Source organism: Calypte anna, chromosome 12 (assembly GCF_003957555.1).
Source record: "Calypte anna isolate BGI_N300 chromosome 12, bCalAnn1_v1.p, whole genome shotgun sequence".
Classification (NCBI taxonomy): Eukaryota; Metazoa; Chordata; class Aves; order Apodiformes; family Trochilidae; genus Calypte; species Calypte anna.
Genome location: NC_044258.1, coordinates 9,586,638 through 9,723,547, shown reverse-complemented (window position 1 = coordinate 9,723,547; position 136,910 = coordinate 9,586,638). Strand labels below are relative to the sequence as shown.

The 136,910-nt window shown below is 53.4% G+C and overlaps 8 protein-coding genes across 9 annotated transcripts; 2 read left to right on the top strand and 6 right to left on the bottom strand.

The window, feature by feature from the left end:
* Positions 1-19,957: 19,957 nt before the first annotated feature.
* RPN1 (ribophorin I) lies at positions 19,958-27,820 on the bottom strand. Of its 2 annotated transcripts, none has more exons than XM_030458298.1 (10): positions 27,531-27,820; positions 26,709-26,773; positions 24,915-25,221; positions 24,565-24,774; positions 23,435-23,627; positions 23,010-23,109; positions 22,608-22,746; positions 22,309-22,428; positions 21,601-21,846; positions 19,958-20,564 (listed from the first exon to the last, which is right to left on the bottom strand). In XM_030458298.1, exons 1-10 carry the CDS (start codon positions 27,759-27,761, stop codon positions 20,382-20,384), a joined length of 1,794 nt encoding a protein of 597 aa, XP_030314158.1. In that variant the 5' UTR covers positions 27,762-27,820; the 3' UTR covers positions 19,958-20,381. The 2 variants fall into 2 exon arrangements, with proteins under 2 accessions (XP_030314158.1, XP_030314156.1); XM_030458296.1 differs by having other exon boundaries at positions 19,972-20,564; positions 26,709-26,776.
* An 11,455-nt stretch (positions 27,821-39,275) lies between these two features.
* On the top strand, positions 39,276-59,227 carry RAB7A (RAB7A, member RAS oncogene family). Its single transcript, XM_008499007.2, has 6 exons — positions 39,276-39,416; positions 54,879-54,939; positions 55,951-56,077; positions 56,883-57,101; positions 57,604-57,732; positions 57,872-59,227. The coding sequence occupies exons 2-6, from the start codon at positions 54,887-54,889 to the stop codon at positions 57,965-57,967; spliced, it is 624 nt and encodes a 207-aa protein (XP_008497229.1). The 5' UTR covers positions 39,276-39,416; positions 54,879-54,886; the 3' UTR covers positions 57,968-59,227.
* An 8,220-nt stretch (positions 59,228-67,447) lies between these two features.
* Positions 67,448-68,933, top strand: LOC103533267 (histone H1x). Its single transcript, XM_030458364.1, has one exon. It carries the CDS (start codon positions 67,584-67,586, stop codon positions 68,238-68,240), a length of 657 nt encoding a protein of 218 aa, XP_030314224.1. The 5' UTR covers positions 67,448-67,583; the 3' UTR covers positions 68,241-68,933.
* Positions 68,934-72,747: 3,814 nt separating this feature from the next.
* On the bottom strand, positions 72,748-74,386 carry LOC115599000 (histone H2A type 2-B). The gene is made up of 2 exons (XM_030458486.1): positions 74,303-74,386; positions 72,748-74,222 (listed from the first exon to the last, which is right to left on the bottom strand). Exon 2 carries the CDS (start codon positions 74,148-74,150, stop codon positions 73,770-73,772), a length of 381 nt encoding a protein of 126 aa, XP_030314346.1. The 5' UTR covers positions 74,151-74,222; positions 74,303-74,386; the 3' UTR covers positions 72,748-73,769.
* Positions 74,387-75,559: 1,173 nt separating this feature from the next.
* On the bottom strand, positions 75,560-81,041 carry HMCES (5-hydroxymethylcytosine binding, ES cell specific). Its single transcript, XM_008499006.2, has 6 exons — positions 80,761-81,041; positions 78,868-79,011; positions 78,412-78,531; positions 77,724-77,881; positions 77,100-77,292; positions 75,560-76,693 (listed from the first exon to the last, which is right to left on the bottom strand). Exons 1-6 carry the CDS (start codon positions 80,941-80,943, stop codon positions 76,487-76,489), a joined length of 1,005 nt encoding a protein of 334 aa, XP_008497228.1. The 5' UTR covers positions 80,944-81,041; the 3' UTR covers positions 75,560-76,486.
* Positions 81,042-81,155: 114 nt separating this feature from the next.
* On the bottom strand, positions 81,156-101,741 carry COPG1 (coatomer protein complex subunit gamma 1). Its single transcript, XM_030458285.1, has 24 exons — positions 101,586-101,741; positions 98,912-98,964; positions 98,129-98,209; positions 97,955-98,026; positions 97,047-97,126; positions 95,548-95,623; positions 95,299-95,391; positions 94,895-94,981; positions 94,605-94,762; positions 93,856-93,989; positions 93,026-93,093; positions 92,070-92,258; positions 91,128-91,223; positions 89,495-89,738; positions 89,050-89,125; positions 88,599-88,702; positions 88,388-88,513; positions 87,888-87,956; positions 87,283-87,425; positions 85,814-85,985; positions 84,741-84,838; positions 83,194-83,332; positions 82,176-82,274; positions 81,156-81,600 (listed from the first exon to the last, which is right to left on the bottom strand). Exons 1-24 carry the CDS (start codon positions 101,620-101,622, stop codon positions 81,470-81,472), a joined length of 2,625 nt encoding a protein of 874 aa, XP_030314145.1. The 5' UTR covers positions 101,623-101,741; the 3' UTR covers positions 81,156-81,469.
* A 1,626-nt stretch (positions 101,742-103,367) lies between these two features.
* UCN3 (urocortin 3) lies at positions 103,368-104,770 on the bottom strand. Its single transcript, XM_008499100.2, has 2 exons — positions 104,704-104,770; positions 103,368-103,829 (listed from the first exon to the last, which is right to left on the bottom strand). Exons 1-2 carry the CDS (start codon positions 104,704-104,706, stop codon positions 103,368-103,370), a joined length of 465 nt encoding a protein of 154 aa, XP_008497322.2. The 5' UTR covers positions 104,707-104,770.
* Positions 104,771-107,078: 2,308 nt separating this feature from the next.
* On the bottom strand, positions 107,079-136,469 carry COL7A1 (collagen type VII alpha 1 chain). Its single transcript, XM_030458655.1, has 112 exons — positions 136,293-136,469; positions 135,787-136,057; positions 135,066-135,246; positions 134,829-134,988; positions 134,645-134,738; positions 134,401-134,559; positions 134,063-134,226; positions 133,844-133,973; positions 133,646-133,768; positions 132,893-133,042; positions 132,068-132,187; positions 131,799-131,945; positions 131,477-131,593; positions 131,253-131,402; positions 130,919-131,047; positions 130,692-130,838; positions 130,406-130,531; positions 130,191-130,334; positions 129,983-130,108; positions 129,763-129,909; positions 129,555-129,674; positions 129,328-129,474; positions 129,047-129,166; positions 128,797-128,943; positions 128,587-128,723; positions 128,376-128,502; positions 128,153-128,296; positions 127,912-128,072; positions 127,766-127,801; positions 127,595-127,621; positions 127,136-127,228; positions 126,484-126,510; positions 126,356-126,409; positions 126,053-126,121; positions 125,849-125,962; positions 125,493-125,519; positions 125,297-125,347; positions 125,142-125,204; positions 124,971-125,030; positions 124,787-124,822; positions 124,617-124,661; positions 124,386-124,421; positions 124,224-124,268; positions 123,959-123,985; positions 123,827-123,856; positions 123,585-123,656; positions 123,422-123,481; positions 123,260-123,295; positions 122,988-123,068; positions 122,814-122,849; positions 122,699-122,743; positions 122,531-122,602; positions 122,348-122,392; positions 122,215-122,241; positions 122,090-122,131; positions 121,136-121,216; positions 120,936-120,971; positions 120,813-120,848; positions 120,647-120,727; positions 120,461-120,496; positions 120,169-120,240; positions 119,907-119,951; positions 119,678-119,713; positions 119,495-119,530; positions 119,290-119,394; positions 119,101-119,136; positions 118,882-118,917; positions 118,500-118,535; positions 118,189-118,320; positions 117,808-118,017; positions 117,679-117,726; positions 117,469-117,513; positions 117,228-117,299; positions 117,040-117,084; positions 116,831-116,893; positions 116,697-116,741; positions 116,101-116,136; positions 115,884-115,928; positions 115,371-115,433; positions 115,244-115,279; positions 115,052-115,132; positions 114,884-114,952; positions 114,754-114,789; positions 114,618-114,659; positions 114,445-114,489; positions 114,249-114,293; positions 114,086-114,121; positions 113,902-113,961; positions 113,651-113,776; positions 113,444-113,515; positions 113,169-113,204; positions 112,858-112,917; positions 112,646-112,690; positions 112,533-112,568; positions 112,364-112,399; positions 112,225-112,281; positions 111,784-111,855; positions 111,455-111,526; positions 111,326-111,361; positions 111,166-111,246; positions 111,027-111,080; positions 110,755-110,808; positions 110,621-110,683; positions 110,463-110,525; positions 110,097-110,213; positions 109,695-109,772; positions 109,561-109,614; positions 109,295-109,343; positions 108,470-108,553; positions 108,077-108,193; positions 107,240-107,419; positions 107,079-107,128 (listed from the first exon to the last, which is right to left on the bottom strand). Exons 1-112 carry the CDS (start codon positions 136,467-136,469, stop codon positions 107,079-107,081), a joined length of 9,039 nt encoding a protein of 3,012 aa, XP_030314515.1.
* Positions 136,470-136,910: the final 441 nt, after the last annotated feature.

Below are 136,910 nucleotides of genomic sequence, written 5' to 3'. Positions count from 1 at the left end.
CAGCTCTGCCATGGAGAGGGTCAGCCCACTGCAAGCCCCCAGCGCAGCCCTTGTGCTGGGAGGGAGGGAGCCAGCTGGAGCCTGTCCCTAGCAGCCCCTCTGCTGCCTTTCCCAGCACAGCTGGAAGCAGACTTGTCCCTGTTCGGCAGCCGGGCTTTACCTCCGAGCTTCACCAAACCCAGCCCACGGGCTTTGACGGCCCCCAAGTGGTTTGCAGCAGCCCCGTCTGAGCGCAGCCCCCGTGTCCCTGGGCCACCGCAGCCCAGCAGCAAGACCCACTTGCTAAAAAAAGCCCCCAGCAGCCCCCTGCCAGCCTTCCTGCAGCCTTCCTGCAGCCCATCACCCCCCGTGGAGGGGTCAGCCCTCTGCCAACCTGTCGCCCTAGGAAGCGGGAGCGCGGCTGTGGTTTCCCGCCCGGCTGCTTTCCCGGCTGAGATTGCAGGGCTGGAGTAATGAGTTCCCCATCCCTCCGAGGAGAGGAGAGCGGAGCCGCTGGCGTTTCCAGAGAAGGAAATCCCAGCGCTTCGTGAGCTCCACATAATCGTGGGCAGCAAGGAGCAGGAAGCGCTTGTTAGGAAGGAGCACGGAAACGGAGCCGCTGCCTCGACCCCAGCACACTTTTTAGGACCGGAAAGTGGGAGTAGGAAGGCATCAAAGTACTTCTGAATTTTTGTAAAGGATTTTAAAGGGTGAGGGGAGAGGGAACAAATCCCGGTGAGGCCCCGGGAGGAGGGGGAGCCAGCGTGTGCGTGCCATGGAGGGGACTTCACGGTGGAGCTGCTAATTAAGTAAGAAAGGCTGATCTCCATGCCTCCTAGGTTAACTCAGCAGGGATATTGCCAAAGCAAATTCCTCCCAGCAAGTGTAATTAGGAAGCCGGAATTCCTCCTGTTCCTTGTCCTCCCTGCGAATCCTGCTAAAGCCATCAGGTGAGGACGCAGGGTGAGGGAGGGAGCACGCAAGTTCTGTGCAATAACAGCCCCCCTCCTGGCTGGGCAGGGATTTTTGCATCAAGCCTTGACATTTTTCTCTCTGATTATTCCAGGGTGGAAAATACACGTCCAACAAAATGGGTTCCCTCTCCGGGCTGGACCACAGGGCTGCTTCCCCCCGGGTCATTACGCTCCCATTAGAGGTGGAAAGACGACTGTAAGGGGTCTGGGCAGGGCACTGGCAGCTCCCAGCCCACAGGATCTGGGAGGTGTCCATGCTCAGCACCGTGGTCCTGGATGCTGCTGCTGACCTGTCAGCCATCTGCCTTGTCTTCCTTGCCAAGAGGTGCCTGGCAGCAGGACATTTTGGGGGTTGCCTGGAGTGCCATGACACATTTTGCTGTGTTTGTGCCAGTGGTACCTGTGCAGGCAAAGGAGGATGCTCATGGGGGAGAGCATGTGAAGATATGTCTCACCTGGCACCGGGAGTCAGCAGGTACCTCTGGAAATGTGGGAACAAAAGAGGGATCCATGGCAGAGGTGGGAGGGGAGAGCCACTGGGGATGGAGGGCATGGATGGATGGTGAGGGGATGGGAGAGGAAACGTGGGGGGAGGAGAAAGGGTGAGCCTGGGACCTTAAAGAGCAATTAGTCAAAGCCGAATTGTTTTTCTAAACTCTTAATGAAAACAAAGAGTGGGGCATGGCCCAGATGGTGCCAGGGGATCAAATAAATGTCGCACTCAGGAAGCAGCTGCTACTGGGAATGTTTCCTGCCAGCCCTGCTGCTGCTCACAGCCACTTTTATTATTTGTTATTTTTCAGGACTGCAGCTGGGGTTTCCCTCCAGCTGTGTGGAAATATGCTTAAGGCTGGTCCTTGCCGAGAAGCAAAGGGCCTGCTAGGGCTCATTCCTGTCCCAGTAGCAGTGAGCAGCCCCAGGGCATGCAGCATCCCTGCACTGCATCTCTGGTCACCTCTCTCTATGGTGAGCCCTCTGGAGTTTTCCTGTCCTCTAGCTCCCACCCAGCTTGGTCCAGCACCACCTCTGGCTCATATGTTGTATGCCTTTATCTGTAAGGTTTTATTGAAGGGTGATGCTCCTTTTCCCTGCCCACTCCAAGTGTCTGCCACTTGGGGTTCAACTGTCCTTGCCTGATGTAGTTGCTGTGAATGACTGGAAGTTAACAAACTTCACAAAAATGAATCATTTGGGTGTTGTTTTCATCTTCCTGCTGCTTTTTGGTGTCAGACAGGGCTTTTTCCTCCAATTCAAAGGGCTTAAACCCCCTTGCTTTTAGGGCTTTGAAAAAAAATTTACAACCAAACCAAAGCTCCCTGATTCCAGCAGCTGGGGATTTGAGAAAAGCACCAAACCCAGGCAGGTCAGCTGGCACCATGGGCACTGGTTAACCTGAGAGCAGCCGAGAAGATTTGTGAGGGTGGAGCAGATCATGGAGGCTTATGGCCCTGTGATGGAGGGGATGGTGGCTGAATGGAGGGGGACTGTGTTCTGTCCCCTCTGGTGGCTGGTCTCCTCTTGTCCACCAGCAGCCTCTCTGCTCCTCTTTGGGGGCACAGGAGATCAGACCCACACTGCCTTTTCTGTGCCTGTGAAAGCTCAGGTTGTGTCAGTCCCCTGGATTTTCTGGGCTTTCCAAAGCCTTTGAAAATGCGTGTGAGAAAAGTGTGTGAGAAAAATGTGTGTGACCTGGTGGAGAAAAGACAAGTTAGTGCTGTCAAAGAGGGGAAGAGCACAACATGAGCTCAATCCCTGATTTGCCACCAGAGGCTCTACTTGGGACTACACTTTTGTGACCCAAAAGAGTTGGAAAGGTGGCTTTGTAGGGCAGCTGCTTCCATACCAATGTGCTTTTAAGACATAAGGACCATGGTGGATGTTCAGGTATGTTCTTGGGAGACCACTTTGGTCCCTTCTGAGGGACCTTGTGCTGAACTCCTGCCCCTCTCTTTTTATAGGGAAAAAATATGCCAACCATGCCATGTTGTGATACATCCTGATCTCTAGAGGATGTAATTTTCCAACCAAGCCCTCTCCGTGTGCCCAGGAGGATGAACATGGATAGTCTGCTGAGGTCTGTGACTGGCTTTCATCCAGCATCCCCATCCATGGTGAGGTCAGACACCTCTGAGCAGATTGGTCCCCTGCTCAGGGATGGTGTTACCAGACAGCAAGTATGGAGGCCCTAGGAGTTCCTAGATGAGGGGAAGGAGCTGAACAAAAGGAAGCAACCATGGAGCAGTAGGCAAATGCTAGGATGCTGCAGGAACCCCTTGCATGCCCAGGGTTTGGCAGCACGGCCCCAGCCCTGCAATCTGGAATGCTGGCAGGGCAGGATCCTCGCCATCAAGGCATGACCTGGGAGTTTTGCCCCAGCCAAACCCTTGACTCCGTTTGTTCAGGCAATTTGGAGATGCCCACCGGGGTTTTTGGGTTGGGTCAGGGTGGGGGTCTGCTTCCCGGCTGTGATGATGGTCAGGGCTGGAGACGCTGCTTCCCTGCCCGTCACAGCCTGTCCTGGGATTTGCCATTACGTCCTCAGAGCTGTTTGATCCACTAAAATCACGACTGATCAAAGGGGCAGTTTACGAGAACAAAACACTGGGTGACTTCCTCTGGTGGTGCCAGAGGCAGCCCTTCAGAGGTCAGATACAGGGGAAGAAATCTGTTAACTGCTCAGTCTCTCAGCTCCTCAGAGAGCTGCTGCTCTGGGACAGCCCTGCTGCTCAGCCCAGGCAAGAGCTGGGTGAGAGAGTTCTTAAAAATAAATAATGTATATATATATTATATATATATATATATTGATAGATGACCTTGGATTTCCACTTCTACATGCACACATATTTTAAAAATGTGAATTCCTGCCTTTCTAGGCTGGTGAGCAAGCTCGGCTGCTGCAGAAACTCAAAAGCAAAAGTCCAGCAGGTTCATCGAGCGGGGGATTTCTGCATCGACTGGGAGAGGGAAATGATGGCAAAAATGGGGGCATCTGCCAGCCAGCAACAGTCACCCCATTCCCTCTGGTGCTTTGCTGCTTTCAATCAATGCTTTGCTTGTTAACATAGGATTTAATTCTTTCTGCTTGGACAGGGGAAGAAAGATGCATCTGACTATGGCTCTCCTGCGGGGATGGACATGCAGCAGTGGGAAGTGTCACCAGTGTGGCAAAAGGCTTGTCCCAGGTAGGTGCTGTCAGGCTGTATCTCAGCTGCAGAACTGCTCTGTGGTTCCCATGCTGTGTTAGCCTGGTCTGGGAAAGGCTTCAGCATTTCCTGAGTCTCTTTTTGGCCCACGTATTGCATTAAGAGGTTTGCTGTCAAAAAGAGACCATGCTGCACGTTGTTCTGGAAGCTGGAGCATCCTCTAGGATGGTCAGACCAACCAAGATGATCTCAGGAGTGGATGGGATGGGCTTCTTGGAAGGGCTGTGCAGAAGCAACCACTGCTCCCAAGGGAGCTCAGGTAGGGGCTCAGAGCAGTGCACCTGAGAGGGACCTTTTTGTGCTGCTCTGTGTGTTACCAGAGCACTGAACTGCTGAAAATCAAACCTGTCCCTTTGTGCTGGGTTGGGAGGGGACAGGCAGAGAGCAGAAAGTCAACCCATGGTGGAAGTATTAAAGAGGGCTGGGCAGAGGGGAGCTCCCCACCCACCCTCTGCTCTATGGAAAAAGCCTCCTCCCCAGGTAGAGGAGGAAGCAGTGACAGTGTGCTCTGGGTGTCACCATGCAATCAGGGAGGTTATTTATAGGTGGCTAATTGATTAGGGTGGTCACAACAGGAGGAAATGACTTTCAGGAGTGACAGAAAATTGCAGTGCCTAGCCAGCTTTGGAGAGGTCTTGGAGAGATCAGAAGGTCCTGAAACAATCAAAACACTTTGTAAAGAGGTATTTGGCTTGGGGTAGGGCCTGAAGAGAGTTGCAGCTCTGCCTGTGTTGTTCATGGGGGACTCTGGGTAGGACAGAGCTGGCATCGCTCTTGGAGACCCCATGGAAATACTGGTGGCTGTACTCTTCACCAGGGCTTAAGATGGAGGTCTTGTCTCTGCTCCATAGCCATCTCTTGAGGGTTTTTTAATCTTTTCTGAGCTCTGCTCCAAGAAGGGCTCTCAGGATTAATTTATTAAAAGCTGGTGAGTAGAACTGACACCAGCGCAGGGAGTGCCTTAAAAGCCAGCTGATGTCCTCCTAGATGGAACAATTTTCTTCCTTGGCTTCTCAAGTGAGACATGTTCCCTCCAGCCAAGGCTTGACCTCGCTCGTTTGCCATTGGGCTACTCAAGTCAGAGCATTTCAGAGCAATTGCTGTTTTTCCTTACAGCCTGGAAGATGCCAAGTTGATCTCAAGAATAACCCTGGGCAATGTCATGTGCCTGTGACAGGTCCCCTGATGTGAGAACCCAGCCCTGCAGGGAGCAAAGACTGGAGAATTGGTGCCTGCCCTTGCTGGGGCTGCCTGAGGCAAGTAGGCTGAGCTGGTGTGAGCCACAGGAATGCACTGTCTCCAGTCCACTTGTTTGGAAATGGTGCTCTTTTCAACGGTTCTGTTATCAGATGGAGCATTTCCTTCATCAGTGTTAATATCCATGTAGTGAAACAATGAAAGGGCTTCCTATCAGTTCCAAATAGGACGTGAAAAGCTCTCAGCGTTAAGAGTAGAGGATGCTGGAATAGGGCAATGGGAAACGCCTGAGTCACTGAAATGCCTCTTTGATTCCATGAGGCTGATATGTTCAAAAGGGAAGAAGAAAAAAATAAAAAGAGAGAGAGTAGAGCTAGTTAATGATCTGCGGGACAGAGGACAGGAAGGGCCAGCGCTTGCAGCGTGGGCCCGGCAGAGGAGAGGAGGCACAGAGGGATGTCTGGCAAAGGCTTTGGAAAGTGGAGCATGCAGCAGGGATCTGAGCACTGTGAGCTGCCGGGTTTGTTTTCAGAGAGGGGAGAGGCACAACAGAGAAAGCCTTCCCCTGCCTAACCTTGTGCCTCTCGTCCTGCTGCTTCTTGGACAGTGTGTGACAGCTTTGGCACCTCTTGCCCAAGCATTTCTGCACCCCTTATCCCAAATTGGAGCAGGGCTGTGCAGTGCAGCATGGCATGGGGTGAGGAAACAGGCCAGAGCAATGCTCTCCTGCAAAAATAGGAAGGGCTGAATGTGTCAGCAATGATCTGTGCGAATGTAGAACACAGAAGTGTCTTTATTCACATCTCCCTTTAGCACTGGCTTGGGCAAAGCTGCTGGATAAGCTTGGAGGGGCTGCTTCTGGGCTTTGCTTGGCAGCACTGGCCTATCCTGGGAACTCCTGGTGGGGTTTAGGCTCTTGGTCCTGCTCAAATTGGGGTGATGAGATGCAAAACAAACTTTTTAATCACTGTGATTTAAAGCTCCCTCCAAGCAATTGTGCAGGAAGGAAAAACTGCTTTGCACAGCACCCAAGGTCACCAGCCCACAGCACTGAGGGACTGTCCCTTTCCAGTGCCTGTTGTCCTGGCTGGAGGACCTGCATGGCACCCTGTGCTGGAGCTGTGTGTGCAGGCAGGAGTGAGGGATTTGCTGAGCTGGGGTAGCACCTGCTGTCCTGGGGCAGAGGGAGCAGGATATCCCCATCCTGCAGAAATCCCTGGCCTGGAGCAGGGCAGAAGGCCAGGGCAGGGCTGGCTGCTCCTCTGCTGGCACTGAATGTCTCCCTGCCTGTCCCCATGGCCCAGGTGTAAATTTCAAGGCCACCAAACAAACACACCAGCTGTGATGTGTGCCAGGTCAGGGGCTGTGAGCAGATTTTTCACTGATACAGGAAGAGCTGCAAATATTTTAGATGTAACCTGTTTTCTCTCTGCTTTGCAAAACCATCCCCAGTCTCCTGCAGGCAAACACCTCATCCGGCACAATGACAAATACCTCCCTGTCCTCCCTGGGGAAATTGCACAGTGAAATGAGGTAGGAACTGCAAAGAGAAGGAACCAGAGAATGAGAGGGGGTCAGGTGTGCTCCTTCATGTGGTAAGAGCATTTGTTGCTGCAAAGCTCTGAGTAGAGTAGAATAGAATAGCATGGAGCATTTCAGTTGTAGGGGATCTACAGCAATCAGGTAGTCCAGCTGCCTGGCTACTTCAGAGCTGACCAAAAGTTAAAGCAATTTATTAAATAAAGACATTTTCAAATGACTTTTAAACACTGCTGAGGGAAGAGCAAGCCCCTCTGTGAGGGGCAGGTTTCTCCCCTCTTTGAGAAGTGTCATGGGGGCTGTACCCAAGGGACAGAGCTTCTCCCTGCATGGGGTGATGGAGCAGCACAGAGCCAAAATCACTGCTGTCCTGGCTGCATACTTACATGTGGGAGGTGTCCCCTCACCATGAGGAGTGCAGAAGCCCCTGTGAACTTGCTCTCCAAGGGGGTGTCCTGTCCTCCATCCTGGCTTGCCCAGGAGATATTTCCATCCCTCTGCTTCCCTTATTCTTTTGGAGAGTCCAGCCCCAGGGAGCCCAACCTCCTGGTGATGCCCAAGCACAGGCCAGCCTGCTGCAGCTCCCATTCCGGCACAGGACAGGGCTGCTCTTTGTGACAGGTGGAGGGGAGAGGTGATGAAAAGCCAGGGGGAGACATGCCAGGGCTGGAGGAATCCCAGCGCTGGGGGCGGGATGGCTGAGGAAGGCTCAGACACAAAGAACCATCCTGTCTTCACACCTGCGGAGGGCCGGGGTGCTGACAGGGGGGAGGACGCCGCTGACAGAGGCACAGCGCTGGCAGAGAGCAGCGAGGAGCTTCAAATAGAGGCAAGTGGCACGGTGACAGGAGATGTGCCTGGGCTCCACTGTGCGTGGAAAGGTGGTGGCTGCTGTGGGCATGGGCTGGGAACAGTGCTGGGGACTCTTGGGAGGGGCAGGGGGAGGTAGGGTGGTTGTCTTTTCTCCTCTGTCTCTGCAGTACTCATCTTAGGCAGCGATTTGGTGCGCTGGGATGTGTGTCACTGTGGTTTCTGTCACTGTGGCAGAAATATGTGGTCTGTGTGAGCAAAGGCTGGACCCAGAGCTTGGGCAAAAGTTTGGAGAATCTCTCATAAAAGTTTCACCTCATCCTCAACTTCTTGAAAACTATGCTGCAGAACCCAGACTGTCCATCAGGTCTTTCTCGGAGTTTGCTGGAGTCCCAAATCAGAGATCACTGTGGGTTTGCAGATACTTTTCCTACTATTCATGCATGACTGTTTGAACCCAACAGGGACTGGGGGTGCTGGAAGAGGAGCGGGGCGGGGGGAGGTCTCTGCATCAGAAAGCAGTTGTAGATTTAAGCCGCTTTAATAGTGCTCCTTGTTCCAGCCTGATGTCCCAGCCGCTTTGGGACCGCTGTGCCGCGGGCAATAGCGGGCGGATGGTGCCCTCCTGCGGCCCCGGGATGCGCTCAAGGACCTGAACTCTATCCCGAACGCAGCCGGGGACCCTCCAGGCTTGTTGAATCAGGCTCTGGGCCGAGGCGTTTGGATGTCTCCGGTCCTTTTTAATTTGTTTGTAGTGATGCTTCCCTCCTCTGGCCTCTGTTTTTCCCTGGCTCCCCATCTGCTGAACTCCTCCCTCGGCATGGCAGCCAAGGGACAGCAGGGACACTGTGCAGGCAATGGGGCTCCTGGCCAGCCCCAGCCCCACAGCTGAGGTGTGGGGTCCCTGCAGTCCCGTCCACATCCCCTGTTTTCCCTCTGGGGCCCCGAGCCTGGCAGGATTTGTGTAAAAAAATCCTTCTCTTTAGATTCAGGGAATCTCAGAGCCATCCCACTCCAGGTGGGCAGCAAAGGGATGGGGTGACGCTGAGAGGAGCCTGGTGGGTGAGTCTGGTGACCACCCTGGAGTAATCTCTGTTTAATTCTTAATTCTTGGGCTCTGGGCATGACCAAGCCGTTTGTTTCCTGTCCCAGCTGGGAAGGGACAGGTCCATGTCAGCTTTCCTGTTTGTGCTACGCCCTGCTGGTCCCCAGCAGCCTTTCCCTGGCAGGGTGTAGGACCAGAGCAGCAGTGTTCCTCCAGGGGTATCCCTAGGGCTGGCTGAGCACCACAACCCTGCTCACTTCCCACCAGGACCCACCACATCCCCCTGCCCTCCCTCAGGAGAGGGATTGAGGGATGTCTGGGCTGGGTAGACCATCCCCCATCAATGTCTGGGCAGCCCAGAGCCCCCTGCAACCCTCCCTGAGCCATGGGTCCCTGTGGCTCTGGGAAAGGTAGTGGCAGAGCTCACCTGTGGCTTGCAGGAGCCTTTCCCCTCCTGCTGGTTTTTTTGTAGCAGGGGAAGGGGGAGAACTTGGGCCTCCTGTACCCCCTCTAGTAGGCTGTGCTGTCCCACCTGTGCTCTTGCATCAGGTTGGTGGTGAGAGATGCCTCCTGGAGCTGTCAGGGGATGAGGATGGAGGCTCCCAGCTCCGTCCCACAGATGGGAACATGCAGGTTTGGCTTCAAAGCAAGGGTGGGTGCTCCCTGGCCTGCTGGAATCGGAAAGTTAAGGGCTAGTATTGTGTTCGCAAGTCCAGAGTGGGTGGATACCAGGCAGGATTAGTCTGGCAAAGCTTCCAAATGTGCTCACAGGAGCACAATAGGACCCTGACTAGAAGAAGCTGTGCTGATGACATGTGAGAAGAGTGTCTCTCAGCAGCCTCAGTCTCCTGACACATATGGGATGTGCCTGGGCCAGGTGCTACTGCTCTGTGGCTCTGCCTCTGCCACAACACCCTTCCCTGTGTGCTCTGGGACCTTCCCAGCACTGTTGATCCTGTGGGTGGGATCATGGGGCACAGGAAGGACCCTCTGTGTCAGGGGGAGAGAGAAGATTTGATGGTGGTGAATAATTTTTATGCCTTTCTGCTGCCAACAGCCCTGTTAAACCCTGTGAGTCTCTCAGGGTGTATGCTGCCTGTCCCTGGCTGCAGAAATGGGTTGAACTCTTTCCCCAGGATATGTCTATTTAACAGAGTACAAAGATACCTGTATCACTGGTCAGATACTTGTTTCTGCAGTTATTAGTTTTATAAATTATATTTGGCTTGAGAGGAACTAAATGCACTGCTGAATTTGAGGGAGTGTGACAGTACCTTGGGGCAGGGGGAGCTCACCCTGTCATGGAGCATCCCCTGTGGCAGCCAGCTCCTTCCCAGGGCAGCTCTCTGCTGCCCAGGCCATCACTGCTATTGGGGATGGGACATGTATGCAGGCACCTGGAAAAAGGGCAGGTAAACAGACAAGCAGTGCAGACAGTCAGCTGATGTGTAGCATCTCCTGCCCAAAAGCATGGCCTTTGTGGGCATGGGCAGGGGTCCCAGGCCTCAGTAGCTGGAGGGGAAAGGTAGGCTACACATGATCCCAGCAGCAGGGAGCAGGCAGAGTATTGCCCATGGGATGCTGGTCCCTTGGATTCTGAGGTTCTTCCCTGGGCAGGGGGAGCCTGAGCCAAGCCCATGGGCTTTCCCAGGGTGCACAGGCCTTCTTGTGCTGGTTCAGTCACACTCTTGCTTACCAGAGTTTGGCTGAAGCCTTGGACACCAAAAGCCAAACAAACTGATTAGAAAGGTGCTGAGCAGAGCTGCAGAGGTTGGCAGACCAGTGCCAGCAGCTTTTACTGCAGCATAAGGAGCTGCTCTATCAGTGAGCTGCAGTGATTGCCCAGGCTCCTTGCTCAAACCACAGCTTCACCCAGCAGCACCAGCTTTTGTTCGACTGTGATAGCTCATTAGCTCTGATAACTCATTAAGTGGTGGGGAGCTTAAGTGCATGCTATCACCTCCTGGTCCAGCTGCTCCAGAATGGATCACATGTGGGCTTGGCACTATTCTGCTCTGCTGCAACCTGTCTCATCCAGCTGTGTCCAGCAAACAGGTCTGTGCTGTACTGTGGATGCACCTGAGCTTCTAGAAGAAGGAAGATGTCCACCATGAAGGCTTTGCCTTGCCCACAGCCTGTCATGTGCCATCTCAAGTGCTGCAAACCAGGCTGAGAACCAAAGAGGCTCAGCACATCTCAGGCTTTTTGGCCACCTGGCCCCTGGATGTCTAGCATGGAGCAGAACCAGGAGACCCTAGCTGGGCTCGTTTTGAGGAGGCTGTGGGAGACCTTGCTGCCAGCGTGGTCTCACGGAGCATCCAGAGCATCCGTTAGGCTGTGTGGGGCTGGTGTTCCCTGTTTGTGAAACCCCCTGCGCTTGCGGTTGACCAGAGCACTGAAATAAGCCTGTCCGGAATTGGTGCACTGCTCTGTATCCTGATGTGGTGAGCAACTCTGACCCGAGAGGGAGGGGGTAACCCCAGTGGGGATTCTGGTGGCAGCAGGACTGCAGGGGTTTGGCAGCACCGGCACAGGGACAGCATGCAGGGCCCCGCTGGCACCCGGAAAGCTCAGCCTGGCACTAACGGAACTGTGATAAAAATGAACGTGACCAGGACAGCAGCACTGGGGAGATTAATGTCAGATTGTCAGAGGGGAGGAAACTAAGGCGGACAGCACTCAAACAGATACTGGAGTGTGCTGCGGGGGGGGATGAAGGGGGTGGATGCCGCTTTTCCTGGTGTTGCTGCATCTGCAGATCTGCATCCCCCCCTACAGCCTTTGAGAAGAAGAAGAATGGGTGAAGGGTTTGCCTGAAGCATGTACATGACTCTTGTCAACCCCTGGCCCCTGAATCCTCTTATGTCTGCAGGTGGGGGCCCTGCCCCTCCATACCAGCCTGAACATTAGCAGTGCCTGCTGCCTGACATGTTGCTGCATGTCTCTTGAAGGCCTTGTTTGCTGGTGTTTCCCACCAATAAAGCTCTGGCTGTAGTGGGAGAGCTCTTGGCTTCCACAGGTTGCTCTGCCATGGCTGCTCACAGGAGCAAAGCTCCCATTGGAGCTTCATCCCTGTCAGCTGCTCTGGCCTCACCTGTGTTGCCACAGAAGCCTGGTTGTTGAGTGGCTCCCACACTGCCTGGTCCCCTGGTATCATCACAGCTTCTCCAGGACCCTACAGCTTCCAGCCATGCAGGTAATAGAACTTCTTGCAGACTTCCTTTGCTCCATCACCTTTGGTGACCCCAGTGGTGGTTTTCTCTCCAGCCCTCCTTTCTCAGCTGTTCTGCCAGGCAGTGTTTGTGTCTGATGGGTCGCACACTCTTTCCCACCTGAAGGAGGCAATCCATGGCTCTACCCAGCCTCCAGCTCATCACCTTCCCTCCCTGCGCCCTCTTCACAGCTTCATCCCACATCCCTCCTGCATCCCTCCCTGTCTCTGCCCCACAATCCTCCTGCAGCACTCTGCATGCAGAGTGGGCACTGTTGGCTCTGTGCTGACCTGGCTGAGCCAGCAAAACACCTCAAACTCTCAAACCAGGGTAGGCAAAGCCGGTACCTCCATGCGGTACCTCTGGTTTTCCCTGCGGCCAGCACCAGTCCCGGCCCTGCCAGTCTCCGAGCTGTCCCTGCGGCGGGGCGATGCGCGGGCCTGCAGGGACACCTGGTGGCTGCCAGCCTCGCTGCAGCCCTGGGGAGACGGGGAAGGGACCTCCCGAAGGGCAGGGTGACAGGAGCGGGCCAGCCGAGAGTGCCTGCCTACTTGGAGCCATTAGAATCCTGCGTATGGCTGGAGAGGGTGCAGAGGCTTTTCTTAGGTACAGCATCCCCCGAGCAGCTGCAGCACCTTCTTTTCTGCCATAAGAAGGGGAATGAAAGAGTTTTTGCTTTCAAAAAAGTGAGCAAAGTGTCACGGAGAGGTATTTTTCAATTCAGCCCCATTCCAGTTTGGTTTCCAGGTCTGCATGGGGAGCAGGTGGACGGGCTGGATGCAAGCACATGCTCATGCACCACCCGAGCTGGTGAGATGGAGATGTTTGCTCCTGATTGTGAAGTTGGAGGTGGCCAGTGCTGGTGTGGCAGCAGAGAGTCCCAGCAGCAATGGGTGAGAAAATCATCTTCTGTGAACAGTGAACAGCAAATCTTAACTTACAGGTGTGTGCACTGCCCGCTTGCCTCAGCTGCCCTCCTTCCCTCACTGTGTTTTTGAACACCCAAGGGTGCTGAACGCAGGTGATGGATCAAATCAAAGTCCACTTGCAAGTCATTATCAAAGAGTAAGGACAGCAAATGTAGGTGCTGCTTTCCTGCAGATTTGTTGCCTGCACACAAAGCTGCTGTGCAGAGGCACCCTGTCCCCAAGGCAGCTAAAGCTCCTGCCTGCTCTACTCCTGTGGATGTCCCAAGGCTAAGGCTACACCAGATCTTCCAGACAGAGCAAGGTTGGGATGGGATGTACACACAGGGTGTGAGCCTGGCATGCTGACCATGGGATGTATGTCCTGCTTCTGTGTTTTCAGCTCCTGCAGGACTGCTCCTTTGCTCTGCTTTTGCCACCTCCTGAGGTGATGCTGCTCCCTGTACCAGGGTGCTTTCAGATTGTTGTCTGGGTTAAAGCAAAGAAGCTTTCCCATCCAGCCACCTGCTGGAGATCTGCAGCCTCGCTCAGGGCTGGGGCTCACTTGTGCATTTATCTGGACAATGCTGAGTCCTTCAGCCTCTGCAGCTCTGTCCTGCCAGCTCCTTTTCAAACAAGCCACGTTTTATGTATCCCAAACATCAGCCCCTGCTATCAGGGACCAGTTTCTCCAGGACAGTGAGCTCTGTTAGGATGCTCACTCTAATGTTCTTGTTTGATTATTCCTGTTTTTAGCTTTAACACCTGAGTAACTCCTCTCCCCCAGTGCTGGCACTCACTTGATACTTTTGGCCCTGCTAACTGCAGCCAACCCACACCATGTGTATTTGCTCTTTCAATACTACTTCCTCAGCTCCCTCTGAATACCTCCAACTTGTATGATCTCCCCTGGTACCCAAGTTTAAAATAAAAATACGTTGGCATAAACATCATTCCCTAGAGCAGCAGGAAAGTGTGCTCCTGTCTGCCTGGGACCCTGCAGCATCAGCACAGGGCAGGGAGCAGAGGTGTGTTCCTGGTGACTGCTGTGGGTTTGTCCCAGCCCTTTCTGGTATGCGTGGAACGGAGGTAGGGGGGACAGAGATGCCTGAGTCCCCTTCCACAGCGGGGTGAGGAGGGCTGTACTTCTGCTGCATGGCCTCTGGGGGAGCCTGGTGAACCAAGCACCTACTGCAAAACGACCCTTGGAGGAAAAGCCACCCAAGGATTTTGTTGGTAAATTGTCTGTGACACTCACTCTGAGCAGCTGGCTCTGGCTGAGGACGCCAGTGTGGCTTTTAGGAGCAGCAGCCTTAGGGGCTGGCTCCAAGGTCTGCATTGCCATTTCCTTCACCATCCCCTTTCTTCTTTTCACAGCAGGTTTACCAAAGAAGTACTGAGCGTCACCTTCCCTGTCCCCTCTCTGAACCGCTGCCACTGTGATGCTGCTCTGTTAGTGGTGAGCATGGAAATTTCACCCTGGGAGGCTATTGGGTAAGCCAGCATCTCAATCCATTCTGGGTCAGCTCAAGATTTAGAGGTTGAGAAGTGTCCAGGGCATTTTTGCTGGTGTATCTGGCTGAGAGCTGAGACTCATCCTAATGACAAGCTCTGGGGCAGAGCCTTGCACAGCCACCCAGTAGTGTCATACAGCCAGGAGCTGGGAAGGGTGGGCAGAGAGGACCAAGCTGTGTCCAACAGTGGATGGATGTGGTGGGACTGGTTGATCAGAGATATGATGACATGGCAGGATCTGATGAAGCCCACACACAGAGACCAATGTCTCCTCTTGGTGAGGAGGGACCCAATGCAGTGTGTGGTGTGGCTCCTGCTTTAGCTCTGAGCTCACTGTTTCCTTGGTCCTGTGCTCATGGAGGTGTTTAGGGCAGGATCCTCTCTTCTGTAGAACTTGGAAGAGCAGGTGCTCTCAGGTTGCTCTTTCTTGGCTTTCTCCAGCCCATGGCTGTAGGGCTGACCCAGGACCATCCCTGCTGGCGCTGCATCTCGTGGCTTTACCACGTGGGCCACTGCCATGTGCAGCCCTTGTGTCTTCATGAGAGGAGGATGCTCCCAACTACCCATGGAGCCAAGCCATGCAGGTGGCACCTACAGGGGGTGATACCTACAGGAGATGTCCCCTGGCCCAAAGCTGTCCAAGCAAGGTCCTGCCCACCACAGCGGGCGAGGCCGGGATGTTCCTGGTGGGATGTTCCTGCCATGTTGTGCAGAGCCACTGCCCTCAGGAGGTGGAGACAGCTCAAAGGCACAACACAGGGCCCAGCACAAGATGGCAGTGGGCCATCTTGCGGGGAGGATAAGGGTCCCGGTGGGGGCCCATCATGACCCCAGTGGGGTGGGCCACCTTGGTTGTGCCTTGAGGCCCTGGGGTGGCCCCGGAGGAGCTCCCCGAGCCCTGGGGACGTTTCCTGTTTGCTGCCCGCACTGAAGCATCGGCCCTTCAACCGCCGCCAGTCCTCTGCTTCCGGCAGGGGCTCCCGCCCGGAGCCCCCCTGCACTATCAGCTCACCAGATGCCTTTTTCAGGATACTGTGGTAAAACTGTGCTGGGCAGGAGCTGTCATTTGGGGTTTTCTCTCGTGTCAGCCTCGAAGACAAATTGGATGAGGAGGAGCGAGACGGGAGGAAAGAAAAAATAATGCATTTAAACGAAAAAAAACAAAACCAACCCAAAACCAAAAAAAGAAACAACAAAACAGAAAAAAAATAAATAAGAAAGATGCTGCCATCCTCAGCCAGGACTGCCCCCTGTGCTGGCACAGCAATGGGTCCCCCAAGTGGCGGGGCCGGTGTTGGACAGGGGCTGGGAAAGGCTCTGGTGTGTCCTGCCCGGGCCGTGTCGGCCTCTAGTGGCAGCAAAGGCCATGAGGTGCCATGGCAGCACGTTTTACCCACCATGGGGACCTGATCTCATCCCTCCAGGTGCTGCAGCCTGCTGGGATGGTGGCTCTCTGGGTGCTGCCACTGGGTGGGATGTGTTCCTTCTCTGACCTCCAGCCTGCTCTGTGCTGGTGAAGGAGTAGGAGCTGCCAGAGGGGGTATGAGGTCCCTCAGCCCCCCCGAGATACTGATCCACAGACCCAGAAGGTGCTGAGCAACCCCCTTGGGAAACAGTGAAAAAGCTCATGGGGATGTCTGTCTGTCCATCTGTGGAGCCATGCTTTGGGTGGCTGCCAGACCGCCATGGGGCTGGATCACCCCAGGTGCTGTGGGATGGTCCATGGGTAGATGAAAGGTGAGAGACCATGGATGCTGTTTGACCTGGGAGCTCACCAAAATCCCCTGTGCTGGTGAGGGGTGTGGAAGCCTCAGGGAGGGCTCCCTGGCCATCCCTTAGTGGGCAGCATCATAGTATGGATGATCTGGTGGTGCTCAGTGCGTGCTCCAGCTCTCCCTGTGAGGTGCTGGGGCCAGGTTGGCTGGAAGAGGTGTTTCTGGACCAGGTGTGCTTTTGGGTAGGCTGCTTCGGGAACATGGTGCCCCTCAGACCTGACAGCAGACCTGCAGGATTTGCTCTGAATTTAGCCTGGTGATTTTATTTTGTTGAATGAGAATAAAAAGGTGGTTGCTCATCCTTGTGGAGCAAAGGGAAGGTGTCAGCACCAGGAGGGGAGACAGCATTGAAGGTTTAGAAACTGTGCTGGGCTTTCCCCACCCACAGAGGGTGGATAAGGGGCTGGCTAGGGCTGTGGGTGGGAATTACCCTGCACCTGACTATAAAACCCCATTTGTTTTCTCTAGCTCCTGAGTCTGAGCATCTACTGAAGCGTGGGTTGGACCTCCTCAGCATGTCTGTAGTTCTGTAGTTTCACTGTCTGTGAGAAGTTGAAGAGGGAGAAGTTGTTCTCTGGCTGTCCAGGATGCCCAGGAGAAGCCTTGAGGTGCAGGCAGCACCCTGGTGAGATGTGGAGCTGTGGGGTGTGGGGAGGCAGGGGGGAGCCGGGTGGGTGCCACCCCGTGTAAGGCAGGTGGCTGCACTGAGCTGGGGACCTGAAATCATGGCTGCTCGCTTTCACCAGCAAATCTTGCAGTTGTGTGGTTTCCTTTTCCTTCTTCTAAGTACACTTTTTTTTTCTTTTTCTTTTTTTTCTTTTTTTTTTTCTTTTCTTTTTTTTTTTTCTCTTCTCCCTTTTCTCTTAATTTTGTTCCCTTTGCCAAGGAGGGAAATTTCAGCCCTTCCAAAATTTTGGTTCCAAACTCTGCACAGGAGCAAAACGAATCAGAGTCCCAGCAGGGCTCAGCTTTAATTACCAGTGAGATGTTAATCTGCTGGAGGGTTTTAAGTGCTCCTTTATCCAAGCCTGACTTTTCCTATTGCCGCTCTGCAATTCCCCTGGCAGATACCTTCCAAATCCTCACAGCTTCCCCAGGCTATTTTTTCTGCATAAGATCACAAGTGAACTTCCTAGCCCAGAAAAGCTTCTGTGCAGAGCAGGGGAGACAAAGCCTGGTCCTTCTGTAGCTCTCAGCCCCCTCTTGAAGGCCAGAGTGTTTTCAAAGGCAGCAGGAGGATAGAGGTTGTCCTCTCCACCAGTTTGGGATTTCCCCTGCCCACAGGTCTCGGGTTAGATGGCCATATGCATAGCTGAAGGGAAGAGGAACCCTCATGCCTGGATTCCCTGGTGGCAGTGCCTCCATCCCTGCCCAGTGCTGGCTGTGATGCTTTTGGAACCTGCTGGCTCTGATCCCTCACACTTCATGAGCTGCCAAGCTTGGAAGAAATACAGGATATCCTTGGAAAGCAGCAGCTTTCCAAGTTCAGGGAGTTCAGGGAGATTCCAAAGCCAGCCAAAAATGGTGCCAGCAAGACCAGCCCTGGCCAAGGACCAGCTGGACTCACCCTGATGGCAGAGGGCAGCATGGTGACACTGGCTGAAGGATGCAGCAGCTGCAGAAGCAAAGCAAAACACAGCAAAACACGTGGAGGAGAGACTGAACTCCCTGATGGCTCTGCTGGTGAAGGCTCTTGGGCTGCCCTGCAGCAGCTCCTTCCTAGGGAAACCATCCTCAGTGGGCACCTTTGGGCACAGGTTTGGTGAGTGGCTGGGGCCTGAGCAGGGAGAGATGATTTTGAAACTTCCTTGGATACTTTGATGGTTTATAAAACCAAGCCACAAGAGATGATTTTCAAGTCAGATCTCTTCAAGCCTGAGGGGCAGAATAGCAAGAGATGAGCAGCTGACAGCCTTCCTGGCCCAATGTCCCTCCCCACTTCTCCCCCACCCCAGGGATTGGAGGCTGCCCCCTTTAAATTTGTCAAACAGCTGCTGCTTTAATGCATCTATTGGCTGCTATCAGGTGCTGTTGCTCTGGCTCTCCCACGGCTCCTGAACTCCTGGTAGGTGCTATGTATTTTTCCTCCTTTTTTTTCTAACTTATTCTCAGGAGAAAATTTGCAGGAATCCAGAAATTGCTCTGGTTTCTAGGTCACTCTGCTGCTGTGTCTCTGTTGAAGGGGTTCCCAGATGTATGTGCTGCTGTGGGCTACTGCCACAGGTTGTGGGGGCCCATCTGCTGTGGGGGCTCAGCAAGGACATTGCATGCTTTGGGGTGTGGGGTGCTTCTTTGCTGTATGTCCCCAGAAGCCTTGGGTTTTGCTGGTAGAGGGGAGTAGGTACAAAGGTAAGGGTCCCCTTTGGGGGATGAAACTCACCTTGGAGAATGTCTCCATCCCATTTCAGTTGAAAAGCATGCAGGAGCCCAGGGATCTCATGCCCACCCCAAGAAACTGTGCTGAGCCCAAGAGTGGGAACAGCCTTGGGCTACTTGTCCTCAGTTGCCCTTTCCCTGCCCATGAGCTGGCCCCACAGGAGCAGCTTTGGGGGCAGAAGCACAGGATCCACAGTGCTGGAGCCTGCAGCCACCTGGAGCAGGGTGGGCAGCAGCAGAAAGGGAAGTGTGGGGAGAGGAACAAAGCTTTTCTTCTTGCAGCATCTGTTTTATTCTCAGCCTCTAAAATTGGGGCAGTTCTCCTTGGGGACTGGAGTTGGTTTTTTTTTTGCTTGGTTTGGCTGCATTTATCCAGACTATTTATAGCTGCTGTCTCTGTAGCTGTGGCTTCCATTAACAAGCAGGATCTGAAGCTGCCCAGCAGCTGTGAGGGCTTAGGTGTCTCCTCATCAAGCAGAATAACTTGAGATAGGGAGGGAAAGATTCAGAGACACAGCATGAACCTCAGCAGGCTTTGAGATCATGGGCACAGGAAACTCCACTATGCCCTTGAGGGTCTGGGCTGCCTGGGAAGCCAGGCAGGGGTGGGACATGGGGAAAGACGTGTGGAACTGCCTTTTTTCTGCCAGGTGGAATGGAAAGTGAAGGATGCCCCCAGGATCATCACTTTGATCCCTTTAGTCCTCCCCTGGACCTGCCTGCATTGCCCTGGGTACAACAGGCAGCCCGTCTGGCTTTGATGCTCCTGGTACCTCCCTAGGTAATGTGCACTTGTGGTCTGGCCCAATAGGTTCACAATGGTTTATTTGATTCTAGCTGTTGGTTGTTCCCACCCTGGTCAGGCAGGTCCCATTTTGAGAGCTCCCGGCAGCACCTGTACAGGGAACACAGTGAGAGGGGATCTAGGCTTGCCCACCCTTGCAAGGTGAGGTTTGTGGCACAGGAGAGCTGGCAGCCTAAGCCAGGAGCAGAACATTCCTGACTAACAAAGCTGTGTGGCTGAGGCAATGGGGTCTCCTACAAACTGCTTCCTCTAAAGAGAGAGAAGCAATAAGGACAGCTTTTATCCAGGGAATAAAAGGGGGAGACTGCTTGAGACATCCAGCACAAGGGCTACAGGGACTGGTCACACACACTAGAAAAGCACGTGGCACCTAGAGGCTACCAGTAGGGGTTGTGTTGTGGTTTTTTTTCTGAGTGGTTTTTTTTCCCAGTAAGGGTGTAGGTGCATGCATGTCCCTAGAGAACAAGGGCTTGGCTCTCTCCCCTGCCTAGGTTGGGGTGGCAGAGCTTTCAAGGCCATAGGTGCTGGGAGCAGTCAGGGCCGAGCTCTGTTCCCCAGGGTCATGGGCAGGATAGGGCCACCCACCCCCTCTGCCTCCCCCCACCCCTGCACAACACGTACAGGCAAGGCAGGGGCGGTTTTATTTCAAAGTAGAACAAAGGTGTCTTTTATTCTTTCTGGAGATGCCACATTCAGATTTGCCATGAGCGTGTCTGTGCTCAGACTGGCTGCTTGTGTGCGTTTAGTCAGGGCACAGGGAAAACCAAAAGCTGGAGGCTGTTTTGTAACCTGGCTGAGCCTCACCTCTGGTAAAGAAATCCTGTTACCCAGCCAAACACTGTGATGGCATGGTCCCTGGCACAGCACGTGTTGCTGAGCAGACAAGCTCAAGAAAAAATCTTAAAACAAAACATACTTTCAGACACTTCACATCAACTTTTACCCTAATTTTGCTGGGAAGGAGTTTTGGCTCCAAGAGTATCTACTCCCAAGCTTCTCACCTCCCTTCATACCTTTCCCCTCCACCCAGGTGCTAAACCAGAGAGTTAGAGTGCATCAAGGATGTTGTCAATTTTGGTGACCAGGTCCTGGCGCTTGTTGGAATGCATCTTCTCATTCTCAATGTATGTGTCCTTCTTCAGCTTGCCAGCCACCAGCCGCTCAGCCTCCACTGAGGACTTCAGAACGAGCTCCTTGACTTGGCCATCAAGCTTCTGGATCTCACTTACCTTATGGGAGTGAGCAAAAAGGGAAATATTAGAGCAGACAAAAAAACATCCCCACAGTCAAGCTGGAATTGAAGAGACAGTAAGGATGGAGCAAAAGATGAAGATGATGCTAAGTGTAAACACTCCCTGCCACTGAGTATTGCCTTCTGAGCTGTCACATCTCTTTGGCATCACATCTTGAGAAATATGACTGGATAATTAAGCAGTGTAGATAAAGTGGCTCCAAGGACCCAGGAGCCATACTCCAAGGAGACAGGGGCAAATGAGTGTTAAAAGATTTTAAAGGCTTCAAGCTAAATCACAACTGTGACAGCTGGAAGCTGTATCCCTACAGCTAACATTAATGGTGTGAGAAAAGCAGGTCTGTAATGACAGAGATACCCTTTGAGTTAATAACAGATTAAGCAAGGTGGATGCTGGCTGAAGGGACATTTTAATCTCTAAGGTCCATCACTTGGAGTTAAGTGGCTGTTCCAGGTAAGTGTTGAAATATAGTGGAGGGAGGAAAGGCTAGTGGGTGCATACTCACTGTGCCATGGCTTTCAACATTGAATAGCAAAAAAACCCCTGAGGAGCATCACATTACCAAAATTCTGTCAGCACCAAATTCACATGTACAAGAAAGTAAGAGATGAGGGAGAAAATTTTTGTTTGGCTGATGTCAGTAGTAAAGTCAGAAGTGATAACATGTTGATAGTTTCCACTTTTGCCCAAGTGTCACAGCCACAAGCTCAGTGAGAAGCATCAGGACTGTGTTACAAAAGCATTAATCTGTACTCATGCAGCTGGTTCAAGGGCTGTTTAAGAAACAGTAGAAGCAGGTGTTTACCAGCAGCACTTACAGGCCTGTGCAACAAAGATTACTGCAAAAACAATAACCTCATCTTCACACCTCCTGGCAGGGACCAAGCCTTTTTCAGAGGGGGAAAAAAAAATTATACAGGCTGCAGAAACTAAACCCCAATTTAAATCTCATCTAGAATACTTGATACAGCAAAGACAAGGAGAGGTCAAAAAAAAAATTCTAATTTCTTACTTTATCACATAAATCAGAGCCTTCTGTCTTCAGTTTAGACTGCAGAGAGGCTATTTCATTTGTCAGGGCTTTGTGCTCTGTCTCCAAAGCCTTTTTGCCACTGTTCAGGGTGGAGATGTCCCGTGACTGCTTGTATTTATTCACTGCTTCATCAAAGTGACGGTACAGCCCAAGCCGCTTGTTCACCAGAGTAAGCACTTGCTCTGTGATGCAGGCAACCTTCATCCTAGCTTCAGCAGCTGGATCCTGCAAGAGGACAGAAGGGAAGATCAAAGCAGTCCTATCTGTGACCTGCAGGAAGCCAAGATTGCATTCTGCTACAGGACTGTTACAGACACTTTGAAATTAGTCAACTGACAGTAATTAAGTGATGGTCCAAGTACTGATTTGGGTAAGCATCTTTCAGCACTCAGCCTAGCCCAACAAATAGCTTAACAAAAGTAAGTTTAAAAGTTGCAGAAAGAGAATTGCTGACATCCCTGCTTCTCAGGGAGAGATTCCTTTTCATCCAGAAGTCACATTCAGGTTAGCTAGAGCACACCCATTTAAACCCTGCAGGAGTATCAATGCTCAGGCATCATGAAAACAGGGTTCTGCTTAAGCATCTAGTAAGATACCCAATCAGCAGGAATATTCAGTAAGAATTACTGGTAAGAAAATTACTCTCATCTGAGTAATGATCCCACAGGGCTTTGCATCATACAGCACCTTAGTGATGGAGAAATCCAGCCTCACATAGACAATCACAGTGAAGAACAAGATGTAAAAAGCTCCAACGACCAACAGAGGCTCCTGCAGCATCAAGATTTTGTTGAAGGTGTAATGAATCTAGAAGAGAAGTTCAAAACACTGAGGAGTGACCCATGTCATGATGAAGTCCCCTTCCCAGACAGAACTAGCCATGCAGTCCAGCCAGCATGTGTTTCTGGAACCTGATACAGATGTTTGTGCTGCTGAATACAGATGTGCAGCTGCTCAGGCAAAACATGCAGAGAGGCCACACTCACCACGATGTCTTGGATGTGCTGCTCCACCAGGTTGCTCTTGTGTGCTACAATAACTGGACGTCCAAAAGTATCCAAGTAAGTGTAGTGAAGCTCATCTGAAGCACGATTGATTTCATAGGGGCTGTCCACATGGATATTCCTATGAATAAAGCCAGATAGTCCTATATGACTATACAGTGAGATGATGTAACCTAGGACTTGCCTGGCCAACCACAGCCTGGAGCACAGCCTAATTCTGCAGTTTAAACAACTCCCTAGGAAAAAGAAAAGCAGTGTCCCAAGGCCTCCTCCACATGCACAGTCACAGTTTCGTTTCACTGTCCCCAGGCTATTTCAGAAGGCTAAGAATTGCCACCAACACAGCACCCTCTGCAGTAGCAAGCCAGGACTAATGACACTCACTTGGCACCTTCTGGCAGGACAATCTTGACAGTCAGAGAGTCTGTAACTTGCTCATCAAATACGTGGTCAACAAATCTCATTTTCAAGGCATACTGATCACCTAAGAGAGGGCAGACCAGAGGATGGTTACAGTTCCTCGGAGAACAAAGGGCAACCTTGATGCTCAGCTCCTAACAGAAAACCAGAATTCAGATGGATACATTGTGCAGCAGGGGGCACCAGCTCACTTAAGTATATTTTGACCAGATTTAATCTACAAAAACCTGAAGGAAGCCCAGAAAAGAAGGATCTGCATAATCTGGAAAAAATAGCTAGCAACTCATGTTGCTAAGGTGCAGCATACCATAGCTTTTAATTCCTTGCTGTATAGCAACCACCTTTAAACAAAGAGAAGGCTTCATAATCCCTCCCCCTGTGCCACCCACCAAGATTGTAGAGGTATTCATAGCTTGGCAGGTTATATCCGATGATGTAATGGGTTTTCCATCCTCCAAAAAGTGGGAAGCGGGGACGGATCTCCATCTCCACGGAGTCATCCAGGACAAGAAGGTGACTGGTGGAGATGTTTCCAATTTCATCTCTGTAATAGACATCCTGAGCAGCAGCTGGGAGAATGGTCTGTATGGAGAGAAGCAACAGCCAGTGAATTGGTGAGGAATTGTTTCCAGTGAAATTGGCAAAACCAGTGATGGCTGTTAAGCATCAAGGAACTGTGAGAGATGACAAAATACCCATTCAGTTGCACCAAGTGGTAAAATTGTGCTATTTTGAGCAATCAGCCACACAAGTGACTGCCAGAACTAAAATCACTTGGCTGCTAAATGAATGTGCTTTCTCCAGGCCAGTATCAAATATCCCAGAGAGCAAGGGATCTCATCATGCTCACCAGGACAGCAATTTCCTTTTCACTCCAGCCTGCTGCCCGACCTCACCGGGCTTGCTGGCTTGATGCTCAGCAAAATGAGATTTCTGTTTGGCTGCACCACTTTAGAGAATTACAACAATCAATCCAGGAGGCTGCAAGTGACAGAAAGGTTTTGGTTCAGATGAAAACACATACTTTTCATATGTGGCTAGCATAGCCACAGCTTCAACTCTTGTCAAATGCTTTGTGAGCAAGGAAGGAATGGGTGAGTTTCCAATTAGTCCTGTTCATCACGATGAGGGGAGGACAGAGAAGGCAACTCTGAAAATGAGAGGGTGGGGATAGAATGAATGGCCCTTGCACAATGGAAAACAGAAAGGAGAGCTGTTAGCACAGGGAGTAGAGGCTTTAGAGGGTCCCTGAGATTGGAGGGGTGGGAGAAACACTACATGCCCTGGTGTATGTAGTTTCTTTGGCCAACAGATGCAATGAAGCATAGAACCTCCTAAATCTACCTCCTAAAGCCATTCCTATCTAGCACAAGCCTTCTGTGAAAATAGATCAGAGCTTGAATGTTCCCTTCTTACTTAAGATGGAAAGGACAAAGGAAAGGACAACTCTATTTTTCTTTCTTTCTGGGGACATAAGAAAAAGGGAAGCACAGTAAAAAGAAATACGAAAAATGTCAACCTTAAAAGACTTGACAGAAGAGATCCCACTGTCTGGCTGTCTCTGGTAGTCATATCTGGAGAAAGGCCCTTTCAGCACTGCTCCTGTGTGCTTTAAATCAACCGTCTCTTCAACAGCAATGTTTCCCCAGTGAGACACCTCAATCACTCTGGTCATACTGGTGATAGTCAGGAATGGACTGTTATTTTCATAGTGCACCTTCAGAGTGTCCTAAGGAGAAAAGATCAACTATTAGACCTGAAGTGAGGAGCAACTTTTCCTTACAATTACCTGTCTCCATATCCCACCAGCCTCTCAGGTGCTATCTTTGCAGGATGCTTTCTCCAGAGCCTCTTTGCCCAGACATTTACCTGGCTGTATGGAGGGATGTCCTTGAAGGGGCCATACTCTATCATGTCTTCTGTGCGGGAAGGATTGCCCAGCTTGGTGTAACTCTCCACATTCCTAGAGGCCAGTTTGACCCGGGTCGTTTGGATCTTGGTGAGGTATGGTGAGTAGAAATAGTGATTTCCTTCAAAGACCACAAACTGCTTTTCACTTTGGGTGATATGGGTGGGGTAGGGCTGCAGGACGTGTGTGAAAACCATGTCAACAGATACACGGACCTTGGCTCCTGGTGCCAAAGGAGATGGCAGCTTCACAGAGAAGAATTTTCCACTGGAAGGGAGAAGAACAGGTAAGTGAGACCTCCCCTGAGAGAGCAACCACATCCACCATTTCCTGTGGATGGAAGCCCATGAATCACATACACCGTGTGGGACTGCTGCCCATTATTTTATTTGCTCCTCAAAGGCACACAGATGCCTTGTCCCAGAGGGTGTGCTTAGTTCTGGGCTGGGCAAACAGGGGATGAGCTGTGCCCAAGCACAATTACAGTCTTTGCTTTGCAGAGACACACGAGTCCCAACTGGGAAAGGGACAAGTGACATATTCCCCTCCCTAGTTCAGCATTTACAAAGTAGGTTTCAGAGGGTGTTTAACATTCTTTGCCAGATGACAAGAATGATTTGAATCAAGAGGAAACATGCTGATTTCTAGAAGACAAATCACAAACATCTTAAGTACCTGTTCCCACAAAATCTATTCGTTCTCAGGTTTTTGCCTACAGGATCTGAAACTGAGAGGGCTGGAAAATGACCATAGGTTTGGACTGAGGTACTACATAAAGAAATGAGATTCCACTAAGCCTCAAAGGATGCACTGGATGGACCAACATGATGAGAGAAGAGAACAGACTTAAAGTCACTCCTGGTGGCCTAAGAGCAGGATTACAGGAGACCTCCAGCTATGTCAGAAACATTGGTCCACCTTAGCAATTTCACTCCACAGCTACTGCCCTTTGAAACCCAGTAGCACCATGCTTCTGACCCACTTCACAAGCACTTTGCTTCTCAGCTCTCACCACTCAGAAACATGTGCTTGTGCCAGTCTTTCAGCACATGCACAATATATCAAATTTGCCAGTACAGAGCCTCAGGCCAAACCAGCATCCTCCCTCCCTGCAGCAGGCAACAGCCTGTGCTGGGCTGCAGTATCCACCACGCTGTGGTACTCCCTACATCACAGATGAAGAGCAGTGCTTTGGGGAGGCTGCCAAAGAGCACTTACAGCCTCTCTGTAATCACCACTGCCAATCATTTCAGGGCCCCAAAAGGAGCAATGGGTAAGAGTATGACTGTAGATAGGATGCTCCTCTTACTTGATGAAGGAACAGGACACTGAGCACGAGAGTGAGCACAGCTGAGCTCCCTTAAAAACAGGTGAGTGGCATTGAAGAGAGATTCTGTCCCTTTATAAGACTCTCCCCTCACAAGCAGCCTTGGTGGCTGAGAGCAGTGGCTATGAGCTGCTTGTGTTAGGTTCAGTGCAGAGACCTAAAGCTAGATGTGCCATCTCCCAAGGAAAGAGTACCTGAGGGAAGCAAATTACTTCTACTGTGCTGCAGGAATTGGGTTTAGCTGCTTGTGTGAACTGTGCTCCCCAGCTCTGCAGCACACCAGGATGCAGTCTGACTACTGAGTGGACATTTTCAAGAACAAAAGATTTTCAGGATCTCCAGGTATGTGGGTCTGCAGTAGTATTTCTGCTCCATCCTGAGGACAAGGATGTAACTCAGATGTACAACCTTAGAGGGTGACACTCACCTTTTGCCCTTAACTTTAGTCTCTCTCACTTCCAAGGTGTTTTCCTCCTCTTCCTCCCCCTTCACCTGCTCCAAAACAACAGATTGATTGCTGTGCTGCTGCTGAAAACTTAAAAAGTGGATATGTATGGAGTATGCACTGGATAAGGATATTAAGTGAATGGCCTGCCCCCATCCCTCCCGATAGTAGAAGTTGATAGAGAACTACTTTAAAAAGTAGCTTTTTCATCAGTACAAAATGCAATGGGGACAGTGTGCAAGAGCGGATACTGGAGATTCCCACAGTCACTGGAACTTGAGCAAATGAGAATCTCTGTCAACTGCTTTTGTGTTTTCTCACGGAAGTTTTCTACAGTGGCTGGGAAGCAAGCAAGCCATAGGCACCTGACGCGGTCAGCCAGGGAGGAGAGCAGTGCAAATCCTCCTGGGATTAGAAGAACCCCTCTTGCACTTACATCCCCTGGGGTAAGAAGCCGGGGCTCCCCCGTCCCCGCACTATCCGGGGCTACAAGCAGCGCTCCAGCTGCTCTCGTTACGGCAGCAATTCATTAGCAGCAATTTATTAGCACCTCTCGACCCCTCAGCCATTCGCCCCTTTGTTCCGGATACCGACAGCATCCAGGCAGCGGGAGCACCGGGGAGGGGAGGGCCCCTCTCTCCCTGACCGCCACGCCGGCTGCCCCGGAGCCCTCCGCGGGGCGTAGGGAGCGCTGTGCCGACGTGTCCCTGCGGGAAGCGGGGCCCGGGCAGCACCCGGGGCCGTGCTAGGCTCCCCCCGTGCCCCAGGAGCAGGGCCCCGTCCCCCGCTGCCCTCCGCGCTCACCTGCACCCCCAGGTAGGCCAGGCGGGACTCCAGGCCGGGCTCCAGCGCCAGCAGAAAGGCGGAAGCGGCTGTGCCGCCCGCCGCGTTGGAGAGGCTGAGCTCGGCCGAGACCTTGGCGAGGTGGGTGCTGAGGTCCACGGAGCGCCGAGCCTCCTCCAGTAGCAGATCGGCGGCGGCGACGGCCCCGGCGGCCGCCAGGAAGAGGAGCAGGCGGCAGAGCATCCCCGCCATGGCCGACACGCCGCACGGGGAGGGCACAAGATGGCGGCGCCCGCGCTGTGCAGGGAGGGCACAAGATGGCGGCGCCCTGTCGGTGGGGAGGCTCACAATGGCGGCGCCCAGCGACGCTTGAGGCCCCCTGCGCGGGGTGGGGCGGCCGTGCGAGTGCCTGAGTAGAAAGGCTGGGCTTGGGGCACGGAGGATCGGTCCCGGGCAGAGCCCCGGGGCTGGCTCCAGCATCCCGCGGAGCTTCCCAACAGCAAGCCCGGGGGTTCCCGTGGTTCGGCTGGGCCCTGGGGTGCTTCGAGGCCTGGCCAAGCGCTAGAAGGATGGCTGCCACAGCGGGACCCGAAAAGGATCAAAAGCGGCTATCATCGGCATCTCGGGGCGCTGAGCGCATCCCTGTGCTGTTAAGTCTCCGTCCTCCCTACAAAGCAGCTGCTTCCCCCTCGTTTTTCTCAGGATCCAGTGGGCGGTGGTAGCAGTGGCGGCTCTGTCCAAAGAGCACTGAGCCGGGATGGAGCTCACGGTGCTGCCAAATTAATGAGCCCCAGAGCTTTGAGCAGCTCGGTGTGGCTGGGGGTGTCCCTGCCCCTGCAGAGGGGTTGGAACCAGGTGACCTTCAGGGTCCCTTCAACCCCAAACCGTTCTGTGATGCTGTGACACTGGGAGGGTTTGTCTCTCTGGTAGGTGAAGTGGTGTTGCTCTGTAAGGTGATGTTTAAGATAAGTAGACTTTAAGCTAAATCCAGATCTTCTTCCAAAAAACCAGCCAAGCCCACTGCTGATTGACAGCTGAATGATGCCAGAGCAGGAGTGCTGCAGGCTGCATGGTAACCTCAACTAACTCGGGCAAAAAGAGATGGAGAAAGGAAAATGTTAGTAGGCTAACACGACTGGGGAAGAGGTGATTGGCACTTTGTTCCCAAACATCTAAAGCAGATAAAAGCAAGGAACGGATGTTTGCCACGATTGCCAGAGCAGGGCTTTTGCCTGTGAGCCCTGTGGGACAACAGACTGTTCATGTTTGTATAATGTGATCCAAGAATCGACCTTTCTTTCAGATTCTAATATGAGTCACAAAGATAATTCTTTGAATTGGCCTGATATTGCCAAGTATCAGAAGGGGATTTCCTAAATATGTGCTGAGATCTGGAGACAAATAGCCCCTTGGCAAAGGCTAAATAAAATGGCATGTCTCCTGGTGTGCTATATTCAAAACAGCATCACCTCGTAACCAGTCTTTCCTTTACCCCTGCCCTCCAGATCCTGTAAGGGATGCTTTCTTGGCAAATTACTTCAATTTCCCTTTGATTTATTTAGGCACCAGAGCTGTGAATTTGGCAGCTGGCCTGCTAGCATATCCTAGTGCAAGCGGGTGGCTTTGTCACCGTGTTTTGGGTGACAGCAGGGCTGTCTTCCAGAAGCACAGCAGGAGATGGTTGCATCAGGGTGTTCAGCTCCTCAGCCTTGTGCTTCCAGCTAGGTAGATGTTCCAGGTCTCTCTGCTCTCCAGGAAAAGCACGTTTATCTTGGCTCTCTTCTCTAAAGAGCCAGGCTTTGGGGCCATGGGAACTGGGTAGGCAGGTTCAAGGAGAAAATAACTGTGAAACATGGATGGCTAAACAAAACTGCTGGCTCTTATTTAAGGCTAGCCAGCAGTGCTGCAGCTGGGTGCTCCCCCCAGTTGTCCAGGTTGGTTTTAGCACAGAAAAGTTCTTTAGAAGTGGCTGTCACTTTTCTTCCTTCAGCCCCAACCTCCTTCTCGCAGGAATAAATTAACTCTAGGCTGCATCTTTAATAACACATGCAGCTCCAGCCTTTATTTCCCTTCCCTCCCTCAAGCAATTTCTTCTGGCAAAGAGAATGAAAGAAATAACTGCACATTCCCCTTGTGTCTGGAGATAATTGGGCTTCAGTCATTACATCCCAGGCCAAAGGTTGGTCTCTGATGGGTTCAGCCCTGAGTCTGGATCCGAGGTTTCTGGCAAATGCAAATGTTTCAACATCTGCCCCATCCCAGAGCTGGGTGAGCCCTGAATCAGCCTGTTAGCCACTAACCCCATGTGCAGATCCATTTCTAATTGTGGTAATTGAGTCATGCTGAGCCTGTACAGCACCTATTCCAAGATTTCAGCCCCACCGTGTCGGGTCAATTTATCTTTGGGCTGAAAAGCTTTTGCCCTTAGGTTTCTTGCTTCAAGGCTGAGTTCAGCCCCCCCAGCCCCACACACTGCTGCCCTGGGTACTGTGTAGACCTCTGAGGTTGCACTGGGTGGTGCTGGGCTGTTGTTCCTTCATGCGTGGGTTCAGTTTACAGCTGGATGGCGATAGTGGGACTGGTCCCTGGCTGGGTGCACTGGTTATGATGGTTGGGATAGCTTGAGGGTATCTCGTGGGCAGTGTTGGAGCTGGGAGAGGCTGCTTTTGCATCTGAGGAGCACTTGGGCCCGTGCCAGCCTCGCCTCCTGAGTGTCATAGGCTGTGGTGCCTGCATGTGGATCTGGTCAGCCCAAGGGTGAGTGCCAAGCAGCAGTGAGAGCCAGAGATTATTTTTTGTCTCCTTACATTGTTGTTGTTTTTTTTTAAAGTCACCCATTGCAGGGAATGTTCCCCTCCAGCAGTAATGACCCAGAGAGCTGTGGGTGGGGAAGCAGTGTGCCTAGCTTCAGGTGACAGAGAGCACATCATTTTCAGGGACCTCGAGCAGTGGAAGGGGAGCAGTCACAATGGAGCCAGAGCCAGCTGAGCTGTCTGCCAGGGTTGAGGGCAGTCTAATAAATGACCCTGGCAGGATAAGACATGGACAAAGCTGAACCCCAGAAAAACCCTATGCTCTTCTGTTTTTACAGTGCTGATGCCAAACTCAGAGCTGTGTCATCTGTCAGAGCAATTTTTTCTCAAGGAGGAAAGGAGAAGTTGCTTTCCTGAAGGAGCAGGTTGGCTTTGACCACAGGAGTGCATTGAAGCCTGTAGCAGCAGGGAACGGAGTTTATCCTCGTGCCATTAGGAAGGTTGTGCCAGGAATACGCAGGGACCATGACATAATGCATTGCTCTCTGAGGAGTCTAGGCAAGGAGCAAGAGATATTATTAACCAGAGCTGTGCATCTGTAGCAGGAGTCATCCTGGCAACACCTTATCTTGCAGATTTTAATACAAATCCTGAAAAGAGCACAGGCACGTGGCCCTTGTGATGACCGAGATAAAACTGTACTTCAGATTTTATTGGTGTTTCACTGTTTAATCCTCTCTGTGTAAATGAAGGCAGCCTTCTGGCTGCTCATGTGAGACAGAGGGCACTTCTGCCTCTGTATTAGATCCTGAGTGAGGTTTTCCATCCACAAGAGCACAGGTATGACCCAAGTGAGGGATGGCAGAGTTTGCTGAGCCTTGCTAAGGCTCTTGAAAAGCAGCTGGGGGAAAAAAAAATAAAGTCTTCCAGATTAATTATTTTTTATAACCTCATTTTTCAGCTAGTCAGCACAACTCACACTGAATCTCTGCCAAGCAAAACACACAGTGATTCTTGCTTGGGGCTTGCCTGTGATTTCCATGGGAGTGGTGGGCCCAGAGGGGGGGGCTGGTTGGGGCTCAGCTCCTGTGCTTTGTTTGGCTGTGCTGGAAACGTGTCCTGCCTTCTCACAGAGACAGGGCTGATGGGGCACTGTGGGCTCCTCTGGGGTTTCTTCAGGAATCTGCAGTAGCCCCCTGTACAATGTTCCTCTTTAAAATAACTCCTTCTTGGGTTTAAAACAAAATAAATCTGCTTTTCTTCCCACATTAGATTCAGGAAAGCTAACGGGAAAACTGGCTGTGCACAGCAATTGTATGAAACACTGGGAACCACACAGGAAAACCTGCTGGAAGAAAATGGGAGAACATCTGTGAGTCTTTTAAGGGCGTGAGAGCACTGCATTACAGGTGGTGGTGTAACAGGGAGGAAAAAATTGCAAGAAGTGGGGGTCACTTCAGCTCGCTTGGGTCTGGATTTTGTCACAGGATCAGAGCGTGGTTTTGGTAGTGGGAATAGTGCTGGTTTAACTGCACCAAAAAATTAGGGTGTGATCAGAGCTTCCGCTCCAGTACTCCCCAGTGCAGGCAGGACCTGGGTACAATACTTGCTTTGAACCAGCCCGGTGGTCTGCATCGCTCTGCAGCTTGAGGATGCCTTTGGCAGTGGTGTCTGCAATGCCAGAGGAGGACAAGGTGTACGTCGTGGTTTGAAAAGACAAATGCTGCCTTTCACAGAGAACCAGGGGCAGGGAAGCTGCTGTCCTTCCATGCCTCACAGGGGAAGGCTGGGGGTCCTAGCCATGAGCAGAGGGGAGGTGGAAGCTTGTGGGGCAGTGGCTGAAGGCACCCATGCTCTGCAGACTGGGTTGTTCAGCTCAGGGCCTGGCAGAGGATCACACCTCAGCCAGATGCTCAGTTGCCCAAGACCCTAAACCTCCCAGGGTTGACAACGAAGGCAACAGCACCCGTGGTTGTCAGAAAAAACACGGAGCCAAAGGCAGTGAAAAAGCATCCATCGGAAACCCCTATGGCATCCATGCGGCTGGGGCCGAGCTCCCCAGCATGGACAAGTTGCACTTGGGGTCCTGGCGGGTATCTGCTGGCAGCTGTGCTGCAACACGGGGGGCCATGCAGCCGCCCTGCCAGCTCTGTCCCTGCCTGTGCTGGGAGATGGGGATGGATCCCAGCTCTGGGCTGGGTGCCCCAAAGCCTTCCCTGTCCCCGCCCCAAGGCGCCTCTCTCAGGGGCCCTCCCCGCTCTGTCCCCGCGCGGCCGCCAGGGGTCGCCCTGGGCCCCAGCAGCCGTGGGGGCGGTGCCGGCGCGGTAGCGTAGCGCTACCCCTTGGAGAATAGCGTGCGCTACGCAGGTGGCGTAGGGGCCGGCGGTGGGCGATGGCACAGCCCAGGGGCGGCAGGGATGGTACTGGCAGGGGTGGTACCGGCAGGGGTGGTGCCGGGTCAGCCGCCCCGCTCGCTGCAGGCAGCACGTCGGTAATGACAGTGAGCGAAAGGGCAGTTCCAGCTCCCGCCCCGCAGGTTCCTGTTGAGGTTTGCGATGGGCAAGAGTTACCCAAACCCCTGGGGTAACGAGGCACCTTACGGGGGTCCGCGGCAGGGATCCCACCGCAGCATCGCTGCCCTGTCATCCTGATCGGCTCTGGGGTGCTCAGTGCATCTGGAGTTGCTGCAGGAGGTGGTGTTTGTCCCTCCCCGAGGTGAAGGATGGGGTGAGGATTTAGTGACCAGTTCCTCAGGTGTATGGTCATGTGTTGTTTTCATTCTGAGCCCTTAAGGTCCTGCAAATCCAGACCCAGGATCCACTGCAGGATGAATAAGGCCCCAGGTTCTGCCGTCCTGTTCTCAGTGTCAGTGAAACCGGGTAAGGAACTGTCACTGGGCTTCCCAGCACTAAAACTGGGTTTCCATCTCAGCACGGAACAGTCTATGTGTGCATCCTCTTTCCCAGCTTGTATTTGGAAAGGAAAGTGCTTGCTGGTGTATTTACCTTGCAAGCCAGTCGTTCATGTAGAGCTTAAGCCTGGATTTTAAGGCCTCAATTTTGCATGATGAGGCACAGGCAGTGGGAAGTTGAGGATCCTGCCAACAGCAGCAAAAGGGGGTCATTTGCAGATTGGCAGTTCTTGCTGTGCCTTCTGCTTCCTGCAGGAGCCTCGTGTTTATGCTGTGCTTGCAGTGAGGTAATGTAGGTTTTCCACCAGGTTACTAAATTTTGGAATCCACAGGCGTGGACTTTCCTGGATGGTGCTTTGCAAAGTACCTAGCTTTGCAAAAGCTAGGATTTACTTTTCTCCTTCAAAGGCAGCCCCTCTGCCCCTGCCAGGGTCAAGCCTGGCTGCTGACAGACCTCAGGAGGATGTGTACATGGTGGTCTACAGCATCCTCTTCCCCAGAGACAACCCCTGCCTGTTGGCTTGTGGTGATTCCTTCCTACTGCTGCCTGTTTGGTGTGTCACCCAGAAAGAGGGAGAATTAACCCTCTGTGAACAGCCCTTGTCTGCAGCAGTGAATGCAATTGCTCTAGCCTGATAAAAACACTGATGATCACAGAGGAAAAAAAAACAAACTTGAGGATAAAAGATCATTCTTTCTTCTTCATTCCTTTACTGATGGAATTCGGGCAGGGATATGGAGCCAGCCCTGAGTGCTAGAAGAGACTAAGTGAAGCTTTAACACCCACCTATAACCATTTCTGTGTTAGGTGATTGTGCTTTGCAGGGCATACCTTCAATTTGGCGGCTCAGGGATTTGCAAACACTGAGTCATAACTCCCTGAGGTCAAAAATGCAGCTGCTAAGGCACCCGGCATTGAGAAGTGTTGTCCAAGATAAAAGTAAAGCAAACCTCACTGCCCACACATCCTTATCCTTCAAGGCTGAGTATCTTTGCCACCCTCTTCAAAAACATGCACAGAAAATGATACAGGCTTCTCACGGTTGCCATTGATACGGAATTTACTTCTCCTTTTAGAGCAGACACGAGGAGACTGTGAAAATCTGTGACTTGAAGGAGCTGAGGCAGATGGATCTGAAGCTCATTTGCAGCACCCTGTTGCCTGCATTTGAGGAGGGAATCGTGCTGTGGGACATGTCTGTCCATGTCCCCTCCCCAGAGGGTCCCAGAAGAGCTCCTGTGCCTCTGCAGGAAACCCCTGTCCCTCCACATCCAGGATGGACCTGGATAGCGTGCATGGAGCCAGTATGGTTCCAACCCATGGAGTGCCATATTTGGGATACCTTTTAGCACTGATTCACTGCTGAGGAAGAAGTGATGTGTGAGTCACCTGTCCCATAAGGTGTCCCATAAGGTGTCCCATAAGTGGTCACGTGACACCAGGCTCCTGTCCCATGACACATGCTGGGCACAACATCAGCATGACATGGCCACCTCTGCCACAAAGCACACGGTTGCAGAGCTCATGTGGCTGGTCCACCCCATCACACATTGCCCTGTGCAGAGAGGAGTGGTGGCACAGAGCCTGTGGGTCCTGCAGAGCATCCCAGGCACTGCCAGCCATCAGTTTGTCCTGCCTGTCCCCATGGCTTCAAACCCACTAGTGTCATGAGCTGGAATGTCTCAGGCACACTAGACCTTGCCTGTGAAGGCTTCAGAGCTTGGTAACAGCTTGTAGAACCTGCTGCTTTGGTCATGCACTGCTCTAGCAAAACCTTGAGTCCTGATGAAAAGCCAGTTCTGCAAAGGGCTGCACAGTTCTGTGCTGGCTATGTGCACTTCTCTCTGTACCTATTTTTATACCATTCTTTCAGTATATATATAAAAAAACTTTCAGAAATGTCCATGTTTAGAGGGACCCAGATCTGACAATGTAACTGACTCACTGGCCTCAGGGAAGTTACTTCACTCCCTGGATGATCTTCTCCACTTGAATACTGAGAACAATCATATGAAATTACCCACATGCCTCCAATGCAGCTGTAAAAAATCAATTAGCTGGTACTTAACACTGACTGTAGAAGTGGGAAGGTGTGGTGTTGTTGGAGAACATCTGTATCTGGGGAGGCCAGCTGGGAGTCCTGCAGGGTACTCAGGTAACTGTTTGTGTGACAATCTCTTGGGGTTATGGTTATAAATAGGATGTAGTTGCCTCTCTGCCCCTAAACCCAAAGTCTGGGGTGTCAAACACCCCTTTGCCCTGTGACACCTGAACTTTCCATGGGCTTTGGCTTCTACCAGTCCAGGCTTCTGGTAATTATGGTGCTGCTAAATGAGTGAGTGCAAAGCTGTGTGGTGTCCATCTTACACCATGATCCAGCACCATGGGGTTGTTTTCTCCCTGCCTGTCTGGACAGGGCCAGTGCAGGCATTTGTCTAAGGGGATGTTCCCTGTGCTCAGTAGGAGACTGACTCAAAGGCAGAGCAAAAGAGAGATCTGGATGTCCGCATCTCAGGGTGTGGGCTGGCATCTAAGGGAAGGTGCCAGCATTGCCACCTCCCAGTATCAAAGAGATCACAATTCTGCAGTGGTTTTGTGGCTCTTGCTGTTGAGCAGAGGGAAGCTGTCACACTAAGTCCAAAGGTGCTTTGTCTCTGTGCTCCTGTCTCCAGTGTTTGCTGTGAGGGAACATGGCAGAATTGGGCTTTGCAGCACTGCAAGTTGGCCCCCAACCAATGTGTGGGGCTCAGGCTTCAATGGTGGCACCTAGATCCTTTATCCGTTATTACCCTTTGTTTTTTTAAGATGTTCAGCCTCCATCAGCTGCATTTTATCAGTGAGTACAGATGCTGGTAATCCCTTGCGCTATGTGCAGTGTCCTCTGCACCTCAGCAGAAGCTCAGACTGGAGATGTGCCACAAGATAATGTGATTGCAGTTGCTTCCTATAGTTGGTATCTGGTGATCAGGTCTTGTCCAGAGCTAGCTTTTTGCTTTCATGTGTTGCTGCTGCATGACTTGGAGATGGGCTGAGGATTGCAAAGGTGAAAGCATTAGTAGATTACCAGAGCTGAATTAGTACTGCAGGCAGGGATTAGAGGGCAGGCAAAAGAGTGTGGCTGTACTCCTGCCAGTGGAAATGCATACGTGGTCATGCAGTAGCAGATTTCTAATGAACAGAATGCCAGCAGAAGCAGGGTCAATCTTTTCTAGACAAGATAAATCAAAGGATGACAAAGCTGTGAGTACAAAAGCAAGATACTGTGTGTTTACTGCATATTAGTTCCCCCCCCACCCCTTTTTTTTGTTGTTGTTGTTGGTTTTTTTTGTTTTATTTTGGGAAGTTAGATCATTCTAATGATAATTTGAGGAAGCTGGTCTGGAAAGCCAAGGGTGACAAGGAAATTGTTGCATAGCTGAGAGAGGGCAGGCAAAGAGGGATCCCTGAGCTGTGCCCAGTGATGAGGTGGAAAGACTGCAGCACTCTGAAGATTTGAGAAATGCTGGATAAGTATCTGAGGAATGAGTAGGTTCTGCCCAAGCTTTTAGTGTCAGAGATGGCCAGAGGTGGCCAGTGCATCCATAGGAAGAGGGTGAGTGCATTAGGCACTGTGGGGAACGTCAGACATATACACAGCCTATGTTAAGGATTTGTAGGTACTACAGCTAAGCCAGTGTGCTCCTTGGACCACTGAAGACCCTTCTGAAATCAGCAACCAGCAGTTTCTGAATCAGTGTTCACCCTGGCATTTTGTGGACAAAGAAGAGAAAGGGAGGATTTCTTTTGGTCCATGGACAAAAGCAAAGAGCTGGCATAAGACACACCATGTTTTGCTGTCTCTAATTGGATCAGAAAGATCCATAAATAGAGATTTGATGTCACTAAGAGAAGAAAATCAAAGCTAGAGATATTTTTACTTCCTGGTTTAGAGGGATGACTGCATGAAATGGGTTGATGTTTCTGCACAGGTAAATGTCTTAAAAATTGTCACTATAGCCTTAGGTATCTGCTCAGTGAAAGTCCCTCAAAGGCAGGGAATGGATTTCTTCAGTGTTAGTGATTGGGAACAACTGGCACTGGCTTTCAAATGGAGCCATTTCAATCCTTTTTTGTTAGGTTTTGATACCAAGTAGTCAGAGGAGGAATAACAGCTTTCTTAATAGGTTACTGAAACTGAGCATGCTGGGCTGCTCACTGCACCACTCTGTTTCTCCATGTGCTGGTTCTGGTGGGAAGGTGTGTGTGTGTGTATCTCTGTGTGGCCATGGCTCAGTCCTTTTGTTTGCCACTTTCTTACCACTATTTTTCTACCTTCATTCTGTCACTGTGAATGCAGCTGTCACTCCTGCCAAAGGACAGGTGTCTCTCTGCTGACACTGGTCCTGCTGAGTGCCAGGATTTGTGTGTTCTTCCAGGCAGGCAGAATCTTGCCTTGTCGGTCTGAGAAAATTCTGCATTCCCGCAGAGGGTCAGAAATTCATCACCAACAGCTACTGCATGACATGGCTGTTGGTCATGCCAAGAAAGTGAGCAAATGACACAGGAACTTGGTGTGAGGTTATCCTCTGTGTAAAAAAATGTGTGTGATAGATGGTGCCAGAATCCGTCTGTGGTAGAGAAGGAAGGAGGAAGTTTAACCTGCAGTTTTTAATTCCTTTTCCTATTGTGTAAACAGAAAGAAAAAAAGGAAAATTTAGGAAGAGAGAGCTGAGGAACAATGTAACTGAAAATTAATGTCTACTACTAATAGCCCAGCATGTGGGTCTCCTGTTAAAGGAACTGTTCTGGGAAAAGCCAGTGCTCTGCCCCACCAGCTGCTGATAATGCCCAGGGCCCACAGTCCTGGGAGGACACTTACTTCCCCATCCAAAGAAATCATGTGTGTTTGGGAAGGTCTTTTCCATCATTTCACTAATCAAAGCTTTTCCTCTTTTGTCCAGTTTGGTTTTTAATTGTTAACCAGCTTCTTCTGCAGCTATTTGCATCTGAGGGCAAACTCTTAGTGTTAATAAACTGGGTCACAGGCTTCCCTATGGATCGGTAACAATGATACAGTCCTGCAGATAGAGGAGCTAATACAAAACTGTTAAGGAACTCCTTCGGATCGCATGAGGAAAGCCCAGCAGCCCTGGCTCCCCTTCACCTTCCCTTAGTCTGCATTTCCACAATGTAAACCATCCCGGGGACCGTAGCCATGTGCTGCCTTGCCCACCCCTTCCCTTCCCTTCCCTTCCCTTCCCTTCCCTTCCCTTCCCTTCCCTTCCCTTCCCTTCCCTTCCCTTCCCTTCCCTTCCCTTCCTTCCCTTCCCTTCCCTTCCCTTCCCTTCCCTTCCCTTCCCTCCTTCCCTTCCCTTCCCTTCCCTTCCCTTCCCTTCCCTTCCCTTCCCTTCCCTTCCCTTCCTCCCTTCCCTTCCCTTCCCTTCCCTTCCCTTCCCTTCCCTTCCCTTCCCTTCCCTAACAGAACTCCCAATAGTCACGGGAGCTGGACTGTTCAATTGCTTGCTGCCATCATGCAGGTACAGGGATTATTTTCCATCACCAGGATGGTCATTCTTAGCATGTCACAGAGTTTACACAGTCCTATTCCACTTGTCTGCATTATAGATCTCTGAGCTGGTTATTGCCTCACTGATCAACCTGAATCTCCCCTCAGTTGTCATGTTTTACTCTTTTTTCTCCTGACAAACGCTGTTACTACTTTCTCGAGATCACAGCTGCAAACAAAACACATCCCAAGGAACGTGTCTGTGCCCATCCTTTATTTCTGAGAGCACAACAACTTCTCTCGCCGTTCCCCTCACACCTGAGGGAAGGCTGCGTCCCTCGGCAGTGCTGCGCGCACACCGCAGCCCCGCTGCCACGGGAGGCGGAGGATGCGGGTCCCCGCCCCCCCACCCCTTCTGTGGCTGCACGGGAGTGCCACAAACACCACGGTGACTCCCGGTGGCCGCGCTCCCACGGTCCCGGCTCCCCCGGGCAGCTCCCGGGCCTCACGGCGGGAACAGCGCCCAAGATGGCGGCGTGCAGACAAGGGTCACGTGACGGGGGCGGCCCCGCTCCCTCCTCCGTCGGGGGCCGGGCGGCGTGCTGACGTCACGGGGAGCGGGCGGGTCCCGTGACCGGAAGTTGTTCGGGGGGAGGCGGAAGTGAAAGCGGGGAGGCGGCGGGGCCCATTAAAGCCGACCCAGGCGAGCGGGGGGGTGGCAGCGACTCTCGGGCGGGCGGCGCGGCACAGGCACCAGGTGAGACCCTGCGGGGCTCCGGGGGAGCTGGATCCACTCGGGGGACGGCGGGTGGCAGCTCCGCCCCGGTTTCTGCAGCCGCCGGGTGGGGGGTGCCGCTCGGGCCCCTCCCCGCGGCCGGGGCCCCCTCGGCGGAGGTTGTGGGGGGGTGGGGGGGGCGGTGAGGCGCTGCCTTCCTGCTCCCTGGGCGGACTCTGACACCGGGGCCTGCCACACCGGGACGGGTGGTGTTCGTTGTCCCCGTAGCGGGGTCAGACGGTCGGCGCTATCGGGTGCTGAGCTCCGCGGAGCCGGGCCGGGCCCTGCTCGCCGCCGCTCGCGGAACAATGGAGCCGGGCGGAGGGGGGGGGTGTCCCCGGGAAAGGGCCCCATAGGCCTTTGCCGAGTTGCGGATTTCTCGAGGCCGTTGTGGGAGCCTCCTCTCCGGAGAGGCTTAAAGAGGCCTCCCGGCGAACCGAGCGTTTTGTCCGCGACATGCGGAGCTTCCTCTCGGAGCGGCTTTGGGCCGAAGGTGGCCTGAGCGCTGGACTCTGGGAGGCTCTGTGTCGGGGTGGTGGCAGTGCTGGTCTCGGTGGTCGGTGGATGTGGCTTTTAAGATTAGCAGGCAGGTCTGGGAACAATTATTGTGACAAAACAGGCGGGAGAGGGGACTGGCAGTTATTGCGAAAGGAGCTCTTGGCGTGTGTAAAGCCTGAGTCAGTTCTGAGAAGTATAAGAGTGGATGTTAGAAGTGCTTTTTGCTGTGAGTGTATAATAAGGTAAATTAAATGATAGCTACGTTATTAGTCTGCAGGTATATATAGACTAATAAATATGCAAATGCCTAATTGTTGTAGTTAAGACAACTGCACTGTCTTCCCTGTAAATAGAGGGATTATTTTAGTAGTAAAGTAGCTGTAAAAAGGCTGTCTTAATCTGAAGTAAAATAGGTAATCCCAGCATCAAGATGAGTATGTCGTACCCAGTAACTCCAAATCCTTTGAGTCGAAGCTGGAATTTGCAGTGCTGTCTCTGAAAACTAAAAATGCTCCCTGATAGGCAGAGCTGTTGTGATATATGTACATGAGGGGGTTTTATATGTAAACTGAGGACACGTGACAGAACAAAGTCCTCCCCACTGTAAGCAAGATGGTCTTTGTTTAACAGCTGCCAATAGGAAAGCTGTAAAGATTCCAGTACTTGACACAGTCTGGCCAGCTCTGGCCTCTGCCTCACACTCTGTGTCCCTTTGAGGGGATTGGTACATAATGTGCTGTGCCATGGCATTTGGCTGTCTGGGATTTCACAGCTTCCCCGTGTGTACCAGCAGCGTGTGAGGAAGCTGCAGCCTTGCAGTGCCTTCAGCAGAGCCGGGCTGCTGGAGTCAGTGTATCCTGTTTTCTCAGTAGCTGTATTTGAGGTTAAAGTGGGTGGAGTAATTTGAATATTCCTCGTTAAATAATCAGGGTTTCATTGCTGGACTTATTCAGGAAGAACGAGTATATTTGTGTCTCTTTTTTTTTTTTCCTTCCCCCCCCCCTCCCCCTTGTGACTCCCAACAGCTGACTGAACACATGACTTGCCCTCCATGAACTAATGAGTAGACCCACCGAGCCTGGCCTGAGCCCTCAGAATCCAAAGCAGCTCTAATACTGCTGCTTTCAAGTGCTGCCCTGGTGGGATTTTTTTTTTCCTGCTATGATGTTAATACTCAGCTCCTGGTGCAGAAAAGCTGTAAAATGGGGTTAATCTGACCCCTCAGTAGCACAAACTTAAAATCCAGTGGCAGTTCCTTGCTCTCTTGAGCTGCAGCAAGACAGAGAACTGCTGAGATGCAAGGCAGCAGCTGTGTTAAATTTTCCTCTTCCTTGTGGTGTTATGCAGTGGTCCATGTCCTCAAATACCCTACAAGTGGTTCAACCAGGAGTTGTACCTTAAAAGGCAAAGGTGCCAGATTCAGAATTTAACTGTTGCATCCCTGCTCCCTCCCAGCTCCATGGTGAGCAGCACAGAGGTGTTACAGTACTAATGAATCCTGAAAAACATGCATGCTCTGCTCCAGGCTGCCCCCTGAAATCACTTAGGGGAGATAGCACTGGACTTGGTTTGCTACCCAGAATGGAGGCCTGCAGGCAAGAGGGCTGCCAGGTTCAATTTCTGCAGCACCTTCTTGAAGCTCCTGTTTTAAGACCCTCTTGGTGGAAGGTCATGTGAATTACCTCCCAGAGCAGATCTCTGGCAAAGTTTGTCCTTGAGGAAACATGGGAGTTACAATTAAACCATCTGTGCAAAATTATAAATAGCTTTGTCTCTAACATGTTTGGGGTTTTGGTCCGACTTCTCTGTGAAAATCAGACTTATTTATGCAGAGCTTAACATTTAGCTGTAAACAAAATTGTGCTTGATTAGGGTGCATTTGCAAATGCTTCATTGTGAGACAGGTGTCTGGCAAGCACTGGTTTGGTAATAAGGGGTATGGGGTAGAGCACTTGGGGTTTTGTGGTCTCTCCAGCTGGTGGGTGTGTGGGCTCACAGGTTACTGGTAGCTGTCCCTGCTGTGATCATACAGTAGTTCCTTCATGATTGAACCAAGCATTTGATAACCAAGTACAGAACTCTCACCTTGCACACTGCCAGTGTTCCCTGATGTCTTCTGGGCTTCTCAGCTGTGACCTGAAGTGCCCTTAAGCCCTTGGTACTGGTGCCTGATGGGCCCGAGTCCCTTGCAGACCTGTAGGGTAATGTAGAGCTTGTTGCCTTGGTTGAAGGGATTCCAGGTAAGACCCCTACCTGGATGCTTGGCACCAGTGTGTGCTTGCCTGCAGCTCATCTGGCAGCAGTGCTGCATCCTCCAGATGCTGAGGTGCTTCATCCTTGCACAGCATTGCTTTGAGAGTTGCAGTTCAGCTGCCTGGTGAGTCGGAGTTCCCTTGGCTTCCCCCTGCAGCTTCCTAAAGTGATCTCCTGTAGCTGCTGTGTAACAGTCTGCCTGCAGATGTAGTTGGGTTGTGGCAGTGAGTTGTGAGGGTCCCTTTCTGCAGTGACAGTCCAGCTGTGAGCTGTGCCTCTAAAAGCTGCATTAGATACATCAGATAGATACATGTCAATTAAATGCCAACAGTTAACATACCATTTTCAGTTCAGCTGTTCTGCTGAGCCTCTTTCCCTTTAAATGCACCTTGAATAAAACTTGCAGATGAGTGCCCCGGGTGAGGGGCTCCAGCCGTGCTGGCCGGAGCAGCAGGCAGTGCCAGGATGCTCCCCTGGGACTCGGCTGCTCTCGGGCTTCCCCTGCGCTCGTTGCTTCTGCGCTGTCGGTGGGGATGCAGCGTTCGAACCCGGAGTGCTGCTGCATTTTCTGCTGGGTGGCAATCTGCCCTGGTGATGTCATTGTTGCTGCTCCTGTGAGGCTGCTCCTCCTCCTCCTCCTCTCCCCTGCCAGCGACAGCGGAGGTCGGTCCATGGGGGAGGTATCGGTGCTGCTGTGGCTGACCCGGGGGCAGTGACCAGGAGGAGGGAAGGCAGCTTGTCAGGGCTTGTCAGGGCTGCCTGTCACAGGCTGCTGTGACAGCTGGTCACAAATAGCCTTGACTTTTCCTGCCGGGGAACCTATTCGTCAGGCTTTGGCTGCTTTTCACAGGGCAGTGAAACTTCAGGAGGGGTGCAGTGCCATTGAGATGGGGGAGAAATGGAAAATTTTGGCACAGATCCCTACTTGTATAACTTAAAGGCACTTGATGTAGAAAGGGATTTGCTCCTGTATTTCCAGAACTACTTAAAATGCCAACTTAAGGTGACTAATTGTATCTAACTGTTCTTGTGTGACTTCTGAACAGGAATTCCTAAATGAAATTGAGTGGATCTTTATTTTTGGTTAAGAAAACAGTATTTTCTTGAGACTGCTCTATATCACTGCATGCTGTGACCTCAGTCACTTGGCAGACACTCTGGGCTGTTGAAGTAGTGAGGGCAGGCAGCTGGAGCTGCCTCCAGAGGCTACCTGGCTGGGATACCTGCAGCTTGATTGCTGGGGCTTCTGCTTTACCTGAGGAGTCTGCTGAACTCTTGATTTCTCTCAAGCTGCATCCTCTTGAAAGTAACCTGCTTGGTGCTTGTCTCCCTCAAGTGGGCTGAGTCACTTGGCTCTCTGGCTTGCTTCCTCTCTGCTCCCAGTCACAGATAATGGTGTCTGAAGTCCAAACTGGCACAGTGGTAACAGTGTCTCAAGCTCCAGCAATGAGATGGCTGTAACTGAGACGTGCCTAGGCCTGATTTTGCCCTGCTCCCCACCACTAATAAGAGAATCCAGTTAACCAGCACTGCTTGTAGTCTCGCCATGCAAGTCACTTCCGTGAGGTTTCTTTGGTCCTTCGTGGAGCTTCACAAGAGAAGAGCTGAGCTGGTAAAGTATTGATGCAGGATCTGTGCAAGAGGTATGAAGTATGAGTTTGAAACTGAGCCTTCACTGTAGGAATTCCTTGTTGGGCACTGACTCAGCTGTCATGGTGAGCTAGCATCCTGGGACTGGTACTGAAATACTTGTCCTTCCTGCTCTGCAAACTGCATTAGCATAGTAAGAGGTAGTACTGAGTGTGTGTAGGATCAGAACTTCTCACAGATCAAGATTTAGTTCTTAGATTGCACCTTCTCCCTAGAGGAAGCTTCCTCTAGAAGACTCAGTACTGAGAGCACGACCTCCTAGAATAGATGTTCAGGATTAAGGTTTTTGCAGTTAGTATGGTGGTATACTTTTCCATACCTACTTGTCTGTCAGTAAGATTTCCCATCAGTTTTTGTCCCCTCTATTCTATCAAGCTTCAGTGGTGAAGGATAGATGATATTCACTCTTGAATCTGAATTTCAGGTGTGAGTTACAGGGTTCAACAAACATCATGGAGCCATTGTTTGACTTGAAGGTCTGAACCTTGGTCAAAGTTTCCCTCTGCCACTTGTTTCCCTCCCAGCCTTTAGGAACTGGTGGAAGCTGGCAGCCAGGAGTAGATAAACAAGGCTTGTTTACCACTGACAAGGTCTAAGATCTGTGCTTTGCTTACTACAGCAGAGGTTATCTAATACCTCCTATTTCAGTTGCTGAAACTGAAAGCGTAACAGGAATGTGTGAAACCTTAGGAAGCTGCAGACAAAACTAGAAACTAATCTGAGTACTTGAAAAATGCAGTCAGATATGGTAAAGATCTGACAGCTTTAGTACTGGTCAGTGGCCTGGCTAACTTGCAATATTTTGAATTGTTCAAGCTTATCTTCTGGACACCAAGATCAAAACCCTGCTACTTCTGGCACTGTGCTTGCTTTATAGAAAGTGATGGGAGCATCATGTTCAGTGGGAGGGCCTGACACAAAATCTGAGCTGTTTGTGTTCATATCAGGGGGACTGGAACTCTGGGTTGACTCTACTGGTTGGGTGGCCACGTGCCAAAAGGCTCTTGGACATAAGTGTATCAACCAGGCTGTATGGGCTCTGTAGCATGTTCCAGTCACTGGTACAAAGATTTCTCTTGCTTGATTTGGCTGCTCTCCACCAAAGAGACCGTTCTGGGAGAGGCATGGCAACATGGAAGCTATACTGGTACAGCTGAAATGCTTTGCGTAGGCAAGGCCCTTAGTCACTAAGACACATGGCTTGTTGCCTAGTGTCTCCCAGCAGCCAGCAATGTGCTCAACTCTCCTCCCACATCCTGAGATTGTCTCCCCCAGGGCAAAATAGGGGAAGTTGAGCTTGCTCTGATAAAAGGGGGAGGGGTGTTAAAGCAAGCCATGCCTGTTCTTGTTACAGCTCGATCCCTGGGGAAAATCAACTGGGAATGACCAGGAATCCTGTAGAATTTTTAGGGGAACTGCTTTCTCCTGGAAGGTAGAGGCACAGCAGTACTGATTCTTCAGACAGCATAACTTGAGCCTCCAAAAGAAGGGTAGCCAGGGATGTTCAGACACTTGCTATCAGCCTGTTAGCGCTCTATGTATGTCTGCCCATTCCTGGGGGAAAGATATCCTGAGGTAAAGGGTCCTTCAGCTGCTGTAGGAACTGGTGGCTTAAAACTTCTTGACTGAAAACATCCAGCTTCCAGTGAAGCTTCTTGGTGTAGATTTCTGTCTTCCTGTCTAACCTAAAGACTGCCACTTCAGCAGCCCTGGCTTTCAGTCTGGGAATTCTGGTCTTGTTACTGTGTGGCATTAGCTCTAAAAGGGCTTTCTGCACTCCTGTGCAAAGCTGCAGGCTCCAAATCCCTGCTACCTGCTGTGGGGATGATGGTGAATGTCTTGAGGCTGCTGAGGAGCAAAGTGATCCACCCAGGATGGGTGCTGAGCATAGCTGGCTGCATGGTTGGAACTTTCTGTGCTCCCCTCGTTCCCTTTGGCTCCAGGGCATTTATCACCTGAAGAGCCTCCATGAGCCACTCTAATCTTAGGCTAAGCCACAGTCTGAGCTAAGTAGTGTTCCTGTAGGCAGCAAGAAGTGACCTCCAGACCTTGGTCACTGCTTCTGAGCACACTGGTGGTCTGACTAAACATGCAGAGACACATCTGCCTTGGTACTGTAAGCAAGTGCATTACCATGATTGCTTTGTTCCAACTTCCAAACCATCTGGTCAGGTCAACATGGCATCTTCTCAAAGGAAGGTGGCTTCTGTGATATCTGAACTAGCAGAGATCAGTTTCTAAGCTTGATACCTTCCTCGGAGTGGGGGGTAGTCCTTTGTATTTTGGACTCTCCTAGGGTAGAGTCACAATTGATAATGGCAGCAAATTAAAGCAAGAAATTTGTTCAGTTCCACGTGTATTATGTAAACATTGTGCAGGCATAAAACATCTCTGACCCGGAGAAATACCAGGAGGTGTAACAGGGCTGTGCATCAGTGAGGCTTGGACTGGAAAGCTTGGCTTGGAGAACTTGGGCTTTGAGCCTGACTGATCATGTGCATCAGTGCCTCTCAGGAATGCAATGCTCTCCAAATCTCAGCACTTGCAGCCCTAACAGAGCCACAGCTGAGCTGAGACCTTTAGCAGGGCAGACCCCTTTTCACATGCAAGTCCCGTGATCCCACTGCAGACATGGCTCCTACCAGGGGCATTGCTTCTGCATTCTCTGTGTCATCTGGACTCTGGTAAGCTGGCCATTGCCATGTCTTCTTCCAGGGAGCTCTTTGAGTCCCTGCCTGTAGAAGGGGTGCATCCTACAGCCTCCAGTTGATTACTGATGGTGTCAAGCAAGATAAAAACATTGCCACTGAAGCTACCATCTTACCAAGCACTAGCTCTGCAGCTTCCTTGTTAATACAAGAGCCTATTCTGTTTACAACTATTCCAGAGCTTTTGCTTTCCAGCTGGGTTTCCTCCATGTTTCCTCAAGCTCTGTGTTGCCCCATCATCCTCTCCCTTTAGCAGTCCTGTTATCCAGGAACAGGGATGCAGCAGAGTGTGTGTGTGTGTGGGGGGGGGGGCTGGTGTCATATCCATCTAGTACCTAGCTCACAGACCAGGTCAGTAGGCTATTGGCACCATGTCACCAATTTGGTGCTCTGAACTGAACTCGAACCCATGTGGCTGAGCTCTATCTGGCTGGTTCCAGAGCTTCACTTGATCCTAGAGCAGCTCCTCTGGCACTAGAAGCTGCAGCTCCACCCTCAAAATGAGGTGGAAAATTGCTGCAGACAGCTATAGTCGAGTAAGTCAGTTCCTTTGGGATACTGAAACATGTTTTAAGATTCTGTTTTGATCTGAGCCATGTCAGTGTGCTAGCAAGCATCCAAAGCTCTAGACTGTTCTTCAAGAAGGTGAAGCTTTTGGCTTAGGACTCTTAGGTGAGGGGTGGGAGACAGTAGTCAACATACCTACACTTGACAACTTGCAATATAATGTTTTACAGAAGGTATCCAAAAAATTAATTTGTATTTGAGGTTCCTAGTTCCCTGAACAGAGGTAATTCCTGCCTAAGAGGGCAGGCAAGGAAAGGCACCAGGTGGACAGAAGCTTTCTTCTTGTGAAACTGCAGTAAGTCAGGCATCCCAGCTGCCCCTCCTGGGGAGGGAATGCTGAGCTGTGCTTGAGCTGTTGGCTGGGTACCAGCAGGAGGTAACATGTTGGTTGGAACAGTAACATAAATAAGTGGGGAGGAAGGAGGTGGAAAGCAGTTTTGAGATGCTACTGATACAGCAGCAGTTAGAGTGTGCCCTTCTGTGATGTTGTCATAGGAATTTCTTGCCAGCTGCTTTTGGTGTTGGCTTCACTTTGACTGCTTCTCTATGGTGCATCACTGAGGCTTGAAAGCATCTCCAAAGCACCACTGTTGACTGTATGGTTTGTAGGAGCTTGTTGCCCTAAAAAGCAACCCATTTACAGAGAGCAGTTCTTGCAAGTTGTCAACCCAAGTGGTAGGATGTTCCTGATTTGCTTTTTAGGCTCAAAGCCAGCACATGTTCCCACTAAATGGGAAGCTTTCCTAGATGGGATCTTCTGGCTATCTGGGGAAGATGGGTTACTTGTAGGCCTGTCATGAAGGAAAAGGTACTGTCCTGCTTGTATGGCCTGTAATGCAAAACTCAACTTCAGATTTCATGTGCTTCTATAGCAGTTCTCAGTGCAAAGATGCCAAGCACTTGCTCTACTTGTAGGATGCTTGGGTTTGGTAGCAAAAGTCAAAGGCAGGCTTACTTTTAGTTTCTTCTTTAAAGGCAGCTTGGCTTCTTTTAAGCCCTGTTTGTATTAAATAGCCCCTACTAATTGTATCCTGGGTAGTGCTCACCTTCTTCCCAGCTGAAAGGACAGAGCTTCTGCTCTGCTGCTCCTGTGTCACTCAGAAGAATGCAAGTGAGAGATATTAAAGGTTGATACTCCCTGGTCTTGGGCAGAAATTTATGTTGAATTGCTCAAGCTGTCACTTTTAACAATTTCTGCATGACTGGGTAGCTGTTTTTATGAAATTGTATTGGTAAATCTTATTTCAGCTCTACCTTGAATTCCTGCTGCATTTGGAGAGTGAGGCTGCAATACAAATGGTGTCTGGACCACCTGGACACTCTGCAAGTGTGATCTTGGCCAACTAGTGGCAGTCATGAACTATCTACCTTCCCTCAGGATGAGGCTTTGCATTTTCAGGGTAGCTGAGCTGTAACAAATCCATGTGTGTGCTCAAAGCCTCAGCCAAACTTGGCTTGATAAATCATGGCAGGACACAGGGTGACCATGGGGCAAGTGATATGTACCAATCTGTGCTTGATCCTGTAAGAACAGGATAAACATCTGGTGAGCATCTCATTTCAGTGGATGAAGGTCTAAGCAGATACAACCCCTTGAGGTGCCAAACATGCTAAGGAACTTGCTGTTTTTGGGAAGGAACGGGTTCAGTTTGACTGAGCTGGTCCTGAATCATTCTCCCAGCTTCAGTTTCCTTGAAGAAATGCAGAACCATTGGAGGGGGATATAAAAATAGCTCTATGGTGTATACAGAGACTCAATGCTTTGCAGCCTCTTCCATGCAAAAGAACAGTAAGTAGAGGTGGTATTTCTGTGTCAGAAATGTACTTAGCTGCATTCTGGGACAAGGTTCTTCCAGTGTTCAAGTGTGGGTGTCTTCTGCTCCGTCCTGTCCCTGTGGTGAGCCCACTGCAGTGTGTGGTAGCCTCTAATGGTGTGCTACTCTACCCAGATTGGCTTTCTCATGGTTGGTTACTTTGGCAAAGGGTGCTGTGATGCAGTGCAGTGAATGTTCCACTTACCAGCCACAGCACCCAGAACAGACCTGCAGTGCTTCAGGTTCAAACGTGCCTTTTTGTGGAACACCTACTTACTCTTGTGCTGCCTACTGGGACAGAGGAGCAGAACTGTGTGCTCATAATTGCTGCAGTGAGTTTAGTTCTGCTTGGGGCTTGCTTGCCTTCTGCTTTGTACCTTCTTGGGTTGGTGTTCAATATCCCTGGCAAAGGACACAAGGTGAGAGGTGCAGTCCAGCAGTTTTGCTTCATGGTCAGCTGGCTTCTAGCAGAAGGTGCACACGGGAAGCTGGTGGGCACAGGAGCAGAGAACTCCTGGTCAAATGTCCAGGTCTATCCTCTGCATAAACATCCTTCTTGGTTGGGCTTGTGACTTGGACTGTTTAAACTGTTCAAAACTGGCATGGTTATGTTACTGCTTAAGGTGCTGTTGTCTTACATGGAAGTGAGGTTATCCCCTCTAAGGCCAGCTACTCGAAAACTAAAACTCCATGAGGAATTTAAGGAAGTGTTTCTATCAAAAGGCTGGTGGGCCATCAATTCAAGCTCCTACTGTTATTTGCTCATGCCAACCTAATTAATATTGAAATGCCTGCATTATGACTTGACACGTGTGAACATCTCTGAGGAATCCTTAACCATCCATTTCTGCTTGGAGTCAAAGCAGCTGTCTTAATATAGCAAGTGAAAGGGCAGTTGTTCTGTACTCTGAAGCAGCAAGAGAAACCTAATTAGATTTGGCATAGGCTTCATTTGCTTTTGCATCTGAGGAGCTGTGGTGCTTCACAGGACAGTTTTTGAGTCTTCCTTTTGGATCAACTAAGCCAGTTTTACCTGCAGGTCTGGTGTTGGGGGTTTTTCCTTTCCTGTTCCATCAGGCCAGCCTTACAGAGGTTCTGTATCTGCTACACCAGACTTGAGCTCATGAGGGTCATGGCTTGCTTGCTTAGAGGGATTAAAAATCTGGTGGAAGGACTCCTGTATTAGAGGTGGCTATGTCATTCCTCTGGCACCAGTTCAGCCAGGAGGAAGAATAATGCTGGGTGGTCTCCTGATTGATGGGAAGCTTCTGATGGGTCCTGAGCAGAGCTGGTTGGGTTTGCTGGCAGGCTTGTGTTCTGAGCAGTCATGCAGGTGACCTGGCTCTAACAGGATTCACATAGTGTAAAACAGAACTGATGTCTTGGATCAGATGTTAACAAACAGGTTTTTCTTCATGGTATCTCTGAGAAAGGAAGCATTTGTTCAGAAATGCTTCTGGGACTGGATGTGAGCCCTGTGTGAGCTCACACACTGCCATCTTAAGGGCTTCTGCCACTCTTACAGGATGCTGCTATAGAGTGTTTATACCAAATATCCTAAAGCAAGACAAGCTGCACACACAGTGCTAAATAGGCTTAGACTTGGATACCACTGACTCAGCACTATCACAGTTTTGATCTCGACTTAAGCCAAGCTTGCTCTTTGCAAGAGCACAGGGGAAACTGCACACCTTACATCTCAGCTTAGTTCAGTAATTTAGTGTTTCTTTCAGGTGTGACTGGGGTAACTCCTCATGTAAACTAACTGCTCCTTCAGGTATTCAAACCTGCTTTGTCTGTGAGCTAAAGCTGTGTTATTCTTGGTCTCCCTTGGTTGATTTTCCACTAGCAAGGTTCAGTAGAAGTGAGATCTGTGCAGCTTAGAATATAAATATATATATATATATATATGGGCTCTATTTATGGGACAGAAAGTGGTAATGAACCCACTCAATACTGTGGAATGTGAGAAACAGCCCATGTTAACAGGGGAGTAATCATAAATTGCATCTGACTTCAGACAAGCAAATCTTGGTGTACTGAACCTGGCCCAGGGTTGGTAGATTGCATCTTTGCCTACTGACACAGCAAGTGGCATGCTGTGATCAGGACTGGCTAAGGCATTTCTGAGCTAGCTTGAACTGCAGTGTGTGGAAGCATCCTCTGCCATGAAGATGTTGTATTTGTTGTTGGCTTAGTATGAGCTGAAGTCATTAAAATCCTTTGCATGGTGTTAAGGAGACTGTAGTAAGGCTTCACTGACAGGACTTTCAGACAGCACCAGTGTGTTTCAGTTTTAGTACCTAAGCTTGTTGGAAGCGAACATTGGAAGAGGCATGGATGGTATCCTGTCCTTGGAGTAGTTTGACCCTTTGCATTGCTTCACTGGAAACCCCAGTTAAGATAAAAAGGTTGTCTTCAATCCACCTAGGTTCAAGATCTCACCAGGAGCAGTCAGACCTCTCTAGCACAAGTAGCTGCATTAAAGCTGTTGGAGACTTCCTCAACCACTCAATGTGTTAAGGATAAGGGAAAGTACAAAGGTGGAGGTATAGAGAGCAACTAAGTGCTACTTCAGCTTAGAGGCTTTCCTTCTATAGGGAGGCTTCAAATGATCAATCAGTGGTCCTTCCTCCAAGGCCTGGGAAGGTGGCCTCCTCTCCAAAGGCAAGGTTACTTCTTGTACTGGGCAAGAAATAATTCAAGTGTTGTTCTGATTCTCCCTGTAAAGACAAGATCAGCAAGAGGGCTTGGCCTGTCACCTGGCTGGGCTTCAAGCATCGTAGAATGGGGGTGGAAAACTCTGGGCAGTGTCCACTGCTGTCAGGACTGGAGTTCCTCACTGCCTCATAGCCCAAACCAAATACTAAGCTGAGGCAGCTCCTGTGCTATGGCTCATGTCTGTGGCATCACCTGGGATGGCAGCTGAGTGTGTCACCTCTGCAGTGTCCATGAGGCAGTCACAGCCATCACACTGGTGGGGCAGCCCTTCAGCTGTGAGTAGAAGGCAGTGCCAGGTCTGACTCAGTTCCTTCCTGTGGCTGCTCAGCTGAGCTACTTCAAGGTAAGGAGCCTTGACAGAGCAGTTCCCCTCCCTTTGTGCTGGGACTTCAGGCTGTGTTGAAACTTGTGTACTGTGCAGCACCCAGTGTGGTTTAGTGTTGTACTTGAGGGCTCTGCAAATCCCTCCCTCAGCATAAGAACTAATGCCAGCTTGTCCAAAGCTGCTTGGAATGCCAGGGAGCAGTGAGCTGCAGCAGCTGGTGACAAGTGATCCTAAAAACACTCTGAGGAAAATAGAAGCACCACATGCTGGGTTCTGGCACAGTCACTCCAGGGTGAGTTGTTTTCATCTGTCCTGAGGAAAATAGGTGACTCACACTCGACCTGAACCTATACAGATGTTTTCCATGACAGCTCAGTGTACACAGCTGTCTTTGAGCTGTGTCACAGCTGGGCTGGCTCTGCAGAAGTCTCTGGCTTGGCTGGCACAAGTGCCACCCGTGCTACGTGCTTCAAAACCACAGGAGCAGTCTGCATGAAGGAGCCTGTCTGGTCTGTTCTCCCCACAGCTAAAGAGGAGATGAGCTCTAGAGCATGGGTCTTGGCAAGAGCAGAAGCAGCACTAAATGTTGGGGTTGTTGACAACTTCCAGCTGGCCATATCTTGTCTAGAAAAGCTGGGCTGCCAGTTGGATCACTGTGCAATGCAGCCCAGCCCAGACGGCCTTGGAAAGGAGAGGTGTTTACACTTGGAGAAACTGCCCTGTGCAGGCTCTTGGGCATCTGTTAACACCCATCTAAGGAGAACATGAGCTCTGTGGGTGTCCTGTCACTGCTGTCACTCCATAGCCTCTGGCTATTACCTTCTCAGCAGTGTTTACATCTGGATGTATCCGGAGAGGCGAGGTGGGTGCAGCTGTAACTGCACCACTACCTATGGTGGCCGCAGGAGGGCTTCTTCAGCTTCTGCATCGTTCACTAGTGACAAAGTCTACAAGACAGTACAAACCTTAAAACTCAAAGCTAAAAATAATAAAGACCTTCTGCAGCTGGATTCTACCTCTAGTGAGAGGCTCCTACAGCTTCAACCATGTTACCCCCTGTAGTGGTGGGATGAAGCAGGTTGCAGTTATCTAGTAGCTTGGTTTGTTACATATCGACAGGAATGCATAGAACCGAGCTGCTCAGAAGATGCAAATATCGGTGCTGTTGTAGAAGTTAAGGCCTCTTAGCTGTGAAAGTTAGGAATAGCTCCTGAAGAGCAGGTTGTGTGGTGCAATGACTGTGGTATAGCAGAATGGGATTTTCAAGGTAACTAAATCCCTGTGTAAAGGCTTAATATGAAGCCTGTTGTCAAGGATCTTTCGGCTCATGCAGCAGGACTCGGGAATCATAGAATAATTTGGGTTGGAAGAGACCTCTAAAGGTCATCTAATGCAACCCCCTGCAGTAAGCAGGGACATCCTTAACTAGATCAGGTTGCTCAGAGCCTCATCAAGCCTCACCTTGAATATCTCCAGGGATTAGGCCTCAGCTACCTCTCTAGGCAACCTGTTCCATTTTTCCACTACCCTCATGGTAAAGAACTTTCTTCCCAGCATCCAATCTGAATCTCTTTTTCTTAGGAGGTACTGAAGCCTGTTTCCCCATCACCATCCACTGGATGTAACCACTGCTCAATACTCAGCTCAGGCACAAACAACAACTCCTGCAGTGCCCATAGCTAAACCTGTACCTTCTACCAGGGAAAAGCTGCACTGAAGCTGGGGAAGTTCTACAAAACCAGACAATGTCAAGGAATCCTTGTGGTGTTGACCAAACCAGTGCTAAACCAGGGTCTGTGATCTGATCAAGTGTGAGCACCTAAGAACAGTTTTTCCCATCCTCTCTCCAGAGGTGGGGAAGAGTGCCTCATGGTGGGAAGGGCATGCTCAGCCACTTGTGGCAAGATTTCCTCCTTGCTGTCACTGTGCTAAAGCACATCCAGAAGTGTATTCAGACCTGCTGTAGCTGATGGAATTCTTCCTAGCTTATTCACTAGTCTGAAGGAGACCTTAGGAGTAAGAGTGAATCTCTAGAGCTCAACTCTCAGGCTTGCTAATTGGCTGGACCATTAGTGGCCTATTTAGAGCCACCTGCCCATAAAGTGGCCTGAAGTAATGGTAGGATGCAACTGAACAAGCAACTCATTCTAAAACAGCAATAGACTGAATGTTGTGAGGTTTGCCACTGTAGCCTTACTTGTCCTTCTGTGGAAGGTGAGGTGGCAGTAGTTACCTTCATCTGCTCTCAGGAAATCTGTGCAGTCTGGTAGCAGTTTGCCTCCTCATTCAACTGCCCTGTGTGGTTGTGTTGCAGCTGCTTCAACTAAATCAGGTTTTGGGGAGTGGACACTTCCACAGAGCTAGAGTAACCTGTCACTTCGCTAACCTCAGTCAGAAAGGTTGGAAGAAGCCCATTTTTTTTTTTTCTACTGGGAAACTAATTAACAGCATATAAAAAAACAAATCTTCAATGTGGAGTTGGACACAGCTCTGCTCACATCTCACTTGGTGTGTGTAAGAGCCTGTGCTGGCAGCTGAGCTGCTTTCCTGTACTACCTCCAGTGAGGCAAGGGGAGATGGCCTAGGCTGAGATACCCACAAAATGGACTCAAAATGGGGTCTAAGGTGGGCTGGGTACTGTAAAGGACAAGTGCATGGCTCATCTGCTTGTCGGTATTAAGTTGCCACTCCTGGTCTGACATGGCCCTGCCCATAAAATGGGTAAACACCTGGTAAGTGCACAAGGGTAACCTTGAATGGAAGGAGTCTGGTTTCAGGTGTGCTGGGCAGTGTCTGCTGCTGGTCCCTCACTGGGACTCAGGTTTCTCAGACTCCAACCTTGCTGCTTTCTGCCTTGAGGAATGACATGGTAATGGTGTCTGATGGAATTGTTCTCCTTCCTTTGTAGTGCAAAAAATGACTTCTAGGAAGAAAGTGTTACTGAAAGTCATCATCCTCGGAGACTCTGGGTAAGTGGAGGAGTCTTTTAGTTGCCAGTCTGCATCTGTCTGAGCAGTGCTTCTGACTAGTGGGAGCCTGGCTGCACTGTAAGAAAGCAGCAGTGCCAGGTGGCTGTGTGACCTTAAAGCTTCAAGAACTCTTCACCACCCTCTGTCCTGAATGTGACTTCACAGTTTAATATCTTGCAGTCCTGCCACAATTAAATAGAGGAAATGTGGGGGGCAGACACTCCAGTGGCAGAACTGGGCAGCTCTTCTGTGGGGTATTGAAATGAGAATTTCATTTAAATAATAAAACCCTCTAACCCCCTAGTAAACAATCTTGGGTGACTTCTTAAAACTCTGCCTCTGTCAGAGATAGCAGATGGCTCAGCATAAACTGTGAGCTGCTGTTTGATGTGCAGCCCCTTGGGGTGGAAGACTTTGCTCTTGCTCTGTGCTGTTGAGCAAGGAGCCTGCTCTGCTGTTGCACTGTAACCTGACTCCCAGGAGTATTATTTATACCTCTGTGCCCAGCAAGCTGCTGATCAGGGAGTGTTTCTCAGCCAGGGAGGGCATGTGAGCCTCAAAGCTGTCTCTCTGGGGAGTTTTTCCACCTCTGGGTGCCTAGCAGATGTGTATGTGAGCTGGTGCCAGCTGAGATTCTGCTCTTCCACCCCTTTTCCCGCAGAGGCTGGAGATGACTGCTCTCTGGGGAACTTCATCAGCTTCTGAGAGTGCCTTCATGAGCATGTGATGCCTATTCCTTACCAGGGATCAGATTACTGATGGGGAAACAAAGTTTAAGATTGTAATCTTTTGTATCCTTAGGTAGCCAACGCTCTTACTCTGCACAGTGCCTCAGCATCTACTGCTGTAAAAGTCACTTCTTGTAGGGGTGGGTGTGTTTTCCCTGGCTGAGAGGCCAGGAAGTGACGGTGGAAGGCAAAGGGCCCTGGGATGTTCTGTTCAGAGTGGTTCATTCAAACGCTGTTGTAGAAACAGCCTACCTAGTAATTTTTTTTCTTTCTTTCTGTACAGGGTGGGAAAGACTTCACTTATGAACCAGTATGTGAACAAGAAATTCAGTAACCAGTACAAGGCTACGATAGGTGCAGACTTCCTGACAAAAGAGGTCATGGTGGATGACAGGCTAGTGACAATGCAGGTAAGGAGTGAGTCTGCTCCCTGCTGGAAGGGGTCCCAGGCTGCCTAGGCCACACTCAAGTGAAAATATCTGCTCCAGTGCCATCCAGAGTGGTGCAGGGGTCTGTGAACTGGGCATGAATCTTGTTTGCACTGAACAGCTCTTGGTGCTGCTGGGCTTCTCTACAAATCTGGGCATGGGCTGAACAAGGGAAGGCAAAGGTCATTTTGGGCTCAGTAAAGAGTAGCTTTGCTCTGTTTAAAATCCTGCATTTGGTACTGTCAGTTACCCAGATCTTGTTAGAAAGATGCACTTCCCTAGTGCTGAGGAACTGGAAAGGGCTGGGAGAGGAGGACTCATGAGTCACATCAACTACTTGTTGTTGATGTCCCACTTGAGTCCTGTGGGAGCTGCCAGGCTGTTTATGTCTCCAGTACCTGCAGATTTCATCTCTCCGAGGTGAGGCTGACTGCCAGGCAGCAAAAGCCTGGTAGCAGCTATCAGAGGAGAGTTTGGAGTGTGCTGGTACCCCAGTGCAGCCAGGCACTGCAGGCAGGTCACCTCCTGACCCCAGTACCTATGTCCTGCTTGCCCAGAACAAGGATATGTCCCTTGCTGAGCCTGAACACAAAAAGGGCTATGTTTAGAAGGCTGTTTCTGACTCTTGTTACTTGGTGCCTACAGAAATTCCTAAACCTTCTGGTGCCTCTCTGTGGCTGACTGGGGGCTGTGGATGCCTGGTGGGAAGTTTTGAAATGAATGCCCTAATTGCAAGCTGACTGTGTCAGAGCAGAGCCTGGCTTATCTGCCCTGTCTTTTGCTCCAGATATGGGATACAGCAGGACAAGAACGATTTCAGTCTCTGGGAGTTGCCTTCTACAGGGGAGCAGACTGCTGTGTGCTGGTGTTTGATGTCACAGCCCCCAACACGTTCAAAACCCTAGACAGCTGGAGGGACGAGTTTCTCATTCAGGCCAGTCCAAGGGATCCTGAGAACTTTCCTTTTGTTGTGCTGGGAAACAAGATTGACCTAGAAAACAGACAAGTGAGTACTGGGACTTTGTAGCCTTCTCTTAGGAAATTGCTGGAGTGGGGGACCTTGTAGGAACACGGGAGGATCATCTGGGAAACAGGAGTGGGAGGTGCCTGAGTGTGGCTCAGCTGTTGTGTGCCACTGGGGAAAAGTTTCTCCTGCCTGGAGAGGTCAAACCCCTGTGCACAGCATGCTCCTGCCCACTGGTGGAAGGATTGCAGCACTTTCCTGGGTAAATGCAAGGAGTGGAGCTGATTCTCTCCTCCTCTGGAGTTGCTGAGAAACTCCTATGGGACCAAGTCCCTCCTGAGCAGTCTGTGCCCTGTGGTTTCATCTTCCTTAGGTGTGGTGCTCCCTGCCCTGGGGGTGGGCAGCAGTCTCTGTCTCAGAGCTGTAGCTTAAGGCCAGAACTGGTCTTACTCAGGTTGGACATGAGGGTCACTGGCCTTGCTCTGGAAATGAAAATCCCTTCTTGTGTAGCTGAAGGTGGTGATGCTGCTTTCTGTCCTCCCAGGTCACCACAAAACGGGCACAAGCCTGGTGCTACAGTAAAAACAACATCCCCTACTTTGAAACCAGTGCCAAAGAGGCCATTAATGTGGAACAAGCTTTCCAGACGATTGCACGAAATGCACTTAAACAGGTAGGGAAGGAATGATGGGTGCCCTTGACCAGTGCTGGTCCTGCCTGCTGAGCTCTGGCAGCTCTGACCAGCAGCATTCCCTAGCCAAGAAGGGCTCCTTGCCTGCTGTGGCACTAACTCCTCCTTTCTCTCCCCTTAGGAAACCGAAGTGGAGCTTTACAATGAATTCCCTGAACCCATCAAACTAGACAAGAATGACCGAGTGAAGGCCTCTGCGGAGAGCTGCAGCTGCTGAGGGGAGAGGGGGGGGTTGAGCACAGTCCTTCACAAATGAATATCACACTTAGGCCTTCAAACACACAGCCCCTCTTCTGTGTTTAAAATTAAATTAAAAAAAAAAAATAATTCCATCTCCAGCTGCCAAAATCTGCCCATCTCCCATGAGCATCTGTGAGTCCTGCACTGCAGAGCTCAAGTCCCTGCACCATCCACATCACACTTCATGGTAACAGACCTTTCTCTTAGTTTAAAATGGAAACTCCTGATGTATGTTTGGAACTGAATCTAATTCCAGGTGTCCAATGGAGAGAAACTGTTTACAGGTAATCTGTGTAACAAGTTACATACATTTTTAACTGTCTCGTGTTTTCCCCTGTGAAGGCTGCAACTTGAAAGGCTGATTACCCATAGTTCATTGCAAGCTCAGCACTCAGTCCAACTAGGTTGAGTTTTGTATGTATCTCTGTTAATGCTTGTTACTTTTAACTAATCAGATCTTTTTACAGTATCCATGTATTATGTAATGCTTCTTTAGGAAAAATCTTATAGTACATGTTAATATATGCAACCAATTAAAATGTATAAATTAGTGTAAAATTCCTGAATTACATGTTGAAGTACTGAAACACAGATTGTGTAGAAAGTGAGGAGGACACTTGTGAACTGCAGCGTGCTAGCAACACAAAGTCCAGATAGAGGCAGTATTCTGTACAGTAGAGATGAACTATGTAAGCCTTCTTGTTTTGAGGCCAAAAAGGCTTCATCTTCTGGAAAATCTGTCTGGCTTCCTTGTATCTAAATTCTCAGATTTGCATAACAGCATTGATATGCACACTGGATTATTCGATTTAAAATTAAATACAGCTATGAAACGACCTCATTTGTTCACCTCCCGTACTGCTTAACTCCTAACATCCTGGAGAGAGTGTGGGCAGGAGCCAGAGCTGAGGTGTCCCAGTGGCTCCTGGTACTGTGGAAGGAGCTGCTCTCCCACCTGGGTTGTGGTAGCTGTTTCTTGATGAATGACCTGGACTATGAATCTTCCCTTTCTTCTTACTGACTGCTAATCTGGATTTTTGGTATGGAAAAACTTGGCAATCTAGTCCCTTTCCTCTCTTCCTTTCTTCCTGGTATTTGTTCTTGCGTTTGTAGCTTGCTTAAATGGAGCCCTTCTACCTGTTTTCCAGAGGTCTACATTCTAGTACGTAGGCTGAGCTCTTATGTAAAGAGACAAACATGATGCCAATAAACTTAACAAGAACAAACCTTCTTGTTTACTCCTGTTTCTGTCTCTCTTTTTTTCCTTCACTAACAAGCTTTCTTTCCTCTGTCTAGTCACAATTTTAGCACACCAGTGCCTGCTACTTGAAGGATGCTTATGCTTCTTCCTTACTAAAAGTCTGTGCCTCCCAAACTGGCAGTGTTTGGCTGACCTCAGAACTTTTTTTTAAGATGCAGTGGCTAAGGTGGTGCTGGATCTGATTGCTCTTTTATGAGCACAGCCCTTCAGCCTTGTCCTGATCATAGGGAAACTGTTGTGGAGGGGTGGAGGTGAGGCAGTGCTGTTAAAGCAATTGCCACCCTCCTCTGGGTGAGGTTGGTGACAAGAGCAGGCTGAGCCCTTCCAGCTCACCAGTAGGTACTTCACCTGGAGGAGGAGCAGGGCTTTTCTGGGATACCTCAGTGAGTTAAGGACCTTTCCTGGGTCCAGCCTAGTGAAGGTTAAGCCTTTAATTCCTGGCTGCTGGGCATGACCTTCTGCCTGCACTCAGCAGGGCTGAGCTCACTACTGTGCCCACAGCAAGATGGAAAGTGATGTATAAAGAAATTAGGCCAGTTATTTCAAGAGCCTTCTAACAGTCTTTTGTGCTCCATATCCTATTGTCCTATCGGGCTTTTCTTTCACTTGACTGGGCTTTTGCTGTCCACATCAATTTCAAGTAACTACTCTGCAATAGCAATGTGTCCTGGTGGGACCACTTTCCTGTCTGCATCTGTTTCAAAGCCTTGGACCTGCTCATCTACATTTAAAGCATCAGTCTGCTCTTGTTTTCTGTAAATACAGTTCTGAGTGTGGAGAAAGCCAGGCTGGGGGAGGGGGGAGCAATAACTGTGAAGTGCTGTTTAGGAAAAAGGGGAAAGTCTTAACTCTGCATTTAACCCCAGCTGTTTAGGCCTTGGTGGTTGAGCTGAGGCTGGATGGGCAGCATGGTGCTGCTGTGGGTGAGCCCTGAAGGGATGCTGTGGTTAAGCCCTTCTGTCATATAAACTGGCAGTGGCACAAAGGGAGGATGCTCCACAGGGGCAGGACAGCTGTGAAGCTCCTCACCACAGGATGGTGTGGATGCTAAAGTTCCCCTATTGCCACCCACAAACCAATGTTTTTGCAGGCCAGAATATGATGTATATAAATGCATATATGCACAAGTGTACAAAACCCAGTTTATCTGGCAAGCAGTGTGGGAGTTGTTGCCCTGCTGTTACATTCAGGGCTGCTGGGGACTGCTGTTCCTGTAGGAATCTCTCGTTGTCATTGTGGTCTGAAGAAGCCTGGGACTGGAGAAGCTGGCTGGACCCATTGTCTCTGTGTGGTACAAATGTGCTTAAAACCACAGTCCAAACCCATTCCCAGCATCACTGAGGCCTCATGGAGTTTATTTCTCTGCTGAGGGTTTTGCCTGGTGAATTGCAGGGGCAGTGACTGCTGGGCGAGCTGCAGAAGACACTCGGCCCAGGAAGAGGCTGTGTTCAGCCAAGGGCTGGTTTTGTGCTTTGCTCATGTCTTGGCTGGGCAGGAGGGAGACACCCAAAAAGGAGGTTCTCCTGCCCATGTCATGTAGATACAGCCAGCACAATGGATTTGTGGAGCTGTGTGCTCCCGGCTCAACCCTGCAGGGCTGGGGGGCTGCTCCCCACCGGGGGGCTGGGGCTGGTTGTGGGGGCAGCTGTTTTGTGAGGTGCTGCTGCAGATATGAAAGGCTGGAGAACGGCACAGCTGCATCTGTACTGCAGGGCTGTGTGGGGGGAGAAATGTCACAGATATTAAAGACCAACGGGTGGTGCTGGTGCATGGAAAGCAGCACGGGAGCTGCCAACCCCAGAAACCCCAGAGCAAGAAACCTCGGTGGGTGCTGTGGGAAGCAGCACTGGGGTGGGATGGATGGATGGATGGATGGATGGATGGATGGATGGATGGATGGATGTGTCCCTCAGCACATCCTGCCCTGACCCCCAGCAGGAGCCCCTCTGCCAGCCCAGCACCCACTGCTGCAGCCACCAGGGTGGGCAGGTGACAGTCCTGTCCCTGTGCACCTGGAGCCCCAAAGAGCTGCCACTGCCACCACCCCACTGCCCCAGCACCCAGGCAGGTACAGACCTCCTGCCTGACACACACCCAGGTGAAACCTGTGACAGAAGCACAGATGTGTGTTCAGGAATCTACAGGTACACAGGAAAGCTGTTGGCTGCACAGCTCTGTGTGTGCAGGACACAGTTACACCAGCATCAGTGTGTGTGTGTCTGTGTGTGTGTGTCAAGGCTCATCTTCTGTGAGCTGGAGAGAAAAAAAAAGCACAAACCAGATTCTGTGTGTGTCTGTACTGTGCTTACACAGACACATCCCAAAGGCAGAGCACGGGTGGGTCTAATTACAGCTTCCATTTATGAGCCATACGTGATTGCACGCTCAGCAGCATAAAGTATTTATTTCTTCATATATTTGTATGTTTAGAGGGAGAAAAAAATATTATCTGAGGTAGATCTGTCTGCCCTCATGCATAATTTATATATTTATATTAAAACATGTAAACATTAATGTATAGATATAGGTATAGACATAAACATAAACAGATCTATGTATATGTCTATGTATTATCTATCACATACAGGAAGAGACAAATGATTGCACACATTATTTTATACTTGTATGCTTGCAATTGTATGTGTGCATATGTGTTTGTCTACACATGCAGACACCCTCAAAAATACATTTATTATGCTCTTATGTGTGTGCTTTATATAGTATATATATTTTTATATTATTTCCATGTGTTTTATATTTATAAATATATAAATTATAATCTATTAAAAAGTATTTACATTAAAAAAAAAGGTTATATACATACGAGTGAATGAGTCAGTGAGTGAGGTTAAACTAATTTTTTTTAGATTTCAGAAAGAGAGGGGGAGAGGGGAAGGAAAGAAAAGAAAATGGAAGAAAATGCACACAAACACATGCAGATATCCCACGTGCCTTTTAAGGATGGTGGGGTTTTTTTTCTACTATTCTCTGTCCAAGTCTTGTTCTGTCTCTCAGGGAGAAGAAGGGAAGGTAGAATGATAGAACACAGAGACACACACAGAGGATTAGTTGCATATATAAGTAAACAAAGTAAATATGGCAGGGGGGTTGGGGAATATTCTGTGTGTGTGTGAATAGAGCACACACTTGCTCATGTACTTAGAGGTGCACATTTCAGAGGTGTATCTGTAGCAAGAGAAAGAATATGTGTGGGCAGCTGAGCAGCTTTCACTTCCACTCCCTGAGTATCTGTGCATGCAGAAGCCAAAGGAATATTGTGTGCCTAAACATATGGGGGGTTAACATGTGGGTATCTCTAAATGCATGATAATATATACAATTATGAATTCATATATGTGTGTTTAGATATGAGACTGTTGTGTATTTGTGTGAACATTGTGCTCTCTTTTAGTACTTATATATAGGTACTAAAAAAAATAAATACATATATATATATATATAGATATGCAGAGAGAGAGAGGGGGTTGAATGAAGGGGTCGCCCTCCCATCCCTGTGTGTTTATATGTGTGTGTGTGTGTGTGTGTGTGTGTGGTTGTGCATATTTATAGCAAGAGAAAGGTAAGTGTGTGTATTTGTGTGAAAACACTCTCAGCATATGCATATGTATGTTTGTGTTTATATATATAAAAGGAGAATTTTAAGTACTCTCTATCCCTTCTTAGTGTAGCTCAGTGAGAATTATGAATCTGCAAGCAGTTCACATGCTCTCCCTGTAATTACATATCTATATATCTATATATAGAGGATTATGTGTCTGACCCACCTATATATATATTAAAACGTGTATATATGCATCTATATAGGATACGTATGATAAGAGAGTATTGTGTGTGAAAGATACTGTGTATGCAGAGAGACTGCAAATCAGGCTATAAACATACCTCTGTATGTATATCCACGCCATGGACTATACAGGGGAAAGCAAGAGACAGAATGATAGAAAATGTATATGTGTGTGCTTGTGTGAGTGTGAGGGGTTTTTTCTGAAGTATATAAGCAAATATACACACACAGACATCAGGAGAGAATAATGTGCATGAGCAGCTCTCACTCTGTGTATGTGCACTTGAAAAAGCTCTCAGTATATATATATATATATATATATATACTGGAGAGGGGTGCAGTGTGGCTGTGAGAAGCCCTCCCTCATTGTCCCTTCACATATGGATGGATATGGATGGGCATATAGAGAGGTTCAGAGATGAGGACGTATGGGAGTGGGGTGTGGAGTATGTATGATTATGTGTGTGTGTGTATATATATAATGTTTGTATGCATGTGAACAGTGTCTCTCTGTATCTATATAGGTATATATGTGTGTATATGTATATATGTATATGTATATGTATATGTATGTGTATATGTATATGTATATATAGATGTGTGTCTATTTACAATGCAAGAGAATATTGCAGGTGTGAGAACAGTTCTTTGAACATCTCTTAGTACATATGGAGATATGCAAAGAGAGAAGAGGAAAAGAGAGACCTGTTACCTTTTCCCCCACTATCCAAGTATATGTGTATATACATACACCTCTGTGTGTGTATAGCAAGAGAGAAATGTATAATTCTCTCTGTAAAAAGCAGTCTGTCTGTATATACACATACATGTTTGGGTATATATAGGAAGAGAATTATGTTAATAGCTCTCCAAGTATATATCTATATATATAGTGAGAAGTGTGTGTGTGAGAACAGCAGACTCTATATAGATGACATATATGTATACATGCATATTTATGTATACATGCAGCAAGAGTATTGTGTGAGAAAGCAGCTCATTTTATATTTACACATACGTATGCCCATGGAGGGAGAATAGTGTGGTTTTGTGTAACCAGTATGTGTGCTCTCTAATTATAAATGTATATGTGTAGAGAGACAACTGTGTATATATATATATGCATCTACAGATGTATATATACAGCAAGAGAGAGCAGTGTGTACGAGAACGGCTCTTGCTATGCATACAGCATACAGATGGAGAATGTATTGAGATATATACATATATTTATGCACCTCAGAGGTAATATGGGGGGAGGTGGTGGAAAAATGTGTGTGAGTGCATGAATTGCTCTTGCTCCTTTTGTTATGCATATCTTGTGTATAGCAAGAGAAAGAATATGTATGTGAACAGCTCTCTCTATATATGTGCATACATTTATGTGCATATATATTTCAAGAGAGGGGTGTGAGAGAACAGAGCTATTTGGCATTTCTGTATATGCATATTTTTAATACAGTGAGAGAATTCTGTGTGTATGAACAGCTTTGTGTGTGTTTATAAGTAAGTATGCATATATGTATATTTATATGTAATGAGAGAAAGGTGTGAGAACAGCTCTCTAAATATATATGGATGTATAAATACATTGTGAGAGAATTTTGTGTGTTTGAGAACATTTCTTTGTATAAATACACATATGCATGTGTGTGTGTGTATGTGTGTGTGTGCACATGTAAATACTCACATGGGGGAGGGGAGGAGTATGTGTGTATCACAGGAGAATTTGTGTGTGTGAACAGCTTTCCCTAAATATTTGTGTACTTATATGTAGTGAGCAAATCAGGTGTGTGTGAACAGCTCTCTTCTCTTTGTGTATACACATGTACATGTACATATCAGGATGTGTGTGTAGCAAGGGCTGGGTGACCAGGTCCACCGTGTAGTGGGGGAATTACATGTGTGTATGAACAACTCTGTAGAGAAAGAGTAAGTATTTATGCAAACGTGTGTGCATTCATACAGCAAAATAAAGGAGCATTGTGTGAGAACTGTATATAAACTTATATGCATATATATGGAGAGAGAATAGTGTGTGTTTGTGTAAGGATGTGTGAGAAGTGTCTCTATAGTTGTTTACAAGTATCTATGCATATATACATATATATAAGTAATGGTGTGAGAACAGCTCTCAGTGTATGTGTATTCATGCATACACAGAGCGTGTGAGAGAAGCATGTGCATATGTGTGAACAGCTGCTTATATATGTATAGATGTGTATGAGAGGGATATGTGTATGTGAACAAGACATGCTGTGTCTGTATAAGGAGAGAATGTGTGTGTCCAGTGGGGCTGTTTTCTCCCATCCCCTGTGTAGCTCTCAGAGGAGCTCTCTATCTCTCTCTCACAAACACACACACAGCTTCACCCCATAGATTCTTTCATTAAAATATTTATATATTTATGTCAGTAATTTAAAAATATATACCTAGGATTTTATGCGTATGTGTGCACTTATATTTCTTTTAGATTTACATATAGCTATTACAATAAATAATAACCCTTGTATATTCCATATCTGTAACACACATGGCACACACGCTCCCCCTATACACCCATAGTGTACAGACAGCTCAGCTCTGCCTTTCCATCTGGGTACAGCATCAGACCTATACACACATTTGCACGTTACACACACACACACACACACACACACACACACACACACACACACACACATTACACCTCCTAAGGCATCCGCCGACCCCCATTGCAGCCGTGGCTGTGGGTGCCTCATCCCGGCGGGGGTGTGTGGGACGGGAATGTGATGCTGCCAGACCCGGAGTCAAGAGGTTCCTTTTGGAGGTCCCGGGGCCGCTCCCCCCCCTTCTACTCCCCTCATTCCCCTTCCCCCCATCCTAAGCTCCCCATGGCTCCCAGAGGCTGGACGCAACTCATTAGAGGGAAGCCTGGCCAGGGCCGCTGGGAGGGGGGCAGAGCCCCTCTGTCTGGGGGGGCTCGACTCTCGGGGGACACAGCACAGCACACCCCGCTGCAGGATGAGGGGGAGGGGGGCACGGCCGGGAAGGATCCTACCCCGGCAAGAGGAGTGCCTCACCCCAGGGACCCCCTGCCCAGCGCGGGCAGCGGGGGATTGTCCCCTCCGGCGGCGGGGGCCCGGGCGAGGGAAATGGCGGAGAGGAGCCGGGGGAGAGGAGGAGGAGGAGGGATGGAAGGTGGAGGGCGGTGCGGGCTTGGCGCGGCGTGCAGGGGTGGGGAGCGAGAGTGTGCGGATCTGTGTGCACATGTGCATCTGTGTGCGTGTGCATGTGTACATGTACGTGTGTGTCTGCGTATGCACACCCCTGTGCATGTGTCCCCGGTCCCAGCACAAGCCTGCTGCTCCCACCCAGGCCCCCGGTGTGCCGGCTGCGGCCCCCTCCCCCTCCGCACTCCCACCCCTGTCGGAAGCACACGCATCCCACTCCTAGTTGTGGGGGCAGAGGGGCCCCTCCAGGTCAGCCCCATGCCTCTGCAAAGTGGTCATTATGCTTCCCCCGGGAAGCCTCGTTCGGCGGTGGGATTTGGGAGGGAGTCTATGTGTATTGGGGGGCGGGTTCATAGCACCACTGCTCCCCCACGCCCCCCTCTCCCAGCTCATGCAGGCCTGCGGCGGGGTGAGGAGCCGCGGTTCACACACATACACATGCACTGTGCCAAGCTGAGGGTCCCCACAATTCCCCCCACCGTCAGCACACCGGGACCCGCCGCGCTACCCTCATCCTCAGCTGCGGGGTGATGCCCGCCGAGGGGGGGGGGGGGGCACATCGAACATCCAGGACTCCCCCGCCGGGGGGGCCCATCCGGGGGGCCATGAGGGTTGGGGTCGTTGGGGGGACGGCCCCCGTCGCCGGGGCGGGGACCCCCGGCCTCGGCGCGGCGTCTCCGCGCTGCTGCTGGCGGCCGCGGGAGGGCGTCGCCTGTGTTAGTTCCCTCCGGAGAACCCGGGGCCAGCGCCGCCGCCACCGCCCCCCGCCGCCCGCCGCCTCCCCAGCCCCGCAGCAGCCCCTCTTGGGCGGCGGGCGGCAGCGACGGCGATGCACGGGGGGGCCACCGCCGGTCCCCAGCCGCCGCCGCACTGGGCGCCCCCCTCCTCGCTCCCTCCGCCGTGCCGGGCGCGCCCCCGAAATCGCGGCGGGGGGCGGCTGTCGGGGCGCGGCGGAGGGCGGGGAGGCGGCGGCGGGGTAGAGGGCTCTGGGGCGCGGGGCACGATGCGGACGGGGCGGCGCGGGGGGGCCGAGCGGCGGAGCGGGAGCCCCGCGAAAGGGCCCCAAGAAGCACAAGTTGGAGCTGGCGGCGGACCAGGCTGTTGTTGTTCTCAACGTGGTCCGCCCCGCGCCCATATAAGGGGCGGCGACGGCGCCCGCCCTACCAGAGCGCGGCGGCGCGGAGCCGAGCGGAGTCGGAACAGGCAGAGAGGAGCACCCCGCGCCCGGCCCCCGCCACGCCGCGGCTGCCCCTGACCGCCCCCGGCCCCCCCACCTCCATCCCACTGCCCGCACCCCCCTACCCCAACACACACAATGTCGGTGGAGCTGGAAGAAGCCGATCTGCCCCTGACCGAGGCGGAGGAAGCGCCTCTCTCCCCGGAGAAGAAAGCCGCCAGTAAGAAGGCGAAAGGCGGCGGCTCGTCGTTGTCGCCGTCGAAGAAGAAAAAGAACAACAAAAAGAAGAACCAGCCGGGCAAGTATAGTCAGCTGGTAGTGGAGACGATCCGCAAGCTGGGGGAGCGCAATGGCTCCTCTCTGGCCAAGATCTACAACGAGGCCAAGAAGGTGGCCTGGTTCGACCAGCAGAACGGCAGGACCTACCTGAAGTACTCCATCAAGGCCCTGGTGCAGAACGACACGCTGCTCCAGGTCAAGGGCACCGGCGCCAACGGCTCCTTCAAGCTCAACAGGAAGAAGCTGGAAGGCGGCGGCGAGGGGGGCGCGGGCAGCAGCACCCACAAGTCTCACAAGAAAGCCACGGCCTCCACGTCCCGGCGGGCGGAGAAGAAGCCGGCGGCCAAGAGCAAGAAGCCCGAGAAGAAATCGCACAAGAAGGGAGCCAGCAGCGCGGCGGCGAAGAAGGACAAGGGCAAAGCCAAGAAGGCCACCAAGAAAGCAGCCGCGTCCCCCGGGGGCAAGAAGGTGAAGAAGTCGGCAAAGCCCAAGGCACTCAAGAGCAGGAAGGCATGAGAGCGGGGCTCACGGAGCCCCCCGCCGCCCCCCGGACTGTGATCCCCGCCGCACAGACTGCTCTGAGGACGGACCCCAGGGGACCCGCTTTGTCTTTGTGTCGCTGACTCGGCTCCGCAGCCGCCGCCGTGCGCGGTGAGCGGGGCTGCGGCTGTCCCAGCCACCCCCTTCCCCTTTCTTTCCGACGCCTTATTTTTTTCCATCCCCCCCACCCGCCATATCTCTCCCGCGGCTTTTCCGTATCGCGCCCTTTTGTTTACGACCGTGCCCCTCCCCGCGTGTAGACGGTTCCTGGCCCCCCCCCAACCCCCCACCCCCCTTCCCAACCCCTATTTCCCCCCGGTGCTTCACAGGGTTTTTTTCCCGCCCGGTTTCCATAGCAGCCATTTTGCGGCGGCGCCCCCGCTGCCCCCCGCGCCACGTGTGCCGGCTCCCGCCGCCCGGGCCCGCGCCCCGCCCCTCCCGCCGCGCGCTCCGTGCCTGCCCGCAGCCATTTCGAAAAGCGGGGGCGCCCCCTATTGGCTCCCGGCCCCCGTCACCATGGCAACGGCCCGGCGGGCGCCAATTGGCTGCCTCGGCGTCGGGGCACTCGCGGGCGTCCGCCCCCTGGCGGGACAGGGGCGGCGGGGGCCGGGACGCCGGTTCAGGTCGCATCCTCAATGGCCTTTAATTTGGTTTGTTTTTTGTAATATTTTTTTTTTTTTTAATCGGTGTTGGGTTGGTTTTGGTTATTTTTTTAACTTTTGGGGAGGGTGGGGTGGTTTTTTTGTTCTCGGTTTTGTTTAGGTTTTTTTTTTAGGTTTTTTTGTGTTTTGGGTTTTTTTCATTTATCGTCGTTTCAAATAAATTGATTAAAAAAAAGAAAAAAAAAACAAAACCGAGCTGTTGTGTACTCCCGGGGGCGAGGCAGCCGAGCGGTGGGTTCCCGGATGGGAAGTGGGGGGTCCCACTGGCCGGGGTCTTTGAGATGGTTGATACGGCAGAGGGGCTGCGGCTGAGCTGGTGCCTGCTCCCTGCCTGCGGGGGAAGCTGCGCCGCGCCTGCCGGGAAGGGCAGGATGGGAGGAGGATGAGGATTCCCCTTCTATGGAGGCTGGAGAGAAGAGCGCTCCCTACGCGACTGCGCTGGGATGAGCTCCCTGAGCCGGGGGGGGAGGGGAAAGTGTGCTGCGGAGAAGGGGGAAACCCACGGCGGGGACCCCGCAATAAGGACCCCATCGGGCCTCCCCCAGCAGCAGGGTTAGACCGGCGCACTCCCACTTCCATCCCTCGGCCCAGCCCCAGCTGCGGGGGGCTATTCCCTCCCCCCCTCCTTCCCCCATGAGCTGAGGTTCCCGCTGTGCGCAGCCGTGAGTGACAGCAGGGGGAAGGCGCTGGGAGCTGAGGCCACCGCAGGCCCCGCGGAGCCACCTCCCACCCCTCGGTGCCTATTTATAGCTCGAGGTTGCATAAAAGACCTGCCAGGGTTCTGGGCCATCCCACCCCCCCGCCTGCCTGCCTGCCTGCGGAACAGAGGCCGAACCCACAGCTCCGCACCCGACACCGGGGACCCCCGGAGGATCCCAGGGGTGCAGGAGAGGGAGTTGGCAGAGCCCAGCCCGCGGGTTTGCTCTCCCCAGGGGCGGTGTTGCCTCACTCGGAGGCCGTGGTTATCCCCCGCCCCCCCCCCGCCCAGGCCAGCCCTGCTGTCACCACTGTCACCCCGAGAGAGGAGAGAGCATCGAGCAGGAGCATCCGAGGTCCCAGAGCTGCTGCTGCCAGCCTCTCCCCGGCTCCCTCCCGGTGCCTGGGGAGCTCAGACAGGAGCAGCCCAACGCACAGGGCACCCCCAAGGAGGGGTCAGAGGGACAGCACCCAAGCCGGTGCCTGGGAGCAGCCATCCACCATCAGCTGCCCATGAAAGTCCCACACCGAGCCCGAGCACCCTGGGGTACCGGTAGAGCTGCTGCATTCCAGCACTGTCTGCAGCTGGCTCCTCAGTCAGCAGATGACACTGCAGGTTTTGAGGGGATGCCACCACCGAGGTCTGGCTCTTTCCTGAAGCCAAGGCGAGGGGTATCCCTGCTCCCAGGAGGAGTGGTCAGACCAACCGTGTCTCAGCAAGGGCACAGCTCTGCCCTCCAGGCACATCCTGAGCTCAAGGGTAAACCACGGGATGCATTCCTGTGGGCAGAGAGAGGGCAGCAGGGTGACACCATGCTGGTCCAGCTCTCCCTCAGAGGGGCTGGCAGTACCTTACCTCACAGGCTCAGTCTGCCAGGAGCCGTAATGCCAGAACATCCCTGAGGGAACTCCCTTGGGTGCTGCCAGGCTCTAGAGAGAAAGCCAAGCCCTGAGGACTTCGAAGGGCCGGTGACTCCACTGTCAGTTCCAGAGCTGAGGTATGCAGCAGGTGGAGACTGCTGCACATAGTGAGATGCACAACAGCCTCCTACAGCAGACAGCTTCAGTGCCAGGTCCAGCTCCTTTAGGTGTCCTGAAGCAGCCAAAAAGCCTCACATGCCCCCTGTCATCTCCTCAGAGGAAACGATGACCTGCAGACACCCTCTCAGGTATTCATGAGTTCTGGGAAGGCTCCTCTCAGCCAAGTCCTTCACATTTTACGAGCTCAATGGCTTCTGTGTGCTGTGAAACATTCAGAAGAGCCAAGACCAGCAAAACTGCTCCAAAAAACCACAAGACTCATCTCTTTAAATTGGAGGTGTGATGGTGACAATGGAAGTCTGTTCCAGCCTTCTAATAAAGTCCAAGACTTCCACTCCTGGTCACAGTGATGTTCAGATGTGAAGTTTAGGAGGGAATGAAGGCCAAGAACTTCAACACTTGGCAAGACAGACAGGATTTCCTTTGGTCTGCCATGCAACAGCTCAGCTTTCCCAGCTGGTCCATCACACAGCTGGCAGAGGAAGTTCAGAACCCAGATGGAGCTCAGTGTCAAGGTTACCACCTGTGCCACCAGCTTCTAGTGATGTTGAAGGTATCATCCCACCAGCCCAGGCAGAGCCACAGCCAGGGTGGCTGCAGAACTACTCAGCCCTGGGTTTGCAGCACAGCAGCCTGACCCATCCGTTCCCTGCCCAGGGCACACCAAACTGCTCAATACTCATTGCTGCCCTTTGTTCTGGACAGCACATTAGGTAGGGCAGGGGGTGCACTGCCCTACAGACCACCCTGCAGCTCCAGTCCTGACCTTCCACAGCCCAGCACAGACCTTACCAACACCCTACCTTGACCATGCTGGAAGTTGTCCAAGCTTCCCACAATCCTTCCTCCCAGAGACAGGGAACAACTCTGGCTTGCACACATCAGTGAACTGGGAGACATCCAAGAGGGAGGGTGCTAGAGAACAAGACCACCTCGTATCTCCAGGCCTCCACCCTCCCCATCAGGATCACCATTTCTCCCCTGACCTCCAGATGCCCGTCTCCCTACCTGCCTGCAACCTCACCCAGAGGGTAGCCTGGGGGCTGGAGAAAGCACCTGTGGCATGGGGAAAGGCCTGCCAGTGACAGAGCAACCAGGCAATGTGACATGCCTGGAGAAAGAAGAGACAGAGAAGGGTTTCATCTGCTCCCAGGGGTAGGAAGACTCAGAGAAGGGCAAGCAGGACCACTGTTTTACTAGCCCTTCCCTGCTTGATAAAAACCGAGCCCAAACACCAGAGCCTGTTTCCATAGGTGATGTGACAAGACACAGCACATCTGACAGCATTCATCAGGGAACCAGTTTAATCAGGTACTGGGGTTGCACCACTCTTTTCAGTGTCACAAGGTCTGCATTTTTTCTAATACAAAGCAGCACTCTCAGGTTGAGCAGAACACAGGTCCTGGAGAAAACAAGGCGAGAGCAAGACATGTGGATACAGACAGGTCAGCAGGAAGGAAACCCCTCATCCTCACCTCACCCGTGGCAAGTCACACCAGAGGAGGGGGGAGATCCCAGGGGGGTCTGCACCACAGCAGTGGGGCTGTGGCCTGCCCCCCACCCACCTGGTGTGTCCTGTGGCTGTGCAGGGGTACCCTTAACATCTACACCCCCATGAGCAGGACACTGATGAACACACAGCTCCCACCTGCCCCAAAGGAATGAAAAACCTCTTCATGAAACCACCTGACAAGCATCCAGGTTTATCTGCTCCAGGTAAATAATAAAACTGAGGGGCAGAGCAGTTACTGCATTCACAAGATTAACAGCTTATTCCATAGGCTGAACACATATTACTTACAGCACACTAAAAAAAATAATTAGGAACTTGTTTATTTAAAAAACACATCATGAAGGTCTACAGTCCAATCACCTAGGAACTGCTGCATGCACACACGACTCTGTGCCTCCACAGAAGCGGGGCTGCTCTGGGCAGCCAGGACAGCTGCCCCTGCATCAGCTCTTCCAGGTGTCACAAGACAGCCATATCCTGCCCCTGTGCTCCCACAGCCACTGAACAGCACCAAGAAGGGGTTTTTAATACAAACTCTAAGGTTGTTTTCTTAAAAAGAAATACTAATCCATTGAGGGTTACAGTTAACATATCATCATCACTTTATTTCTCAGAACCAGAAATAGTGTTGAACAAACAAACAAACACAACAGAAAGGACACAGCACATCATTTCCAGAAGTGCAACTGGGGTACAGGGCAGCTCTCAGCAACACGAAGGGCTTCTGCGGCGGGGAGAGGAGAGGAGGGGAGCCCTGGCAGAAGATGGCAGCTCCCGCTCCTGGCAGGCGCCTGACCTTGCGACGCTCTCCGAGGGGATTTGTCACCACACCCACCACCCCATCCCACCAGTGGGACCCACAGCATGTGGGACCACCAAGTCTCCGAGTACCCACCGAACCAGGGAGCTGCAGGAAGGTAACTTTGCAGGGAGGTACCCCAAAATACGACGCTTTAAAATAAATAGGACCAGAGCTTCTTTACAGCAGGCAATGCACTAGTTTTACCATGGACAAAAACTAACAGTCACTTCTTGCCAATGGAGAAACTTTTCCTCCTTTTCACATTTTCCAGCCCCCTACCCTCCCCACTGCAGTGCAGCCGGGATGGCATTGCTGGGAGAGTGCAGCAGCAGCAGCAGCCAGTCCCATCCTCATGCCAGGGCAAGCAGGACCAGCTTGGGGGACTCCTCACAGCCCCAGGGCTAGCAGAGGCAGCCAGGGGTGCCTGCGTCCATCCCCACACCAGCCCAAACAGTCCTCATCAGCCACCAGCAGCTCTGCACCATGACACAACCACAGAACTCCAAATGCCACCACCGCCAGAAGCTGTGATCCAGCTGCCTCCTCCAAAAACACTTCTTTCAGAGGTAAGAGGGGCAGAGTAGGGGTACAAGCAGGGCCTGATCTCACCCATGCTCCCCCAGCACCCTGCCGCAGCCAAGGCGGGGGGGGCTAGTGGAGGGCTGGTGGGGTGCTGCCTGGGCTCAACACATAGCCCAAGCTCGGGGATAAAAAGGGGAACCCCGGCCCCACTGGGAGGGGAGGTGGGACAGAAGTGAGGAGGGGGCCGGGAGGGGGGCCGGGGGCAGCGCTCACTTTTTGGAGCTCTGCGTTTTCTTGGGTAGGAGCACGGCCTGGATGTTGGGCAGGACGCCGCCCTGGGCGATGGTCACGCCGCCCAGCAGCTTGTTGAGCTCCTCGTCGTTGCGGATGGCGAGCTGCAGGTGCCGCGGGATGATGCGCGTCTTCTTGTTGTCGCGGGCCGCGTTACCCGCCAGCTCCAGAATCTCAGCCGAGAGGTACTCCAGCACCGCCGCCAGGTACACCGGGGCCCCGGCGCCCACCCTCTCCGCGTAGTTACCCTTCCGCAGCAGCCGGTGCACCCGGCCTACCGGGAACTGCAGCCCGGCCCGCGACGATCGCGACTTGGCCTTTGCCCGCGCCTTGCCGCCGGACTTGCCCCGGCCCGACATGGCCGGCAGCCAGCGGCCCCTCGCCGCCGCCTCCTCCTCCTAAGAAGCGCCGCACACAAACAGTCCCGGCGCCTGCAGGGAGATAAACGCCGTTACGCGCTGCCGCCACCGGAGACCGCAGCACCACCGTCCCCGCCCGCTGCCGCCCTTACCCGCACACCTCCGCCGCTCCGCCCTGCTCGCTGACCGCCGCCGCACTGACTGCGCCGCTGCCGCCGCGCCGCGGATATCAGTGCCGTCCCACCGCCCGCCGCTTCCCATTGGTTACCGCCAGAAGCGGCTCGGCGCTGATTGGTCACTGCGCCAATCCCTGATTTGCATAGGGCTCGCTGAGCCGCGGTTCTGCCGAGGGCAGCGCCCGGCGGGGAGCGACCCGGCTCTGCCTCCTGCTCCCCACGGGCGGGGATCTCTGCTGCCGACCGGCTAAGGACGCTCCCACCCCCCGGTAGCTGCTTCGTGGCTGTGCCGGGGCGAGCGAGGGTGTTTGGCCGGAGGTCTCCCGGGTGTCCTCGCAGGGCTGATCCCTGTGCCACGGCCTGCGGATTGAGGGGATGCTACGAGAGGAGGGGGACCCCTCGGAGGGTTTTCCCCTCATCGGGTTGTCCCCCCCTCCCGGAGCATCCCCCCACACCGCCCACAGCCTCCCTATCAGAACAAGTTGCAGCCAAGGGGAAAGTTGCCCCCGAGCCAGCTTCTGGGGCCAGGTCACGCCGGGTTGAATGTGGTCACCTCATCTCCAGGTAGAAGCAATCGCTGCAAACAGCCTTGGGCGAGCATTCAGGCTGCAATTTAAACGTGGTGTATTTTACAAGTAGCATCTCCTTATGAAATCCTCAGCGTACGGGCGTTTTTGTCAATGATGGTGCTGCCAGTGCTCACAGCCTGGAGGGAGATAATGGGTACCCTGCGTCTTTGAATCACCCCTGCCTCCCTGAGAGAAGGATTATGTTCCCCGGAGCAGGCAAAGATGAAAGTCCCCTACGCGTGCTCAGCACCTGCACTCCCTTCACAGCAACTTGAGACATGAAATGAATTGGAGATGAGACAGTGACCTTTGGAAAAGCCTCATCCGCAGTTAGCACTGAACAGGCTGGGGCAGCTGAGCTGCTCACCCTGGAGGAGAGCGATGGCCAGGCAGAGAGAGAAACCTCCTCTGCGGGCTCCTGCAAGGACAAGAACCCTGGTGATGACTCCAGCACCTGAAGACCTACTTATTCTGCCGAGAGCTGCTCATGGCATGATTCTCCTGCCTCAAGTCACTGTGGGAGTGATGAGGAGCCACCCCGAGAGCTCAGCAGCTCGTAGCTGGTCTCCCCAGCAGATAGAGAGGAGATACGAGCTGTACCTGTGAAACAGGAACAATGGGCTATGCTTGGCAAGGGGTACACAGACATGCACACACTGGCAAGGGCACTGTGCCGTTAATCCCATTTTATTATTTCCAATACAAATGAAGTACTGCTTTCCAACAAGGGTCCCACTGTGTAAGGCTTTTGGTTTCTAACATCTGGCTCAGTTTACAAAATCCCTGACCTCAAAAACAAATGCCCTATGCTGGTCTGTAATGGCTCTTGGGTTATCTGGGCTTTAACGAATGATCTTTGTGAACAAGGCAGAGCACATCCCTCCACAGATCAAGAAAATCCTCTCTAAGTCTTCAAATCTCATTAACAAAATGATTGTACAAACAACGTGACCAGGAGCAGCTGTCCCACCCTGCTGCCCACAGGGAAACCCAAGCAAAGCCCAGGTCCTCCTCCTCCCAGGCTCTACTTAAGTATCTCCCTGTTCAGGAGCCATGAATGTATGTGGCAATGCTGGTGCAGAGCAGGGTGACTCTGGCAGATCTTCCCAGCCTCGAGCTTCCAGCTAGTATTTTCTGCATGTCCCTCGGTATTGCAGCCAGCTTTTGAGGGCAAGAGTATTCATAAGGAATTATTAAAGAATGGAGTAAATGGAAAAGAGGTATCAGTTTTACACCAAGAAAAAGAGGAGACGTGAATTGTGAACACTGTCAGAAGGCAGAAGCTGCTTCTCCCCAGCAGGCTGAGATGCTTCTCAAGGTTTTATCTGTGCTTGGCACAAGCAACTGCCAGGGAGGGAGGCCAGCAGGTTATATCCACTGCTGTCAGCACAAGGCAAAGCCAAAACCTTTAAAGACAAACACCAACCTTTAACAAAAAAGGAAGAACAAAACCAACAACTTAGAGCATCAAATCAACACCTCAGAAGCTCAGAGAATCTCAAGATCACTCTGCAAAGACTTCAAAAAAGGTTCCTCATTCTGCTTGGGAAACTCAAGAGGGAAAAGGATGGCCAGCCATCCCAGATGGTGCTTAAGCCTTGTGCTTCTTCGCAGCTGGCTCTCCCTGCTTCCCCAGCCACTGCTGCAGGATACCTGCACTGGTTTTCTTGGGAGAAGGGCTGTGGATAAACTGACTCGTCCACCTGGGCACATCATTTTCTTTCTTCTGGGGAGAGCCCTCCTGGGAGTTCTTTAACCAGCCCAGCATCACTTGGCTGCTTGGGGTAGCTTTGACCTCCTGGAGAGACAAGAGACAGTGGGAGAGAAGTCAGCAGCACAGCAAGAGCAGGGCAGGCAGCCGACCACGAGAGCTGGTCCAGTGTGGGATGCCGGGGCTGGAGCCACATCCCTGCCTGCAATCAGGCACATCTGCAGGAGGTTCCCCAGGCTGCTGGGAACAGGCTTGTTCCAAGCCCCATTTTGCATGAAATTTGCTTCATTTGGCAGAGAAATCCTGGCACAGGGTGACAGTTTATTTCTGGAAGTGGAGGGGAGGGAATCTGTTGAGGGCTCTGCACTCCAGCATCAAGCACAGGCATGCCCCAGAGATGCTGCCTGCTGCTGCCCTCTCTCGCAGCATCATCCCTGGTCCAGGATAACACCATGGCCTAGGTCTCCCCTACTAAGCCCCTGCCAAACCTCACCTTCTTGGCCCCTAGTTTGATGGGTGCAAGACACTCAGGTGTGTTGTTGCGGATGCTGTTGACAAAGGTGGAAACAGGGTGGAAAGCGATGTTCTCCATGGGCTGGATGAGTTGAACTGCTTCTTGTGTTGGCACTTCAGCAAAGTCCAACCATTTCCTGATGGCCTCGTCCCCATCCAGGATGGCTGGCATTCTAGGGAACAAGACAGAGCCAAAGTCTGATATGGCAAAGCCAGGGAGCAAAAGCCAGGCTTGTAAGCTAGCAAGGAGCTCACAGCCTGGGGGGAAACAGAGAAAACAGAAACCGCAGGATATTCTTCCAAAGGTGGAGGACACATTTGCTTCACTCTGTTAGCTTTTTTTCTGGAAGAGATGGAGGGGTTAACTGCCAGGTCCTGGTCAAAGGGCACACAGCGATCAAACTCTGGAGAGTAATCCAACTCTGATGACGATTTATGGCAAGCACAGGAGCCAGTGACCCAAAATGAGCTGGTAATGTTGTGGCTTTGTCTCCTAGAGGCACCAGGAGCAGGCAGGGCTTGCTGTCCATGGTGTTCAAAGGCACAGCTTTCCTCTCTCACCCCTCCACAGCTCTCCAGCCCCCCAACCCCAGCTCTCACTTGCCTGTGATGGATGAAGCTCACGTCCTTGGAGGCATCCACGGTGATGATGGTGTAAGTGTACAGTGTTTCTCCTCCTGCCGGCGGCTCCCAGCAGTCAAAAATCCCAGCCATGGTAAGCAGCCTCCATCCTCTCCATTCCTCATCACCCTCCTCTTCAGCCTGCAGGAGAGAGGCCCCATCACCCTGGTCAGTGCAGGCCCATGAGCAGCCAAAGCATCCTGGACTTGACAGTGCCACGGCAGGTCAGAGATCTGAGTCATGGGCTGAACTAATCTAAGGGTTTTCCAGGGGCACTTCTACTAATTTGAGGTAACTCCAGGAGAGCCTCATCTTCCCACAGGCAAACCAGCACCCTCTTCCCTTTCTGAACATTTGGCTGCCGGCTCAGACAAAGAAAAGAGGTAGTGGAACTGCCAGCCCAGTCCCCTGAGAGATGCATTGCCCACCCATGCAAATATCTGGCACGTGGGGAGCAGCAAGTGTGACAGCGGGGGTGCTGTGGCACTGCTGACATCCAGGGGACTGCCAGCCACAGAGGGACACCAGGATGCTGATCCCACCCTGGGACAGAGCCCTGCAGGGAAAGAGAGACCCCCACAGATGGGCAAAGCTGGAGGGAAGGGGGCTTTTCCCAGGGATGCTGAGGGGAACTGGGCACAAGCATTCAGACATGGCAAGGGGCTCCATACCACAGTGTCCTTGGTCTGTGGGAAGTAAATGAAATATGGTTGCTTCCCCCCACTCTGCTGCTGCCACTCGTAGAAGCCATCTGCCAGGACCACACAGCGCTTGCCCTTGAGGAGAGCACCCTGGGGAGAGAAAACGCAAGCAAGCTGGGAACAACCACTTTGAGAAGCCTGTGAGGGAGGATGGGGGCTTCTGCAGACCCCTTAAACTGCCCAGAGGGGTGCACAAATGCCACCACCAGCTCTGTGATGGAAGATGAGCTTCACCAGCAACAACCTCGTCAGTTCTTCTAATTTAATTAAATTCTCCAGCTCTTTAATACAGGGACTGGTTTATGAGGATCCTCCCCTGTACAGCAGGCAAACAGGGACCGGTACTCACTAGGGAGGATGCTTAAGCTCTGGTTTTGCCAACGTCAAGATCTCTTCAGGCTATCCAGGAAGAGAGCAGCAGCTCACCTTGTAGGAGGACTTCTTCAGCATGGAATCACTGCGGCAGTTGGAGGTATTAAATGGCATTTTGGAGGGGTCATCCTTTTTGAACCAGGAGGGAACCAGGCCCCAGCGCATGTCCATGAGGACCCGCTCGGAGGAGTCAGCATCCTTTTAGAGAAGGCAGAGAAACACTGCAGATCAGAGCCATGTTGTGGGAGCCATCAGCATCCTCACAGCCTGAGAGAGGGGCTTTGCCAAGCCCAGTGAAAGTGGCTTCTCCCCTGCAAGAAGAGACACAGGCAGTGCCTCTGCCAGGAGCTGAGCTGGGACTTGCAGCCCCTCCAGCACCGAACCTGCCTCTGCTCTTTTGCAGGGATGCCGTTCACAAGCTGAGCAGAAACAGCCACTACTTATTACCTTTTGCATACACTTAACAGTTTTCCTGTAAGAATTAGTCTTTGGCAGAAAGCACAAGAATATTTAGCAGGAATAACTGTCTGAGGCTTGCCTGACAATTCTGGAGGAATTAACAGGTTTTCTCCAACAGGAAGTACCTGGACACACAAGCTCTCCAGTTCTTGAGTGAACAGTGATCTCAGGCTGCTGTTAAGGTATTCAAAACTTTCCTCTTTAAAGCAAGCATCCCACAGGCTGTAAGCCTCACCTTCATTTCAATAACGTGGTTTCTGCCAACCGGCTTCACTTTCACTCCTTGTGCTTTGCATAGCATCTGCCCTTGGATGATGGAGACAGTTTGTGGCTTTCACTTCTCCCCCAGCTCACTCTCCCTGTCTGCCTGCACCTGCCAGACCCAGGCAGCACAGCTGGGGTAAGCAAGGCCCCAAGGGGCATCTGGTCCCAAAGAGCTGCAGTAGATACACACGTATACCTCCTATAGGTGTGTATATATATAAGGATGTGTATGTGCTTAGTTTTGTGAAGCCTTCCAGAGCCTCCCACAGTCAAGGAGAGGCAAAAAGGGGCATCTTGCACCCCACTTGTGTCCCAACAGCTGAACAGAGATGTACAACTGAGCAGGTGTCTGGCCATGGCCTGTATGAGCCCCATACTCCTCTATTCCACCAGCTTATTGTCTGCTCTTGTGGGAAATGTACAACCCCAAGGCAGCAGAGGAGGGTATGGCCCTCCAAGGTGGTCCCACCCCATCCCCTGTGCCAGTAAGGGCTGTGGAGTGCAGCACCCCTTTTGCTGATCCACTGGCACAGGGAGGAAGAGCGGAGGGAGCCCAGCCCGGGGTGTTTCAGTTCAGCACACCCAGCTTCACCCCACTGAACACCAAAGAGCAGCAGTTTGCCAGGCACCCTCTTACAAGGAAACCAAACGAGATGCACCAACAGTTGTAGGGGACAGGTCTGGTGAGGCTTAAAATAGCCAGGTAACGGTTACCACAGGTGTACAGTTATTTTACAGCCCAGAAGGTGAGATTTTTTTTTTCTCTACTCTCCCCTACCAATGCAACCGGACACATGCAGCAGTGTTACAAAATAATAACAATAAAAAAAAGTTCAGGAAAGCAGAGTAAAACAATTATAGCCATTCTAACAGCATTAATCAATTCTATTTGATAATCTGTAGAAAATATAACACGATGCTGGAAGCATGGTACCGACTGCCTGCCCTCCTTAGGAACATGTAGATACTAAGAGGTACCTCTGCAACCAGAAAATTCAGTACCTGCCATGTCCACTAAGCAGAGACGCCAGGCCAGCCCTTACAATTCAGGCCGGGGACACCCCACCCCGGGAAGCACGACCCCGTTCCCACCACTCGGTCAGCCCCGAGCTGCAGCCCCCAGACACCCAAGCCCACCAAGCGCCCGACTCAATGGGCCGGAGCCAGGAGGCGGCCCCGGCGCTCCTCGTGTGTTTTGCTAAAGAGAGGACAGGGGGGAGGTACCTGCTGGAGGTGCCGACGGGAGAGCAGCACCGGGCCGCTGGATTGCGGGCCCTTGTTGTAGGAAGGCCGGTACCGCTCCGCCCGGATCCATTCGGGCTGCCGCCGACGGCCGCCCCTGTCGCGATAGGCGCAGGCCCGGCGGAGGTTATCGGCAGCCAGGGAGCAGGCGGTGCGGCCGCACATCTCTCCCGCCTCTCGATCGCGAAAGGGCCGCCGATTGCTCCGGTGCGCCCCGGACCCTGGGGTAGGTACCGGGAGCCTTTCGCTCCGCCCCGGGGAGGGGGAACGGGCCGGGAACCGCTCCGCCCCGCCTCCGAGAGGGTGGTGGTGGTGGCTGCGGGCGGAGCGGAGGCACCGCCAGCCCCGGGAACGCGGTCCCGCCCCCTAAGACAGGCGAGGAGAGACGTGAAATGGTTTTATTCGAACGACATAAAAAGAACAGGACAAGGTCTGGGGACGCGTCTCCTCCACCCACTGCCACCGCGACAGAAACCGGACACCCGCTACGAAACCCTCCCACAGCGTGAGGACAAAGCGTTTGGCAAAATCAGACCTTAGAAACGCCTTATTTTAATGACAGAGCCCCAGGTAGAGCTGAACTGCAGAGAACACGGAAGCTGCTGTAGTGAATGTGATCCCTATTCTGCTGCCAGAGAGAGAAGCGTTGCCCGCGGGGGCTCCGTGTCAGGACAGTCCGGGGGGAGGTGTTTTATCCCACAGAGGCCATGATCACATCCACCGGGAGCTCCTCCCCGCTGCGGGCTGTGACTTGCATCGTCACCGTGTCAGTCAGGACAAGGCGAGACCGTACCAAGAGGTCGTGGCCACCCCGGAAGACACCTGGAAGGAAGAGCAGAGCAGGAGGAAGGAGTGAGTGCTTCCCTGCAGGCCTGGAAGTGGTTGGCTCTGCTTGGCACGGGCAGGTTTCCCACAGTCTGGCAGATCCCCAGCACTGAGCCAGGAGAGACCCTGGAGCAGCACGTTTCTCTTTCATTATAATGTAAGAGGCACTCTTGCTGCTGTAAAACTCACTAAAATCAAAGTCTAAAATAAACTCCAGCTGAGAAGAGGTCCAGACACCTCTTTGGGTGACCAGTCAACTCATCTAAGAGCTTCAGCACACATCTATTCTGATGGGCAAGGGCCTTGCACCTTCCCCCCCAGTCACTCCAAACCAGGATCTCATAGATCATGAAGACACCAAATTCTACCCACCTGAGCCTGGGCTTACCCCAACCTCCCCCTGCCACAGCACCCTCCCTGATCCCACCAGCTTCTTTGTACTTTGGAAGACACAAACCACAGCAGGGACAAGTGGGCTCCATCAGGAACTCCTGCCTTGATTTCTAACAGGCAGCTCTGTGTGACCTCCCATGGAGCTGCTCCTCCAGCAAAGACCTGGTCCACCAACTCACCTGCCAGGTAGAGTGTGTGGGAGTTCTTGTTGTCTGGCACTTTATCGGATCGCTCACAGGGCTGCATCCCCAGGAACTTCACGATATTGCTAACTGCCTCTGTTAAGAAAAAATAAAACAGGCTCCATGCCACTGGTATCTTAACAGGGACTTGAGCCCTCCCTAAGTATTAGGCTTCATGTTCCTTGTCCTTAGGGACACAAGGCACTGGCTAGAATCATGTTTTCGGAGGCCACCAGGGAGGCAAAGGCAACACACAAAAGAAACCACCCCTATAGAGCAGTTATCTGGAGCAGTGAAGGTGCAACACACACAGGAGGGTGAATGAGTCAGACAATGGAAGTAGAACTACACAGACAGACTTGCTTCTGTCCCCTTGCTTCTCTGGGTACAGACAAAGGAGATAACTGGCAGGTCTTTGGGAGCAATAAGAAAGGGCATCAGGGAAGGTATTTCAATCCCAAGGCACAATGCAAGGAAGCACAGAGATGGCGATAGGACAAGGACACTCTAAGCTACCAAAAGGCCCAAATTTGTACAGGCTTCTCAGGAACAATAAAAGGAGTCTTTAAAATAGGATGTAAGAGAAGATGGCTTATGCCAAACCACCAACCTCATGTATTCTGCTTTCTGCATCTTTTTTTTTTTTTTTAACTAGTTTTGAGTCATAAGGTCAGAGCATCTCCTTTGACAGAGGGAAAAGGGAAGCCCACAGCTGAACTATGCTTGGGAGGTCAGAATGAGAGAACAAAGCAAGATGTTCTCTAGCCTTGCACAATCCAGAGCTTGGTCTCCACAGGGACCAGAACCCTCAAATACTCAATTGTTTTTTTTTAAATCTGAACTATCACAGTAGCTGTAGCTCCACATGCAACAGCTATGGTGAAATGGCTTGTGAAGGGTTCGGCCCCACTAGCCTTTCTATGAGAGATCTGAAGTAAGCCAGAGTGTGCTTCCAGACTGCCTGCTGGAGAAAGAAGAATGTTAAGAGCTTTGCTGGGCCCAGGCACCTTCTTACCTTCAAGGGTTTTAATAGCAGATAAAGTAAAGGTCTCTTCCTTTTCATACTCGTCACCCACTTCATCCCAGGCTGCTCCAAAGTTCGGTTTCAAAACTCTCTGGATGTGATCAGCCACTGTTACCTCCAGGTCTTCAAGCTGGTGGCAGACAAGGTTCAAGTGAAACATGGTTGTTCCTAACATGCTCTCTTCAGAGTGAGCTTTAGATAGGATTCCCTGAGATTAGGCAAATGTAGGAGACAGCCTCCACTTCTGCTCATGAGTATGTCAGGCAAGACCTGCACCTCCTGATTTGCTTGTGCAAACAATACTTGTTTCAGCCTGGGAAAGTCACTGCTCATGCCATTTCCAGGGCTCGCAAACCAGGTTCCTGTTCTGAGCACAGCACGAGTAAAAAGCTAAGAAACAGCTGCTGATGCTCACACAGAGGTAGCATTTGCTTCCCTGAAATAAACATAAGCTTATATTTTGCCTTTTTGGCCTATGGTTTTGTAGGCTGGTGAAGTACAGTAAGACACTTTCAGATCTAACAAGAGTTTGCCTGCTTGGCTGAACTGCTGCTGTGACAATGTCTGTGCAAGGCAGAACTGAGCTTGTCCCTCCAGAGCACATATAGAAGAGCAGCCAGGGCCAGAGCTGGCCAGACACCAGCCTGTACTCATTTCAGCCAACACTGCGGGAATCTCCTCCTGATTCTAGTTGAAACACACAGAATAGTGTTTCTAAGTAGCACTCAAATGCCTGGTGATAGGTGAGAAGCAGAGAGAGGGATTAATCTTGCATATTCCTTTGGGAAAAACCCTCCCCCTCAGTGACTCAATGTGCAGCAGAGCCTCTAATCAGATTCAAAGCAATGAGAGGCAACACACAGAAAAACAGCCCCTGGAGCTAACAGGGCAAGCTGAGGTTGTGTCACAACACCCCTTCCTTTCTGGAGGGTAAAACCACCCTCTGAGAGTCAGTCCCAGTATCTGACCAAGCATAAGTTCAGCTTCTTCCATTGTGGAACAACAGCCATCCTGGAAACATCAGAGCCTGGAAGAGAGGGGCTTCTGTAGCATCAGTGCTCTCATCAGGCTGGATTCTGAGGTGGTAAAAGCCCCACTTTCCCCAGAGAATGAACAAGGATGGCAATCTGACTGTATTAGGCAGGCCGCTTGGCCATTAACTCTGCAACCACGGTGAGCAGCTCAGGGAGAACAAAAGATGTCCAGCAGCCCCCTATGCATCTATAAACCTGACTGTGTGAGGGATGGAGCCCACAGAGCACAGGCAACTGAGCCTGGAGGACAAACCATGGCCTCCCAATACATCCTGTACGGTCTGGTGCCTGCCTGGAGACCAAGGGGAGGATACTCCAAATAAGGCAAAGCAAGCTCCCAAACCCCATATCTGCACCCTGGGACAGGTATCACAGAGAAAGCAAGAATGCACTCTTAACATGGTGCTGCCCACAGTAGCATCAGTGTTCTTGTAGTCACTTGCAGGGATCTCGGTACAGATCACAGAACTGTTTCTGTGATCAGGCAGCTGCCCATCTCCTTACCACATACTCATCCTCGTAGCCCTCATCATCCGTCTCCCCCGTGTTTGGGTCACAGTCCTTGACAGTGAACTTCATCATGCAGCTGAAGGTACAGGCCACTGGGGATAGGGGAGGCAAAGCTCACATTACCACCAGATCCACTCTCACCTGCAGCAGTAAGGGATGGGGAAACATGGGGCAGCAGGGTTCTCCCCATCACTGTAAGTAGCACAGGCTTAACCAGTGGCCTAGAGAGGGCCCTCTGACTGATTCTGTCTCTCAAGGACAAGGTATTTATTTGTAGTATTAAAGCTATCAAACAGTGAGAAAGACAGGCTCATGATGGTTGTACAAGATAACATACAACATAATCCTCAATCATGTGCTGTTATGGATGAACCTCGTGTGCTGTTGGGAATATTAACTAATCATGTCCCACCACCCCCTTGTGAAGAGGCAAGATCATTCTCTAGGGACCAGTACCTGTGCCTCTGAAATGAAACCACCTTGCACTGCAACACAGCTGCTGAACCACCCCCTGGCTGGGAGAGGAAGCAATGACTTATCCTCTGTTGGGTGAACAGCAGCACCACTCACAGGTGAGCAGTCCCAGGACACAAACCAGGGAGACCAAAGCACAGGTAAGGCCTGTCTTGTGTTCTGGACAGTGATGTTCAGGTTCAAAGAGACATCCCTGAAAATCCAGTGGTATTTCTGAAATACCTCTTTGCTACTCAAGAGCATCTAGGCACTGATAAACACTTAACTCGTAAACACTAACACTTAACAGCCTCCCACATACTAACACAAAGGACAGGCTCAAGGACATGCTGGGGTGCATGGGAGATAACCCAGCAGAGAGAGTTGAATGTTCATCTGCCAGCTCTCATAGCACAAGGGAAGCTGGAGAAGAGAAGGGAGGCTCAACAGCCCCCAAACAGCAAATAGAAGTCATGCTCAGCATCACTCTGGGCTGCACCCACACACAGGCTATAAATATCTGACTAGGCTGCAAGGCAGGATGCGTGGGGGTGAGCAATTCAGTACACTTAATGTGGAGGAGGTCAGGAAAACACAGAGGCTACACTGTTTACCTGCTGTTGGATCCTCTTCAGACAGTGCCACCAGGGTGTAGCAGGTCCCTGGCTGGTTGTACACCAGGGTTTTGGCAGGTACATAGCCAATGACCTCATAGCCCTCTGTCGGCTCCATCTGCACCGTGACATTCTCCAGGATCTGATCATTCAGGGTGTTTGTGCAGTCAAACTAAACAGGAAAGGGAACAGCAGCAACAGCTTGAAGCTGCAAGCTATAGATCCAATAGCAGACTTACTTCAGGCATAGTGGGAGTGTGGTGTCACCCCCTAGCTCTGTATTTCAACAGTGCATCTCTCATCAGCTGGATGGTTATGGGGCTCATGCATCCTAGTTTAGCCACAGAACTGTGACTAAGAACTACCCATTTAAATGCTTTACATGAAAAACTTCAACCCTGCAGTGGACTCTAATGCTCAAAAACCCACTTTTTTCTCCACTTAAAATGAACCAGCACACAATTATTATCCAATGCCTGCTCTCTGCCACCCAGGGAGGTGCACACGTTCATTGAGGGCAGGGATATGTCAGCTTCTGCCTGGTTCAATTCACCAGTTAGTAAGAACTTTTCTTCTCTAAACATACACTGTCTTTCCTCTGAGAAATGGCAATTCCCAGACTAACTCTTGCTGTACAGAAATGTGAGTACTATGTTGCCAACATCTTTTCACTCAATGCTACAGGGACACAGTACCCACAGCAGGTGGGAAGATGGTCTTTGGTACAGCTCAATCAAAGGATTAGTCTGAGCAAGCATGATCATTCAGCAGGTCTAAAATTACTGGTTAGATTTTGTTCCAGCTACAGTGACAAGTCACTTAACCTCATTCAATTGCATCTGGTGGATGGACAAGAGTAACAAAGATCAACCCCTACAAGAACTGTAAAAGCAGTTCTGAGCTTCAAAAGAAGGAGCTAATGAAAAAACACTGCTTGAGCTCCCTGAGACCCAGGCAAAGATGTTGGCACATTGATCCTCACATCTCACATGTACCAGCAGGGAGGTATAGCTGAGGCCAAGACATATGGAAACAAGCACCTGTACTACACAAGCTAAAACAAAATGCAGGATGAAGAGCTCTCTTCCACCTCGTCCCTTTCTTGGGTTCTCTTTTCAGCTTCTCAGATAAAGCTCCACTCTTTTATGCCCAAAGCAGGAACTTGGAAAACCCTGAGGAAAGAACACAGCTCCCCTTGCCAACTGCTCACTGATAACAGCCCCTCCCAGTGCTAGTCTGACTTATTCTGATTGTGCATGTAAGCACTGCTCAGCCACACACACACACATGCTCCCTAACTAATTTTTTTACTGAGGCTCTGCTGCCTTGGACGAGAAACTAAGGACTTCTCCATGAAGTCACATGCTTTGAACATGAATATCCCTGAGCTGTTTCTTCCCAGTGGAGCTTTTAACTGGTAGGAGCTTATTTCCAATCCTCTTTCAGCACCACACGTCACAGCTACCCACCTGGAACACCATGTGGTTGCCAAACGTGTGCTTGGTGCAGCGAACCACGTACTCTGTCTCCAGCTCTGTCAGGGCCACAGGCTCTGGGGAAGACTTGAAGAGAGGGCCCAGTCCCCGAAACTCTGGGATTGCCCCTAATTGCTCTGAAACAGAGGACACAGAAACCATTGCTCTCCCTAATCCACAGGAAGGCATTAGCAGTGTCAAAAGCCTTATTTAAGCTGCCAGAAGCTGCTGCAGCAAGGAATTATCCGAACAGAAATCACAGAAAGCTGGGGGTTGGAGGGAACCTTGAAAAATCATCTAGTCCAACCCCCTGCCAGAGCAGGGTCACTTACAGCAGGGAAGCACCCATAAACATTCACTAAAGACTTTTAAAATTAAGGGCAGAGTCATTGCTCACCCACATCTACTGCAATCTAGAACAGGACTGCAGGCACCCCCACCCTCCAACAGTGAAGAATACACTTGAAGGTAGGAGCCCATGTCACTCCCTGAAAGGAGATGGGGAAAAAAACTAGAGGGGCTTGGCAGGCTCATCAGGAGGTGGTTATTTTCTTCTCAGGTACAGGCACAGGCACAGGAGAGGCCTTGCATTAGCTTACCTTGGAATATTTCTTGCCGTGTTGCTGCCACCTTCTCTGGCTGTTTGACTACAGCAACAGGGGCATTTTCTGCAGAAAAGAAAAAAAAACAAACAAACACAAGAAAACCCCAAAAGATTTGAAGGTGAAGAGTAAAAAGTAACTGAGAAAACAGATTAATATCTGGACAGGGATTTGACAAAGGAAAAGGAGGGAGATCATTTCTCATCTTACTATGGACTGGACTCCTGTATTTAGCTTTGTAAACCTTTGGAACTGCAGCAACTTCAGTGAGGATTTCCAGTTCTTACCATTATTAGCTGCAAGTCTAAACCAAAACACTAACAAGGGCACAACCAGATTCGCTGGCCTTAGGCTTTACAGAAGATGTAATCCCACAAAATTCAAACAGGATGGAGCTCAGCAATTCCCAGCAGACCCAATGCAGTCTGTTGTCTGAGGCTGGAGCTGCTAGGGAATTACTAACTGCCTACACCAGCATTTGGGGGACTGTTTCTCACCTGCTCTTTGCTCAACAACAGGAGCTGTGGCCAAAGGAACAGACTTCAAGTCAAAGGGTTTTTCAGAGGGCTCCAGGGTGTACTGATGCAGAGCCCTCTCCAGGCCAGGGATGGACACAGTTAAGCCTGGGGACAGAAGGAACAGGTCACTGAAACCACAGATAATGCCAGGAAAGAGGTGCAGACTTGTTTTGAGGACTTCTTTCCTTACCATTCAGAATGTAGCCAGCATTAAGGGCTTTCTGCTTCTGCTCCAAAACATTCAGGTAGAAAGTGGCTCTGTCTCTCACTTCATTGTCATCATCCATCACACACCTGAGAAGAAAGTGGAAAACTTTCTTTAGTGCAAGGCAGCTGAGTTTCCTGTGAGTAAATCCAAGTGACCAAAACACCTTGCAGGGCCAGAGGAATATGTGAGAGAAGGCAACTGGCAATCTACTAGTAATTGTATTAGAGAAGCAATAATCTGCCACACTTGGTTTCTCATGTCCACATTGGAGCACTGAATACAGTGGTGATCCCATCACAGGACCCCAGGTACCCACTGCACCTTCTCATATCCCCAGCTAGAAGAGAGCTGACATGCATAGGGATGCTAACAGGCTCTCAGGTGAACAGAATTTTTGACCCAGGACATCGAGATACTCTGAGGTACAACTCACCTTTTCAGTAATACCAAGATACTGGGTAACATCTCCTCATTCTGGGCTCCAAATTTGGCCAGGGCACTTACAGCACCTGCAGCCCAAGTAATGAAAACAGAATTAGAAAGCAAAGCAATCAGCTGAAGTTTCCTCCATTTTCTGGTCCTGGTAAACGTCCCATTGGAGATGCTAGCACTACTATAAAGCACTACTGTGACTAGAAGGAGGCAGGTGTATTACAGTGAAGTGCTTGCAAAACTCCTGTCTAGTTTCAGAGTCACTGCATCCCCTCCCCCATTCTTCAGCTGCAGACCACCTTTTCCATCAATAGAACTGCAGGATCTTTACTGTGCAAAAAAGATCCGATATAACTAGAGCAAATGACAATCCACAAAAGCAAAGGTCTACAGAGTTTTATATTTCCTTGAATATATCACAGGACAAACAGCTTTCCACCTCTTACCTGCCCGGACTTCTTCATGCTCCAGGACAACCCTGTTGTAGATGAAGCGAATGTATTTGGAAGGGTTGTTGGTTTTGGGACCTTCCTGTCCCAAGAGGTGGAGGATACGAGTGGCCAGCACAGTGAACTCACAGTCCTCAATAAATTCACAGAGGTGGGACAGGCCTGTCTCTTTGCTCTCTGAGTTCTCCTCAATGATGCTGATAATGCAGTCCACGATGGCTCGCTTGTATTCAAAGCCACCCTAAGGAGCAAAAGGGAAATGCTCAGCTGGAATTCTCACCATATTTTGATGAACTAGCCAGACAGGAAAGAATTTCCCTCAAAAAGGTCACTCACACTTAGTGCTTTTAATGTCTGTTTGAAAGGATCAGGGCAGTAACGTTGCCCTCACTTTTGACCCTCTTTGCACCCACAGGGCCAGCTAACATTCAAACCCTCTTGCCAGCTCCCTTCAGAATGGCTACAGTGAAAAAAAAAAGAAAAAAAACCAAAAAGGTCTACAGAGGGTAGAAGAATTCATCTGCCTTAAGGGTTTAAATCTCCTTCAAAATCCTCTGTTGCTAGAATTAGTCCATAAAAGCAGCCATAGGGAAGGAGAAAAAAATCCAACCCTCTCCCTTTGAGCACCAGACATCAGAGGATGAATCACAAGAGAAATATATTAAGGATCATATCTGCTGCAGCAGGACCCAGCAAGCAGTCCCATTAGTGGGGGTAGACAGGCAATCAATACTTCCCCAGGCCCACCCCACAACCTGATGTGCTGTTAAGGCTTGCTTATCTTCAGACATTGTTTACTACTGTCCTCAATACACAGCAGGGGATTAAACTGCACACGATCCTCTGCCAATTACATGCACAGTACTGGGCATTTGGGGGATCTTTCTGGAGCTACTGTGGATTAAAAACAGCAGAATGGTTTGAACTACAAAACCACATTCAGAATTATACCATCCACCCACAAAAAATCTGGGAAAGAATGGTCCATTTTTCACAGGAGGAAAATGAGATGCTCTGGTTTGTTCCCAAACGAGAGGCTGTAATTGGCAGAAAGTGATGTCAGAGCAAGCAGTGGTGCCAGCTGTGTTGCAGGCATGTTAGCTCATTTAGAAACAGCCTCAGCAAACCTCTGAAAGCTGTCTTTCTGCAATTTATGTCTGACTGAATGCAGAGAATGGTTATAGGTACTCGTGATCCCTTCACTGCCACAGCACAGAGAACAGAACAAAAGCAGCCCCATGTCATCAATAAATAGGTTGTTACTGAATCTTTGTGTACAAGACAAAACTTCTTGGAATTTGCTGTCAAAGTACAAAAGAAAGCTGGTTCTAATGTGAAACACACAACAGTCTGCCAACAGATCTGCTGTTGCCTGCATTTGCTTTGAGAGTTAATAAACCCCCAGAAAAATCAAAGAATGAAAACCACACTAAAAATATGCCTGGCAGCCTGTGGATATCTCCTGTGCACAGCTGGCCATTTCTGCCAGTTAAGGCTGCAGGCCTTTTCAAGAGAGGCTCTTACTGTACAGCATTAGCATTAAAAGCTTGATTCTCACAAGGACCACTGTGCAGTCCTGCAGTTCATGCCTACAAACGAGGAACACAAAGTAGCTGTCCTGCAAACTTACCTCTTCCCGAAGCATAGTGAAGAGAAAGTTCATGAGGACAGCGTGTTTGCGAGGGTACTTCTGACACAGTGCATTGATTGCCTGCACCACTACAACCTGCAGGAAGAGGGGGACAAATAAAAAAGGATTCTGTCTCACCAGGTGGGAAAAAATAGTTGAACTGTGTCAATTTTGTGCTGGTCCCTAGCCTGGAAACTATGGGATGGCTCTTACTTATTCAACAAATGCAGTTCCAGAAGGTACAATCCTAGGGACTGGAGGAGATTGACCTTTATGCACTGGCCCCTAGCGAGAGCTCACACCCACTCAAAAGAGGAAAAAGAGATTTAATCCTCAAAGGGCATCTCTCCAAAGACAGCACAGTGATGGAGTGGTTTGAGTTTGAAGGGACCTTAAAGATTATCTGGTTCCAACCACCCCAGCATGGGCAGGGACATCTCCCACTAAACTAGGTTGCTCCAAGCCCCATTCTGCCTGAACTCTTCTCAGGGGGAAAACTTCTCTGAGCAACCTGTTCCAGTGTCTCACCACCCTCACACAAAATAATTTCTTCCTAATACCTAATCCAAAACTATTCTCTTTCAGTCTGAAACCATCACCCCTTGTCCTGTCACTCCATGACCTTATAAGAAGTCCCTCCCCAGCTTTCCTGTAGCCCCCTCAGGTACCAGAAGGTGCTTCAAGGTCTCCCACAAGCCTCCTCTTCTCCAGACTGAACCCCAAGTTTCTCAGCCTGTCAAAGAACATGTGGCTTTGAAGCTGGGTGCTATATAACAAAGGCATGGCTTAGGCCAGTAGCTTCAGGATATTTCTCTGCAAATCCTCTGCAGCCTAGCTCCTGGAAGCAGCTCCATGTAGGTTTCAGAGTGCACAAAGAAACATGGACAAAACCAAGGGGTTTCCTCAGGAACCTGCATGTCCCTACTCCTCCCACTTCCTTACTTTGAACTCATCTGAGATTTCTGACATGAAAGATGAGATCTGTTTCATGAGACGGTCAATGCTGCTCTCACTGCCAGTTTTCAGCAGGGTGGTGATGGCCAGGGTGGCTATGCTGCGGTTGGAGTCTGTCACAAGGTTTTCCAGGTCTAGATTACAGGCAGTCACAGCAGATGGGTGCTTCATGGCCACCTTGAGCAGGGAAAGAAGAGTGGAAATAATTCAACACATGAAAAAGGCCCAGCTGGCAAAGCCATTAAGTCTCTACAAGCTCTTGCTCCTCCCTGCAATAAGTAATACAGACTGTACACGATGGTCAACTCAGACAAATATTTAATCTGAGGTTAAAGGAACAAGCTCTTCCTTCCTGCAGAATTGCATCTTTTGCTGGAAGAGAAGTAGTAGCGATTCCTATTTTTAACTGTCTCATTCCTCTCTACATATTAGGAAAAGAAAGCTATAAAGTACAAACAAAAATTCAGCAAGCCTAGCTGTGCACAGCTCTGTGGGTGGAAGCACAGCAGTTACCAGACACTGCTATTCTGCATTTTCCTTTTTTTAGAGTTTGCAAGTTCAAGGGAAAAGCTGGAGCAAAAATTGCCATAGAGCCAGCAAGAAGCAGCATCAAGGTTTGACCTCTGTTACACAAGGAGCTTCTTCACCATGGGGAGCTCAGAAGGGAAACCAGTAACATGTAAGATCACTGACACTCTTATAGGGATCTGTGAAAATTACTGAATTTTTGTTCTTTTTTCTTTTTTTCTTTTTTTTCCCCTTTTGCGAAGTGCTCTTTGAGGTTTTATTCCACTCAGAAACAAATGTAAGGCTGTAGCCCCAGGTACAGGTTATTCACATAAAATCTTCATATAATCTGCCCCCCTTTCTCTTCTGAAGCCTGCACCTCCCTGCACGAGAGCTCCCAAGAGCACTACTTCAGCCCCCAGGAGAACAGCTCCTACCTTGTTGAGGGTCCGGACGGCCGCGTATCTCAGTGCTGCTTTGGGGGAGCTGCAGAACAGCTGCAAAACTGCAATGTGGGAAAACCAACACAGGCAAACACTTAGGCAATTTATTATGAAGTGCTTTGTACCTAAAGCAAGAGCTTCAGTGAAGAGACAGCTGCAAGCACAAGCTATCTAGAAGCACACTTAAGAAGCAGCTGTGAATTTACCAGCTTCCTTCCTCCCTGTTGTCCTCTTTGCTACACACCCCTGCTGACACCTTGCTCTTATCCACCCTCCTCCTCTTCCACAGTGCTGCTATCTTTTGCTTCTCTTGAAATTTCTTCACCTTATCATCTTTCTTATTAGGTCAATTTGAACTGCTGCTCTCCATTTTTCTACAAATCCTTCTCCTTTCCCAGCGCTGCCCCATGAAAGGCACCTTCCCTGTGCAGAGGTGACAGCCTTCCTACTTGCCAACAGACCCAGCTCAGAACCTTTGGACTGGAATGAGCTGGGAAGGAAGGCCCCCAACACTCTGGCTTCTCATACAGATACACTCGGTCTCAAGCAGGGAGATTTCTCAGCTAGAGCTCAGCCCTGTTTCACAGAAAAAAAAAGACTCTTCCTGTAAACCCACACTTGAACACAACAGGCAAATACCTTCATGGGAGCAAAACTATTCACACGCAACACAGGCTCTCAGCAGCAGCATAAAAGCAGTGAAGGTAGAGCAGCATTAAAAGCCTGAAACTACACAAGGTCCTCATTTCCTGGGGTAATCAGCAGTTTCCATCACCACTTCAAGCTCATAATCCCCTCACCATTACCATGAGCACCACACTTACCTGAGACAGCTGGAGCCAGCTCTTTGGCAGTGCAGTTGGGCAGGTTAACAATGGCAGAAGCAGCTTCATAGACCACCATCTCATGTTTGTTTCTTAGGCAGCTCTCGATGAAATCAAACAGGGGGCTATCACGGCTAAGGGATAAGAAAACCCACAAGAATGAACCAAAACAAAGATGCTAACAGAAATGAAGAATCCAGCAGCAAAACCAGGAAGGTCCCATAGCCCATGGAAAGCTAAAAGCAGACAGAAAAATCCACTGTCCCCAGATTTTGCAGTGATCATTATACTGTACTTCCAACACTTAGGCTGGAAGTCAGGCTGCCTCCAGACACCCTCTATCTCACAGAACCTCCCTCAACCCTCAGCCACCAAGAGCTGACTGTACACACCAAAAGCCTTATCCACTTAGCCACGCTGCATACATAGTAGCCAAATAATAACTGAATCAGAGAAAATGAAGTAGAAGATCTCGATGAAGAACAGCTATGCCAAATAGCCCAGAGAAACAAAAAGGCATTTGATGTGCAAGCACACAGACAAGGCTCACAGAAGCCACCCTGTAACAGGCATGAAAGCATCCTGTATTTTCTATGCTGCCTTTTGCCCAACAATAAGGGAGAAGAAGCTGCATGCTGCTTTCCAAAGACAGAAATAATTGCCCTCCTGAAATGTCAAGTGAGCCTGCAAGAGGAGATGGAAGTAGGACCTGAGGAAATTCTTCCAGCAGAGCAAAGGAGCCTCCTCACCTGCCAGCCTCTTCCTCCAGCAGCTTGCTGGCTATTCGAATCATCATGCAGTAGGCAAATGGTGACTTGAGGCCATGGCGAGTGAACTTGCTGAGCATTTTGTTGACTGCCAAGCGGTCATTCTTCCGCACATGGTAGAGCAAGCCCAGAGCATGATACTGTGCAAGGAAAGAGATTGTTACAAATCCTCAGTGTGCCCTTTCCCCTTTTATCCCAGAGGTGCCTGGCTGAGCAGTGCTCCACTCTCAGCTGTTGTTTGCTAATCCCTGTGTTGGCAGGGGATTTCCTACCTGCACCATGATATTGTCACTGGAAGCTGCCTCCTGAGCCTCGTTCACCCAGCGTTTTACCACATCATAACTGGTCTTGAGCAGGTGCTGAGGGAGAGACAAAGCCACAGACAGGCTGTGAGAGAAGGATGGAGGTGGCTTTGAAAATCACAGTTGATATTAAGAAGCTGCAAGCCTTCCCCATGACAGTGCTGGCAACAGCAACTTCTAGAAGAGAATCAGCATGCAAAGACCTGGCCATGACAGCAGTGGCCTCAAGAGGTCGATGAAATCTCACAGCGTCAGCACCAGCCTCTCTGTTTCACAAAGTGAAACTCTGAAAATCCCAAAATATTCAATCCCAACACAGATAACTGTTTCCCAGCTTGACTGTCCCCCAGGCCCACCCTGCTGGGAGTACCTACCAAGGAGGACACCAGAGAAGAGCTGGATACACTGGGCACTTTGTCAACAATCGCCTGCTTCATGTAGCGCTCAATCGCCTGCAACATTGTGCTCTGCAGGGAGAGGGAAACAGTAGCTGACAGGGAGAAGTTATGAGGAATGAAAAAGGGGAGGTGCAAAGGCATGAAAAGGCGAGTGGAAGGTGGGACAGGATGAAGTAGGGAAAGATGAAGGGCTTAGAGCTGCCCCAAGGGGAAAGCAGTACTTACATCAGTGATTTGACAGAGTGCTCTCACAGCAGGGCCCCGGTAATTGTCATCCTTCCCAGTCATGTCCTTGGTTAAGCTGGTGGAGAACAGGAAGCTCTTGACACTGCACTCCTGAGCCAGCTGCTCTCAGGTGCACTGCACAGCAGCAGGCAGCCAGGATCACAGCTGAATGCCAAGCAGATCTCAGGCAAGTCCCAGAGGGTGGGAAGGCAGGAGGAAATGATCAGTACTCAGGTTCCAGACCCATCAGCAGGCTTTATGGGCTCCTGAGCACCAAACAGAACTGGAGCACATACCCCTGAGGAATTTGCCTTCCTTACTGAGAGGTCATTTCTGCCTGTTCCCCAGGGTCCTGGTCACTGTGAGACCATCTATGAGCCTGCAGTTCATACCATTACAGCACTTGGGACTGTCTTCTGCATGCTGCATGGTATTGGCCTTCAGCTGACCCTGTACCCTCAGGCTCCTCTCTTCCCCTTTCTGTGTGATGAGCAGCAATTCAGGAATGACTCACAGAGGGTATTTTGTTCCCTGGTGAAGTCGTATTCTGTGCCGCTACAGGAGCAGTAAATCCTTGCTTACCTGTTGAAAGCCCTGGGTTTTTTGCCAGAAATCTTCAAAAAGCTTCAAGGCAGTCAGACAAAGAAGTAGGAGCTAATCAAACAGTCTTTTTCAAAGAGGAAAAACCAGCAGTGCTGCCACACAATGTAACTGAGACAATCCAAACAGCCGTGGGCATGGGACACAGGGACACAACCCATTTCACATGTATCACCAGGAGTTTGGTGCCTGTATCTAATGGTATCCTCTTTCCAAGGAAAAAAATTCCTCACCAAAGAAAAGTTAAGTAAGGAAAGAAATCCCTATCCTCACCCTACATGGGGACTACAGCTATCTTCAAGAAGTTGGCCTGGCATTACTGAAGTACATGTGAATGTGAATGCAACAGTAACAGACACCACCTGTGTTCCATTCTGGCCTCCTCACTACAAGAAAGACACAGAGCTGATGGAGTAAGTTCAGAGAAAGGCAACCAAGCTGGTGAAGGGTCTGGAGAACAAGCCCTGTGATGAGAGGATGACTGAATTGGGAATGTTTAGTTTGGAGAAGAGGAGGAGAAATTTTTGTTCTTTACCACTACCTGAAAGGAGGTTGTAGGGGTTGGGTGCTGGTCTCTTTTCTCAAGTGAATAATGATAGGAGTAGAGGAAATGGCCTCAAGTTGCATAGGGGGAGGTTTAGACTAGATCTGAGGAAGAATTTTTTTACTGAGAGAGCAGTTAGGCATTGGAATGGGCTGCACAGGGAGGTGGTGGAGTCACCATCCCTGGAGATATTTAACAGCTGTGCAGATGAGGCACTTCAGGACATGATCTAGTGGGTGATACAGATATTGATATATATTTTATTCAGAGAGAATGTTGACATCTTAGCAGTGATCCTAGCAGTCTTTTCTAACTGTAACAATTCTGTGATTCTGTGAAAAGTAAAGAAACTGACCTGCTGGTAACAATGATCACATCTTCTGCAATAGAAGACATCTCTTTGATAGTCAGGTAACACATCCTGCGAAGAGTTGGCTGCCATGGAAAGAAGGAAGACAGACATCAGCTGAGAGGATCCCAGATAGGAAGGGATCTTAGTTTTCCCTGCTTCCAGGATTTTACTGTGAACATCAAGACCTTGATACCTTCAGAGAGCCCCAGTGCCTCAGTGTAAAGGAGGTGTGTAATGATTAACAAAACACCTCTTTCTCTTCTAAATCCCTCAATCTAAGGGTGAAGCTGCAGAGATACCAGATCTAGCTGCATTTACAGTTTTATCTTTCACTTGTCATCCACATGAACAAGCAGAAAACCTTGAAATCATTAGCTGAAGGAACACTGTTGCTTCAAAAGCAAGAAAGCGAGCAGTTTATATTTCCGAGTCTGGGAATTTCTGTATCAGTCTCATGATTTTAATGCCTTGTGGTTTGGGGGACAACCAGCGATGGTATAAATCACTGTGGGTAGGTACTAATTCCTGGCCTCCTCCAGGACTTTTAGCAGGAAGCAGAACTTTTTAACACTGGCACAAATCATTGTGTATTCTGACTAAATGCTTGATCTGTGCCTAGCACAATCTCAGGAGTTAACCAGCAACTCAGAGGGAGGAATCTCTGTCTCAAAAACAGAGAATGCTTCAGTTAAGCTGCTACATGGCCTGGGAAGGGTTAGGATGCTGATTCTCTGTTTCTAAACTTAAGAAATTTAACTATTCTTTCCACTCATACCAGGTAGCGCCAGGAGAGACAGTAAAGCTGATTGTATAAAAACACATCTCCAGGTTGAAAAAGACACTGTTGACAACTTGTTCCACCAGACAAATACAGAAAAAAACAACCAAACAACCAAAACAAGCAAACTTACATCGTTGGACTGAAACAGCTTGGTCATAGCAAAGAAAGCTTCTGTAGCTTCCATGACACCAAGGTGCTCACCCTACAAGATGTTCAGAAAGAAGGAAATAAATCCTAGTTATCACAGCTAGCTTTAGGCCTGCTGCAGGTGTCTCTGAATAGGTGTAAATTTTCACTCCCTTACCTGGTTTATGAGATACAGGATTTTGGTGAGGATATGAGCACATTTTCTTGGGTTTATGGGAGTCTCATTGAACACTCGTGCCTGGAAACAAAGGACAGACAAGGATGACACCAACACCCCCTTGGAAACACACTGACCCCTGATACAAACACACTGTGAGTGAGCTATGGCAAGATTCTTAATGGCTTTGGATAAGACTTCTCCCCAATTCCTGTTAAACATGAAATCCTTTTAAACAGCTGGTTCTACAGTCCGGGATCACAAATCCAAGTGAAATTAAGGTTTGAAGGCCAAATCCTCATCACACTTCCACCCATACGAGTCTGGATTTGGCAAATAGGAACCAACACCATTCACAATACTGCAAGCAAACAGATGACACTGGAATAACAGGGTCTGGGGACTGAGACATCTACCTGCTGCTGAATAGAAACAGAACAGATTCAAAGACTATTCAATAACCACTCACTCACTACTCATTACATTTGGAGTGTTCAAAGCCAGTTTCACAATCTTCTTGTTTTAGGGTGAGCTTTCCCAGAAAATGTTATTAATTTTGTTACTATTTATAATTTTCAGTCTTTAATTCATTAGAGACACCATTTCAACCTTCTCCCTTTCACTCTCCGACAACAAAATGGTTGTGTTGCCCATTTTGTTCAGAGGTACCAGGACTGTAGCAAACCCCCACTTCCTTGCTGAAATTCCCCAATTGGAAGAATTCAGAAGAGGGAGAGACTCTATTGGGAAAGGCTACACAAAGAAAATAATCTGAGAATTTACCTCTTGCAGTACTGCACTCTTCTCCAGGTGCTGGAATGGGTTGGAACCCCCACCTGTAAGATAAAGAGAGTAAAAGTCATTCCAGGGATAATGCTATGAGAAAGCAACTTCCTAACCATGCTTATATGTGTAAAAAAGAGAGAGAGCATTTCAGGGTAACTACTTTCATGAACACCAAGCAACCAGAGCTCCCTCTTTTAAGTAATATTAATTTAAGTAATTAAGTAATATTAATGTCTTCACAGCAGTTACAGGAGGCAGAGCAGACAGGATATCTTCAATTTGTCATCCCCTCCAGATGTAACCAGCCATGAGACTGATGAGCTGTACAGTAACTCTGCTTCACTGCTACCCCCACAGACCCATTTCCAGCTCCTGGCCTGGGAGCTTGCTGACAGTTAGAGCATCAATGAGACAAGCCTAGAAACAAAAGCTCAGGCACACCTTGCCAGACTGGAGAGTCAGGAGTGCTTTATTCCTTCCTTATAAACCAATCAGGAATCCACCAGTAAAGTATTTCTGGCTCTATCACTAACTAAGAGAATAAGACAGCAAACTAGAGAGTCTGGAAAGAGTAACTTTCATTGTTCCACTTAATAGAATAAATTATCTTAAATAATTAAACCTCACCAGTTAAGGATGAAATGATCATAGGGAAAAGCACTAAAGCACCAGCATTCTGCATGGTCTCTATAAACTCCCCTCCTAAGACATTTTTGAGCTGCAGCTATTCAAAGGCTGCTAGTTAATGATAAGAAAGTTTTAATTAGTACCTGTGTTCAGCCTGGCCCTGGGACAAAATGCAGCCATTCTCAGCCCTGTTCCAACTTTTAACAAGCCTGACCTAGAGACCACAGCTCCTGGGCCCAGCTCCACTCTGAAATGGGCCTGAAGCACCCCTCATGGTGCCAGAAGCCTTTGCAAGAACAAGCCTTATATTTCAAGGCAAACACATCTGCACCCTGGCTCCTCCTCAGTTCATAAACTGCCCTTCTCTGGCATAGCAGAAGTTTGCAAATGCAGGAGGTGGCTGAAGGACAGAAACTTACGTGGGGTTGGGAAGAGAAGAAAACAAGGGGAAAGCAAAAAAAAAAAAAATCAAAGTCTGCACCAGACTGTGAACCAGTTCTAGTATGAGCATTTGAATGAGTTCCAAAAAACCTGGCCAGCAGCACAGTATGTCCCATGGCCCAGACTGCCTACAATCCCTAAATCAGCCATGAACAACAGAGCATTGCCTCTTCACCTTTCACTGCACTAAGGATCTTGAAATATATTGTACATGAGGTCTTGGTCTTCACAGCACTCCGTGCCAAAGTATTGTGTGTTCAGAGAACTCCTAGTATTGGATAACTAACAGCAATTTGGAGTGATTTGCAGAGAAAGAAGCACTGACCAAGCCATGATCTCAGAACAATATATAACATATAATAACATCTCAAAATGCATTTGTGAGAGCCAGTGGACACAGCCCATCCAAGGCTACCACCCATGAAAAGCAAAGAAACAGAAGCCAGGAGAATGGCAGGTGAGGTAAATGTTAAAAATCTTCATTTGAAACAGAAGCAATAGGATGAGAAGTAAATGCAGTAGAAAAGAAAAAACATTGGGAAGCATGAAATCAAAAGTGCCAGAAAGGAGAAAGGGCATGAACAAAATCAACAACAGTCAGCAGCATAACAGAAGGAAGTGCATCTTCTGCCAGCCTTGGCCATGGGCAACACCATACCTTGAAGTGTGTGGCAGGTGCAAAGGAACAGTAGCTCCAAAATTGAAGGCCAAGCCCTCAACAGTTGCCTCATTAAATTCTGCACTTATCAAGATGTCATTGGAGGCTTTGGACAAGGAAAATAAGGGCAAAGCATATAATGCACATTAAAATAAAAAATAAGCACAGTCACACAGAGCAATCACTAAGATTTATGCTGAATCAATTATCTTCAGGATGCAGTGATGTATTATGCAGAACAAGCTGCATAGCAAGCTTTACAGGAAGACACAAAATATACCATGTGGCACAACCATAAAAGTAAATACTGTCTCATCTAGCTTTGTTTCCACCTGAATTGCATGCCACAAAGAATATCAACCTCTTCCTTATGATTTAGGCCTGAAGTTTTATAACATAAAACAATCACTGTGTTTTTTGGGTGCTGTCAGCTTTTCAGACCCACTCTCAGTGGCAGTAATCTTGCTGGAAAAGCAGACCATGTGCATCAGAAAAGCCATCAGAAACTACAAACTGATTTTACTCTGTCCTAGCAGAGAGTCTGAGACTCAGGGAACTGTGAACAGGTCTAACGTGCAGTAATTAGTCTCCATCTCCACACCTGCCGATGCAGCAGCTCACCTGGCAGCGCTGTGCCAATGCAACTGGTGTAACCTCTGGCTGGAGCAGCGAGGACACCGGCACACTGCTGGAGTGCTGGCACGGTGCTTCCCACTGCGCTCCTGCCCCACCGGCAGCTTCCCCCCTGCCCCTCACAGCAGAGGCCTCCTCCCCTCACAGCTCCTCTCTTCACCCACAGGAGGGTTCTGCCCCCCTCCCCACGGAGAGATCTCCCTCCCCTCACATCTCTGCCCTACACACCGGGGGGCTCTGTCTCCCCTCACACCCGCCCCACAGCCTCCCCCCCCGGGCCCTCACAGCGCGGCTCCCCCCGCCTCCCCTCACCCGACTCCTCGTCCTTCTTATCGAACTTTTTCAGCATGGTGATGCCGAGCGGTCTCTCGGTGAGACCCTTCCCGCCCCGTAGCAGTCCCGGTGCCGGTCCCGGTGCCGCTCCCCGCCCCTTCCTGCCAGGCTGTCACCGACGCCACCGCCCCGCGCACTGCGCAGCCGCGGCCCCGCCCCCTGACGTGACTGCCGGCGGAGGCTCGAGGCGGGGGCGGGGCTCGGGGTGGTGATTGACAGGAGGAGGGGCGGGGAGGGTGCGGTCTGATTGGAGGAGAGAGGAGGTGGGGCGGGGCCTGGGCCCGAGGAGAGGGAGGGCATGGAGGGAGGGGGGGGAAACAGCGGGAGTGTGAGGGGCTGTGGGATCGGTGTGGGGGCAGCGGGCAGGGGGATAGGAGACGCTGGGGGCGGCGGAGTGCGGAGCTGGCGGACACCGGGGCCACGGCTGGGCGGAGCCGGGGGGGGGACACTCTGGGATTCGTGGAAGGGAGATGGGGCAGTGGGGCAGATCCTGGCAGGGCTCAGTGCCCCGGGGGACAAGGGGGGCAGAGGGGAAGAACACCCTCCTAGGGACAGGTGATTGTCACCCAGACTGCCCTGCACAGTCCCTGCTGTGACACCCTCACCAGCAGATCCTCCTATGTCCTGTGTCCCTTCTGCCACCAGCACCCTGTCGTGCACCCACAAACCTCTGGGCCTGGCCCTGTGACACCCCCCAGTGTCCCCCCAGGTCCAGGGCTGCCTGGACATCACCTGTGGCAGGTGAGGGAGGCAAAGGACTCAAAAGTCACCCTACCACAACCCACCCATCTGCTGGCACATCCCTTCACTTGCTACCTCTCCACAGGGCACGGGTTCGGTCCAATCTCTTCTTCCCCCTTCCCAAAGCCAGAGACCACCCCGGGGCGAAGGGGCTGCACTCACCCTGCAGCGTGTACTCCTCAAAGAACATGGCTGTGTCCCCCACCAGCTCCAGCGGTGTCCCCAGCTCGTATCCCTTTGTGGGTGTCCCTCTACCTTGCTCACACCACTCTGTACTTTGCACGGGGCGGCCACGCTCTGCCCCGCGCTGCGCTTATCTCCCCCCCTCGCCAAAGGCAGCGGCTCTGGCAGCACACAGCGACGTCCCTGCTGTCCCAGAGCTGCTGTGGGCACCCTGGGCTGGGGGACAGCCCCGCTGCTGGCACAAGGGGTGACACCCCTCATGTAGGGTTTAATTATCTCTAGTGACAGCCCTGGCCTGGGTTGTGCCCCTGCTGCAGCTCCTGGAAGAGGGAACATAAAACTGGGGCATGCAGGGATGTAGGACCAGTATAAACCACAAAAAGTCAAGTTTGATGCCACCATTTATTGTGCACACTCAACAACTCCAGCTTCAAGGAGGATTTTGTGTGCTACAGCTACCCGGAGAGAGACAGCACATGGGAAAGCCATCCTGGTTGGATGTGGCCCCTTTGGAGACATTGTGGGATGGGTGAGCCAGGAGTGAAGCAGGGCACAGAAATCCCCGTGGTGCCCAGGGCTGGGACCAGCTGTGCTGTGGTGAAGGCAAACCCAGCTGCAGTTTTTCTCCTGGTGCTCAGGTGATGGTTACTAAACCAAATCCTCACATAGCTGCTGCTCTTGCCATGGATGCCTGGACCGGAGGAGGGATGAGGTGCCATGCCTGCAGTCCCCCATGGGCACAAGGATGCCACTCTGTGCTCCCCTCTGCCCGTGCCCCACACAGACCCGTTGTCCTCCCCATCCCTGTCCAAGCAGCCCTGTCCCATCTGGGGAGTTTTATCTCCTGCGCCCGAGGCGGGCCATCAGCTCGGCGTTGGCAGCTGCCTTGGCCTGCAGCTCCTTCTCTCTGGCCAGGTCGAGGAGCACTTTCAGTACGTGTATGGGGACATCAAGTGACAGGGACACCTTTCTCACCGTTTTTCCAGGAGCAGGTCTCTGGGTGGCTGAGCTCATCAGCCAGGGAAACGCTTTTCTTGCTGACCCCTCCAGCAGCTGCAGGCTGCCTTTGTCCAGATGAGATCCTTCTCCAGAGCCATGGTCACCCTTCCTCATTTCAGGGAGACCCAGCATCATCCTTTTAACACCCATGGTTTCCTGCCTCATCAGCTTGCCTCCATCCACATCTTGGAAGGCCGATGGGAGCTGCCTGTGGCTCAGCTCCTTCTGGGCTCTTGCTGGCATTCCAAGGACCACCAGGAAGGTGAGCAGGGTCCTGCAGTGCAGTGTGGCCAGGAGCATCTGCAGGGAACATGCAGTCAGGGCTAAGCACCGTCTTCCTGCCATGCTGCCATGGCCCTGCAGAGCCCCCACTGGGGTGCCACACGCAGACCCCCTCACTCCCCCCACCAGGCGGCCATGTCCAGCACTGGGGGATTTTGGGGAGCCTGTAAATTTTCTACTCTGATTTTAACTTTTTTTTTTTCATTACGGAGGAAGTTTTGGGGAGGATGAAGAGGATATGGGAATCAAATCATCTGGTATCCCTGTCCTTTCCTGCAGCTGCTGACTGTCCCCTCCATTTGACACCTTCCAGCCCTTTGCCACCCAGGGGAAGACACATTCCCACTTGAGTGGGTGTCAGCATGGGGGCTCTGGCTGCTCCCCAGCCCAGACCTGCCCTTTGGCCAGGGAAGCATGATGTGCCAGAGGTTTCAGGGCCAGGCAGGCTTTCCTCCTCCCACGCCTTCCCTGGGGACAGCTGCTGGGCTCTCTGGGACAAAAGCCACCCCACTGGGAGGGACACAAGCCACTTGGCCTAAAATAGACATTAGGTGAGGGTGACAAGGGCATAAATCTGAGCTATGCTGAGCCTCAGCATCTTCCTCTGCCCCAGTGTGGGTCAGCACAGGTGTGGGGACACCTCAGCACAGGCCTTGCTGTGTGTCCACCTCTCCTCCAAAATCAGTCATGCAGGGGAGTTTGCTCAGCTGGAAGGAGAGCGATGAAATCCTGCAATCCCTCTCCAGGGTGAAACCCTTTGGAAAGTACCAGGGCCGGCAGTGGGTGAGGTTTCAACTCACCAGTGAGAGGTAATGAAAAGCATCCAACCCTCTGCAACCCCTTTCCCAGCTAACTGCCCTATGGAAAGCACCACTGAAGGGTGCAGCCTTACCATTTCCAGAAGGTCCTTGTCCCCTAGATGTCCAGGCAATGATCCCGAGAAGTGGGGACCACGAGCTGGGGGTTTGCCCTGCTCCTCGCTAAGCCCAGGCTCTTATCCTGCCCCCAGCTCCACCTCCGACCCACAGAGGGGGTGACGGTGACAGGCGGGGGGAACACACGATGTTATTAATACATTTTGCCTAATAGCAGATGAAATCATTCTGGGCTGTGGGTGGGCATTTGCCCCCTCCGTTCCATGAGTTGTTTTTGGAGGGCATTCCAGGAACCCGGGGCAGCTCAGGCATAATTATTTCACATCTGACTGGCAAGATGGTTTTTATCCATCTAATTGAGCCTTCCTGCTCCTGACATCCTTGCCTAATTACTTAAGGAATGGAAAAAATGCACATGCATATCCCTGCTGACCAGTGTCACTGGCACGGTCAGTGAGTGCCAGCCCCCTGGCCCTGTGCCACACAAGGCTCCGGGACATCTCCCACTGCTGGTTTGGTGCTGCTGTCCTGATGGGCTCCCTGGCCCTGGCCAGCTGGGGGATGTATCTGGAGACACCATTTCCTCACTGTCCCAACCCCAGAGTGCTTCTTGGGCCCCTGGTTTGCAGCCAGCTGCACCAGTCAAACCAGAACACCACAGGTTTGCAGCTCACCTTCACACTAACTGGGACACCACTGGTTTGCAGATCACCTGCACTACCAAGCCAGGGGATACCACTGGTTTGCAGCCCATTTTCACCAGTCAAGACTGACCCTGCTCCTCTGCTGCCTGGACACATTGAGGAACAAACTTAGCGCTGTAGTGGGATGAGTCCCATACAGAGGGAGGGTTTTGCCCCAAATTTCCCTTCCTAGTGGCTGTGGGAGGACCACAGGCTGGGCAGGCACCTATGTGAGATGAGTTAGTGAGTGCTCAGCACAAAGGTCTTGCCAGGATGAGTAGTCAGGGTGCCCGTGGTTGGTGCCCAGAACACTAGGGGTCTTGCTCACCCCTGTGACCACAGGGTGACCCATCTCATGGTAGGGAGAGGAAATAACATCAGCTCTGTTCCTTCTCCCGGGGACATCCAGAAACTCAGTCTCAGCAGCCAAAATTAGCTGTTGGCACTGATTCACCCAGTGCAACACACAGCCCCACGTGCTGACACATCATGGCCCAGCCGGGGGGGTCATGGCCCAGCTTGCATCAGCCTGGCACATATGATGAGACATAGGGGTCCCTGGGGGGTGAGGGCCCCCAGCCAGCACTGCCAGCAGTGTGCAGCTGGAAAGGGCATCCCAGCTGGGGTGGGCAAGGGGAGCAACACTTGGCTCCAGAACTGGCTCTAGACAGACCCCATAGGCACCTCTGGTGACGCACCAAGAAGCGGAGCATCTCCCCATGAGCACAGCTTTAATATCACAGCCCCCTCCCCTGCTGGTACACATATACATTTGCTGTATACAGATATACACAGAGAGCAGCAGAACATATAGGAGTCACAAAGCCCACCTGGCAGCCTGTAGCCCCTCAGGCCCTGAGGTAGTGAGGGGAACATCCCCACTTGGCCCTGGGTCTGGTGGCAGGCAGGGTCTGTAGGCTCCTGAGAGCTACCATTGCTTACACGGAGCTGTTGATAGGGAGCATAAGAGAGCAGGAACCTCCTCTAACACAGCACCATCATGAGGGTTTCCCCAACAGGCTGGGGTGTGCAGACAAGCACCCCCAGATTGAAGACAGATGTGCAGCTGGCAGGCATGCGAGCTGTAGGTGGTGCATGGAGAAAGCCCCTGCCCTCCCACAGGTCTTTGCCAAATGTCACAGCTGCACAAGTGGAACAAGGTCCTGGTTGAGGTTAAGGTGAAATTTATTCAGATGGAGCAGCTTGCAGGGTTTGGGTGAGGCAGCAGCACCTGGCCCAGGGATGTGGGCAGCCTCACCAACAAGGAAAGGTGAGCAGTGTGGGGTTTGAGGGATTTGGAGAGGTGGCAGGGAAGGAGACAAGGATATTAGATGAGGGAAGGAGAGTCCAGCCACTCCAAGTCCCAGCTCCAATCCTGGGCAGCTAGAGAGGGGCCACAGGGCAAAGAGCCACCCCTTTGGAAGCAAATAAGTTAAAAATCAAACTGGAAACAGCCCAGGAAACCTCTTGGTGGGAAAAGGGCTTGAGAGCCTTAGAGCAGGGTGGATTCCTATTTTATGTAAATTTCACCTTAACGGGTAATAAAAGTGATACGAAAGGAAAAACCCATGAGCAGCAAAAATACACGTTAGAGATAGCACCAGGTTCCTGATGGGGGCTGGTGGGCACTCGACCCCCCGCCACCCGGGGCAGCCCGACCCCAGGCAGAGCAGCAGCCATCCCCCTGCCCGCCCGGACAGCGTCCGCACCTACGCCTTCGGCTGCCCCTCCGCATCGCTGCCAGCCGCACCGCGGGTATCTGCGGGGAGAAGCGAGGCAGTATTAGAGCCGAGGTGGGAGACCAGCATCATCCCCCCGGCTCTGCACCGTGGCACCGGGCAGGGATGGTGCCGGACCACGCCGTGCCCACCTGCCCCCGGGCGCTGCCCGCAGTGCAGCTCGCACTCCTCCTTGCTGTCGAAGCGGTTGAGGTTGCCTCGGCAGCCGCTGTAGACAAAGGGCCGGCACTCGGTGACTCTTTGGTTGTAGTACCACCGCAGCGTGTAGCGCTGGCAGTCTCCCTCGTCCAGAGGCAGGGTGCAGAACTCATCTGCGGGGTCAGACAGCGGTGGTGAGGACAGGCAGGAGCAGGCAGCACGCCGGTGAGGGAGGCTGCCCGGAGTCCCTTGGCAGGAGGAGGAGGGAAGGGAACGGGTCCTGGCTGAGCGAGGGAAGGGTTTGGAAAGAGGGGACATCTTGTGCCCTGTCTGAGCACTAACAGTGAGGGCTGGAGAGGCTGCTCTGGGAAAACCCTCGCCGAGGGGCAGCTCCCTACAAAAGCCAAAATGCAGGTGGCATGGGGATGCAATGGTTCCAGCATTCCTTAGAAGGATATTGGAGAAATTTTGCATGCCCCTGCGGGGGATTCCCTGCTCTTCTGGGGGCTTTGGGATCCCCTCCTGTGCATCATGTCCAGGAGCACAGAAAACCTGCCAGGGGCAGCAGGTCTCAGTGGCCCAGCAAACCCCTCATCGCTGCTGGTGGCAGCTTCAGCAAGGGGGAACAGAGCACAAGGTTGCATGGTGCGTGTGGTACAGTGCTGGATGCCAGCAGGAGGGCTTCAAATCCCAAATCCCACTAGCCAGAGGCTGTGGGGACATGCTGCCAGGCAGGATGTGAGGGCATCACCCCAGCAAAGCCTTAGGAGACCCCACCATTACCCCTAGTGGCTCCATACTTGGTGCCAGACAGGCACAGGGAATCTCACCACCCATCGAGGGCTGCTCCGAGCTGTCCATCTCCGGGACCTCATCATAGTCATCCTCCTCATACAAGCTGTCATACTCAAGGTCATCTGTGTCAAGCATGACTCGCCTGTCCTGCCCTGGGAGGCAGTGACAGGAGTGAGCAGCCCCCTTCCTTCACTCCATCCCTGACATCCTGCATCTCCCAGCCCTGGCCCTGGCTCTGCACACACTGCACACACCTGTGCACATCTGCACTTGCACACACACGCACCCACACTCCCTGCTGCCCTCTCCTCTCCACACTCATTAATTAAATGCATCTGGGATCAGCAGCACAGCCACTGATGTATGAGTGCCCATGAACAGAAGGCAGGGGCACAACCTGGGAAAAGAGGAACAGGGATGGCACTCACCCTTCTCTTCCTCGGTGTGCAACAACTTGAGCACAGGGACAGCCTGAGCACTTACAGCAGGGAGTGGCTGGGTGGGGAAGAGCCCTGAGAGGGGAAGGACACAGTGCAGGCATCAGGGAGGAGCCCAGCAGGATGGGGATGGAGAGGCACACGTGCCCAGGAGGACAGATTTTATGAGTCCTCTGGGCTCTCCATCACCTGTTTGGCCACGCTCCCTCTCTTGGCGGACAATTCTTCCTCCTCCCTGGGCAGACTGAAGGCTGCTCCTTGCCTGAGCCCCCCAGCCTCCTTGGAGAGAAAGCACACACCTCATCCCAGACCACTCCTTATCACCATACATCTATCCCACTCCTCCAGCCCACCCACAACCTCCAGCAGCCCTGGCCCTCCTGCTCCATTCCCCAGCACCCATGTATGGATGGGGTGCAGTCCCCATGGTCCCTTCTTGACCCTGGCAGCATCCAGACCCCATTGTCATCATCCCAAGCTGGCTGTCTCCGGGGATCCCTGCTGTGTCATCACTTCTGCCATGAACCTCCCCTCCTCCCTGTGCATGGTCCCATATGGATGCCAGCCTTGACTGAGGGAGTATCCCAGACACTTCTACCCTCCCTGCACTCCCCCCAGAACCAGTGGCACACATGGGTGGTGGGACACCTTTGGTGTGGGTAAAGGGGGTAGGAAGGGAGAGCTGCAACCTGAGTGCTCACGTGAATCCAGGTGCCGTGGGAAGTGGCCACCGCAGGCTGTGGAGAGATGGGGTAGGGGGTGAGGGACAGAAAGGGACAGACCCCCAGCCCGGGGCAGTGCAGTGAGGGTACTCACCACAGTGCTGGCTCATCTCCTGCCTGACAAAGGCACGGATTTCCTCCTCCTGCCGGGCACACAGAGCAGCAAAGGACCCACATCACAACAGGGGATGGTGCAGTCAGAGGGGAGGAAAAACCCTTTTTCCAGGCCCAAGTGCCAGATCAGAGCCCAGAGGTGGGGGAAGCCCCTCCATCAGTGGCTGTGGGATGGATCCAGCCCCTCATCCCACCCTGGTGACCCAAATACCCCGAGCACATGCTGGATCCCTCTCATCTCCTTACCGTCATGCCTGGCTCCCCCTTTTCCCCACGGAGCCCCTGTGTGCCAGGGTTGCCCTAAGGACAAGCAGAGGGAAGATGGGAAGGTGGACCTGGCTACAGCTCTTCCACCCATGGCCGGGGACCCACTCACCCACCTGCTCTCCTCTCTCACCAGGGATGCCAGGCACACCAGGGGCCCCGAGCACTGACTGTCCAGGGGGGCCTCTCTCCCCCTGAAAAGGAGAACACATGGTAAGGGCCAGGCTGGTAGCTCTAGAGCCTCTCTGCCCTCCCCAGTGCCATGGATGTGCTGCTTCCTCCATCCCTGTACTCCACAAACACCTGCACAGGTGAGGATGGGGACAGGGAGGGGCCCAGCCCAGCCTAGGACAAGAGGTTTTCCAAACCCCCAGACTCCAACCGCTAGGCAGAGAGACACAAGGGAGGACCCCAAAGCCAGCAAGTTGGCAGGGTAGGGACAGAGCTGGAACACAGCTCTTGATGTCCCCAGACTCTCACCCACTCTGGGAACAGGGACACCCAGGGAGGGGACTCACCTTCTGGCCCTGCATGCCCTCAGGACCTCGAGGGCCAACATTCCCTGGGGGCCCAGGAGGGCCAGGGGAACCATCACTGCCCCGGGTACCAGGGACACCAATAATTCCTGGGGCACCCTGTGGGAGAGCAGAGGGTGAGGCTGGGGGTGTCAGAGCCTCTGGGCCCCGTGCAGGTGCCATGGGCAAGCCCGAAGCATCAGCACCAGTGCTTTTTTGCTAAGAGCAGAGATATGTTGTCATTTATAGTATCATAATTTAGAGCAGTGCTGCATGGGAACATCAGGCTCTGATGTGCTTCAGACCAAGTCTGGATCCTGATAAAAGCAAGGCAGTGCAATGCATGCTGTCCCTTTCCAGCCTGCTCACCCGGTCTCCCTTCTCCCCCTGGTCTCCTTTGGCTCCCTGCTGCCCATCGAATCCCCGGTCGCCCTGTGAAGAGGAAGAGGCAGGCAGCAGGGGACAGGCAGCAGGGGACAGGCAGCTGAAGTGCCAGCATGGCTTTTCCTGGCTCAGCCTTGACCTACCTTGGGTCCCATGAGCCCCTCCTTCCCAGGGATGCCCGGTGGTCCTGACAGACCCAGCTCTCCCTGAGGGACAAAGCAGACATCCATCAGCCACAAGCCACTCCATCTGTCCCTGGCAACATCACGGTACTTACCGGCTCACCCTTCCTCCCTGGCAGCCCTGAGCGCCCTGGGATCCCTGGCTCTCCCTACAGCAAGACAGGAGAGAGGCAGGGTGGTCAGTCCTGCACCCCTCAATGCTCACCCCAAAGCTGCAGGCAGAGCAGGAGACCCTGTGCCCCTGTCATGGGGCTGAGTTCCAGCCTCAGCATCTCTTTGCTCCCTCTGGCTGGCAGAGGGGATACAAAGGGCCACAGCCTGGAGGCACCATCAGGGCTCCTGTGGCACCCCATGGGCTCCCACTCACCTTCTCACCCTTGTCCCCATCGAGGCCACAGGCGCCTTTCGTGCCTCGGTCACCCTGTGGGTATGAGGAGGGGAGTCAGAGCCCTGCTGAGCTGATGCCCTCGCTGGGAGAGCACAGGCAGATAGAGGTGCCAACCCACCTTAGGACCTCTCATGCCCAGGGGTCCCAGGTCCCCTTTCTCTCCCCGGGCTCCGGGGATCCCATCACGGCCAGGCTGGCCCTACAGAAGAACACAGAGCATGAGGGGTCTGCTCCTGCCCCATGATGGGTGACAGTAGCACAGAGACGTGGCTCCTCACCGGCTCACCGGGCTCTCCTGGCACTCCAACCTCTCCCTGGGGAAGGCAAAGGCATCAGTTAGGGCAGACAAAGGGGATGGTGCCCCCAGCAGCCCATCAGCACCCCCTCGGGGGTGCCCAGCTCCTTACCTTTTGCCCGCCGGGGCCGCGTGCCCCAGGGAAGCCGACGGAGCCCTTCTCGCCTTGCTCACCCCTCGCCCCCTGCAAGCAGAAACCCAGATCAGCACAGGGCAGGAGGGAGAGCTCTGGTCATGGCCCAGCCACAGCATGGCCATGGTGACCAGCTCTAGTAGCCCCCCTTGCTGGGGTGGCCAAGCACCGTGCCAAGGTGCCCACAAGCACCAGCACACAGGGATACCACCCTGCCCCGGTGCCTCTGCCCATCACCCTGTCTGCAGTCCCCTGTGGTGTCTACCTCAGCACCCCCCAGCTCCACAGAAGTTCCCCCAGCTCCATACCTTCTCTCCAGGCATGCCCTGCTCCCCCTTGTCCCCTTTTTCCCCTTCCATGCCCTTTAGGCCACGGTCTCCCTGCAAAGGGGGAAACAGAGGGAGGAGTCAGGGGACGAGGAGACACCCAGATGTACCTTGGGGTTGGGAGGACAGATTCCCTGGGGCAGAGTCACAGGGGTCCATGGGGTGGCAGAAGGAGAGGGGACAACATGCTCTATGAAGGAGGATTCCTTGGCAGCAATAAACCCCCCTGGTTCTTCTGGAAGGGGCTATCCTGTGCGACTTGTGAGAGGAGGTGCAGGGTCAACCCCATAGGGCTGGCAGCTGCCCTGTGCCAGGAGCAGGGCAGACAGAGCCTGGGGGAGGGAGATGCACAGGAGAGCTCCTGCCTGTCAGGACAAGAGGGATGATGCAGAGAGTGACACGGACATTGGGGATGTCTCTTACCGGCTCACCCTTGCTGCCTCGTGCTCCAGCTGGCCCCTCCAGCACCACGGTATCACCCTGCACACCCAAAGGATGGGAGTGAGCAAGAGGGCCAGTGCTGATGCCCTCCCTCCCACTGCCCCCCATCCTGAAGACTCACCTTGTCTCCTTTGGGCCCTGGAGCCCCAGTGTCTCCCTGGGAAGAAAGTGAGATGATGAGATGATGCAAGGATGCATGGTGGGGAGTGGGCAGCACCTCCCCAGAGATCCCAGTCCCTGGGGGTGCATTGTTTGCCCCTCCTGGGCCCCCAATCCCCAGGGTACTTTACCTTGTCCCCACGTTCCCCCCTGTTCCCAGGCATACCCTGTGGGAGAGAGGAGAGGGGTAGTCAGGGAGGGTCTCAACTGGGGGTGCAGTTGGGGAAGAGGGGGGGTTATTTACCGCTGGACCACGATCTCCTTCTGGCCCTGGGCGCCCATCTTCACCCTGTGAGATGAAAGAGATGGGAAAAGGGTGCCTGGGATGGGAGCACCCCATGTGTCACCCCACCCTGGGGACAGATGCAGCACTGGCTCCTCATCCCCTTAGGGCTGGTACCATGGGATTTCTTATCCCTGGTGGTGGGGACACAGGAGATCCATGGCAGTACCTACCCGTGGCCCTGGGTCTCCACGCTCACCTCTGGCTCCTGGAAGCCCAGCTCCTGGAGCACCCTGCCAGGGGAAGGCAAGAGCTTGTCCCTGTCCTTGCTGCCCACCACTCTTCCCAGCCATGCCATGTTCCCCACCATGCCAGGGGACACTCTGTGGATCCCCCACTGCCCTGGTTGATTGGCACAGAGCAGGTTCCCATGTGTCACCATCAGGAGTGGTTTCAGCATTACTCAGGGGGTGGCTGCAGCAGGGACACCCCATGTTGGAAGTGGCCCCATAACACTCATGCTGTAGGGCTATCATTGTCCTACCTTTTCACCCTTCAGGCCAGAGGCTCCTTGTATGCCCTAAAAAAAAAGGAGAGGAGTGAACAAGCCATGGGTGATGCCAGGCACCCTACAAAGCTTCCCTGGGACTCTAACAGCAGAACCTGCCCCATGCTGGAGCCCCCAGAACCCCTCAGTCCTAGAGGCTGGGGCTGGGAAGGTGCAGGGTGGGTCCCCATCACCCTGTCTGAGCCTGTGGGGGAGCCAGGGCAGAGCCTGCACCCCTCAGGGACACTGCAGCCCTGAAGTAACATACTCACAGCTGGCCCTGGGGGTCCAGCAGGTCCTGGTGGTCCAGGAGTGCCATCTCTCCCGGGAAAGCCAAGCAAACCCTGGCAGGAAAACACTGGTGAGCAGGCAGAGACCATGTCTGAGAGCTGGTGGGGCTTGCGGTGAGCCCACTGACACTGCCTGGGGGTTTGGGGTCACTCAGACCAGCATGGGTGAGTGCTAGCCATAGCCTTTACCCTCTCTCCTGGGGCACCTGGAGGGCCAGGCTGCCCATTGTCCCCTCTCAGGCCCGGCTGTCCTGGTGTTCCAGCAATGCCTGCTAAGCCTGGGGGTCCTGGGGGTCCTGGCAAGCCAATGTCACCCTGGAGTATGTAGAAAAAAGGTGAGTCCCAGGGAGAGAAATGTGCTTCTCAGGCTACCAAGCCAGGCCAGCACCTGGGCATTGGGGACAAAGTGAGGGCCTGGGTGACACAGGGACAGGGGTTACCTTCAAGCCTGGAGGCCCATTCTGTCCTGGTGGTCCCTGCACACCAACACCTGGAGATCCCTGTGTAGTGGCAGAGCACACAGTGTGTCCCCTGGCTGGCAGACACAGGGGGGCTGGGGGCATTGTGCCACCTGGAGCAGCCTCACAGGGCAGGGGAACATCCCTGGGACCTGGGCACAATTACCTTCTCCCCTTTGGCTCCGGAGGACCCCTTGGCTCCCTGCAAAGACAAGAAGACATCAGGAAGGACTGGGTGATAGGTGGTGAGGGCAAAGGTCCCTCCCCCTCACAGCATCTGCTGCCCCCAGCATCCATCTCCTGGCCTCTGTGCCTCTGTGCCTACTCACATCTTCCCCAGGATCTCCTGGCTCCCCGAATCTTCCTGGCTCACCCTAGAAGGGAGAAACAAGCGAAAAGCAGGGTTGGGAGATGATGTGCAGAGGGAGCCATTGCAGCCAGAACCCCACAGCCATGGGCACACAGCTGGGGAGTCCAGAGTCCCCATGACCCCTTCCAAACCAGCCCCTCTGGGGCAGCACTCACCTTCTCACCCTTGGGACCAGGCAAACCTCTGTCACCCTTGGAGCCCTACCAGGGGAAGAGTGGTGTTAGGGGAGGGGGGCAGCCACAGGGCTGGTTCAATCCCCAGAGGCATGGAGAGGGGACAGGAGATGACAAGATTAATAAGGGGGACAAAGTTAATGGGGCCAACTCACTGGTTCTCCAAGCAGCACACCCTCCAGCAGCGCTGGCTCTCCCTGCAGCAACACAGGGGTGCTCAGACATTCCCACAGCGAACTCCTGCCCACCCTGGGGGCTTCAGCAGCCCCACCCAACACCCTGGCTCCTTACCTTCTCGCCTTTGGTGCCAGGAGGGCCAGCAATGCCCTGGGATGCAGGGGAAAGAAGGGCATGTGAGAAGCGCTGCACAGGGATGCACTGAGGAAGCTCCAGGGAGCTCCCAGGGAAGCTCTGCACTCACCTGCCCTGGGGGTCCAGCATCCCCTGGTTCTCCTTTGGGACCAGCAGGTCCCGAAGGTCCTGGCACACCCTGGCATAAGCAGAACAGCCCTCAGCCTCAGCTGCAGACCCCCTGGGCTGAGCCCCACAGGGCTCCTGCTGGGGGGGGACAAGATGAGCAGCACCATACCATCTTCCCAGGCATCCCTGCCTCGCCATCCTTCCCTGGCACACCGTCCCTGCCCGGCACACCCGGCTTCCCACTCTCCCCCTGTGGGAGGTAAGAGTTGGGCTGGGGCATGGGGGGCAGTCCCACAGCCCCCCTAAGCAACCCCAAGCACCCAGATGGATGGCAGTGAGGTCAGAGAGGTGACACACTCACCACTTGTCCTGGCAGCCCAGGGACACCTGGTGGGCCCTGTAAAGGAGACACAAGGACAAATCACGTGTTATCCTGGGGACCAGGATAACAGCCAGAAAGCAGGTAGGGGGGGTTTGCAGATACCTACCCCTGGGCCAGGGGGCCCGGGAGGTCCAGGCAGCCCCATGCTGCCCTGGGGACCAGGCAAACCCTGCAATGGAAACAGCCACATCAGAGAGGGGACCCTGATGCACTGCCCTGGCACAGCTGGGACCTCAGCTGCCCCCAGAGGATGGTACATGGATAGCAGGGGAGTCCCCTGGCTTTGGAGGGGCTGGATGGTTTGAGAGGGGGCCAGGCAGGTGCTGACAGAAAGACATGGGTACTCACCCGGATTCCAGAGCCAGGTTCCCCTGGATCACCCTGAGAAAAGAGCACCCGTGTCAGTCCCAGTGCCCCATCCCACCCATCACTGGTGTTGGTCACAGCCATGCCCCTGCCCCTGCCACAGGGCTGATCCAGGAAAGAGACCAACCTAAAACACCCCTCCCTCCAGCCCAAAGTGTCACAAAATGTGTCCCTCCCTCCATCTCCCAAATCTGGCAAGGCACCGCTCTCCTCTGCCAAGTTGGACATGATGATGGCAGTACCAGTGTCATACCTTGGTCCCAGCTGGGCCCTGGATCCCTGGTGGGCCAGCGCTGCCCTGCAGGGGACAAGGGATCATTATGTTGGGGTGGTGCTTGCCGGTGGCACAGGAAGGAGCAGTGTGGTCCCAGCACTGCCAGCCCACCCATGCTCCTAGAAGGGATGCCCACCCTGGCTGACACCCCCCTTGCATGACAGTCCCCTGCACGTGGCAAGGGGGCACCCCTTACCGGAGGTCCTGGGGGTCCTGGGTCTCCCTGGTTGCCCTGAAGGGAGGAAGAGATGGGGTCACTGCAGGGATGGGGTTTGCCTGGTGGGTGCATGGAGAGCACCCCTGGGAGAGTAGACCCAGACAGTGCCAGCAGCTCTAGTAAGCACCCACACCAGGTGAGGACAGGCCTGGCCAGCTCCTGGTAAGACACCTGGGGCCAAACACCCACCCAGGTAACAGAGTGGCCCTGGCTGTGTGCTGAGGACAATGTGACACAGAGGGGACACAGGGGGGACACAGAGACAAGGGGTGGACACAGAGACAAGGAGTGGACATAGAGACCTACCGGGCGTCCCAGCACGCCAGGGAAGCCTGGCACACCCTGCAAAGAAACACGTCAGAGCCCTGCCCACTCCCCAGGGATGCTCCCTGTTCCCAGTGTGTGGTACCCAACTACATGGGTACTTACAGAGGGAAACAGGAGATCCCCTACAGCCCTATGGGTCTTGCATGGAGGTGAAGGAAGTGAACGTGATGTAAAGGCTCCCGCTGGTGTAGGACCACAGGACCTTTCTCCACATCCCACCCCACATCCCCCACCATGTCCCCACTCACCGGCTTCCCCTCAGGCCCGGTCAGCCCTCGCTCACCCGGCAGACCCTGGAGCAAGAGGTGGGGATGAGGATGGCATCAATGCCAGGCAGGGGTCTGGAGCCAAAGCCAGGCTGGGGGACAGTGCCAGTACTCACCGGGACACCTTCTCTGCCCTTCTCGCCAGGCTCCCCGCGGTCACCTCGCTGACCGCCCTCACCCTGCAGTGGGGATAGGCACAGGGTCATAAGAGAGGCACGGACATTCTCATTCCCCTCAGAGCCTGCTGACACCCAGCAGTGTCCCTGCCCAGGACTTTGCTCCATGGGGCTACCCTGCTGGCAGTAAGAGACTTACGACCGCAGACCTTATCTCCTTTGGGTCCCCGTTCACCCTCGGCTCCTGGCTCACCCTGCATCACGGAGAAGACAGATGCCATCAGCCCCCTCTGTCCTTCCCAGGGATGACTGTCCTGCCACTGTCCCAGCCCATCTCATTGCATTGTCCCCTGTCAGTCACTTTGGCTACACTGCTCCTTTCTGCCTGGGCACGCACCTTTGCTCCTTTGGGTCCGATGGGGCCACGCTCACCCGGGAAGCCCATCAGGCTGCCCTCCACCACATCTGCCTGTAGGCAGGGTGCAGTCAGGGCTGGCACCCAGGGGACCTCAGGGTGGTCCCCCAGAGGCACAGTCCTCCCTGAGCCCCCATCCTAGGGGACTGGACATGGCCATTCACCCCTGCAGGTGGAGGCTGGCACACCCTGGGGACAGTCCCCAGCAGCAGCCATCACCTACCTTGGGCCCTGCGGGCCCTGGGGGTCCTGGCAAACCGTCCCTGCCCTGGGGGGAGGGAAAAACATGTCAAGCATTGAAGGGACATCAGGGCACCAAGGAGCAGAGCCACCCCTGGCACAGCCAGTCCTGGTCCCCATAGGGCATTCCCCTACTCCACAGAGAGACCCCATCCCCCTGAGGGGTACACAGCACAAGGGGGACAGAGGGGACCATGTCCCCATCCCAGCTCACCTGCTCACCTTTCTCACCCCGGTCACCCTGGGGAAACAACACAATGTCTGTCACAGGGCTGTCCCCCAGAGCCCCCAGCCCCCACCCCAAGCTCCCCCCCACACTCACCTTCTCACCGGGCCGCCCAGTCTCTCCCAGCTCCCCAGCCCGGCCCGGTACCCCAGGGATGCCTGGTTTGCCAGGCTCCCCTGGCTGCCCAGGCAGCCCCTCAGGACCCCGCTCACCCACAGCACGGCCTATGGGGCCCTGGGGGCCAGGGGCACCCGGGTCCCCCTTGTCACCTTTGGGTCCTCGCTCACCAGGGAAGCCTAAGGAGCCCTGCAAAATGTGACACGGTGCTGCAGAGCCAGCCCTGTGCTGGGGGATGTCAGCTCACCGTGAGCATGTCAGCGCACCATGGCTGAGCTGGCCACACGGTCCCTCCCACCAGTCTGGGTGTGGGGAGCAGGACACATGTCTGGGCACAGCATGGAGCTCAGCTCTGCTCACCTCTCGGCCTGGAGGTCCCCTCTCTCCTGGCTCCCCCCGGCTGCCCTTCTGGCCCCGCAGCCGCTCGGACACTGGCAGAAAGGAGTCTGAGCTCCCATCGTAGGCACCTGTGAGCTCCTTCAAAGATGAAATCTGGGTGCCAGGAAAGAGCCACAAGCCAGGGTGTTAGTGCAATCCAGCCATAGCAGCACCCCACAGCCCTAGCAACCTGTCCCAGGTGACTCGGGATCTCCCATCGCACCCAATGTCACTCCCTCCTGCTGTCATGTGTCAGGAACAGCCCCCAGCCCCACAGCTGGGGGACTATGTACCTTAATGCCAAGTGCTTCTAAGCTACGTTCAATGTTCTGCAACAAAAAACATTAAAAACAAAGTGAGTGTTGGCCTGCTCCCACCATGGAGGCTGTGGAGGATCCTCCATCCTCCAGGGCTGGCATCCCAGCCCAGCAGGTTGGGTGGGACTCACCACTGCAGTCCCAGGGTCTCCACGTGCTCCAGGGTTGCCAGGTCGCCCCTAGGTTTGCAGAGAAAGAGGGAATGAGAAGAGTTGCAGTGGTGTAGTAGGTGATGGCAGCAGTGCTGATGCTGCTTTCAATAAGTTTCAGAGTTAACACTGCTGGTGCTGCCAGGGCAGGGGCTGTGGTTGCCACCACCCCAGCTCCCAGCTCGCCAGGCACAGTGCTGCGTACTCACTGGCTCTCCTCGCAGTCCAGGCTCCCCCGGGTCTCCCTGAAACACAGCAAAGGTGTCAGAGGGGTGCAGATCCAGGCTGCCTGGCACCCAATTCCATCACCAGTGTCCAGCCTTGCCAGCCTGGCAGCAGAGAGTCCCACCAAGGACCCACCACCTCTGGCACAGGGGCCTCCAGACCTTTGCCTTGAGGGTTCTTGGGGGCAGGAGGAGCACACCTACCTTTGGTCCAGCCACACCACGGAGACCTGGTGAGCCCTAGAAGACATGGAAGGGACACAATGGCACCTGGCACCCACAGGCATGGGGCAGTGCCCTGAGGGAGCTGTGGGCAGGGGTCTGTCCATCTCACAGCAGTCTGCACTCCAGGGTCTGGTGCTGGGTGGCACCATGGGTTTGAGGACTACTCACCTGGCCTGGGGGGCCAACCTGTCCTGGGATGCCAGGGAGGCCAGGGGGGCCAAGGGGACCTGGCAGACCTCTGTCCCCTTGCTCACCTTTGGCACCGCTGTGGCCCTGCCAAGAGAGCAGTGTCACCCCCAGGACCTGGGTGCCCAGGTCTGTCCCTGGGTGGGCATGTACCCATCACCATGCTCTTCTGTGAGGAGGTTCTTACCTCTCTGCCAGGGGGTCCTGTGTCACCCTTGTCACCCTAACCAGGAGGGAAAGGAATGAGAGGGATGTTGCTCCATCCACAAACCCCAAAATAATGTGCCAGGAGCCAGGCAGGGAGGAGCCATTAGGTGTGTGGGGACCAGGCAGGGATCATGCAGGGACCACCCAAGGCTCTATTCCTTACCTTTCTCCCATCCTCTCCTGGTGTCCCATCTTCTCCCTGGGGACACAGGCTGTCAGTCAGTGCCCAACTCAACCACCCCAGCACAGGCATCACATAGGATGAGTACCAGTGCCAGAGACATGGCTCAGAGCACAGGGGCTCTCTGCCACATTTCCCTCTTGCCTTTATGATGTGCTGGGATCACCAGCCCTCAGCACCCCAGAGCCAAGCCCAGCTCCCCCTTACTCACGTTCTTGCCACTGAGCCCAGGTTTTCCATCATCTCCAGGTTTTCCCTGGGAAAAAGCAGAGGCAGTGACAGAGCCCCCTGGAGCTCCCCCCATCACAGAGCCACCCAGGAGCCAGAGGTCCCTGGGCCCCACTGCAGTCCAAGGGTGCCAGGAAGGGGATGGTGGGCACAGGACAAGCCCTGGCATATGGCACTGTCTGAGACTGACTGCAGAGGACACAGGGCACCATGCGTCCCCAGGGCACAGGGCAGATGGTACTTACAGGGGGGCCGGGTGGTCCCAGGGGGCCCACAGGGCCAGGCAGTCCCTGCTCCCCACGCAACCCAGGCAGCCCCTGTGGGGAAAGGAGATGGAGGGAGCACAGGGCTGCAGGGCACCCAGACAGCTCTGGGAGGAGAGGATGAGACAGGGACAGCAGCACCCTGCTTGGGACCAGGAATGGTCCCATTGTGCCACCCTGGACCAAGGAGCAGTGGGCAGGATGCCAGTCTCTTGCAAGTACAGTGTCCCCAGCAGGAGCACAATCCAAGCCCACCCTCTCCAGAGGTACTTACATCCCGTCCAGGGTCCCCCTGCTTTCCTGGATCCCCCTGCAAACAAGGAGGATGTGAGGGCAGGGACACCATTGCCCTGCCATGGGCCCCTCATGAGCATCCCCCACCCAGAGGGTGTCTGGAGGAACAGTTCCTCCTGCTCCATCCCCTCTCTGTTCTGCAGCCCCCACCCTGGACCATGCTCACCCGCAGCCCGGTGGGACCTGGGGGCCCAGGTTTGCCTTCCAGCCCATTGCGGCCATCCAGCCCCGGGGGGCCACGGTCCCCCTGTAAGACAGCAGAGACAGAGGATTGGAGCTATGGGAGGGGACAGGGGTGCCATGGGGCAGACCCCACCCTGCAGCCCCCTCACCTTCTCTCCCGGCAAGCCTCGGTCTCCGGGGTCACCCTGTGGGGTGGGAAGAGAAGGGAATGAGAGGGAGCCAAGCAGGACACAGACCCCTCACACAGACCCCTGTGGGGAAGGGGCACTCACCCGTGCACCGGGGGGACCACGGGGACCCTCCACGCCCTTGCAAGAGAGAGACACGCTCAGCAGCAGGACCATGGATGGGAAGGAGGGGGTCCTGGGAGCTCCACCCCCCCACACACACACACCAGGACCCCCAGCTCTCCCGCAGAACATCATCCATCTTGCTGTCTTGCCACCTTTTACACCAGGGACCTGGCACCTACCCTCTCTCCAGGCAGTCCAGGGGAGCCAGCATCACCCCGGGCCCCCTTCGCACCGTCCTCACCGGGGTCCCCAGGGTCCCCCTGCCAGGGAAGGGCACTGCAGTTAGAGAGCACTGCCCCAAGGCCACCACAAACACCTGTGCTGAGCCAGTGCCAGAGCCCATGCTGAGCACCTCTGTCTATGCTGTGTAGTTTAAGGGTGGGATAATTGCAAAGCCAAAAATACAGCCATGGGTTGAAAAAATTGGCATCTGGGCTCATGGCTGGCCTGATAGTTATTGGGAAGATACTTATTAGGAAGAAATTCTCTCCTTTGGGGGTAGTGAGAGGCTGGAACACGTTACCCAGAGAAGCTGTGTCTGCCCCCTCCTTGGAAGAGGTCAAGGACAAGTTGGATGGGGCTTTGAGCAACCTGGTCTAGTGGGAGGTGTCCCTAATCATGGCAGAGTGTAGAACCAGATGATATTTAAGGTTCCTTCCAACTCAAACCAATTATACAAATCTATGATAGCGGTGGCAGAAAAAATGCAACATGCAGCACTGCTGAGCCAGGAGGCAGCTGCACCCTGGCTGGGGACCATGATGCCATCCAGCACAAAGCACAGCCCATGGCCAAAACTTCTCCAAGCATGAGCTGGCATGTAAAAGCAGAACACCCAGAGATGGGGTACTGCTGTGGGATCTCTGTGGGGCTGGTGTGTTTCAAAGGCCTCATCCCTACAGGGACATCCTATCCTGGTACCCTTCTCCCAGCACTGGGTGGGAACATCACTCCATGTATCCCTTAGATCCCATGTAATCCCCAGATCCCACATGGCTGTGAGCCATGGTCCACATCAGCTCCACAGAGCAGGGGCTGATTTGGGCAAGGAGGATCCCAGTGCACAGGCAGAGCCCAGTGTGGGACACTACAGGGCACCTCACCACCAGGATCCCAGGGGACACACTCATTACCTTCTCACCCTTCTCCCCTGCTCCTCCAAGCCCCACATCAACCTGTGGGGCAAAGAGGGGCTGTCAGAGCACATGGGGCCAGGGACCAGCCTGTGGGCAGGGAGAGGGGTAGGGGCACAGCTTACAGTTCTTCCTGGGGGTCCAGGAGGCCCCTAAAAGAAGTGTGGGGAAAGCATGTTAAGAGGAGCTGGCACTGCCCGGGGAAGGGCAGGGCTGTCCCCCAGGTGGGGGACAGGCACGTGTCCCCCTGTCACTCACCGGCTCCCCACGGTCACCCTTGCTCCCTGGTGCTCCTGGGCTGCCCTGTGGAAAAGAACAGGGTGAGGGGAGGAGAGGATGTGGGACATGTAGGGGGGTGTGGGTAAGGTGTCCGTGGGTCAATGGGGTGCGTGGGATGGCGGGTGCCCATAGGGCAGGGGCTGCACACAAGGTGGTACTCACATTCCTGCCTTCGGGACCTGGGTCCCCTGAGTCGCCCTTCTCCCCGGGGGGCCCACGGTAACCGGGGAGGCCCTGGGTGGAAGCAGAGTGAGAGTGCACTTTACTGGGTCACCCCAAGGCCATCAGGCATCTCACCCACCCCAGTGTGCCCACCAGCCCTGCGCTTACCCGGGGACCCCTGTCTCCAGGTTTGCCAGGCAGACCCACTTCACCCTGTGGGGAGAAAAGGGGTGAGTGGGGGGTGGTAGGAAGAGGGGCAGTGGTCCCATGGGTCTGCACTTACCGGGGTGCCTTCATCACCCTTCTCTCCACGCTCTCCCTGCAGCACAGGTCAGCAGGCACCAGCCAGGGGGAGAAAAGCACAAGTCATCTGTATCCCCCTGCTCCCTGCTAGCCCCCCCACCTCCCTGGGGACTCCTCACCCCCCAGTCCCACAGCTCCCCTCATCCCACGATACCTCCTTGCCTCGCAGCCCGATCTGCCCTGGGGCACCCGCTCGGCCCGGCTCCCCCTTCTCCCCTGGCTCCCCTGGATCACCCTGGGTAGGGGGGAAGGAGCAGCAGATCAGGGGAGTGTCTGGGGAGCATAGGGCTGAAGGGGCTCAGCACCAGCAACCTTCACTCCCTGGAGTGGCACTTGCAGCACCTCCTGAAGGGAGAGCCCCTCCAGAGCCCGGACAGAAGGATGGACAGACAGATGGAGGAGTGATGCTCCCTGCAGTGACATTACCTTTGGGCCAGTCCTGCCTGTGAGGCCAACGATACCCTGGTTGTTGGAAAAGGAGAGATCATGTCACTGGGGACATGTCACTCTGTCACTCATGCTGACAGAGGGTCCATGGATGTGAACTGATGTCCCCAGTGCAGACCCAGGAAGCCCACCTAGACTCACCCGATCGCCCTGCTCGCCTTTGGGGCCAGCTGGCCCTGGAATGCTCAGTCCAGGGGCACCCTAGACACAAAGGGATGCAGCTTGGAGCAATGGCACAGGCACCATAAGGTTTAGGGGGGCTGTGCCATGCCCCCTGTGACCCCTGTCCCCAGGCAGTACTCACACGGGCACCTTTATCTCCTACATCGCCCTTAGGGCCAGGAGGTCCTTCTGGTCCTGGGAAACCTCTGTCACCCTGAAGTGGACAAAATGGCACAATAAACATCCCTTCTCCCCACTGCAGCTGGGGACGGGCAGGCCTGAGGACCAGCACAGGCATCCTCTTGCCCAGCTGTGCAATCTCTCAGCTCACAGCCATGCCCAGGGATTCCTGTGCAGGGCCAGGGGGCTCTGGGGCAGGGTTACCTTCTCTCCAACACCGACCACAGTGGGAGCCTGGGGGGGAGAAGCAGAGGGGACCATGCTGGGTGCTTCCCACAGCTCCCTGTCCTGGGGCTGGGGCAGGCAGAGGTGGAGGCACTGGGCAGCATCACTTACCGGCTTGCCAGGTGCTCCTGGTTCACCCTGCAGAGAGATGGGTGTCATTGACAGCCCCTTCCCTGGCAGCCCCTCACCACCCCACCAGGTCTCCACTTCACCCTCACCTTTTCTCCCCGGGGGCCAGCTGGTCCTGGAGCTCCCTGTGGGTGACAAAAGAGACCTCAGGGGGATGGTGGTGCCTGGGGACACACACCTGGGTCATGACATCTCCCTGTTCCTGGGGTGCTGTGTCTACAGCACCACACCCAGTACCCCCACTCACCTCTCTGCCTGATGGCCCTGGGCGTCCTGGGGCTCCAGCCTCACCCTGCAGGAGGGGGAGAAGAGGAAGGTGTCAGGGGCATCTCCCACCGTGCCAGGGTGGCTGCTCCAGGACAGGGTAGGCATTGCCCTGGCATGGCTACAGCTGCCCCAATCCACCTACCTTCTCACCCTCAGGGCCTGGCACACCTCGGTCCCCCTGCAGAGTGAAGCAGAGAAGGGTTTCAGGAGCCTTTCTCCCTCCACAGAGCCCTTCAGAGCCTGGTCCCACATACCATATGAGACCATGGGGCTCTGACAGTGACCCCCCAAACAGAGCAACCCTGTGGCAGCAGGGGCACCAGGACCTTCAGATGCTACCAAGTGGCATGGTCCTGCTCTGAAGCCATCTCACCTTCTCGCCCATCTCTCCCAGCTCGCCTGGTGCCCCACGGTCACCCTGGCACAGGAGGAAGATGGGGTCAGAGACAGCAGAACTCACAGGGACCCAGTGTGCCCCTCATACCCCTTTTCTCCCCACTGATGGCAGCGTGAGAGTATCCCTTCAGTCCCTACACCACTCACTTTCCGGCCCTGCTCGCCTGGTGGTCCCCGAGGCCCCTGCAAAGGAGGGCAGAGAAGATGTCGCCTCCAGCATGGCAGGGCAAGCACCCAGGCTGGACAGAGTGAGAGCCCTCAGGGTGCCATCAGGCTTGGCTCAGGGGCAAGGCAATCTCCTGCCCTCCTTACTATATTTTGGGAAACTCACCCGGTCTCCTGGATCCCCAGGGTGGCCGGGTGGCCCTGGGAAACCTTCTTTGCTGTCACCCTAGGGATTCGGAAAGGTGACAGCCATGCCAGTGAGGTGGAGACAGATATCCCTGCTGGAGAGCAGTGCAAGGTCCAGCCCCAGCCTGAAGCATCCCTACCACTCTCTTACCTTCTCTCCCTTCAGTCCAGGGGGTCCAGCAGGTCCCCGAGGCCCAGGGTCCCCAGGCAGGCCCTGCAAGAGAGCACAGCTCAGCCCTTGGGACACATGGCCACTGCAGCCCTGCTCCCCTCTGCCATCCCCACTGGCCCAGTGGCAAAACTCACCGGTGGACCAGGCTCCCCTCGCACAGCCCCATCCACCAGTCCTGGGGGTCCCTGAAGAGACAAGGGTCAGCTCCTTTGTGATGGCCCCGGGGGTCTCAGTCCTTTACAGCACCCTGGGGTGCTACGGTGCCCACAGGCACCTATGAGACCCCTATCCAGGAGGGTAGAGGAGCCAGGGGAATGCAGAGCCACTCACCCTCTCTCCTCGGTCACCTTTCTCCCCCTGCAAGAGCAAAAAATATCAGGTTAAAGGCAGATCTGCACTCCACATACCCTCTTGAATGCAGGCTGGATGGAGCCCACCATCAGTGATATCAGGGCACATGCATGCCATGTGCCTCTCCCCACACTGACTGGTGTCAGCAGCAGCTCAGGCATGTGTAGGTGTGCATGGGCACAGCTGGCAGGGACAACAGCTGGTGGGGACAGCAGCCCATGAGTGGGATCAGGAGCATTGCACAAGAGAGTAACTTCAAGCTGCTGCCTGTCCCTCTGTCTGTTTGTCCACATGTTCCCCCAAGCTGTTGCCATGCAGCATAAGACAGAAAGTACCTTGACAAACTCTCCTGGAGGTCCTGGTGGCCCCACAGGTCCAAGTGGACCAGGGGGACCTGGATCACCAAAGGGCCCCCGTGGGCCAGGGGTCCCAGGGAGGCCAGGGCTGCCCTAGAGGACAGAGATGCTCTGTTAGCTGGAGCTGTGTCATGGCTGAGGGTGTTGACAGAGAGCCCCCAGCACTGCCACCCCCAAACATACCGGTGTGCCTGGCTCCCCTTTCCTGCCTGGCAGCCCCTGCTCTCCATCCACAATCACCCTGGGCTCTCCCTGGATGAGGAGGGGGAGGAAAAATTAGTGTCCCCATGTGCCCTGTTGTGTGCCCCACTTCAGGATGGGGTCTGCAGAGCCACTTGTGAGACCAGGGGCCTGGCAGGAAGATGGGGGAACCCTGGGGTCACCCAGACACCAAGTACCAGGTGTGCCAGGGGCTGTGATGTGCCCACTGGGGTCCTTACTGCTCCCCAGGAACACTCACAGGGCAGCCCTGTGCCCATCACCTACCGGCTCGCCTTTCTCCCCCTTTGGGCCAGAAAGCCCCATCTGGCCCCGTGGGCCCTGGAACAAAATACAAGAGTGAAGGGAGAGTCTGGACAAGGATTGGGGCTGGAAAGGGATGGGGCTATACTTACCGGATCCCCTCGGGGGCCAGGAATGCCCTGGAAAACAACAACAGCTCAGGAGGTGAATATGTGTCCCTGCCAGCCAGGAGAGCAGGAAGGAATGGGATGGGATGCAATGGGATGGGATGGGATAGGGGCTCCAGCCAAGGCAGGGATGGACACTTGGCCTGGGATGCACACCCTGGGGACAGCAGTGACCCTGCTAAATATGGAGGACCCCCCCAGCATTGACAAAGGGTGGGCAAAGCTCAGGACCAGGCAGGCAATGGGAAAAGCCCAGCAGGCAACAGCAAACCCAGGAGGACACCTTTACTCACTGGCTGGCCAGGTGATCCAGGGTTCCCAGGACGGCCAGGGCTTCCAGGTGTCCCATCAGTTCCAGGGAATCCCTGCAGGGGACAGAAGCATCATGCCAGCACCCAGCACACCCTGGCACTGCAAGCCCAGGACAGCCCAATGTCAGAGATGGGTCCTGGGGTGCCTTTCCAGCATGTGTTGAATTGGGGTGAGAGGGACAAGCATGGGTCTGGACCAGGACTCCCCAGTGGAATCCCCCCCACCAGCCTGGGTGAGGAGGAATGAGGGCTAGAGACACCTGTATGGCTGTGTCCCTGTGCTCAGGGACCATAGGATGTGTGGGTGAGGTGCTGGAAGTACTCACTCTGTCCCCCTTCTTGCCTGGCTGCTCGATGCTCCCTCCTGGCTCACCCTGTGGCCCCGGGGGTCCCGGGGGGCCAGGAAGTCCATGGCGGCCCTGGAGAGACAGCAGGGAGGATGGACTGGGTGGCAGGTAGTGGCTAATGGATGTTCCCCATTTGCCTCAGCAACAAGGGCTGGACAAGTCCCTGCCCTACACCCACTGGCTAGCAGGAAAAAGGGACGTGGGGACAGAGGGACACAGTGACCATATAGCAGCCCCCTGCAAGGGAGCTGATCCTCATCAGGACATTACCGGCTGTCCAGGAGGTCCCGGATGTCCCACACGTCCTTGTGGTCCCTGCAGAGACATAGCCAGTGATCATACCCTTCAGCCTGGCGTCAGCAGGGTCTGAGGAGATGCAGCCCATCCATCAGAGCCACCATTTGGGGGAGGGGGTGGGTGGGACACCAAAACACTCACCATCTCACCACGGTCCCCCTTCTCACCCTACAAAGGGGCAGAGTGAATGGGTTAGAGGCTCTACCCACATTCTTGTTTCCCCCCTACACTGGTGCCATGAGCAAACTTGGGGGGTCTCTGAGCCCCAGTGGCATAGTATGGCATGGCACAACATGGCATGGGAATGCTCACCCTGGGGCATTGCACAGTGCAAGGCTTCGGCTTTGGCTCTGGCTCTGGCTGGCAAGACAAGGTAAGCCCATGTGAACCCAGGGGTAGGAGAAGCCTCCATCCCCTTGCAGGGCTGGTCCCCATACCCAGGGCACCAGACCCCTTACCTTGGTGGAGATGATGGTGCAGAGGTCATCAGTGAGCTCTTCCTCCAGCTCTGCCAAGGTGCCACCACTGTGGTAGATGTACCGTGGGTCCTCGCCAGTGACTACACGCCGGAGCTGCTCGTGGTCTGCCCCTTCCAAGCCCACTGCCAACACCTGGACCCCTGAGACAGGAGCACCCTCAGCACCCCACAGGATGCAGCCCCCTCCCTGCACACCCTGCTGGGACCCCATCCATCCTCACCCCCAGCTTTGACATCCCTGGCTGGAGCAATGGCATCATCCCCGGAGGGGCTGTCAGCCAGGACCACCAGCACAGCTGGCACACCGGGTCGGCGCCCTGCACCAGGGTTCAGCAGGTAGTTCTTGGCAAAGGTGATGGCTGCCCCTGGGGAAGGACAAGGAAGAAGAGGGCAGTCAGCAGGGTCACAGCAGCCACGGCCCCAGCTCCCGGTGCAGCCCCTCACCGATGGCGTTGCCGCTGGGCTCCTCGTAGCGGATGGTGCGGATCTGCTCCAGCACAGCCTGCAGGTCACTGGAGCGGTTGAGGAGCAGCCAGGGCAGACTGCGGTAGCTGTACGTGGCCAGAGCCACCTGCCAGGGATGGCATGGGGGAGCAGTGGGCACCACTGCCCCCCTGTGTCCTCTGAGCCCCCCCATTGCCGCAGCAGACCCTACCTGAGTGCCCTCGGGGCCCAGGCGGCCCAGGGTGGACACGGTGTTGGAGAGGAGGGTGCGGACGGCATCAGCTCCCGCAGAGCTGTCACGGGTGCCGTGCACCAGGAACACGATGTCACCGCGGGCGTCCCTGCAGACTGCAGGGAAGGGGTGAAGCCACCACCAGAGTGGAGACGAGCCCAGCCTGTCCCTCCAGTGTCCCCACCATACCTGTGCGCTCGCTGACGGAGGTCTCAGCACCCGGTGTGCTCCCCAGGAGTGGGCGGATGGTGAAGGTGTAACGCTGCCCCAGGCGCAGCCCAGAGACCTGCAGGGAGCTGGCAGTGCTGGGCAGTGTCCGCCCTCTCTCGCCCCCCGCTGTCACCCAGGAGACAAAGTCAGGGGGGCCAGAGAGCCCCAGTGGGGCCAGAGACCCCCCCATTCTGGGACCACCCATCCCAGTGCCACCCACCCATCTCACCTGCGGGGGGGCTCCAGGAGAAGACATACCCAGAGGCGCCAGGGACAAGTGACCAGGTGAGCGTCACCGAGTCTCTCTGCACCTCTGTCACCCGCAGGCTGGTGACATGGGCTCGGGTGGCTGCCGAGGAGGAAAGGTTGTCCTGACCGCATCCCATTCCCACTTCCCTAACCCATCACTTCCCAGCCCAAGACTGGGACAGCCCAGTCCCTGTGTGCTCCTTTGGGCTTCAGCCCTGCGCCTGGGATCTGATGTCCCCTTGGCCACACACAGTCCCTTACCAGTGACAGCGGTGACAGTGGCCGGCTTGCTCTCCCGGCTACCCGCCAGGCTGGTGATGCTGATGTGGTAGCGCCGTCCTGGCTCCAGACCCCCCAGGTCGTAGGAGTTGGCAGATGCTGGGAGCTGCTGGCTGTGCTGGGGACCCCCTGCCCAGGAGGAGAGAGGGGTAAGGGGGTGCGAGGCGGGGGCTGGCGAGGACACAGGGCAGGCAGCGGGCTATGCTCACCCTCAGCCAGGCGCCAAACCAGCCGGTACCCAGCACTGCCGGCAGCCGGCACCCAGGCCAGACGCAGGCGGTGCTCTGAAGCCTCTGTCACCTGGAAGCTGCTGACGGGGGGCAGAGGGGCTGCCTCTGCTGTGGGGCAGAGAGACAGCGTCAGGGGCAGGGGTTGCCAACATTACTCTGAGGTGTTGTCCTCCACCCCAGCACTCACGAGTGGTGACAACGATGGAGACAGGATTGCCCTCCCGGTTGCCGATGAGCGCTGTCACCTTCACAGTGTAGGAGACACCTCCCTCCAGATCAGGGATGTCAAAGGAGTTGATGTGGCCAGGAACCTGCCGGCTGTTCTCTGACCCACCTGTCAAAGACTGTGGTGTCAGCCCCCAGCCTCACTGTCTCTGCAGCCCATCCCCATCCCTTTCCCACGGTACCGTCCCTGCGGCTCCACACCACGCGGTAGGCAGTGGCTCCTGGCACACCAACCCAGGTGACACGGGCAATGTTGTTCCTGGATGCCTGCACCTCCAGCTGGGACACTGTCCCCACCTGCTCGGTCACTGTGACACCAAAAGGGTCGCTGTCACTCTTGCACACAGCAAGTGGCACCAGCCAACACTGACAGGTGGGGGGACATCTCACCTATCCGCCCCGTGGCAGTGACAGGGCTGCCCTCACGGCCATCCACAATGGCTGAGACTCCAACAGTGTAGAGGATGCCAGCACGCAGCCCCTCGATGGTGAAGGCAGTGGGGTTGGCAGGGAGAAAACGGGATTGCTGCACACCTAGGAGAGACAGCCAGCATGGGAAGGGCTCTGGCATTGCTGCCACAGCATCCCACTGTCCCCACACTCACCATCACTGCCTCTCCATGTCAGCAGGTAGCCCCCAGCACCTGGCAGCCCTCTCCAGGTGACCCGCAGCTGGCTGGGACCGGCCTCTGTCACCCGCAGCTCTGAGATGCTGCCCACCACTGGGTATTCTGCACCCCACAGCACAACAGCATCACCTCAGGGTGCCCAGAAGGACCACATGGCCACCCCAGCACCCTGAGTGCTTGTGGAGGCATAGAGGACAGATACATGCCAGGGTGGAAAACACAGTACTGGGACTCCCAGTGCCAAATCCCAGTGTGGACTTACTGAGGCGGAGTGTGAGCGTGGCAGCACTGCCCTCCCGGCCACCCACAAGAGCTGAGACACGCACCAGGTAGGTGATGCCCTCACGGAGGTCACTCAGCTCCATTCCTGTCTGGCTGCCCGGGATACGCCTCATCCTCTCCGTGCCATCTGCCAGGAGCAGGGCACCTGTGAACCCTCAGTGCCATCTGCCTGGGGTCCCCTGTGGTGCCACCCATGCCCACACTCACCCTGGTTGTTGCGCACCACTACTTTGTATTCTGTGGCACCAGGCACACCAGTCCAGCCCAGCCGCACCCGCCTGCCCAACTCCTCAACAAGCCGCAGGTCTGACACAGCACCCACGGGCATGTCCACACCTGTGAGGAGAGAAGGTGAGGCAATGCAGGACTTGCACAACCCTGACAGGACAGCCCCCATCCTCACCCTGGGCCATGGCCAGAGAACTGCAGGTCTCATGGCCAAAGGGGTCACCAGTGTGAGCAATGCCATGCAGGACATTCCTCCATCTCCATGGTTTAGAAAGTTGGAAGACAACCCAGGGGACCCATGGCAGTCACTCACCTGTCTGGAAGGTGGTGACAGGGGTGGCCACCTCCCCACCATCATAGAGTGTGTAGAGGGTGATGCGGTACTCAGTGCCTGGCTGCAACCCCATTAGCTGGTAGGTGTTGGCACTGCTGGGAAGTGACACTGTCCTAGGGGGCTCTGGTCCTGCTGGGAGTGGAGAGTCACTACTGGCTGCAGGCATAAGGGTGTACAGGGGACACCAGGTGCCTCGAGCCCACCTGTGGCTCTTTTCCACTCCAGGCGGTAGCCACGGGCATCACGGGTGCTGGTCCAGAGCACCTGGATGGATGTGGGGCCCAGGATGTTGGTCCGAAGTGTCTGCTCCCCACCTGCCTCTACAAGAGGGATACCATGGGCCAGGCTGCCCTCGCCACTCTGCCACCTGTAACCTTCCCCAGCATGTCCCCAGCCAGCTGCTCATGGCAGGATGAGGAGCATCACCATGGCATGGGGCCACGGGTGCTGGTCCCCACCCCATCCTGTAGTGATGGCACTGGGGGTACAGCCAGTGGGATGTCATCACCCGTACCTGCCACCTACCCGTCCTCTGCTGGATGGTGGCTGTGGATCCCTCCAGCTGCCCGAAGAGTGGGGCCACCGTCACCACATAATCAGTGTTGGGCTGCAGCCCCCCCAGTGCATGCGACGTCTGCCCAGCATCCAGGTCCACCCTGTGCCTGTCCTGCCCTGCAAGAGCCGGAGCAGCAGTCCCTTGGGGGGTCTGGGTAGGGGGTGCTACCATCTCCCTCCTGCCTCTCCTCCCTGGGCTCAACAGCAGAAGGGGCACAAGCTCTGGGATGGGCACCTACCTGTGAGGGTCGCCCAGGAGAGCCGGTAGCCAGTGGCACCACTGACAGGCTGCCAGGCCAGCAGCATGCTCTGTGCTGAGATGTTCTGGACAGCCAGGTGCTGCATGCCCACCGGGCGCCCTGTGGGTGAGAGGTACCCATCGCATCCCCCACAGGAGAGCAGACCAGGGGATAGCAGGAAGCACCTTCACCTGCAAACAGTGCCTGCTCCGGGGGGTGGGGTAAAGCCCCCTTGCCCCTGTTCATGGATGCTGAATGGTGCAGAGGTCACTGAGTGCAGCCCATATTCAGGTAGCTCCTTCAAACACCCCAGCTCCAGCAAACCGGAGCTCAGATGCCTTCCTCTTAATGCCTTAAATACTTTCTGTGGGTTAAGGCTGCCTGGGGCAGTGGAAGGAATTGGTGTGCCAAAATTTGAGGGTTGTAAAGGTGTTACCCCAGGGCCTCACCCCCGCTCCAACCCAACGATGCTTTCCACCGTGCTCACGGAAACCGCTCTTTCCTCCCAAAGAGCGTGGTGCTGGGATTTATTACAAAAAAAACCCACTGCATTTTTTCAGTCCACATTTTTCCATTACGTGGGGAAAGCTCCAGCGGAAACACTCCCAGGAGGCTCTGAAGAAGCTGGGAGACCACACAGCACTGGATACCCTCTGGAAGCACCTTTTGGGGCTCAGAGCATCACCTTGTAGCTGTGCTCACCCACATCCCCATCCCGGCCCCCCCAGGCAGCAGTGGGGCAGGCAGTGGGGTATGGAGGTGTGTCCCTGTCCTGCGATTTCATCCCTGTCCCCAGCTGTGCCCATGCCCAGGTACAATGCTCACGTGTCCGAGCGGTGAGGGTGGCAGGGACGGATGGCTGTTGCGTGGATCGGGGTCTGAGCGTCACCACATACTCAGTGTCAGGGTGCAGGTTGCTGAGAGTGGCCGACTGCGCAATGGCCCCCAAGATCTTCTCCTCCCCCTGGGGCACTCCTTGGGGGGTGGAAGGGGAAGCAGAAGGGTGGGAGTGGGTATGGATCACATCAGGCCCGGCAGAGAAGGGGTGTCCGTGGGCCGGCACCCTGCCCCGGGGATGCCAGGCAGTGCCAGGGGTGGGGAGTACTGGGAGAGGCTGGGATGACGGCCAGGAAAGGGGCACCCACCGGCGCGCCCGAGGCCAGGGAGGGGCTGCCAGGTGCACGGCTCCAACCCAGCTCCTGGCTGGGACGGGGGTCTGCCGCCCAGCTCCAAGAGCAGCAACCGTGGGGGCACACGCACGCCTGCACTCCCAGCCCAGGGCTGGGGGGCAAATCGGCCCCCGGCCATCGCGAGCACCCGAGCCCCCCACACACCCTGAGCCCCACGCACCAACGCTCCTGGGTGCAGAACACACACGCCGCCTCTGCACGCACACGCGCCCCACAGCCCACGCACGATCAGCGGTCGCTGCGGCGAGGGCAGCCACGCACACACCGCGGGGGTCTCGGCGCGCACCCCTGCGTGCACCCCGCCATGCAAGCCCCCGCCACCACCAGCCCATGGGGCTGCACAGAGGCGTCCGGGAAGGACTCTCCGCTGGCAGGGACCGCCCCTCACCTTGCACGGTGTAGCTGAGGCTGTAGCCCTGGGGCGGTTCGGGGCCAGGCTGCCAGGCCAGCCGTAGGAAGGTCGGTCCTGTTTCCACCACACGGAAATCCAGCACGGAGCCGGCACGGCTCTCTGGAGGCACACAGAGGGAGGGATGAGCACCCAGTCGCTGCCCGTGTCCCCGTCCCCACGGGCACAGACACTCACGGGTGCGCGCTCGGCTGGACGCCGACTCGCCGATGCTGTTGGCGTACTGTGCGGTGACAGTGACCAGGTACTCAGTCCCCGTGCGCAGCCCCCGCAGCACAGCGCTGGTCTCCCGCGGCCCCAGGCTCACCTGGGCAGGGACAGTGTCATCCTTGCGCTGTCCCCCAGGCCACGCATGGAGCCACCAGGGACCCTGGGCAGGCAAGGGGGAGCGCTCACCTCCCGTCTCTCCGCCACGATCGGCTGTCCCAGCCCTGTCAGTGGCACGTGCTGTACCCGGTAGCCGGTGACGGGGCCACTGGCTGCCGTCCAGCGGATCCGCAGCTGGTCGAGGCCCCGCTCCAGGATCTCCAGGTTGGAAGGGCCAGGATGGCTTGGCCCATCTGAAGTGGAGCACAGAGACCATCAGTTCCAGGGTGTGTAGGGCAGTGGAGAGAGATTGCCAGGGTGGCACAGCCATGTGCCCAGTGGAATGGGATGGCCAAGAGGGCATTTTGGGGAGGAGGGGTGCTAAAGGTAAACCTGCACACTACAGGGTGGAGGGTGGGAGCCCATACCCAGCAGGCGCAGGGTGCCCCCCACGCTTGTGCACACCCTGCGTGTCATCAGTGGCACCAGTGTCCCCAGCAGCTTGAAGTCACCGACATAGAAGAAGAAGGACTCGGTCGGTGTTGAGGCCACGCGTATCAGCTCTTTGTGGTCTGCATTCTTGACCCCTGGCAGGGATGGAGATGACAGGTGAGAGCAGGGACCTTGAACCCAACAGGAGCCCTGCTCCTTCAGCATCAAAATCTCACTCACCCACAGAGAAGATTTTGATTCCCTGGCTCTTCAGCTTTGCTGCTGGCCCCTCAGCATCATCCTGGGACTTGCCATCCGTGATGAGGATGCAGATCTGTGGGGCCAGGCAAGAGCTGTAAGAGCCAGCCCATGCCCCACAGGCCTGCTGCATCTCCTGCTCCCCATGCCACCACCCTGCACCTACCCGGGGTACCCCAGGCCGGAGCTGCGTGGGGCCAAAGAAGTTGTCAGCGATGTAGCGGAAGCCAGCACCAGTCCGAGTGTTGCCACCCTTGTAGCTCAGCTGTTGGATGGCCCTCCGGACACTCACACCATCGGTGTGCTGGGAGAAAGAGAACTCCACCCTGAAGGGCACGGGCAGACATGCCAACTCCCAGCACTGCCACCACACTGCCCCTCATGCCCCCTCCCTGAGGCTCACCGTGGCTCATCGCTGTACTGTGCCACAGCGAAGCGCACCGCCTTCTCACCCACTGCCTGCACGAAGGGCCCCACCAGCTCATCCATGAAGGTGCGGATAGCACGGAAGTTGTTTCTGCCAATGCTGGATGAACCGTCCACCAGGAAGGCTATGTCAGCCTCCAGCACGTCCTCGCACACCGCTGTGAGGGGGGGATGGTGCTCAGGGCATGGACCAATACCACAGCAGAGTTGTGCTGGGTCCCTCTAACATCCACCCCTCACCGTGGACACCCAGTGTTTAGTACCCACCTTGGCTCCTCTTCTGTGCTGCAGTGGCTGGGGGGCTCAGAAGCACAGGGAGTGTGGCAAGAAGCAGGAGCTGGCCACTCATCCTGGGAGCCTGCAGGAGAGGATGCTGCCACGAACTCTCTGGGAACAGTGGTGATGGAGCAGTGGGGACCAGGGCATCCCAGCACCATTTCTTGGGTGGACAAGGTGCACCCCTCAGCACACAGCACCAGTTTCAGGTCAGGGCAGGAGCATGGTTGTGCCCAGCTGTGTTCCCACACACCCCCAATGCCAGAGGGTCTGCTGGCTCCCTGAAAACTGCTGGGTGGGCAGCAACTGGCCCATGTCCAACCAGGTGGCAAGCACTGGGTGGAGATCCCACAGTGTGGCACATGCTGGTAGTGGTGCCACGGTTGCATGTGGTCCCGGTGGCAGCCAGTGCCTGGCCCCACTCCAGCCCTCCCGGTTGAGCGATGCCAGGCCTGGCCCACAGTCCCACACACTGCCCCGGGAGCCGTGCGGGAGGCTGCCAGCTTCGCTGCGGGCTGTGCGCGCTTTCTGCCTCCACAAGCCCTCCTCGCTGCCTCCTGCCCGTCTGCTCCAAGTCTCGGCACCAGGCATCGGCACACACCGGCTGTTCCTGCCCATCGGACCCACGGGGGGGGGGTCCCATACCCCACGAAGGGGGGCAAAAGCGTCATCAAGGGGAGGCGACCCTTCCCGCTAGCCCCGCACACATACGGCTGCGGGGTGGGGGGGGTACCCGGCCTGACACCACTACGATGGCCACGCCGGGTCTCAGCCCAAGCACAGTTGAACCCAGTAGGTGAGAGCCTGGCAACTGCGCGGGAGGGCAGGCGGGCGCCCGCGGGTGCCCCCGGTCAAACCCCGCAGTCCCCCACCCTTAGCGGAACCCCCTCCACAACCTCCTGCTCCCCTCCCCGCCCAAAACACTCACCCACCGCCCCCCGCCGGGCCGCACCGAGCCGTGCCGAGCCGTTCCCCGCCGTTCCCAGCCCAGCCGGGCGCAGGCGGTGCCGGCGCGGAGCGGCCCCCGGCGCTCCCGCCCCTTTATTGGGGGCGGCCCGGAGAGCGGTGTCGGGGGGGGAGCGGGAGCGGCGGAGCCCCCGCCCATCCCGGCCCCCCCAAAAGGGCTTTTCCCACCCGCTCCCCGGAGAGAGGAGGAAAGGGGCTTTTCAGGCTGTTTCCCCCCGAAGTGCCACCCCTGGCTCCCCCACTGGTTGCACCCCAGGCAGGAGTTGGGGCAGCTGTTCGATCCCCGGGATGGGCTTTACGCCCCGAAGGGGCTTGCCACGGAGACCTCGATGCAGTAGGTCTCGGTAAAGTTCAAGGCAGTTTTCCCTCCAGCATCTCCATCATCCTTATCCCAGGAATGTGGTGAACCACTCTGGGACCTTCCAGCAGACTGGTGGAGACCTAGCCCAGAGCTGAAGAAACACACTGGTAATGTGACTGTAGTTGGTGGGAGGAAGCAAAAAGGGGAGAAGATGTCCAGCAAGGTGTACAGGGACCCCGTGCTGCCGTGGCCTCAAGCCCTACCCACCCACTGACAAGC

Coding starts and splice junctions, on each gene's coding strand:
- RPN1 (XM_030458296.1), bottom strand. CDS start 27,761: ATGGCGGGGATGCTCTGCCGCCTGCTCCTCTTCCTGGCGGCCGCCGGG. Junction 23,110..23,434: donor TGAATACCTCTACAATCTTG/GTGGGTGGCACA, acceptor GCCCTCTCTTAG/GTGATCAGTATGCCTTGAAA. Junction 20,565..21,600: donor GCTCTGATTTATGTGATAAA/GTAAGAAATTAG, acceptor CACTCCCATAAG/GTAAGTGAGATCCAGAAGCT.
- RAB7A (XM_008499007.2), top strand. CDS start 54,887: ATGACTTCTAGGAAGAAAGTGTTACTGAAAGTCATCATCCTCGGAGAC. Junction 54,940..55,950: donor ATCATCCTCGGAGACTCTGG/GTAAGTGGAGGA, acceptor CTTTCTGTACAG/GGTGGGAAAGACTTCACTTA. Junction 57,102..57,603: donor TTGACCTAGAAAACAGACAA/GTGAGTACTGGG, acceptor CTGTCCTCCCAG/GTCACCACAAAACGGGCACA.
- LOC103533267 (XM_030458364.1), top strand. CDS start 67,584: ATGTCGGTGGAGCTGGAAGAAGCCGATCTGCCCCTGACCGAGGCGGAG.
- LOC115599000 (XM_030458486.1), bottom strand. CDS start 74,150: ATGTCGGGCCGGGGCAAGTCCGGCGGCAAGGCGCGGGCAAAGGCCAAG.
- HMCES (XM_008499006.2), bottom strand. CDS start 80,943: ATGTGCGGCCGCACCGCCTGCTCCCTGGCTGCCGATAACCTCCGCCGG. Junction 79,012..80,760: donor CCCGTCGGCACCTCCAGCAG/GTACCTCCCCCC, acceptor CTTCTCTAAAAG/GATGCTGACTCCTCCGAGCG. Junction 78,532..78,867: donor TGAAGAAGTCCTCCTACAAG/GTGAGCTGCTGC, acceptor TTCTCTCCCCAG/GGTGCTCTCCTCAAGGGCAA.
- COPG1 (XM_030458285.1), bottom strand. CDS start 101,622: ATGCTGAAAAAGTTCGATAAGAAGGACGAGGAGTCGG. Junction 98,965..101,585: donor TAAGAAGGACGAGGAGTCGG/GTGAGGGGAGGC, acceptor TTTATCTTACAG/GTGGGGGTTCCAACCCATTC. Junction 82,275..83,193: donor TGCTATTAAAACCCTTGAAG/GTAAGAAGGTGC, acceptor TTTTCTTAACAG/AGGCAGTTAGCAATATCGTG.
- COL7A1 (XM_030458655.1), bottom strand. CDS start 136,469: ATGGGCGGGGGCTCCGCCGCTCCCGCTCCCCCCCCGACACCGCTCTCC. Junction 134,560..134,644: donor AATCAAAATCTTCTCTGTGG/GTGAGTGAGATT, acceptor CATCCCTGCCAG/GGGTCAAGAATGCAGACCAC. Junction 120,849..120,935: donor GTGGTCCCCCCGGTGCACGG/GTGAGTGCCCCT, acceptor CCCACCCCACAG/GGTGACCCCGGAGACCGAGG.